Raw genomic sequence first — 142,757 nt, 5'->3', positions numbered from 1 at the left:
CACCCCTAGCCTAATATGACTGATGTCCTTATAAAATGGGGCAATTTGGACAGACATGCATAGAGGGGGAATACCATGTGAAAATGAAGGTAGCAATCAGAGTGATGAATTTATAAGCCAAAGACCATCAAAGGTTGCCAGCAAACCACCAGTAGCTAGGAGAGGGCCATGAAATGTGTTTTTCCTCATAGCTCTTAGAAGGAACCAGCCCTGCCAACACCTTGATCTCAGACTTCTATCTTGCAGAAATGGGAGACAATCCATTTCTGTTGTGCAAGCCACCCAGTTTGTGGCACTTTATTTACAACAGCCTGATTAGCAAGCTAACACAAATAGAGTCTCACTCTAGCCCCAAACCTCAGGAGGTTGGCAATGGAGGAATGGGAAGGGCAGGGTGACATGACCATTCTCAGTGGCCTCATGTGACCACTGACCACCCAAGTGTTGGGGCAGTGGTAGGGACTTGGAAGCCTGCAGAGCCCTCCAATAGCTGCTGCCAACTGGCTTTCTGGGAGACAAAGCAGCCTCAAGCTAGTCCTTGTGGGTCTGCTTGAGGGCACTGCTACATTCACTTTTAGGGTATAAACCCACACCTGCTTTCATGCACGTCTGTGTGAAGAGACCACCAAATGGGCTTTGTGTGAGCAATAAAAGCTTTTAATCACCTGGGTGCAGGCGGGCTGAGTCCGAAAAGAGAGTCAGTGAAGGGAGATGGGGTGGGGCCGTTTTATAGGATTTGGGTAGGTAAAGGAAAAAGGGGAGTTGTTCTCTGGCGGGCAGGAGTGGGGGTCAGAAGGTACTCAGTGGGGGAGCTTTTGAGCCAGGATGAGCCAGGAGAAGGAATTTCACAAGACAATGTCATCAGTTAAGGCAGGAACAGGGAATTTTCACTTTGTTTGTGGTGGAATGTCATCAGTTAAGGCAGGAACTGGCCATCTGGATGTGTACGTGCAGGTCACAGGGGATATGATGGCTTAGCTTGGGCTCCGAGGCCTGACACCTGCCACTTAGGGACAGCTGTTGCAGGAGGTGCTGCAGAGGAAACCACTCACTCAGACATATTTAAATGCCCCCTCTTACTATCCACTATCCATTGAATTCAAGTGTGTCAAATGTTTAAACTATGTGCCCTGGCTGCCCATCCAAACATCTAACTCAACATTCCTAGCTATTGCATCATCTTAGAACAAACTCAACTCATTTCATTTGAATATTCATGTGAATCCCTTCAATACACACATCATACAAGTCCTTTAAAACAAACTGTTTATAGCTAGTAGCCATCTCCTGACCTCAGCTGTCCCCCTCTAGGGAAGGCTTACAAAGTTTCTAGTTGGGAACAGAAGGCCCTTTGGGACTTGCCCAATGTTGTCTCAGGACATGACCTCACAACAGTAAAAACAAGTTAAAACCCAAGGCCTATTGGCAGAGAATCAGTTAAAGGAAAAGCATAACTAAGTCAGCAGAGGTTACCTGGGCCTCACCCCAGCCTACATGGAAAGCACTTACCTGGTAAGCGCTCTGTAAATGGTAACCCATAGCAATAATCATCTATCAATGGCTGTATTGATCTATCTGTGAATTAGATCATATATGGAGAAGATAACCTTGGAGGGAAAGACACCATAAGAAGCCCAGTTAACTGAATGCCTTTCTTGAACTTGGCCACAATGACCCCTATGATCAGCTGCTGCTTCTCTCCGCCTTCATCTTCCCCATTTCCACTTCACTCTCAGACTTTATGTCCCAACTATACTCACAGTGACTATCGGGGATACTTTTGAAACTAAGGACATACTATTAAGTTTTCTGGGACAGCAAGCATAAATCGGTCTGTTCTAACAATCTGAGTCTTCTGGTCTCCCTAGCCATCTAGAACAACTTAGATTTCCCATAACATGCCCTGAGCTTTTATAGCTCCAGACTTTTGCATGTGCTATTCCCTTTTCTTGGAACATCCTTCTTTCCTTGGTCTACTTTGCAACCTTCCCCAAGACCCCTAGGTAGGCTCAAATTCTCTTTTTCTGTGTCTCCGTTTCCCTAACACTTAGCACATTAAGTCTTAATTTCTCTGGCTCCCTCCAGACCAGTAACCACTCGAGGATGATATTATATCTTTTCACCTGGATGTTCTCCAATCTATTCCATGTTACAGACATTCAACAAATGTGTGTCTAATCAATGATTTTGTGGTTACCTGGAAAAGAAGTGGGTGTGAGAACTAACCACAAATGTCTGAAGAGTTGTCATGGTGAAGAAGGCCCAGACTTGATTTGTGTGGCCATAAAGGATAGAACAAGAATACTAACCAGAAGCCTCAAGGAGGCATATTTCAGCTCAATATTAAGAAGAACTTTCTAGGCAAGAGACCTAAACAGAAAATGAACAGGCAGCCTTGAGCAGTAGAGAGCTTGTTTTCATTAGAGGTGTTTAAATGATAAATGCGAACAAACCCTTGGTAGGAATGAGGCAAGGATTCAAGTATGTAGTAGATGAATGATCTGAATAAATACCTGAGACTCTATGACTCACTTATTCATCCATTCAATGAATACCAGGCATTAGGCACTGTACCAAGAGCCTGATGAATTAACACAAAGCAAACACACCCATGTAACCACCACATAGATCAAGGCCCTATTCTTGGTAGTGAACAAGGCAAATGTGGTCTCTGACCTCTTGGAACTTACAGGCTTGCAGAAGGGATATATAAAATTGTAAGAATTATTGGGTACTAAGAGAGAGTAAGGGGGAGAACTAGGTATGGGGACCCAGTTTTGTTCCCCTAGGGCCATCTTGCTCTACGACCTTGGATGTTCTGGAAAGCCCAGGCTTATTCTCTCTACTCTGATGCCTGCTCTTCCAGTTAGGTGGCCTTCCTGAATGCTGGCTTAGACCAGTCTATACCTGTCAGCTCCAGAGCTGTGAGTCCTGGTCAGATGACAGGTAACTAGGTAACTTTGCTCATCCCAGGGGAAACAGGTGAGTGAGGCATGTGGGGTCTTTAACCATGCCTCCATTCTTTCCTTTTCTCTTTTCCAAAGGCTAGTCATGCAGAGCTCAGGACAATAAAGGCACAAAGAATGCTATGATAGATGTACCCAAAGAGCCTGGCAAAAATTCAAACTCTCAGAGCAGCCACCTTTCATCAAAACACTCAATGGTACTGGCCGCAATCCAGAACTCCATGCACAAAGCAAAAAAGACATGGCAGGTGAGCCAACAGCATGTGGTCACAGGATTTTCTCCTGTACCCTGATGGGGAGTGGCATCAGGATAAAATAGCAGCCATTCACGAAACATTAGCTTGATCTTGGTAAACACTAATAATTAAAAAGCAAATACCATGCATCAAACCTTTACTGTGGATCACACTGTGTGCTAAATGATCTTATATGCATTATCTTATTTAATCATCAAACAGCTACATAAAGTTAGAAGAATTATTATTTCTATTTTACAGATGAGGAAACTGAGGTCAGGAGTTGTCAAAATTTGGTTTAAGGTCACATAGAGAATGGCAGGCCTGAGTATCTCTGGAGCCCAGGCTTCTGGCCTCCGTTCTGTGGACTCTTTCATGGGGTTAAATGAGAGCCTGCCAAAGCAGAGTGAGTTGAAATGAGCTACCCTCTCTGACCTCCAAAGGCAGGTGAGCAAGTCCTCAGCACAGTGGCAGTTTAGTAAGACAGTTCATTGCATAGGCAAAATCAATAGGAAAACAACAAACTAGAAAAAAAGTATTTTAATTACTCATATTACAAAGCGATAATCTCTCTAATACATGAATCCATCTATCCATATACAAACTAACAAACCAACAGAAAAATGAGCAAAAGTCACAAAAATGTATACAAATAGCATTTAAACACATGAAAAGTCAACCTCACTCAGTAAAGAAATGCAAATTAAAGCTATACTGGCCAGGCATGGTGGCTCAGGCCCATAATCCCAGCATTTTGGGAGGCCAAGGTGGGTGGATCATGAGGTCAGGAGATCGAGAACATCCTGGCTAACACAGTGAAACCCCGTCTGTACTAAAAAAAAATACAAAAAATCAGCTGGGCGTGGTGGCATACACCTGTAGTCCCAGCTACTCAGGAGGCTGAGGCGGAAGAATCACTTGAACCCAGGAGGCACAGGTTGCAGTGAGCCGAGATCGTACCACTGCACTCCAGCCTGGGCAACAGAGGGAGACTCTGTCTGAAAAAAAAAAACAGCTATACTAAGGTAGCATTGGTCTCCTATAAACTTGACAAGCTTGTGGGATGCCCTTAAACATGTAATGTATTTGAAAAGAAGGAAAGTCAGTGATGTAACTATCTATCTCAAGAAATTATAAAAACAATAGCAAACTAAGCCTAAAGAAAGTAGAAGGTAATAATGAAGAGGATCAACAAAATGAAAAATTGGTTTGTTAAAAATAACTACTAAAAATAATAACCCCTGGCAGGATTGATAAAGAAAAAAGAGAGAAAGGGATGAGAGAGAGAACAAATTCAGTTCAATATCAAAAATGAAAAAGAAGATATCACTGTAGTTCCTAGAAACAAAGATATGGTCTTTATGCAATAAATTTGAAAATGTAGATGATATGGAAAAATTCCTAGAAAAACACAATACATGCCAACACTGAAATGACAGAGATATTATAATTATCTGACAAAGATTTTAGAGCAGCCATAATTTTTTAAAAATTGCTTCAATGAGAACTTAGGAACACAAAACAAATGAAAAAAATAGGAAGCCTCAGCAAAGACACGGAAGCTATAAAGAACAAAATGGAGATTTTAGAACTGCAAAATACAATCACTGAAATAAAAAGTCAATGGATGGGCTTAACAGCAGAATGGAGGAGGTGGAGGAAAGAATCAGTCAACTGGGAGATAGAAATTAACCAGTCTGAAAAAAAAAAGAAACACTAGACCAAAAACAAAACAAATTAGAACAATACAAAAACAGAACCTCAGGGACCTGTGGAACTATAACAAAAGATCTAATATTTGTGTCATCAAAGTCCTCGAATAATAAGAGGAAGAGGATAGGACTGCAAAAGTACTTGACATAATGGCTGAAAAGCTCCCAAATTTGAGAAGAGACATAAATCTACAGATTCAAGAAGATGAACAAACCAAACAGAATAAGCCTAAAGAAATCCATGTCACAAGACACATAATTATTAAACTTCTAAAAACTAAAGAGAAAGAAAAAAAAATCTTGAAAGCAGCCAGAGAATAACTCCTTATATATAGGAGAAAAAACAAGTAGAATGACAGCAGTTTTCTCATCAGAAATCACAGGGGTTAGTAGGAATATTTTTCAGATGATGAAAGTAAAAAGCTGTCAACCCAGAATCCTATATGAGGAGATCAAAGATCACCCGGTGAGCATCTAACAGGCCATCAGTAGGCAAAACTCCTTTTCTGGGGAATTTAGAAGTAAACGTCCCTAGTATCTACAGTTGGCCTCTGTTTTCAGGCCTCTTTCAAAAAAAAAAAAAAAAAGAATTCATAAGTAACTGTAATTTCTATACATCTCCGAATGCCATGCCGAAACTCACTGTGCAACCCTTGATGACATTAAGGCACCAAAATGTTGACAAATGTAATCATTTACCATGACCCACATAGCTAATATGATCCAAATTACCCTTAAGCTCCCGCCTTAAAGTCCATAAATACCCCTCAGGAAAATCCACCGGGGTGTGCTCAATCCTCTGTCAGAGGCACCCTGCTGCACTCTTCTGCAGCGTTCTTTCTAATAAAAATTTCCTTTTTCAAACTTATACTGTTGTTGGTAAATTCTTCTTACCAACCCATGAGTTGACCACTTTCCAATGCTAGGGCTCTGACACCTCGCCCAGCATCTTGGTGACCCGTATGGGGACTTTACTGGGATTTCGCCCTTCTTTTTTCTCCCTGCTTCCCTCGATGGACTGGTTCATTTTTATTATCTTGGTTTTTATAGAGACAGGGTTTTGCCATGTTGGCCAGGCTGCTCTCGAACTCCTGGCCTCATGTGAACCGTCCAATTTGGCTTCCCAAAGTGCTGGGATTACAGGCATGAGCCACTGTACCGGGCCTGATGGTCTGGTTCTTTACTCTTAGGAACTGAAGGTCCCTGGTTGAGGCCAATCTTCAGTGGGATTCTGAAGCCCTAGAGAAGGGATATCTGTCTGTCACTGCTCTTAGGGATGAGAAACTCTTTTCTTTTCTTTTCTTTTTTTCTTTTTTCTTTTTGAGAGGGAGTTTCACTCTTGTTGCCCAAGCTGGAGTGCAATGGTGCAGTCTCAGCTCACTGCAACCTCTGCCTCCCGGGTTCAAGCGATTCTCCTGCCTCAGCCTCCTGAGTAGCTGGGATGACAGGCATGTGCCACCACGCCCAGCTAATTTTTTGTATTTTTAGTAGAGACAGGATTGTGCCATGTTAGCCAGGCTGGTCTCGAACTCCTGACCTCAGGTGATCCAACCGCCTCGGCCTCCCAAAGTGCTGGGATTACAGGTGTGACCCACCACACCTGGCCCAGGGTTCTTTTCTGTTTTCAGACTGCCAGTGAAACAACTTGAGTACTCTTTGGCAATTGAGGGTTTCTGGCTGAGGGCACTCCTGGGTGTTACCTGAAGGAGAAGACAGAAGAGAGAATCCACTATTGCCCGCCAGGGTGGCAAGTCCACTTTCACTTTAATACTCTAAACCATGCCTTGAAATGAGCAGCAGCAATCTCAACTCTGCACAGACACAGTCTACTGGTTGTGGACCCCATTTTGGATTCAACTTCATCACCGGCACCACGTCTCAAATTACAGGTAAGTTCTGCTTCACATTAGGTTCAAGCTGACCACTCAAACAAGAGCATGCTTGGACTGGTCATCCAGGCAAGGGCAGGCCCTCTATTTGTGGTGAGACACCCCTGAATAGAGTGAGCCAAAGGGAAAAGGGAGGTCCAGATCCCTCAGGGATGCCTCAGAGATGTTGTAGTCCCTTATCAAAACCCAACATGGATTCAATTCATTCTTCCATTCCATCTGATTCGCCTTTGGCTTGCATTCTTAAAAAGTGGTCCCATGTTGACCCACAAACTCTCAAACAGAAGTGTATGATTTTCTTTTGTAAGGGTTCAATATAAGCGCCCCAATAATTTAAATTGTCCTCTTAATGGGACCCTGGATTGGAATATTATTTTACAACTAGGCTCATTTTGCCAGAACCCCGGAAAGGATTCAGAGGTCCCTTAGGTCTTTTTTGCTTTATCCCCAAACCCAGAATTACATTAAAAATTGTCACATATGCTTCAAAGGAACTTCCTCTCTCCCCAGTTCTAATGTCTTAGATGATCCTCCCTTTTGCCTGTCACTCTCTTCTCAGCCTGTTACTACTTCATCTACACCCTCTCCATCTGCTCCATCCCCTAGTCAATCCCTCCATATCCAGATACATTATCCCCCTCACATACTCGCACAGGAGTCACATATGCCACTAGTACAGAGTCCTCAGAAAATCCCCAAAATATTTTGCCTCTCTGTGAGGTGGCAAATGGAGATTTGCGGACAATTTGAGTTCATGTGGAACCTTTGCCAAGATGGCCGATTTGAAGCAGTTGCCCTCTGAGGCACTCAGGGAGGGAACGAAAGGAGCAAGTGAATATAGCACCTTCAACTGAAATACCCAGATCGTACATTGGGACTGATCAGGGAAACAATTCTACCCACAGAGAATGAAGAAAAGCAGGGTGGGGCGATGACCCACTCAAAAGCAGCATGGAGCCAAGGGAATCCCCGCCCCCAGCCAAGGGAAGTGGTGAGTTATTGTGTAACCCTGGGAAACCATGATTCTCCCCTCATGAGTCCACGCCACCAGGGCCTTAGGTCCAACACACAGATCTGTATAGTCTTGGCAGAGCAGCTGCTCAGGCACACACAGAGACCCAGGAGTTTTACATACTCCAGCCCCAGAATCCCCAGCAAAGGTATCTGCAGCTCAGGCAAAGCAGTGAAGTGGCTTCATTGTCTGGGGTAAAACCCAGAGTTCATCATCTCGTGGCAAGAAAACTTAGGACACTGACACACATAAGGAGTTTAGGAGCAGAGGTTTAATAGGCAAAAGAAATAGAAAGGAGAACAGCTCTCTCTCTAGTGAGAGAGAGGAGCTTCCGAAAGGAAAGACCAGAGGGTGATGGAGTGTGCGGGATTTTATAGGCAGGCTTGAGGAGGCAGTGTCTGATTTACGTGGGGCCCACGGATTGGTTTGATCGGGTGTGATGTTTCCATAGCGCATGGGGAAGGCTGTCCACTCCACCCTAATCTTACGCAAATGGGCTTTCCCCTTGGCCAGTGCCATCTTGTCTGCTTCTTACTGTATACATGGCTGGCAAAGAGAAGGGAAGATGGAGCCACCATTTTGAACATGATTGGCACAATCACGGGCATCTATGTCTGCAGCTTGATTTTAGAGGCTGCTTTTTGTTCAGAAGAAAAATGATTTGGGGCTGCCTTTCATTAAAAGGAAAATGTTACTGAGGACTTCTGTGCCCTCACTATCTGCCTAAGTGATTTCTTTTTAACTTCTGTATCATTAGGAGGTCCATACATGCCCCCAAGGAAGGGCGTCGAATTCAGGGAGTCAAGCAGCACTGGTCTGTAGGACCTACTTCCACGGCACCTCACAAGGTACTTTAGCCAGCCACTGGTAACAGGGTCGAGCCTGCCCGAGTTGGGCTGGAGCTCCCTGGGGGAGGGGTGCACCACCATCTCTGCTGTTTGGTTGTTTCGGCCATTCCAGCCTGTGGGCTTTGGAGAGTCCAAATAGTCCAGACGAGGAAGGGTCCCCCTAGTGCAGCACAGCAGCTTTGTCAGAACATAGCCAGACTGCTTCTTTAAGTGGGACCCTGATCCATTCCTCATCACTGGATGGGACCTCCCAGCCAAGGCCTCCAGCCACCCGCACCCACACTTATTCTACAGACAGAGCTCTGATTTCTCCATGGGACAGAGTGCACAGGGGTAGGGTTGGGCTGCCACCTTGGTTGTTTGGACAAGTCAGCCATTTCAGCCCATGGGCTTTGGAGAGTCCAAACCGACAGGGGCAGAGGCGGTTCTCCAGCATGACAAGGCTGTTTTGGCAAGGTGTGGCCAGACGGCTTCTTTAAGCAAGACTCCAGTCCATCCCTCCTCACTGGGCAGGACCTCCCAACTGGGGGCCTCTGGCCACCCCTGCCTGTGTTCTGTGGCTGACAGAGTTCTAATTTCTCCCTGGGATGGGGTGCTCAAGGGGCAGGGCAGGCTGCAACCTTGGCTGTTCCAGTGTCTCAACCAGTCCAGCCTGTGGGCCTTAGAGAGCCCAAACCGATCAGGGGCTGAAGAGATCCCCCACACAGCGTAGCTGCTCTATCAAAAAGCAACCAGATTGATTCTTTTGTTTGTTTGTTTGTTTGAGACAAAGTCTCACTCTGCCATCCGGGCTGGGGTGCAGTGGCGCAATCTCGGCTCACTGCAACCTCTGCCTCCCGGATTCAAGTGATTCTCTTGCCTCAGCCTCCTGAGTAGCTGCGATTACAGGTATGGGCCACCATGCCTGGCTAATTTTTGTATTTTTAGTAGAGACAGAGTTTCCCCATGTTGGCCAGGCTGGTCTCAAAATCAAGGGATGGAGGAAACTTTACCAAGCAAATAGAAAACAGAAAAAATCAGGGCCACAATCCTAGTTTTTGACAAAACAAACTTTAAACCAACAAACATCAAAAAAAGACAAAGAAGGGCATTACATAATGGTAAAGGGTTCAATTCAACAGGAAGAGCTAACTATCCTACGTATATATGCACACAATACAGGAGCACCCAGATTCATAAAGCAAATTCTCAGAGACCTTCCAAGATACTTAGACTCCTACACAATAATAATGGGAGACTTTCACACCCCACTGGCAATTTAGACAGATCATCAAGACAATAAATTAACAAAGATATGCAGGACCTGAACTCAGCTCTGGGTCAAGTGGACCTGATAGATATCTACAGAACTCTCCACCCCAAAGCAACAGAATATGCATTCTTATTGCCACACGGCACTTGCTCTAAAATTAATCACACAATTGGAAGTAAAATGCACCTTAGCAAATGCAAAAGAACTGAAATCGTAACAAACAGTCTCTCGGACCACACTGCAAACAAATTAGAACTCGAGATTAAGAAATTCACTCAAAACCATACAACTATATGAGAATTGAACAACCTGCTCCTGAATGACTTTTGGGGTAAATAATGAAATTAAGGCAGAAATCAATAAGTTCTTTGAAACTAATGAGAACAAAGATACAATGTACTAGAATCTCTGGGATGCAGCTAAATTAGTGTTAAAGGGGAAAGTTATAGCACTAAACGCCGCATCAAAAAACTAGAAAGATCTCAAGTTAACAACCTAACATCACAACTAAAAGAACTAGAGAACGAAGAGCAAACCCCAAAGCTAGTAGAAGACAAAAAATAAGATCAGAGTTGAATTGAAGGAGATAGAGACATAAAAAATCCTTAAAAAAATCAACAAATCCAGGAGCTGGTTTTTTGAAAAAATTAGTAAAATAGATAGACCACTAGCTAAACTAATAAAGAAGAAAAGGGAGAAGATTCAAATAAACACAATCAGAAATGATAAGGGGGCTATCACCAGTGACCCCACAGAAATACAAACAACTGTCAGATAATATTATAAACACCTCTATGCACATAAACTAGAAAATCTGGCAGAAATGAATACATTCCTGGCACATACACCCTCTCAAGACTGAACCAGGAAGAAATCGAATCCCTGAATTGACCAATAATAGGTTCTGGAATTCAGGCAGTAATAAATAGCCTACCAAACGAGTTCATGTCTCATTTCCAATTTCTGATTTTCACAAATTCAATCCAGGTTGGTTTCATTTAGCCAGGATCCCTCTAAGTTCATTCAAGAATTTTGGGCTTTAACAATTACCTTTGACTTAACCCGGAAAAACATATTCATTGTATTAACTACCTGCTGTTCCCATGAAGAAAAATCATGTGTATGGTCTTTAGCTCGAGCTTGGGCAGAGGAAGCTCATGCTTGTAACCCTAATGATAATAGATCCAGGGCAGAATCTGTCCCTGACACAGAATCCGATTTGGCAATACCAGGCTGACAATGATGACCCAAACAGAGGCAGGGGCAGTTAAGATTATATGATAAATTGTTTGTGGGAAGGAATGAAAAAGGCTGTAATAAAACCTGTTAATTTCTCTAAATTACGAGAAATCACGCAGGAGCCATCTGAGAACTCCACCCTTTTCCAAGCTAGGCTGGTGGAGGCCATGCATACATATACAAATTTAGGCCCCAAAAGCCCTGAGGGCCAATCTATTCTAGCCGTACACTTTATAAGTCAGGCTTCCCCAGACATCAGACAAAAAATCCAAAAATTAGAGGAAGGCCCAAAAACTCCTTTTGTACTTTATTAAATACAGCCTTTAAGGTTTTCAGTAACTGGGAGAAAACATCAAAAATAAAAACGTCTCAATTGGAGAAGGAAAAATGCCACTGCCAAGATAATTACATGGCGACAGCATTGGCATATTCTTTTTCATTAGTTAATAATCCCAAGGCTCGTCCCTATATTACTAACAGAATGAGGGCCTGTCATCACTGCAGAAATCCAGGACACTGGAGTACAGATGTCCCAAACCTCCAGGTTACAAATCACCCCGGGGACCCTGTCCTCATTGCAGACAAGAGGGTCATTGTAAGAGCGAGAGTCCCTCTCCCCATCATGAGGTGAGGCACTTCTTCCTTCTGGGCTGTAACAGCCAAAGCCTTACCAACTTATCCAACAAGGGGGTTCTGCAGAACAAGGACAAGGGCAACAACAAGGACAAGCACCTCTAACTCTATTCCTGGATTATGATCAACTTCTGAAAGTCATCCTCTAGATGACTTCCATCCATCCAGCCCCTATCTTTTCCATCTCTATGGATGAGCCTCAGGTAAATCTGATTGTGGCTGGCTGGGCGCGGTGGCTCACGCCTGTAATCCCACCACTTTGGGAGGCCGAGGAGGGCGGATCACGAGGTCAAGAGATCAAGACCATCCTGGCTAACACAGTGAAACCCTGTCTCTACTAAAAATACAAAAAATTAGCCGGGCGAGGTGGCGGGCACCTGTAGTCCCAGCTACTCGGGAGGCTGAGGCAGGAGAATGGCATGAACCCCAGGGGGCGGAGCCTGCAGTGAGCCGAGATCACGCCATTGCACTCCAGCCTGGGTGACAGCGAGACTGTCTCAAAAAAAAAAAAAAAATTCTGATTGTGGCTGAACAAGACATAATGTTCCTCACAGATACAGGGGCCAGTTATTCAGCTTCAAAAGTTTATTACTGCCCAATGTGCCAGTTCTCCATTTTCCTCATGAGTATTGATGGAAACCCCCAATAAGGCTATTTCACACTGCCACTCCCTTGTAAAATGGAAGGCTATTCCTTTACCCACCCACTTCTTTTTAGTCCTGCCAAGCCATCCTGTTTCATTATTAGATTGTGACTTACAAAGTTACAAGCAATTTACAGCTAAGACCGCAGCTGTATTAACTCACACTTCACCAAAAGAGCCACTGCAGTCTATAGAACCTCATATTCTAAAACAAGTGCCATTTGAGTTTTGGAATATTTTTATTCCTGGTCATTCAATATCAGCTGCCCCCATCATCATTCAGCTTAAAAATCCCAATAAGTTCCCCAGAACCTCCCAATACCCCCTGAAACTAGAAGAACAAAAAGGGTTACAGCCCCCTAGTAACAAAATTTTCAACCCATGGATTATTGCACCCATGCAACTCGCCTTGCAACACTCTCATTTTAGCTGTAAAGAAACCAGATATCCTCTCTCCAGTCCATGCCTCCAAGATGACAAAGAAAAGGAACAATGGTCTCGCCAAAAAGGGCCACAGCCATGTGCAGCCTATTCGCTGCATGAACTGTGCCCGATTCGTGCCAAAGGACAAGGCTATTGAGAAATTTGTCATTCAAAACATAGTGGAGCCCGCAGCAGTCAGGGACATTTTTGAAGTGAGCATCTTCAATGCCTCTGTGCTTTCCAAGCAGTATGTGAAGCTACATTACTGTGTGAGTTGTGCAATTCACAGCAAAGTAGTCAGAAATCAATCTCATGGAGGCTTCAAGGACCCAACACCCCCACCCTGATTTAGACTTGTGGGTGCTGACCCATGACCCCCACCAAAGCCCATATAAGGAGCTGAGTCCTTAAAGACTGAAGACAGACTATTCTCTGGAGAAAAATAAAATGGAAATTGTACTTTAAAAAAAAATGGCTCCTACTGACTAGTACAGGACCTTAGAATTGTTAATGAAGCTGTTATTCCTATTCATCCTATTGTCCCAAACCCTTACACTCTTTTTGGACAAATTCTCTCCATCACAGCTTGATTTACTGTACTTGATCTTAAGGATGCCTTTTTCTGCATTCCTGTACACCCAGATAGCCAATTTTTGTTTGCTTTTGAATAGCAAGACTCAGATACTCAACTAGCTCAAAGTTAACTTAGACAGTTCTGTCCCAGAGATTCAGAGATAGCCCCCACCATTTTGGATAGGCCCTAGCTAAAAACCTGTCTACCCTGCAGTTTCTCCCAGATAGCAATCTACTCCAGTATGTGGATGACCTGCTAATCTGTAGTCCTAACAAGGCTGTTTTAGACCAAAATACAATATTAGTACTAAATAAACTTGCTGAAGGTGGCTACAAAGTATCTCCTTCTAAGATACGAATATCCACACAAAGGGTTCAATTTTGGGTCTTATTTTAACATTCAGTACAAAGAGCCCCTAAGCATTTGTAAAAATCTTACCTTAAACGTGACAACTCCAGGAACTAAACAACGGCTTCGGTCCTTTTTGGGTATGGCCAGGTTTTACAGAATATGGATTCCTTCTTTTGGATTAATAGCAAAACCTTTGTATGAATCCCTCAAGGGAACTGAGGAGCAACCGCTGTTCTAGACTAATGTTATGAAGCATGCTGTAAACACTTAAAAACAGGCTTTAATCTCAGCACCAGCCTTAGCCCTAGCAGATCTGACTAGGCCTTTATTTTTGAATGTACACGAATAAAGGGGAATAGCTTTGGGAGTCTTAGCCCAAGATCTAGGGCCCTTTAAGTGCCCTATAGCATATTTTTTGAAAACTTCAGACCTAGTATCCCAGAAAGGTCATTCCCCCTCACCCCAGCCTAAGAGCCTTAGCAACAGTGGCCCTGTTAATCCAAGAAGCCTCAAAAATATGTTACCTGCCCCACCTGGGCTCTCACGGCTTTGCAGCACTGCTAATAATTATTTAAACCCTTTTCAAACTTCAGCCCTATCCCATCTTAATAATTCTCTTCTTTATGGTGATTGTACTCTGGGAACAATAGCTTATACCCAAATCAGTGTCTTGAACATAACTTCCAATTCAGAATTCCATTCTAGAAGAAAAAGGGCCCTAGGACTTAGTGTGGCCAGAATTGTGGGAACTATTGCAACTCTCACCTCTTTACTTACCATGAAATCTCGATATGGGAACTTACCACCTCCCTTGAAATAGCCTTAGCAAAAACTGGCACAAGTCTATCAGCACTAGAAAAGTCTTTACACTCACTAGCAGGAATGGGTTTAATAATAGACAAGCTCTAGATTACTCCCTAGCTGAACAAGGAGGAGTCAGTGCTGTCATCAAGAAGACCTGCTACACCTATATTAATGTGTCTGGAGAAGTGGAAACTAAGGTCCAAGAAATCTTCAAGCAAGCCAAATGGCTACACACACTTTCCCAAAATAACCAAGACTGCGCCAAAACCTCTACTGATTGGTTTCCAAAAATCACTTGGCTTCTCCCATTGCTTGGACCTTTATTCCTTGTCATTATTCTTTTGAAATTTGGTCCCTGGCTTTTTAGTGCTCTCATTAAGTTTATATCTTTCAGATTACAACAATTTCACCTACAGATGACTATGCAATCTCAATACCGGCCTCCTGTTGGTATCTGGTCTTCCCCATCTCTTCATGAATGAGTTTTTCATGACCCTTCATTCCCTTCATGACAGAGAGCAAGAAAGGGTAAAACACAACCTATACCTTTAATGCCCCCTTTCAGTAGGGATTAGCCAGACGGACTCAACGCCACTTTTCACAGTGGCATTTTCCCTTTCTTGAGACCCCAGTAGGCAGCAGGTAGACATGAGCATGGGGGAATATAGAGGGTCAAAGATTTGACCAAAATATTTGTCAGAGGAAAAATGAGGAAAGCAAAAGTCACCTGTTGAACATCGAGCAGGCCCCAGAGAAAAAAACTCCTTATCTGAGGAATTTAGAAGTATAATGAAAGAAGTGAAGACCACCTGGTGAGCATCAAACAGTCTATTGGGAAGCAAACTCCTTATCTAGGAAATTTAGAGGTAAATTAAACTTCCCTAATACCTAAAGTTGTCATCTGATTCCAGGTCTCTTTCAAAAAAAAAAAAAATTGTAAGTAAATGCAAATTCTATATATCTCCAGAATGCCATGCCAAAACTCATTGTGCAACCTTTGCTGACATTAGGGCACCAAAATGTCAACACATATAATCACTTATCATGATCTACGTGGCTAATATGGTCCAAATGACCCTTAAGCTCCTACCTTAAGGCCCATAAATGCTCCTAAGGAAAGTCCCCCTTGATGTGCTCAGTCCTGTCTTGCTGAGGCACCCCACTGCACTCTTCTGCCACGTTCTTTCTTTGTAATAAAACTTTCCTTTTTCAAACCAATACTGCTGTTGGTAAATTCTTCTTAACAACTCATAAGTCAACCACTTCTTGTTGCAGGGGCTCTGACACCTCACCCAGCACATGCTGTTAAAAAATGGTTAGAGGGAGTTCTCTAAACAGAAAGGAAACAATAATAGAAGAAACTCTGGAACATAAGGAAGGAAGAGCCCAGTAAGTAAAAATATGGGTAAATACAATGGGCTTTCCTTCTCTTGAGATTTCTAAATTGTGTTTGACAGTTGAAGCAAAACTTACAACACTGCTTGATATGGCTCTAAATGTATGTAGAGGAAATATTTAAAACAATTATCAACAAAGGGAGATAAAGGAATATAAAGGGAAGCGAGCTTCTATACCTCATGTGAACTGGTAAAACAAGGATACCAGTAGACTGTGATACGTTTTATATATGTGTATATATATATATATATAATGTATAAAATGTATAAAATATGTATATATATATAAAATAAAATATATATGTATAAAATAAAATACCTACAGCAGCCACTAAAAAAACCGTACAGAGATACACTCGAAAACATTGTAAATAAATCAAAATGGAATTCTTAGTAGAATGTCCAAGAAACCCACAGTGAGACAGGAAAAAAAAAAAGAACATAAATTGGTAGAGTAGATTTTAAAACTTGATACAACTCTATGCAGTCTGTAAGAAACTCATTTCAAATATGATGACATAGGAATGTTGAATGTAAAATGATGAAAAAAGATAAATCATGCAATCATTAATTAAAGGAAGGGAGTGGCTAAGTTAATATCAGATAAAGTAAACTTCAGAGCAAAGAAAATGACAGAGACATAGGGGATATTAAATAATAATAAAAGCACCAGTCTATCAAGAAGATCTAGCAATCCTAAATGTATGTGCACCGAACAGCAGAGTCACAAAATGTGTGAAGAAACTGACAGAACTGAAAAGAGAAATAGACAAATCCACAATTATTGTAGGAAGCTTCAATAACTCTCTCTCAACAATTGATAGAACTAGGCAAAAAATTAGCAAGAATATACAAGAACTCAACAACAATTTTAACCAATAGACTTTAACATTTATAGAACCCTTCACCCAATAATAGCAGAATGCACATTCTTTTCTAGTGCTCATAGAATGTACACCAACATAGACCACATCCTGAGCCACAAAACAAACCTCAACACATTTAAAGAATTAAAATAATATAGAGTACCTTCCCCAAGCACAATTGAATCAATGTTGAAATCAATAGCACAAAGATAATAGGAGGGTGGGCATGGTGGTTCATGTCTGTAATCCCAGCACTTTGGGAGGCCAAGGTGGGTGGATCACTTGAGCTCAGGAGTTCAAGACCAGCCTGGCTAACATGGCAAGACTCCATCTCTACAAAAATACAAAAATTAGCCAGGCATGGTGGTGTACACCTATAGTCCCAGCTACTTGGGAAGTCAAGGTGGGAGGATCACTTGAGCCTGGGAGGTGAAGGCTGCAGTTAGCTGGAATCCACCACTGAACTACAGCCTGGGTAACAGAGTGAGACCCTGTCTCATTTTAAAAAATAAATAAATGAAAAAGATAAGAGGGAAATCTGCAAACATTTGGAAATTAATAACATGCTTCTTAAAAAAATCCATGTTGGTAAAAAAGAGGAAGTTTCAAATGAAATTTTAAAAATACATTATATCTGAATGAAAATGAAGACATAGCACATCAAGATTTGTGGGTGACTGCTAAGTACACTGGGAGGAACATTTATAGCACGAAATGCATATGTCAGAAAAGAGGAGCCTGGGTGCGATGGCTCATGCTTGTAATCCCAGCACTTTGGGAGGTCAAGGTAGGTGGATCACGAGGTCAGGAATTCAAGACCAGCCTGGCCAAGATGGTTAAACTCCGTCTCTACTAAAAATACAAAAAAAATAGCTTGACATGGTGGCAGGCACCTGTAATCCCAGCAACTCGGGAGGCTGAGGCAGAGAATTGCTTGAACCTGGGAGGCAGAGGTTGTGGTGAGCCAACATCGTGCCACTGCACTCCAGCCTGGGTGACAGAGTGAGACTTCATCCCCTTACCCAAAAAAAAAAAAAGAGAGAGAAAAGTGTCCAACAAATAATCTAAGCACCCCCCTCACAAACCTAGAAAAAGCAGTACAAAATAAATCCAAAACAAGCAGAACAATGAAATAATGAAGATAAGAGCAGAAATCCACGAAATTGAAAACAGAAAAAAATAGGAAAAATATCGATAAAACAAAGAGCTGGTTCTTTGAAAACATCAGTAAAATTGGCAAACTTCTATCTAGCAAGACTGGCAAAAAAAGAAAGAGAAAGAAATCACAAATTAATAGTATCAGGAATGAAATAAAGATGTCACTACATATCCTACAGATATCAAAAGGATAATAAGAGAATATTACAAAACAACTCTACACAAATAAATTTTACAATATAAGAGACATTGGACAACTCTTTGAAAAACAAACTATTACAACTCACCCATTTTGAAATAGATCTCTTGAATAGTCCCATAACTGTTAAGAAAATTGAATTTTCAATTTTAAAACACCCAAAAAATAAATCTCCAGGCCCAGGTAGTTTCACTGGAGAAATCCAGCAAACATTTAAAGAAGAATTAGCATCAATTTTACACGATCTCTTCCAGAAAATAGAAAAGGAGTTAACACTTCCCAATTCATTTTATGAAATTGGTATTACCCTGATGATACCCAAACCAGAGAAAGACACTACAAGAAGGAAACTACAGATAAATATTCATCATAAATATAGGTGCAATAATCCTTAACAAAATATTTTCAAGTAGAATCCAGCAATATATAAAAAGAATTGTACACCATGACCAAGTGGGGCTTATTCCAGGGATACAAGGCTAGTTCGATATTTGAAAAATCAATATACTGACAAGCAAAAGAAGAAAAATCACATGATCATATTAGTTGATGCAGAGAAAAAGCATTTGATAAAATTCAACACCCATTTATGACAAAAATCCTCAGAAAAATAGGAGTAGAGAGGGACTTCTTTAACCTGATAAAGAGTATATATAAAAAAACCTACAGCTGACATTATATTTAATGGTTAAAGACTCTGTGTTTACTTCCTAAGATTAGGAACAAGGTAAGGATGTACACTCTCACCGCTGTTATTCAACTTAGTATTGTAAGTTCTAGGCAGTGCAGTAAGACAGAGAAGAAGAGAAGAGAAGAGAAAGAAGAGAAGAGAAGAGAAGAGAGAGAGAGAGAGAGAGCAGAGCAGAGCAGAGCAGAGCAGAGAAGAGAAGAGAAGAGAAGAGAAGGAGAGAAGAAGAGAAGAGAAGAGAAGGGAAGAGAAGAGAAGAGAAGAAAAAGCATATATATGGGAAAGAAAGAAAAAAAGAAAACTGTCCCTATTTGCAGATGATATTATTATCTATGTAGAAAATTCCAGGGAATCTACAACATATCTCCAGAAACTAATAAGTTAGTTCAGCAAGATTGCAGGATACAAACTAACACACAAAATTAATAGTGTTTCTATATACTAGCAATGCACATATGGACACCAAAATTTAAAATATCATACCATTTACAGTTCCTTTAAAAAAAACTGAAATAGGTGAAAATCTAACAAAACATGTCCACGGCTTTTATGCTGAAAACTATAAAATGCTGATTAAAGTAATCAAAGAAGATTTAAATAAATGGAGAGACATACCATGTTCTTGGACTGGAAGACTGAACATGGTAAAGATGTCCATTCTCCCCAGATTGATACAGAAGTTTAACCTGATTCCTATAAAAATCTAAACAAAAATATTTATAGATATCAATAAGATTATTCTAAAATTTGTATGGAAAGGCAAAGGAACTAGAATATCCAAGACAATCTTAAAAAAACAAAGCTGGAAGTCTTATACCACTTATATAGACATCAAGATGTATTTAAAGCTACAGGAATTAAGAGAATATAGTGTCGGTGCATTGGTAGACAGAAAGTCCAGAGACAGGCCCACACATATACGGATACTTGAATTTTGATAAAGATGGTACTGCAGAGATAAGGATGTTTTAAGTAATGGTACTGGGTCGAATGGATATTTATATGGAAAAAATATATATATATATATTTTGACCCCTATCTTACACCAAACACAAAAATCAATTCCGTATTGATTATAGATCTAAAAGTGAACAGCAAAACAGTAAATCTTCAGAAAATAATAAAGGAGAATTATCTTCATAACCTTGGGTAGGCAAAGATCTCTTAAGACACAAAACCCACTAACCATTAAGGACAAAATTGATAAATTGGGTTATGTTAAAATTAGGAATTCTCTTTATCAAAAGACTACCTGTAGACACAGACAAGCAAGACACAAAGGAGAGAATATATTTGCAACACAAATAACTAAAGATTTATCTGATCATTAATTTCCCCATCTATAGGATTACATGAGGTAATATATCTAAGAGGTTGGCACAGTGCCTGGCACATGGGAAGTGTTCCATGAAGTTTATATTGCTTCTGTTATGACTGAGTCATCCAGGCCAAGGACTGTACCTGAAATCACTCTCAGGCTGACAGATCTCTCTCCAGTTTTTGACACTCCACAAAGAAGTCAGAAGAGTTTCCTCAGCTCTTCTTTTACAAACCAGTGTTGAAGACATTTCCTGAGGAACCCCTTCATCCCCCCAGCTGCAGTCCCTGTGCAGACCCCCATGCTCGATTGTAAATAACATAGTTGAAGCATTACAAGGCACCAGTGGGGAGGATGAGAGTGGGTTTTCATCTCAGCTGAGTCAGCTCACGTAGTGGGAAATGCCTCAAGAGTGCTGAAAGCAGGAGGAAGGAGTGGCTTGTCACGGGGAAGAAAGCCTCTCTTCTCCCAAATGCTATATCATCTATCTTCACAGCCGCCAGGATGCCCAGAAGTATGGAAGAGGGGGTTTTCAGTATGATTTCAAAAGAGTCACCTCGTTCCTGCAGAGACAGGCCCAGAAAAAGCCAGGGAACATCCTGACCTGCCGAGGGATGGGTGGGCATTTGGGGTAGGCCAAGAGCAGAGGCCATCCCTCAGGGGGCCACCACAGTGGTATGAATCCCCACCCCTTAGCTGGGAGGGGCAGAATTTTTGAAGGACTTTGGTTTGCCTCTAGCTACCCACCTTCCTTTTCTTGCTCCCCAGAGAAAAGACACAGAATCTGGAAGCCCCAGGGCACCAGTATGAAGCCAGGGGTGCTGAGAACAAAGGCCCTGGGAAAAGCCCACCTCATCATTCTGAGGGACAGCACCCGGCACTGTCTGCAAGCCTTCCCATAGTTTACAGAGCCTGTCTACACCCCTCCCGGCATCTGATCGAGTTATAGCCCTGTCGGCTAAGAATTATCCTTACCCCCATTTGACAGGTGTCCAAGTTGAGCCTCAGAGAAATAGTGAACTACCTAAGATAGTTCTCAGACAAAGGACTCATCCTACTACCTCCATCAAGTTACCAATAATAATGATGATTATTATCCTTTTTGAGCATCTCTTGTGTGCCAGACATACAACTAAGGGCTTCACTTCCATTAGCTTGTCTTCAGAACAACCACAGAAGTAGGCAAGGATATCCCATTTTATAGACCCAGAGAAGGCAATAATAGTAAGAAATTATACTTGAGGGCCGATACTGTTTGAAACATTTTAATGTATATCAACTCACTTAATATTCTCAAACATCCTGTGAGAATAAGTGCAGTATCATCATCTCCATTTTAGAGATATGGGAACTAAGGCTCAGAGAAGGCAGGTGCATTGTCTGAGGCCACACAACTAGGAAGTAGCAGAATAGGGACTCGAAGCAAGGATTCTTCCCACTATTTTGCATCTGTGGCAGTCTGGGTGACTTACCCAAGGTAACGTGTCTATGGGATGTTGAAATCTGATTAGAACACCTGTCCAAATGCAAGCCCAGAATCTTTCCACCCAGCTATCATGCAGAGAGAGGGACTGGGGTCCCTCTGGGTAACGCAGGCTGTCACCTTCTCTCCTTCTAAGACCCACCTCCCTGAGAATGAGTCCCCAGAACCAAGACGCATGGAAGCCGACCCCTGTGTGGTGGGGTCAGGCCAGGTGGGGCTGACGAAGCTGGGACACAGCCCACCAACGTCTTCTGCCAGCGTTCCACCTCCATCTGCTTCTCGCCGGCTAAAACCAGCCTCAGACTCTCCTTCTCTCCCTTGGCCCCCATTGAAAGTGTTGGATGGGAGGCAGCAGGGAAGTCAGGAGGGACAGAAGGTCCTTAGCCCTTGTCTACCCTTCCAGGAGGGGGAGACAGGCAGGGGATGTGGTAGAGGGGTGCTGGGCAGAGGTTCTGGAGTTGTGGGAACAGGGTAACCTAGCAACCACTGGGCTCAGTGTCACAAAGCAGGCAGACTTGCCCACAGAACCCACAGCTTTCCCCTCGATTTGTCCTCTTGCTCCTTCCTGCTCGGACAGCAGGGCTTCTCATACACATGCTGTAGCAGGTACTGCCTTGGTGAGTCCAGGGACCTCTCGGGAGAGGAGATGGACCCTGGAGAGCCCAGAAGGGCAGAGGTAGAAAGGGAAGTTCTGTGGCTGGATTGATAGGGGCCCTCAGACCCCTCTGCCTGGCTGGCTGGGGCCCCAGGGACAGAGAGCAGGGGCAGGGCAGGGCAGACTACACTGGGGTCCCACCTGTCCCGCTCTGAACGAGGCTGGCTTGACCTACTAGAGTCCCTGTCGGCCTCTCTACAGCCGCTGTGGGTTATGACCCCTGGTGGCTTATTAGATCAATTTAATGGATCATATCTAACATTTAAGAAATAAAAACCAAAAATAGGGTAAAAATATCAGTGTGCATCATATGTAGTACGGATAAATATTGCTTCGGGATATTATTGTTTTAGTTTCACACACACACACAAACCCGTGTGTGAATTGGGTCATGACATAAAGAATTTCTTACTGTCATCACAGCCAAAAACATTTGTAAGTCTCTGTTCTAAAGAGTACTTTTTCCCATAGGCAGGAGGATTTGGGGCTTCCACATATCCTGTTCTCAAGATAGTAGCATCTAAGTACCTAGAGCCCAGTCACTGACATCAAGGATGTCTGGAGCTTCCTTTTAAGGAGAGAAAAGATCAGCAAACTGTGAGTCAGACTGCCTGGGCTCTGGTTCCTTCTGGGTGACCTCAGCAAATCTCCCCTGCTTCCCTGATCTCAGACAACACCAACCCATCCCACTACCTGATGAAGGCTGGCATTGGGAGATCTCTGGGGTCCCTTGCAGATTCTGTGACTCTGAGGGTTAATTCTCAGAATGCACTGATGTCCTGTCCCTAGCACTTTGGCTAGATATATATATATATTCACGTCCATAGATTTAATCACAATTCTTGGTTTTGACACCTTTCATCTTTCATCTATGCCATTTAGTTTATTTAATAATATAATAAACACAAGCAAATACACCACCCAAACCAAGAACAAGAATATCACCACTAACACATCTCCTTATATGCGCTTCTTCTGCACACCTCCCCTCCCTGCCTTCCCTCGGAAATAACCCCTATGTGAATTTCGTGCTTAGCATTTCCTTGTTTGATGCTGTTGTTGCTGTTTTATTGCATGTTCATGATCATTTTGCTTGCTTTTAAACTTTTATTTTTAGAAAGGATCTCAGGCTATGTGGTCCTCTGGAACTTGTGTCCTCTGGAACACACATAAACCAAACCATTTATGAAAGAAAAATAATATGTTTTTAAATACAACATTTACACAGTTTAGTAGTTACTTTATATTATCCACACATTATATATAGTGGATGACAACAATTGTATTGTTTCAGATGCATGTATCTTGTTATACTGTAGCCTATTTGATAGTAATTAATAAAAAGTAAAGAGTTAATAAGATTGCATAAATATAACATCCCAAAACCAAGAATTGTAAGTTTCTCATACTGATTATAAGATTCATCCATGTTGTTACATGTAGCTGTGGCTCATTTATTTTCATAACAATAAAGTATCCCATTGTCTGAATGCACCACAGCTTACTTATCCATTCTTCTGCCATCAGACATTGGGTTGCCAACAGGTTTTTGCTATTTTGAACAGTGTTTGTATGAATATTCTTATAAGTAGCCCCTGTTGCACATCTGTGAGAATTTCTCTTATATCTGGGAAAGAAATTGCTGGGTGATACAGCATGCAAATGCTCAATTTTATAAGATCTTACCATTTCTCCCCCTAAAGTGCCCGTTCCTGTTTACACTTCCACCACCAGTTCGTGAGAGTTCCTGTTCTGCATCTTCAACACTAGTATTAAGTGCACTGGCCTTTAGTTTGTTAGAAAGCACACAATGGCTACAGATGTTCAATTGGCTGATTATCCACTGATGAGGTGAGGCTCCAAATGCCCACCCTGCTGACTGAGGAGGGCTTGGGGTAGGGCAGGGTGGAAGACAAAGCTGGCCTTGGGGGATCTCAACAGATTAGGAGTCCAAGAGAGGTGGTTCTTACTGGACTTCTGCTGTCAGTCAGCCAGACCCCCCAATGGGTCCTCAGGCCCAAGTTAGCCCAGGTAATGGGCTTTGCCCCTCCTGGGCAGGGAAAAGACTTGAGCAGGTGCCAGAAGCACTGAGCAAAGGAGTTTCAGGGGTTCGCAGGAGGTGACTTCCTCTGTTACTCGGGGGTAGGAGAGAATAACTAACTGCAACTTTCAAAGAAGGTTTGCTTTATTTCTTTAAGCCCCAGATCCCTTAGAGGTGAATGAAGAATGGAACAGGAAACTCAGGGGCCAGGTCAGTGGAGTCCTCAGAGGGTCCAGGGGCAGCAGGCCTTGATTAGCATATCCAGAGTCCATCTGTACTCCAAAAGGACTCCCTTCAGCCAGGGCCACCGTGAGAAGGGCATGCAGACAGCGATCAGGCAGGTGGTCCCAGCAGGCCTCCGGTGGGGAGTGGCCCACCTTTGCTGATCTTGACCTTCCTCCAAGGGCGATGCACAGTGTCCTCAGGAAGGGGAGGGGTGTGGGGCAGAGGACAGAGGATCCAAGCTGGCTTGTCTCCAGCAAAGCAAAACAGAGCTTGAAGCTTTCCTCAGCGTCACAGCCCCAGTAGCTGCTGCATCAGCTCTTCCTCTCCTAGGAGGGACCCCCATGGGAACAGAACTTGCTGGTCTGGTCTGGCCTAAGCTCCAGCTCTGGCCTCTGGATGCTGAGTCTGAGCCAAGACTGCTCCTGGGTGCGTGGGGTAGGATGACAGCCTATAGCTGGCCTCTGGGCTGTCCACAGTCTGGCTTGGGGAGAGGCCCTTGCTGAGACCAGCCCCATCCCCAGGGATGTATATAAAGTGACTTTGCTCCATCCCGGGTATTTTGATGAGTAGGTGGGTCTGCAGCGTCTCTTTCTGGTTTCAGATATGGTCTCTGGGGAAAAACTGGGGTGCTGGGAGAGTCTGAGTTCCCTCAAATGGTTGCTAGCTCCCTAATAAGGAAGACTAACCAGGACCGGATTGCACCAGTTGGGAAAGGACTCTGGGGGGCCTAGCTTTTGGTGCTATGGGGCTATGGGGGTGGTGGTGAAACCCAGGAAACCAGATTTCAGGCTCTTCAGGAAGGGGCTCTGTAATAAACACTGAGCTCTGAGCCCAGGTGGGCCCACTGCTAGAGGAGGCTCCATTAGCTTCTCCTGAAACCCCCTCCTTCAGTCCGAAGGCTGAGCTGAAACCTGAGAAGAAGTCAGGGCGTAAGCCAAGGAGCCCCAGGGATAGTGCGCCACAGAAAGAACTGGTGATCCCAGGGATTGTGGATTTCAAGCGGATCCGCCAGGCATTGAGGACCCCCAAGCCCCAAACCCCTGGCACCTACTGCTTTGGACGCCTCAGTCACCACTCCTTCTTCTCCCGGCACCACCCACACCCCCAGCACGTGACCCACATCCAAGGTAGGGCCTGGCTGGTTGGTGTGGGAGCAGAGGGAGTATCACTAATTGGTCTTGAGAACTGGGAAGGAAGAATTGATGGCAGCCCGTTTCCAGGCTGGGGCCCAGAGAGGATGGGGGCCAGGATCCCAGGGCTGCCAAAGAACCCAGCCAGGACTGTGTTCGGTGGGCAGGGGAAAAGCCTCCAAGGGTGGGTGACAGGTTCCCTACAGGTGTCCCCTGACTGCTGGATTCTCCCATTTTACAAATCAGAGAAAGGGGTAAGTTCTGTCCTGGAGCAGTGCTCTGTTCTCTAAGTTCTCTAACTTAGGCTATGTCAGCCATGCAGCCGTCCAGCCAGCCATCAAATATTTATTGAGTGTGAACTATTGGCTAGGCACTTTTTTAGGCCTTGGGGATACAACAGTGAACAAGACAGACATGGTGGCCGCCCTCCTGGAGCTGACCTCCAGTGGGGAGGGATGGGAGATGGGGAAGGTGTCAAGTGCCCAGGCTGCAGTGGGAAGATAGCTATTTTTAAAAGGTGGTCACAGAAGACATCGCCATTAACACGACATTTGAGCAAAGAACTACATAGGAACTGTGCACACAGCAGGAGGAAGGATGTCTCAGGCAGGTAGATCAGCAAATACAAAGTCCAGAAGGCAAGAGCGCTCCCACTCTGTTGGGGCAGCAGCAAGGAAGCAGAAGCTGGTCTGGCTGGAGTAAAGTAAGAGAGGAGAACGGAAAAGGCATCAGGGAGACAGTGGGCCCAGATCAGCTAGGCATTTGGGCCACTACTGTCACCATTAAGCCACCTTCCTGAATCAGCAGGAGCCCTTGGAAGGCTGAGAGCACAGAAGTGAGATGTTTTAGCAAGGTCATCCTGGCCTCTGTCTTAAGTGTGGCTTGGACCAGGGGCTAGAAGTAGAAGACTCAGTGGCTCTATCCTGGAGATATGTGAAAGGTAAAGTCAGTAGGACTCAGCAATTGATTAAAAGTGGAGTGTGAGAGGAAGAGTCAAGGCCGACTTAGATTTTTGGCCTGAGCACCTGGGAAACTGGAGTGCATTGAGTGAGACAGGGAAATCTGCAGAAGGGCCAGTGTAGGCTGGGAGGAGTCAGGGGTTTGGTCTCGGATGTGGGAGACGGGTGATGTGAGATGCTTTCTAGACCTCCAGGTGGAGGTATGGGGGTGCAGTCGGATCTGGAGTTCAGAGCAGAGACACAGACGTGAGAGCCATTCAAGAGGGGGTGTTTCAAGTGGTGGGCCCGGGTAGGATCACCAAGGAGTCCATGTAGGTACAGGAGAGAAAAATCTGGGGACAGATCCCTGGGGACCCCAAGATTAAGAGGTTGTGAAGATGAGAAGTCGGCAGAGGGGATGAGGAGAGGTAGTGAGCCGGGACAAGAGTGAGGGGTCCTGGCACCAAAAGGGAAGTGTTTCAGGGAGGAGAGAGCAGCCCTGCTAGGTCCTCACCAGGCCGGTCTTCAAGCCTCTCTATCAATAGTGATATAATAATCACCCAGGGTTAGCCGGAAGGGTCCTCAAGTGTAAGCGGCCCCCACTACCTCCAGGCTGCCCTGCATGCAGCCTTGCACAGGTTGACCTAAAGCAGAAGTTTTCTGCAGAGGGTGTGGCTCAATCTCTCTCCCTGTCACGTGAGCCCAGGCCTCTCCCATCACAAACTGTGACTTAATGCCCTTGCCCCAGCATTCTCATCTTTAAGCTGCCTGCCTACCCCTGTGTACTCACATCGGCAATGTTGCCCTGTCATAGGAAATCAGAAGATCCTCAGGACTAGGGGCCCAGGAAGGCTAAGTTCTTGTCTCACCTCTGCCCAACTCACAGTGTGGCCCTGAGCAGGCCCTTCCCCTGTCCATTCTAGGATCCCCCCCGTGGGTGAGGTGGTCACTGGTCTAGGTGGTTGCAGTGCCCTCCCAGCTCTGATAATCTATCAGCTTGTGGTTACTGGAAGAGGTGGAGCCAGAATCACCCTGCCCCTCAGCCTCTTCCCAGCCTCCTGGAGCTCTTAAGTTCCACCTAAGCCTCCATTCCCACAGCCTGTAACCCTTTGCAGATCTCACCGGGAAGCCTGTCTGTGTCGTCAGGGACTCTCCAGCCCCCTTGCCTGAGTCAACTGTCTTTTCCGGCTGTCAAATGGGGATGCCCACCATCTCTGTCCCTATTGGAGACCCACAGTCTAATCGGAACCCCCAGCTTTCTTCTGGTGGGTACTTGGGCCATGCCTCCCTCTACCCTGGGGCTTATGCCTCTCCCCAAGGCTGCCTCACTTGGGTGGGTGCCCAGAAGGAAAGGGCCATCGCTCTTAGGTCAGTGAGGTCCGTTGGGGGAAACCCCCCTTTTTCTCCCATTTCCTTGGACAGCCTAATGTCTGCATTACTCCCCACCCAGCGAGTCCTAGCCAGCAGAAATACACCCCTGCTTGGATTTGAGGTGCCTGAGGAGTAATAACATGCAGAGGGCAAGCAGATGTTGAGCCTGCAGTCGTGTGACTGGCAGCTGTAGGCCAGAATGCTATAGGGAATATTTAGTAGCTTGTGTGCTCAGGCATTGGCCAACCAGAACAATCAGCCACAGTGCTGGCTTGGCGTTCCAGAGGTCTCTGCTCTGCTGAGCATCATCCTTTCCACGATTGAGGTGCTGGAAGCCAGTTTGGTGGGGACAGGGGAGATTCTGGGGAAGGGGCTGGGGCTGCTGGTGCAGGGCAGAGAGACTTGGAAGGCTGGCTGCGGCTCTCTTTGCCACCCTCTCCAGGGAGTAGTTCGATTTCTTAATAACAGGCCCATCCATATCTCCTCAGCTTCAGTCTTGGCCTCAGGGACCTAAAAGAGGCAAAGCTAGATTAAACAATGTGCATCTTGGCACAGGCAAAAAAATGTTCTCCAGCATCCCCTAGAAATGCCACAGGCTAGGACATCAACATCAGCCCCTGCTAGAAGGAAAGCAATGCCCCACCCCCGCACCCCACCCACTGCCACAGCCACCACCCATGGTGTGAATCCAGATCCTTCTCCCTGCACGGCACCGCCTCCCCCTTTCCCTTTAAGGATCCAGGCAGGGAGGCCAGGAAGGAGAGCAGACTCCTTTACCAAGGCCTGGTGGCACAGGGAGGGGAGGAGGGCCCCTGACTTCAGTTGGCAGGACCTTGTCCCCTCCTCCCAGAAGCCTGGAAGAAGGAGTTGAAGGAGCTGGCTTCCCGGGTGGCCTTCTTCACCAAGGAGGATGAGCTGAAGAAGAAAGAGGTGGGTGCGGAACACAGGAGCTAGTCTGGGAAGGGGTGAAACGGATCCTTCCCTGTGTAAGGAGATCCTTCCCGAGTCAGTTCAGCCTACCAGAGGTGGGGTGGGGGGACTGATTCATACAAACATCAGGGGAAAGATCACAGTGAGGGAGAAAGCACACCTAGGTGGAGAAATCCAAGCAGGGGTTTTAGGACAGGCGGCACTTGGGGGCCTTCGATATCTAAGTGAGATGTTCACAAGGGGACTGAGGAGTTCCAAGCAGAGGCACCTAGCACAGCAGCTCAAAAGCTGGCAAATGCAGGGCATGATCAGAAACCAGGCTATAAGTGGGCAGCAGTGGGAAAGGGGGGGGGCAGACTTTGCATGTGGGGAGGAGCAGCTTGTTCTTAATCGCCAAAATTTTTAGTGTCTAATCACATAAGGAGCAGAGAACCTTGGAAGGTTTTCAAACATGATAGGGGTGACCCCATGGGTGCCACTTGATGATAAAACAGTAAAATCACCTGAGAGGCAGCTTGAAGGTGACTGGAATTGCTCTTAGGACAGTCTGGTCCTGCCCCTTTTCTTGGGCAACCACAGTGGGTAGGCAGAGGCCCGGCTTCTCATTCCTGCTCACAGCTAACTCACTGCAGCACTCAGGACAACTCAGCTAAGCTGTCTGGGTCTCTGTTTTCTTATCTTTAAAATGGGGGGAAGGATACTACCAGTCTTAATTGGAATTGCAAGAGCAGGAGGCCCCAAGCCCCAGGCCTCTCTGGGACAGACCTGGGGGCAGCTGAGCTGGGAATTAAGGTAGGCGGTGGGCCCTTGGTGCAGGATGCTGTTTTCAAATCTCTGATGGCTGTGGGGAGGAGCTGCAGGGAGGACCTACCTGGGAGGGAGAACGAGAACCACCTGCGGGCGTCCAGCGATCGACCCTCCATTACTGAGTTCCAGGAGGAAGAGTTTTTGCTGGTTTAAGCATGATAGCTGATAGTGGAAGGGCCAGCTGCCGGAGAGAGGGCCGGGGATGCCCAAGGAGGGGTCTAGGGCAGGTGGCGGGGGGGTGGGTGGCGGAGCTGGATGATACCCTGGGACGCTGGCAATGCTGCGATGCTGGGATTTGGGAGGCGAAGTGCCCTGTGATTGTAACCCGGCCTCCTGCTCCTCTCCTCCCCTCGGCCCTCTTCCTCCCCTCTTGCTGACTGCCTGGAGTCTCTGGCGACTTTTGTCCCAGCAGAAGGAGCAGAAGGAGGAGCCTCTGCGGGAGCAGGGGGCAAAGTACTCAGCAGAGACTGGGAGGCTCATCCCCGCTTCTACCCGGGCTGTCGGCCGCCGCAGATCTCACCAGGGCCAGCAGAGTCAGTCTTCCAGCAGAGATGAAGGAGTCCAGGCCTTCCTCCTTCAGGATCAGGAGCTGCTGGTGAGGGCCCAGTTCTGCTCCCAGGCTCCTGGCTCTCCACATTAGGAGTCTTACAAACCGCTTTAGGGCGAGGCCCCTCCCAGGGATACTGGTGCCTAGGACTGCTAAGATCAGAAAACTCCAGCCCTGGGGAGTCAGCAGCCGGGGCTATGACCCCCTGCTGCCTCTAGGTTTCCATGTGAGTACCTTCCCCTCCCTGGGCCCTAGTTCCGTGATCTATCCACTGGAAGCACAAACGCATTGTTGTCGAGGGTCCCTTCCAGCTGTAGCATGTGCTGAGTTAGTGAAGGGAGCTACAATGATGGGTTGAAGAAGGAGGTCCTGCCCATCACAGCAGGCCGCACCCCACAGCCTGCATGAGAGCCCACCTCCTCCATGCTCACGTTTCCCCATCGAGGCCTGAGATGAGTCCATGCCTCATCACAGTGGATGAAGACATCAGAGGTCCCTGTGAAAATGCACGGATGTCCTCCAAGAAAGGCCAGAGGTAGAGCCAGCATCCCGCCACCTTCCTTGTGACCAGTGCTGTCAGGCACACACTCCCTCTGAAACCTTGCCACAGTGCAGCAAAGTGGATAGAGCAGACAGGGTTCGGCACCCCCAGGCCACGGATGGGCAGGCCGAGGCCCTGCCAAGTGGTAGTCCTTGGGCCAGGTCCTCTGAGACGGAGCAGCATAGCCAGGACTAGGGTGCTTTCTCCACCATAGGGCAGCCTCACCTCTCCTGGAATTAGGTTCTCGGGTACTGTGGGGAGGGGGCACAGGGCAGGTCACGGTGGGTCAGCACAGCGGGTGGGCATCTGGGGACGAGGGTGGGCCCCTAAGCAGGCAGAGGCCTGGGGAGAGGCCCAGCCCAGATTCCACTCTGCTGAGGATGAGGCCGACCTGCTGGGGACTGACGGGCCCCTCCAGGTCCTAGGATAACTGACCGCCAGGAGCTGAGGGGGCCTCACTTTCCTAGGACTCCAGGGTTTCCACCTTTCACCTCGGGCCCCAACTCCAGCCTGCCATAGCTACAGCCACCAGCAGCAGTCTGGCCTAGGGAGCCCCCATAGCCCATCCCAGTCAGAGCTGGATCTTTTCCTGATGCTAAATGACTGGAGAACGCAGGGGAAAATGAGCCCGGAAGTAGCAAAGATGTCAAAGACTGAGGATGCAGCAAGGAGCCCAGCATGCCCGCAGCTCTGCAGGAGGGAGCCAGTGCTGAGCAGTTTGCAGAACCTGCCTGTGCTGCCCCTCAGGCTGCCCTCTGGGCTTCCCCCACTCCTTTTCCAACATCCCCAGACTCTGGGACTTTTGGGGTATGGCGTACCTTGGGGTTCCTGAAATCCCCACACCAAGGCCCTGGGCCTATGGGATTTGGTGTTTCTCTGAGGAGCTGACTGGCCAGCTCGGACCTTGGCTTCCCAGTGAGGGGCCCTAGGGAATAACCAGCTGAGCAAGCTTCAGGGATGTGGGGTCCACAGAGCCTTTCGCTGAGGCCACGTTCTGCCACCAACTTCCTGCTAGCATCCCCTCTCGGGGCCTCGGATTCTCCACCTGTCCAGCAGCAAGGTTAAGAATCTTCCTCTGGGACTGTCATGAGACAAAGTCCTCTGTTAAGTGCAAAGTCCAATGTGGAGGAAAAGGCACAGACCCTTGTGGAAGCAAGTTTAGCCCAGCAGGCACCTCTGGGGGCCCACTTTGGGGGAAGGGTCTCCTTGGTGCCCTCCAAACCTACATTTGCCTGTACTCCTTGCCTGTACTCCTGGCTCGAATGTGCTGGCCTCCTGCCCACAGGTCCTGGAGCTCCTGTGTCAAATCCTGGAAACAGACTCGCTAAGCGCGATCCAGTTCTGGCTGCTCTACGCTCCGCCCAAGGGTGAGGACACAGCCCTGCAGCACTGTCTCAGAAGAGGCTGCCAAGGTTCTGCCCTTGACCTCTGGTTCTGCAGGACTCAAATGTCACTCAGCTCCCACCCTGGAGGGGGCCTTCCATGGAGGCCTCTCCTCCATTTTGGAGCCCCAAACTAACCCTTCCCAGCTGGACAGCATCTCTGCTTCCTCCTCCCTGATTCCGCAGCAGGATTTCCTTACCCCTGCTCCTTGGAGGGGACCCCTTTTTCATGCTGACCCCAGGCCTAGGCACCTGGGAGGAAAAAATCCAAAGACTGTACTTAGCAGACACAGCCCCTCACACATTGCAATGGGAGACCCACACACACACAGGTGCAAGTATATGCACATAGGGCTACACACGTGTATACACGTGAACACAGGAATACACACACGGAAGCACTGGGACAGTGGGTAGGGGATGCATCTGAGTAGAAGGGTGAGGAGTGATGAAAACCAGGAAGCTAATTGGAGAAGACTTCCTGGACAGGAGAGTGAAGGAGAAGGAGGAGGAGGAAGGCAGGTCCCCAGTAGACTTCCCAGCGTGGGCCCGGGCATATGGTGGGAAGGAGGGCTAGCTGGGGCCAAAAACAAGTCATACACATCCTCGTGTGGCAGGACAGGGATGTGAAAGGACTAGGGGCTCTGCACACATGGGCCAGGAGAGAAGGTGGAGCTCTCCCGAGGGGACCTCGGGGATGCCCAAGGAGGGGCAGAAGGTGGGATGCTTAGAGAAACCTGCCCTGGATGGAGGCCCTGCTTCTGGCCCTGCCACAGGGACAGGAAGGGGGCTGGGGGCTGAGGACTCTGCCCACGGGCTGTGCTTTCAGAAAGAGACCTCGCTCTGGGACTCCTGCAGACAGCAGTGGCTCAGCTCCTTCCCCAGCCCCTAGTCTCCATCCCTACAGAAAAGCTCCTAAACCAGCTTCAAGAAGTGCACGAACCTCCTCAAGAGAAGCAAGAGCCACCCTGCAGGTGGGCCCCGCACCCCGCCCCTGCCCTTCTGCAGCCTTCTGTCCTCCCAGGTGAGGCCAGTGGGACCCGGAGAAGGGAGCCTGGCACTGGCCAGGGCCTGGGCTGACTAAGTCTGTCCTGGAGGCAGAGGCCCAGCCCCTCCCCCAGGGACCTTCTAGTGCTACCCAAGCCACTTCAAGGCCAACATGGCCAGACCAGCCCCCGAACTGCCAGGGCTGGGGAGACCCCAAGGGGGCCACCGGAGTCAATTTTAACCAGATAAGGCTGGATTAGCCACACCTAGCTCTTCAGAAGCTCTTTGGTCTATGGGAAGACATGAGTAGAGAGAAAATGCTAACACAAGGCGGTGGTTTTACACCAGTAATAAGTGCCCTGATGGCTGGAAGAGAAAGATTAATTACGAACTGGGGGAGGCCTCACAAAGCAGGTGAGTGGAGCCCAAGAGTCAGCAAGGCCACACTGAGCAGCGATAAGTTTGCCTGACACCGCTGGGTGTTCCACGTTTTTCTAGTCCATCCAACAACCCACTGAGGCAGTATTAGCTCCATTTTACAGATGGGAAAACTGAGGCTCAGGAACAATAGAATGGCTTTCCCAAAGTAACCTGACTGGTCAGCAGAAGGGCTGGGATTCAGACTTGGACCCGACTGACCCCCAAGGCCAGCAGCACTCAGATTCGCCCCGGGAGCTTGTTAAAAATGCAGACCCCTAAAGATTCTAACATAGCAGGCGGGGGTGAAGCAGAGGGGCCTGTATTTTTAACAGTCACCTGAGTGTTTCCAACAGAGTTTGGCAAACACTGATAGGAGCAGTAGGATTTGACTGAGCAAATGAAAGCGTGGCAAAAGCTCATCCCGGGAAGTGGGACCAGCCTGGGTGAAGGCATGGAAGTCAGGAAGGTATACAACTGGGGAATGCCAAGTTTGAGGTGCCTAGAGCATGGGTGGGCTTGGTGAGAAGAAGCAGGGGTAGGGGTGGACCGAGGTTTCTTGAAGTCATGGGTTCTTGCATGGCCTTGGACTTGGTGTTCCCTTCCATTCTGAGAGAGCAGAGGAGGAACGGCCTAGTGAGGAATACAGGCTTCACTGTGACCTTGGGCAAACCACCTCCCGGCTGCGATTGTCAGCTTCATCTATCTCTCAAAAGCCCCCTCCCAGAGTCGTAGGGAGGGAAAATAACATCAGGCACATAAAAAGGCATGGGGAGATGTAAAGACCAATACAAGATGGAAGAGCATCTTTCATACTTTTAATTCATTCAAGATGCAGGGTTCTTGTCTTGCCCACTCAAAGGGAAGTCCACAAGGAAACCAGTGGAGTGAGTGAGTGAGGGCTAGAGGGAGGGCTGGTGCAGAGTCCATGCCTTGTTGCTCCAGAGACAGGAGGGCCTTGCTTCCCAGTGGAACTAACTGCAGACAGCAGGGCCACAGTTTTCTGGGTCTGGCCTGGGGTGACACAGGAAGGCCACCTGGGTGCTAGCCATGGACAGATGTTTTCTGGTCCTCCGGGAGGGGTGACCCTTGCCTCTCCCTGGGGCAGACAGCTGACTGCACCTGCACCACCTTCGCCACCTCCCCGTCTCCCCTGCCACCTGTGGGGTCAGGTTTCCAGCATGAACTTCCCAGCCCCTTCTTTGTATTTGGTCACAGTCAATCTCTGAAGAAAATGAAGATATTACCTTTTTCAAAAGGCGAAAAACCAGGTAAGATTCCAAGTAGTGGGTCACTCGGGGGGGCTCACCGAGGCCCACTCTGGCTGGATTTCTCAGGGGATTCCAGTCAACTTGGAGATGAGTCCCTGCCCAAGGAAGCTGCTCATTTCATCTATTCATTCACTTATTCATATTCATTCATTAACAAATATTTATTGAGCACCCACAATGTGCTGAGCTCTGGGGATCATTGAGGAAGAATTCAGACAAGTTCCTGCTGTCACAGAACTTACATCCCAGCAAGGAGGAATACAGACAACAAATTAAAACACCTGGGGAGGAGTGGAGACAGATACTATAAGAAGAATAACAGGGCTCTGTGGTCAGTAGTGGGAAGGACTGGCAGGTGGGGAGAGGGCTCCTAGAGCTGAATGGCAGGAAAGATACAGCCCAACCCAAGTCTAGGAAGAGCCAACCAGCAAAGCTCCCACCTCTTGGTGTGCTGGTGGAAAAGCAAGCAGACCACAGTGGCTGGGGCCTTCTGGGTGGGGGACAGTGGTAAGGGAGGGATGAGATAGGTGGGAGGAGCTGGCCTGTGGTAAAGGCCAGGTGTGTGCATGGGTGCGTAAGAGGGTTATGAGCAGGGTGTGCATGCCCCTTCTGGCTACTGTGTGCAGCATGGACTATGGGGGACAAGAATGGGTGAGGGAGACCAAGGAGAGGCTGCTGCAGTCATCCCAGTGCCTTAGACTAGAGTAGGGGGCAGGGGTGGCAGCAGGCTGGAGGGAAGAGGAAACACATCCCCAATGTATATTATTCTCCCTGATTAGAACCTCAAGGGTCCAGAGTGCCTGGCAGAGAGGCACAGAGTAGGCATCTCACTGATATTTGTTACTTGGATGCTGAAAGAAGAGAGGTTGGATTCCATTCACTCCATTCTTCTCAGGTTGGATTCCCTCCTCGGTCACCAGCAGAGCTGAGAGCAGGAGCTGGGCTTGACTCAGACCTTCCCCTCAGCACTCACACATCCACCTGCAGCTCCCAGGTGGGGGCCCCGCCTTCCCGGTCCTCTCCTGCCTGCTGTCTCTCCTCCCACTAGGGTACATTGGAGAAGCTCAAGTCCTCCGGATGCATTCAAGCCAGAACACAGAGGAGAAGACATCAAAGCCGAAGGGAGAGAGCTGAGGGACCCTAACACCTGCCTCTGCCTTGCTCAAGAGCAGCCCCGAGGGTTCAGGGGTGTTTCTGTCTCCACCACCTTCACAGCAGTACCTGATTCCCTACCGTGAAAACTACTAAATAAAACCATCTTCCCTGAGAGAGGACAGTTCCGCTTTCCTAGCAGTAGGAGGCCTGTGCTTGGGGTCACTGATTCCAGGAGAGAGATGGGCTGCACGGAACCATCCCTACTCCCCACTCCCATGGGAAAGCCCAAGTGCTACCTCCACGTGGGGCTTCCCTGGTTCTTTCATGTTCTAGAGAACCAAAGGGAAAATGGGAGTTGGAGCATCCTGAGAAAGGGACTCTGCCCCTCCTGGGGCTGAGACACACAGGACTCTGGGTAGGGTAGAGCAGAGGTCGGGGAACATGCAGGCCTCCTTAGAATGATCACTGTTGCCAATTATTGAGTTTCTATTTCTGTGTGTGCTGGGCACAGAGGCAGCGACTTAGGTAAAAGCTGGTGATGAGCACAATGTGAATTGTTCTATATGCTTTATATGCAGTACATACCTACACACATGCAGATGAAACAACTTTTCCAAAGTCCTACAGTGAACAAGTGGCAGAGCCTGGGTGTCTGGCTCTAGAACCCCTGCTCTTAAAAACTGCATTCTGGCCGGGCACAGTGGCTCACGCCTGTAATCCCAGGACTTTGGGAGGCTGAGGTGGGCAGATCACCTGAGGTCAGGAGTTCAAGACAAGCCTGACCAACATGGCGAAACACCATCTCTACTAAAAATAAAAAATTAGCCAGGCACGGTAGTGGATGCTTGTAATCCCAGCAGACACATTTATTTAAGCAAAAAGAGAAAGGTAAGAGGCTGAGGCAGGAGAATCACTTGAACCTGAGGGGCAGAGGTTGGCAGTGAGCCAAGATCATGCTAGTGCACTCCAGCTTGGGCAACAGAGCAAGACTCCGTCTCAGAATTCAAAACAAAACAAAACAAAACAAAACAAAATTGTATCCTACTGCCTTACCCACCCTAGCCAAAAGCTGTGGTTACATTTCTGAAATCATAAGATCTACAGAAGACTCTCTGGAAAGTCCAATGTCTTCCATGACATTTCTGCAAATTCCCTGGAAAATTGGGATGGGAGGAGGCATTGAGGATTTACAAGGTCATGCTCCCCTGTGGCTCTGAGCTGCTGTTTTACTGGCTTAGTTCATGAAGTAAGTGGACTTAGTTCCATGGATTGTGGCTCCGTTCTATGCTTGCAACACTACCCTGTCTTACATTCATTCAGATAGATTCAGTCCCTCTGGGTTTTCCCAAACACTCCATTCACACAAAACTTTTCTGTGCAGCAGGCTTCAATCAAGATTAGTGGATGGATAGGGATTTGCTGTTAAGTAAACAGCTTCACATTCAACATTAGGCCACCTTGTTTTTCAAGGCCCTCGCCCCTCTTCCACTGGGGTTGTCTCCCCAGCAGCAGTGCATGTGAGAATGATGCGGCCACGTTCAGGAGAGTCTCTAAGCCCTGCTCCCCAAGGTGGTCCCTGTCTTCTTGGGTATCCGAGTGATTTCTCATGGAGGTCAGGATGCCATGGCCACTTCCTGGTCACTCCTAAATTTTCTCTGTCTCCAGGCCCTGGAAGTTCTCTTCTCCCTTTACCCTGCTTCTCTCCCTCAAGCATGGAGACAGATTTTCCCTTTCATCTTTTCCCTGAAGGCTCTAGGTCCTTCTTGGAACTCATTCTCCTTAGCCATGGAGGTAGCCCTTGTTCTTGGCTATCCAGGAATGTGAAACCTAGCACTGTCCAACCAGAGCCCCCCATCCCTTCACATAGTGAAGCAGCCTCATTGTCTAGGGTGATACCTAAGGTTTATTGTCTCACAGCCAAGGAAATCAAGGACACAGACACACAAAGAGTGAGGTTAAGAGTGGAAGTTTTAATAGGTGAAAGAAAGAGAAGAGCTCTCTGCTGCAGACAGGCGTCCCAGAGAAATGGATTGCTGGTTCCATGGTGAAATGCAGGTGGTTTTATAGATGAGGTTGAGGAGGCGGTGTCTGATTTACATAGAGTGGGAAAGATTGGTTGGACCAGGTGTGCCTTTGTATAGGGCACGAAAAACTGGTTAGGACTAGGTGTGCCATTTGCACAGGGTGAGAATTTCTGGCCACCCTCACCCTAATCTTTTATTATGCAGGCCTCTGCCTGGCCTGCGCCATGTTGCCCATTCCTTTACTGTACACGTGGTAACAAAAAAAGGGAAGATGGAGCCTCCATGTTGGACATGTCTGGCTCCCAGGTAGCCCTTTTCTATTGGCACAGCTGCCAGCATTCCCCAGTACAAGCTTCCAGCTTGCTTATCTATGCTTGCAGCTTGATTTTTCAGGCTGCTCTTTGTTAGAAAAAATAATTATTGGGCTGTTTTTTGTTAAAAGGGAAGCTCTGCCGGGGACTCTTTTACCCTCACTATCTGCCTAAATAATTTCTACCTCCTGTATCAACAGGACTGGTCAAGGGTAGGATAAGCATGTAAGCCAAGCTGGGCCAATCACATTCTGTCCTTGGAAATGTTTTTTCAGGGGAAGGAAGGTTGGAGTATCAGAGGATTCCATTATTGTTCCATGGGGACAAAGTCCTGGATACAGTCACACCTGAGGCTCCTGATTCTTCCCCATGCTTCCCCATGTGTGAGGCAATAAAATTCCTTCTCCGTCCAGTAGTTGATTTTTATGTGTATTTTTCTACATGAAATTTACCACCTTAACCATTTTAAAATACACAGTTCAGTGGCATTAAGTACATTCACATCGCTGTGCCACCATCACTCCCATCTGTCCACAGAACTTTTTTCATCTTGCAAAGCTAACATTCTATGCCCATTAAACAATAACTCCCCATTCTCTCCTCTTCCAGTTCCTGGCAACACCATTTTATGCTCTGTCTCTATGGAATTGACTGCTCTAGGTACCTCACTTAAGTAGAATCATACAGTATTTGTCCTTCTGTGACTGGCTGATTTCACTTAGCATAATGTCCTCACTATTCAGCCATCTTGCAGTATATGTTAGAATTTCCCTCCTTTTTGTTTTTTTTTTTTTTTTTTGACAGAGTTTTGCTGTTATTGCCCAGGCTGGATCTTGACTCACCACCACCTCTGTCTCCCAGGTTCAAGCGATTCTCCTGCCTCAGCCTCCCGAGTAGCTGGTATTACAGACATGCGCCACCATGCTGGGCTAATTTCGTATTTTTAGTAGAGACGGGGTTTCGCCATGTTAGTCAGGCTGATCTCGAACTCCTAACCTCAGGTGATCTGCCTGCCTCAGCCTCCCAAAGTGCTGGGGTTACAGGCGTGAGCCACCGTGCCCAGCCAATTTCCTTCCTTTTTCAGCCTAAATGACAGTCCCTTGTATGAATATACCACCTAATATTTACCCATTCATCCATCGATGGACACTTGGGTTGTTTCCACTTTTTGTCTATTGTGAATAATGCTGCTATGAGAATGAATGTACAAAAGCAGTTGATTTTTGTGTCACGTGATGAAAAGGATCCACAATAATCTAAGGTCATATAGCTGGTAAGCAGAGGTTTCAGAATTGAAATCCAGATTCACCAGACTCCAGGTCCTGGCTCTGAGTAACTGACAAGAGCCCTTGGTTTCTAAACTTGAGCCATTCCCACACCCCTATCATGAATTTTGTTATACCTGGTTTTTTTCTTTTTCTTTCTTTCTTCTTTCTTTCTTTCTTTCTTTCTTTCTTTCTTTCTTTCTTTTTCTTTCTTTCTTTCTCTTTCTTTCTCTCTCTCTCTCTGTCTCTTTCTTTCTTTCTTTATTTTTTGAGACATGTTCCACTCTGTGGCCCAGGTTGGAGTGCAGGTCACTGCAGTCTCAAACTCCTGGACTCAAGCAATTCTCCCACCTCAGCCTCCTCAGTAGCTGGGACTAAGGGCATGTGCCACCATGCCTGGCTAATTTTTGCATTTTTGTGTAGAGACAGGGTCTCCCTGTGTTGCCCAGGCTGGTCTTGAACTTCTGGGCTCAAGCGATCTGCCCACCTTCACCTCCCAAAGTGCTGGGATTACAGGTGTGAGCAACTACACCCAGCCTTGTTACAAGTATCTACCACCTATACGCTTCCTTAATGTTTATTTAAATTTACCTTTCTCTTTTTGCTTAAATAAATGTATGTATTAATCCATTCTCACACTGCTAAAGAACTACCTGAGACTGGGTAATTTATAAAGAAAAGAGGTTTCATTGACTCATGGTTCCAGAGGCTATACAGAAGGCATGGCTTAGGAAACTTACAATGATGGCAGAAGGGTGAAGGGGAAGCAAGCACGTCTTCACAGCGTGGCAGGAAAGAAAGAGAGTGAAGGGGGAGATGCTACACAGTTTCAAACAACTGGATCATGAGAACTCACTATCATGAGAACAGCAAAGGGGAAATCTGCCTTCATGATCCAATCATCTTCCACCAGGTCCCTCCTCCAACACTGAGGAATACAATTCAACATGAGATTTGGGTGGGGACACAAATCCAAACCATATCATTCCCTGACCCCTCCCAAATCTCATGTCCTTTTCGCATTTCAAAACACAATCATGTCTTCCCAACAGTCCCTCAAAGCCTTAACTTATTCCAGCATTAACTCAAAAGTCCAAAGTCTTACCTGAGACTAAGCAAGTCCCTTCCACCTATGAGCCTGTAAAATCAAAAGCAAGTTTGTTACTTCTAAGACATAATGGAAGTACAGGCAGTGGGTAAATGCTTCCATTCCAAATGGGAGAAATTGGTCAAAACAAAGAGGCTACAGGCCCCCATGCAAGTCTGAAACCCAGAAGGGCAGTCATTAAATCTTAGAGCTCCAAAATAATCTCCTTTGACTCCATGTCTCACATTTAGGCTACACTGAGACAAGAAGTGGGCTTCTAAGGCATTGGGCAGATCCACCACTGTGGCTCTGCCAGGTACAGCACACTTGGCTGCTTTCACAGGCTGGCATTGAGTGCCTGCAGCTTTTCCAGGTGCATGGTGCAAGCTGTCAGTGGATCTACCATGCTGGGGTTTGGAGGATGGTGCACTCTTCTCACAACTCCACTAGGCAGTGCCCCAGTAAGGACTCTGTGTGGGGACTCCAACCCCACATTTCCCCTCTGCACTGCCCTAGTAGAGGTTATCTATGAGGGCTCTGCCCCTGAAGCAGACTTCTGCCTGGACATCCAGGTGTTTCCATACATCCTCTTAAATCTAGACTCCCAAGCCTCAACTCTTGCCCTCTGTGCACCTGCAGGGCCAATACCACGTGAAAGCCACCAAGGCTTCTTATGGCTTGCACCCACTGGAGCAGCAGCCTGAGGTGTATTTGGGGACCTTAGTCATGGCTGGAGCTGGAGCGACTGGGACTCAGGGTGCCATATCCTGAGGCTGAAACAGGCAGTGGGGCCCTTGGCCTAGCCCATAAAACCATTTTCCCTCCTAGGCCTCCAGGCCTGTGATGGGAGGGGCTGCCATGAAGGCCTCTGAAACTCCCTCGACACATCTTCCCCATTGTCTTGGCTATTAACATTTGGCTCTCTACTTATGCAAATTTCTGCAGCTGGCTTGAATTTTTCCCAAGAAAATGGGTCTTTCTGCCACATGGTCAGGCTACAAATGTTTCAAACTGCTATGCTCTGCTTTCCTTTTAAATGTAAGTTCCAATTTCAGACCATATATTGGCGAATGCATGTGAGTATATGCTGTTAGAAGTAGCCAGGACACCTCTGGAACACTACTGCTTAGAAATTTCCTCCACCAGATACCCTGAATCTTCTGCCTCAAATTCAAAGTTCCACAGATTTCTAGAGCAGGGGCACAATACTCCCCATCTCTTTGCTAAAGCATAGCAAGAGTGACCTTTACTACAGTTCCCAATAAATTTCTCATCTCCATCTGAGAACTCCTCAGCCTGGAATTCACTGTCCACATCACTATCAGCATTTTAGTCACAACATTCAACAAATCTCTAGGAAGTTCCAAACATTCCCACCTCTTCCAGTCTTCTTCTGATCCCTTCAATCTGTTCCAGCCTCTTCCTGTTACCCAGTTCCAAAGTTGCTTCCACATTTTCAGTTATCTTTATAGCAATGCCTCATTTCTCTGGTACCAATTTTCTATATTAGTCCATTCTCACATTGTTATAAAGAACTACATGAGACTGGGTACTTCATAAAGAAAAGAGGTTTAATTGGCTCATGGTTCTACAGGCTATACAGGAAGTTTATGGTACTGGGGGATTTGGTTAAATAAATGGTCATCTAGCCATACTGTGGGGTACTGTGCAGTCATTAAAAATGAAGACGTGGCTGGGTGTGGTGGCTCATGCCTGTAATCCCAGCACTTTGGGAGACTGAGGCAGGCGGATCACCTGAGGTTAGGAGTTCAAGATCAGCCTAACCAACATGGAGAAACCCCATCTTTACTAAAAATACAAAATTAGCCAGGAGTGGTGGCGCATGCCTGTAATCCCAGCTACTTGGGAGGCTAGGGCAGGAGAATCGCTTGAACCTGGGAGACAGAGGTTGCGTGAGCCGAGATCGCGCCATTGCACTCCAGCCTGGGCAACAAGAGCGAAACTCCTTCAAAAAAAAATACGTGTTCAACGTAGTTCAGGATGGAAACGTGTTCTTATTATATTGCTGTAGGTGGGGTAGGAGGGGGAGCAGATCCCAGATAACGTGTATGCGTATAGTATTAATAATATCCACCCAGCGTGTGTGTGTGTGTGTGTACAGACACGAACAATCTTGCACATGCACACATCTGGAATGGATAAACAAATTATTAACGGTGGTTATTGCTAGGTAGAATTATAGATTTTTTTCCTCAGGTTGTAAAATTTTTCAATAATGAGCATATATTTCTTGCATAATTTTTTAAAGGAGAAGATTTGTGGTGTAGGCCGCAGAGATTTCTAATCCGTGGCAGCTGGGTCCCTGGGACTGCCCCACCTACATTTCCACCCCTTCTTGCTCTTTCCCTCCTCCCCCAGACGCCTACCTTTCCCCAAGCCTTCAGTCTCCTGAAGCCAGGTAGGGAGCAGGGGCTCTTTGGAAGAGCCCACAGAGTTCCAGGTTAGATGGCCCAGGCTCTGTGCCTTCCCCTCTTCCCCTGCCTGCTGTGTAATTTCAGGTGGAAGGCCTGGAGGTTCACCAGAAGGGTAAATCAAGAAAGGGCCCAGAGGCCAGTCTATTTCCCAGGAACATGACGAGGCTCCAATTGCCCCTTTTCTCCCCTGGAGGAATGGGAAGGTAAGTCTCCTGCTGTCCCTAAACCCTTGCCATCCCCCCGATCCCTTCCCCACCAGGAGCTTTCAGGCCTTACTACCCCAAATGAAGTCACAGGCTGGAACCTCAAGGAGGCCATCTGGACACAGAAGACAGCCATGGTGAGGATTTCCCAGGCTCTTTGGACAAGAGGGTAAGGGTGACTCTGTACAGCACTGTCCCTACTGACCCCAAGGGCAAGGAGATGCTGGAACTTCAGGGGGCTTCCTCCAAAATGACAGGTGTGCTGGCCCCTGGCTATGGGTTGAGGAAGCTTGGCAGACCAGGGCAAGGGCTCTGGAAGCCAGTCAGGGCTGATAGGCTAGACTCTGGGCACCTGGTTGTCACTGCGGCAGGGCTCTGCCAAGCATGGGGCAGGTGTGGATACAGCCTTGAAGTCAGAGTGGCCTGGAGAATCCCCTCCAGGGAAGAGACAGGCAGTCTGGCACCCTGGCACCTGCACCCACCAGACTCCAAACAGGAAACCGTTTAGGGCAGGAAGGGGTGAGACCATTCCCGTATGGCCTTTCCCACTGGGCTCCTACAGGAAGTGAGGGATGTTTCTGAGGCTGCGATGGAAAGAGGGCCCTTGGTGCTGTTCCTCTATCTTCACCCGTGAGTCCTTTCATTTTCTCAGTTTCCACCAAAACAAGCAAAAATCCTGACCCATAAAAAGCCCTTAATTTTGGGAGTGGACATTTCCAGATGTTTGGGGAGATGGCAACACAAATTTAATTGAACCCTAGACATATTAGACAATCTGCATCCTAAAAAGCCCCCAGCCAAAGACAGATGGAGAGGCTGCCCTCTCTGTGTTCCCACCCCCCCGGGGGTAGGAGTCTCCAAACCATTTTCTCCTCAGCCTTAAGGGGAGGAGTGAGCTCTGCACGATGACAAGAGGCCCTTCTGCCAGCTTCGCCTTTTCTCAGTGGCCAGCAGTGTAGATTCTTTTACTCCATGACACAAATTCTGCCACTGCTTAGAAAGCAAAAGTGGTTGCAGTGACATTTTGCTTTCAATGACAATCTCTTTGTTCTGTGGTTGCTAAGATTCCTTTAGAGAGCCCCTCTTGTTGCTCTTTTTTGTTTTTGAGACAGGGTCATGCTCTGTCACCCAGGCTGGAGTGCCATGGCGCAATCACAGCTCAGTGTGGCCTCAAACTCCTGGGCTCAAGGGATCCTCTCACGTCCGCCTCCTAAATAGCTGAGACCACAGGCATGCAACACCACGTCTGGCTAATGTTCTTTTTATTTTTTGTTGAGATGGGATCTTGCTATGTTGCTCAGGCTGGTCTGGAACTCCCACCTCCAAAAGTGCTGGGGTTACAGGCATAAGCCACTCTGCCCCACTGGCCTCTAGTTGCATTTAAACAGGTTGAGAATTTCACAATAACCTGAAATAAAGTGTTGTCCTGGAACTTGGGCCTCAGGGAAACAGGAGATTCAGTAGCCAAGAAACCGGTGGCAACCCTGTGTCCCACCTGGCAGTGCCGCAGCAGGGCATGGGTGGAAAGGTGGAGGGACAGGAGACAGCCACAGTGAGCTGCGCCCCCACCCCCAGTTCTCTTGCTACAGGCCAGCCCTCAACCTTTGAGCTCTGGCTTCATTGTCCCCTTCCCATAAATCAGAGAGAGAAAAAGAAACACACACACAACTTTTTGGGGTCCAACAGTGATGTTAATAAATACATAAAATTTTAAAGATCTGGATTTCCAAGGCACAAGAGTTTAACACAGGCCAGGCTGGTTCTCACAGGAATGACTCCATGTGTGCCCCAGCATCCCAGGGAGGGGAGGGCAGCAGGGGGAGGGCGGGGAGCCCCCCAGGACCTCCACTCTCCAAAAGGGTTGCAGGCCAGGGGCCCACTGCTCGTGTTCCTCCAGCCTGGCTCAGAACAGCCCCCTTGCCTTGGGGAAGGAAGAAGTGAGAAGCACCTCTATCACCTGGCAGGAGTTTAGGAGACATCTTCCAAGACCCTGGAGGTGTCCTGGGACCCCCTGCCACTTCCTGAGAGCCAGAGGATGTAAGGCTGTCACCTGTCCCTTGGAGGTAGCATGGCCGGCAGCTGAGCCCAGCTCAGGCCCTTACAGCACCGTGGGTGAGTGTGTCTTCCCCACTCCAGCACCAGGCCAGGGGCTGGCACCCTGCCCTGGGGCACTTGGCCTGGGTGGCCCTTGCCATCTCCAGGGCCAGGCTATGAGTGGACTCTCATCCTCAGTCCTGGGGTCCGACCACCCCTGGGAGAACCACACACTCTGGCCCAGCTTCAGCCAGGTAGGAGATGAAGATGTCCGACTCCAGCGGGAGTGATCTTTGGAGAAGGGCAATGATTGAAGGGACGGCCTGAGAAATCATGTTCCCTCTGTGTCCCACAGAGTCCCCTTCCAGGCTTAGAGTGATGATTGAAGTTGCCATCCTGGTGGAGCCAGGGGGTGAGCACCAGTTTGGAAACCCCTGGATGCTGAGGACTTGGGGTCCAGGGTGTCCTGAGCCCCCTTCTCTGGTGGGCTGGGGTGAGATTGGGGGGCCAGTCTGTAATCTGGAGTCACTAGAAGTAACACTAGTGACATCTGCAAGGCCAGAGTATGGCCATGAGCACCATCTTCCAGCCAGCAAAGATAAACTGGCCTCTGCTGCCTGGCCTCAGCTGGTGGAACTGCATGGAACTCTTGGCTTCCAGGAGCTGGGCCTGTGATCACCTTGTGTCCCACCCGCTCCAGCCCTGCAGCTGGGAAGCCTCATGCCACATTCCCAGGCCCCCTTCCTCTCGGCCTGGCTGTGAACAGTCCCCCATCTACCCTGGCCCTGCTTTGCCTTTCTGGGGAGAGGGGCCAAATATGCAGGGCCTCCACAGGGGTCCTCACAGTTCCGGGAAGGCAGGCAGCCCTGACAGCTTCCAGCTACAGACCAGCCGGGATTCAGACCTGCCTAGGCCCAGGGTCTGTGAGGAGGGAGCAATAGTTGACCCTGGTCCTGGCAGGGGAGACCAACAGGGGCCCTGAGAGGGTCAGTCCCACCGGGGGCAGCTTGCTGAGGTATCTCCAATTAGGGCATTCCCTGATCTTTTTCTTCCTCCCACCCTGCTTTGTGGGGTAAAGAGCATCAGAGCCCCAAATGAGAAGAAGGCGAATGATTTAAAATGAAGTCTGTGCTTGCGCCTGCCCTGCTGTGTGTGTCCTCTGAGCTGGGGGTCGCAGGGCAGTACACAGAGTGTAAACGCGCCGGTGGGATGGCAAGGCACAGCTCATGTCACCGGGGAGGCAGCAGGGAGGCTGGTGCTGGGATGCCTCAGGTCTTCTCCAGGCTGCCCTTTATCCTCGGGGACTGGCATAGGTGTCTGAGTCCAGCCCCAAGGCAGCCCCCTGGGGGTGGTAGGGGAGATGCTCCAGGATGCTCCAGGGATCGGTGTCTCAGGGGCAAAGGGATGCTGGGTCCCTGGGGATTTTGTATCCAGAGGTCCTGGGAGCTGTGTGGCTCGGCCACGCTGATGGTCCTCTGATCCCGTTGGCTTTCCAGGAGGCTCCACAGCATCTGCAGGGTCCTGGGGTCCTGGTAAGGGGCTTCCAGGAGTGGAGAAGGGGGGCAGTGAGGTTGGGCCAGGCTCTGGGCCAGGGTCGGGGCCCGAGGCCTTCTTGATGCAGGACACACAGCAGAGCCGGTGGTAGCCGGGAATGGAGCAGTAGCGATCGAGCACTTCCATCTGGCAGAAGACAGACCTGTCTCCCGTGCAGGGCTCTGCTGCACACACAGCACAAGGACAAGGATGGAAGCAACGTGGGGATGCCTGTCAGTCAGGTGGCCCCGCCTCCCACTCACCCACTGACTGCCTGCTCTCCACCCCTGCCCTTGCTGGACCCACTGTAAAGCTTTTTCCCAGGGTAGGGGCTACAGAGCCACCTGACAGGAGAGTGAGCCCTGACTACATGGGAGAGGAACTAAAATCCCCTAAAGCAGCAGATCTCAAAGTGATGTCCCCACACGCAGCAGCAGCGTCACCTGGAAGCTTGCTGGCAATGCACATCCTCCAGCACCACCCAGCCCTATTGCATCAAAAACTCAGGCTGGGGCTCAGCACTGTGCTTCCACAAGCCCTCCAGGGGACTCCACGTGTGGGCGCATCTGAGAACCCTGGCCCTTCACCATTTGCCCTCAGCCCTGCTGCACACTGGAATCCTTGGGGGTGCCCATCTCCTTCACCCACACACTGGACAATCTAGGGTGTGGCCTACCACCAGGTGCTTCTAACTTGCAGCTGCTCTGGATGGAAGTGGGAACCCTAGCCCCTCCCAATCAACCCAAGGAGTCTGGCCCACTCCAGCCACGGTCAGGCTAGAGCCCAGGCAACTCACGCTTAGGACAGGCAGACTGACTATCCTGCCACAGTCAGCACACATCGGGACATTAAGACTGCTACTGCTTAATTTGGAATCAAGCAAATTGGAACTGAATTTCAGTTCAAATCCAGGCTCTACCACTTAAAAGTGTGAGGCCTTTGGCAAGTCACTTAAACCCTCCAAGCCTCAGTTTCTTCACCTATAAAATGGGGCTGACGTTGACCCTTACCAGTGAATAATAACATTGCAAATAACATCTTTAAAGTACCTGGCAAAGATAAGTGCTCACTACACTAGTTTGCCCAAAGTATCACACCTTTCTGTGATAACTCCATGTAGGTTTCTCCAGACAGAATGTGAAGGCAGAGCTTTGCTTTCCACTAATTTTTGCCAGAGAGAGAGAGAGAAAGAGGGAGGTGAGAAGAGTGGGAGGGACAGAGGGAAAGAAAGACACAGGTGGAGAGGCAGGCTTAGGGGAGCAAGAGAAAGATCAGAGAAAAATGGAAAGCCAGTGGCCTCTAGATGGCGCCAGATTTCTGGAACCAGAATCAGAATCGTCCTTTGCCTTGGGAAGGAAGAGGGCAGGAAACCCAGACACTCCCCCAGACAGAACCTCAGCCTAGGAGCAAAGAAGTAGAAGATTGGAGGTAGAAGGTCCTTTGAGGACATCTAGTCAGAACCTTATCTTACAGATGAGATCACTAAGCTCACAGAGGTTAAGGAATTTGCAGCCAACTGGTCCTCTAACTAGGAGTTAGGGTCTTTGATCTTTCTGCTACTCATCTTGCCAGACCCTGGTCCTCAGGAGGGTGAGGAAGGAAAAGAGAGATGGAACCTAGGAAAGGAGTGAAGAATCTACAGCCTGGCACGTAGCAGATGCTCAGTAAATGTTTATCCGTGGGTGGATGAATGGAAAGTTAGGAGGATGAACTGAATCATGGGGCTGAGAGAAATTGCTAGGCCTATTGTTACTGGAAGCTGACAGCCGGACAGGAGTGCATGCGTTCTCTCATCCAATTCTCTCAGCAGCCCTATAAAGGCAGCTCATATCTACAATTGCTTGTCTGAAAATCTTGGAACCAGATATAGTTCAGAATTCAGAACTTTTGGGATCAGAAACATAATATTCTGTGTTTATATTATAGAACATCCTCAGTGGAGCCTGAGATATCACCTTGTAACTAAATATGGCTAAATTTCTATAGCAAAAGAATAAATGATCTCATTAGTTCAGGTCAGATTTTGCTGCCAGGTAAGTTTGCACCAAACTTAGAAATAAACATTTTGGAATTGCAGGTAATGGGTCATGGACCAGTAGAGCCTCCTCCCCACTTCACAACTGAGGTATCTGAGGCTCAGGGAGGTGAAGGTCACACAGACAGCTACAAGCTGGGTTTGCTCCACTGAGTGGCCCATGCTGCAACACCAGGGCCACTGAAAGGTCTGGGGAGCAGGGTAGGGTCCATAGACTGTACTTACTTGATGATATCTTGTTAATGGGATGTAGGGGTCCAGATTGTGGCACCCACTGCCCCTCTGGCGTCCCAAGTTCCCAGACATCGGCCCTCACCGTGGAGTTCTGGCGATTTCCTGTGAGCAGGGAGAAGCAATTCTAGTATTTGGGACTTTGGCCCAAGGGACTGGACCTGGCCTCCCCATCCCCTCTGGCTCACCTCCACAGGCGGGCAGGCTGCAGACCTGGACAGTGTCTGGCCTATCCCCCTCGCACTGCCCGAGGCTGTTGGCGTTGGTCCTGCACACCACCTGCCTCTGCTGGATGCCCTCTCCACAGGTGGCAGAGCACTGCCGTGGGTGGGTCAGTGCCAGGCACAGCGGCCGGGGTCAGGGTAGGTGGAGAGAAGAAAGACGAGTCAGTGAGCTCAGAGCCCAGCCAATGCCCGGGAACAGAAAGAGTACCAAGTCTTCGCTTGACCAGAGGGACATGCAAGGACTGCTTCTAAGGAGCCTCAGTGGGACACTGTACCTCTTGTCAAATAGCCCTGATACCAATGGTGAAGAGCCATTGCCCTGAGCCTAGAACCCCATGGGCCTTTCCACATTCTAAACGGTTAAACTCTGGCTCAGGAGGGAACCTCTGGGACCCCATTCCCTACTACCACCTGCATGCATTGTGTCTGGTCTGTGCCTGGGTTCTTTAATATTTTATGTATCACTCTAGCAAACTACCCTGTTGCAATCCACTACATGGTGTGACCTGGGGCAGGTGGATTGACGTGATGATATCCTGTTAACAGGATGTAGGGGCCTGGATTGTGGCATCTGCTACCCCCACCCCTGGTTCAATGTCTTACTCTGTAAACTGAGAGAGCTGGGCGACAGGGTCTCCATGGACCCTTCTCTGACTAGCTCTGATAGTCAATAATCTTGTGACTCGATTTACCAAACATGGGCCTGCAGAAGTATGTTCAAAAGTGTCTTCTTCCCTGAGGGGGCAGGGTGTGGGTACAAGGAGCAGGAGACAGCAGAGGACCACCGTTTGCAGGGGGTGGCCACACACATCGTCCCCTGGACCTGACCCACTCTTACTCTGACAAACAGGGCATGTGGAGGTCCTCAAAGGAGGGGCAGGGACTCCAGGAAAGCAGCGTTGCCCAATGTGACTGGGTCACTTTTTAATGCTGACCACAGCCTTACCTAGCTGGAAGGAGAGGAACTTGCAGGACCCCACTTCCCACACTGGAGCATGTGACCACTGAGACACAAGGGTCATAGGGCCACACAGAACTATGAGACAAACACGGCTCATCCTCCCAGGATGAATCATTACAAACAGCAGCTAACAGCTCCTGACTACTCAGTCAGTCTCATAAGGGGCTGTGAAAGTTGATTATATGAATAGGGTCATACTTGTCACAGCCAACTAAATCGGAGTTGAGGGACCAGGGGAAAAAGCACTCAGGGCACCTAGCACCTGCTCCAAGAAGAATTAAATTTTCCACAGGGCCAGCTGCTGAAACAACCTGCTGTGACTCCATGGCTAGTTTTCCATAGCACCATCACTCACCAGTCAGAGCTTGCCAGCTCCCAAAAGCTTGTCTAGTGGCAATGAGTTGGTGTTCAACACAATACATATCATGTCTCTTTCTAATAAAACCCCCAACCTTTCCTTTGTTCTTTGGACATACTGAAGACCACCCGGTCTCTGTGTATGCCTTGAATGGCAATTCTTACTTAATAAAAGTTAAATTTAGAGATTCATCTCTATATTTTGCTTATTGCGACAGGGCCAGTATCTTCCACTATCTGCCATCTCTCTGTTACTTTTATCTGTGGGGTCTTTTGAAGACCAGCAATCTATTTTATATCAAAACAAATGAAGCTATATATTATGGAGACATATAAAATGCATGAGTTGTGTGTGGATTTTTGGTTCTTTACAAATACTCATAATGCAATATTTCAAAATACAGAAAAGTATGGAGTTATTCACAAAACCCTATCCAGATGCCACCACCAGCCTTAATAAATGAGCATCCCAGAATATTTTCAATTGCATTGTGTCCCTCTAAACATTAAGGAAATGACATCCATTAGAAGTGCTTTTTTACTTCATACTCAAGTGCTTTTTCTCACCTAAATGTATTCTCTGTAATAGAAGTTTATCTATTTTGGTAAGTACAGTTCAGGCCTGTTCATTTCATTTTTCTTGTTGTATGGTACTGTATTGTATGAACAGACCATGATTTTTGTCCAATCTTCTATAGATAAACATTTGGGATACGTCCTAATGTTTTGCTGTTACAATAAACATCATTGTGATCAAATGAGGTTTTTTAAATTCGGGTAATATCTATATAACATAAAGTTTGCCATCTTAACTAATTTTTTCTTTTTTTTGAGACGAAGTTTCGCTCGTATTTCCCAGGCTGGAGTACAATGGCATGATCTTGGCTCACTGCAACCTCTGCCTCCCAGGTTCAAGCGATTCTCCTGCCTCAGCCTCCCAAGTAGCTGAGACTACAGGCATACGCCACCACGCCTGGCTAATTTTTTGCATTTTTAGTAGAGACGGGGTTTTACCATGTTGGCCAGACTGGTCTTGAACTCCTGACCCCAGGCAATCTGCCCGCCTTGGCCTCCCAAAGTGGTGGGATTACAGGCGTTAGCCACCGTTCCCAGCCCATCTTAACTATTTTTAAGTCTACGGTTCAGTGGCATTAAGCACATCCACATTGGTGTACAATCATTACCACCATCTGTTTCCAGAACATTTTCTTCTTTCCCAACTGAAACTCCTTGCCTATTAAACACTAACCCCTCATTCACCCTCCACCAGCCCCTGGAAATCACCAGCAAAGTGCCCTCATATAGTGTTTGTCCTTACATGTCTGGATATCTGGCTTTTTTCTTTTCTTTTCTTTTCTTTTTTTTTTTTTGTGAGACAAGCTCTTGCTCTGTCACTCAGGCTGGAGTGCAGTGGCATGGTCATAGCTCACTGGAGCCTTGACCTCGTGGGCTCAAGCAATCTTCCTACCTTAGCCTCCAGAGCAGCTAGGATTACAAGCACACACCACCACGCCCAGCTAACTTTTTACATTTTTTGTAGAGGCAAGGTCTTGCTATGTTGCCCGGGCTGGTCTCAGATTCCTGGGCTCAAGCGATCCACCCACATCAACCTCCCAAAGATCTGCCCACCTCAGCCTCTCAAAGTGTTGGGATTCCAGGCATGAGCCACTGCATCCAGCTTGTCTTGTTTTACTTGGCATGATGTTCTCAATGTTCACATCAAATGAGTATTTAAAAGAAAACCCAAGACAATTTCCTCAAGGCAATTTCCCCAAGGTAACCTCCAGGGTCTAAGCCACAGAGCACCCAGATAACTAAGCAGCCTTACTGCTGTCCCCCTTTTGCTACCCTGACCGTCTTACACTCAGCCTTCCACAGCACCACCACAGTGATCTTTACAACCTGAAATCAGAGCTTGTAATGCCCGTGTTAAAAGGCTTCCCTGGTGTCCCATTGCTCTTAGAATACGTGCAAACCCCTTGCAAAGCCTGTAGCCATGGACCCCCGCCTGCCTCCCCAGCGTTATCTCACAGCCCCTATCCCTCCCAGTCAGCTCCAGCCCCACTGTCCTGTTGGTTTCCAGAACATTGTAAGATTGTTCCTGACTTGGTCTCTTCCTGTGTCTTGTCCCTCCGGTCTCAGCTTGAGCAACACCTCCTCAGAGAAGCCCTCTGACCACCCTCCATCCTCCACCACATTGCCCCACTCCTCCCCACCCAGCTCCGACTGCAGTCTGTCAGTGCTTGGCTGAGGGTTGATGGTCTAATACGTTTCCCTCACAGGACTGTGGGCTGCACAAGGGCAAGAATCAGCTCTGTCTGGTTGATGCTGGGTTCCCACATTCTTAGTCCAAGGTCTGGCATATAGCTAGTGCTCAGCAAGTATTTCTGGAATGCAAGAGTGTACTTCAGTCTGCTCATCTGGAACACAGGGACATGAACCCATGCCTCCCAGCACTGTGTGAAGCTTATTGGCAATAATGAATGAACATAAAGGCCTAGCACAGAGCCACAGCCCAGGGTACGTGGGAGCTATTCTACTTTAAGAAAAATAAAATTTGATGTAGGGGGAGCGATTCAGGCAGAAACTCTCTTGCCTGCAGGTCACACCAAAAAATCCCTCAGACCCACCTCCTCCCCAAGCCCCTCCCACCTCCTGAGGACAAGTCACCTGGGACCAGGCTCCCAGCCGCCACTGGGCTGGGCAGGGCACTCGGAGACAGGGCCGCTGGGCCTCAGGCCGGTCTCCGGCGCAGGCTTTGGCCGGCATGACCTTGTGGGTTCCATTGAAGAGGGGCAGCAGGCACTGTATCCCCCGTGTCTGCACCCCCAGCTTCCCACAGCTCCGGCTGCAGACACCCCACTCCTCCGTCACCCACCTGGAAACAGGGTGAAAGGAGAGGAGGTGAGACCAAGGGGACACTTCATCCCAGAGGACACTTCCCATCCCCAGACAGCTGCAGGCAGGAGCCAGAGAGAGGGTTTGGGTTTCAGAATGTTTGAGGCCTAGGACAACTGTCCACCTGGCTCTGCAGCTACCTGGGTATGTGACCTCAGGAAGGGCCCTCTTCTCTCCTGCTGTGTCTTGTCTGAAAAACAGGCATGGTGTGTATTTAAATCCTAGCACCCTGCATGTCCTTGGGCAAGCTATTAGCCCTCTAAGCCTCAGTTACCCCATCTTTACATCACGATTACTTCAAAGCTGCATACATATTTGAGTGCCCACTGGCGCAGGCACTGTCCTGGGTGCTGAGAAGCATCAGGGCACAAAACAGATCAAACCCCACTTTCAAGGCAGATCCCCCAATTTCCCATGGGGCTCCTGGGACAAGAACGCTGTTACTGTCACCATCATCACCCACAGAGCTTCCACACAGAGTAGCTATGCTGGTGGCCTGCAAGTGTCTTTTAGCCACTGAGCAACTTCCAACAGCATCTTAAGCGCATGCCCACTGGGTGCATTAGAGGAAGCAAAACTGCTCCGGTGAGGATGGAAGGAGGGAGGGCCTCGACTCCTACTCCTCCTTGGGTTCCCAAGGCGTCTTTTAGTCGCTTCTAGGCAGGTTTCCTAAGTCAACCTCTTCCTTAAAACCCCAAAGGGGTAGGGGCCGGCGGACACCGGCCAGGAACTCAGGCAGAGCTAACCCTGTATGCTCTGTGATTATAGTCATTTGTGGGAAAATCCGTCTAAATAACAATACAAAGGAACAAGTGAAAGAGAAGCACAGGGGGCTGGTTATGAAGCTGTCTTGGGCAGAGGAGGGGCTGGGTATCATGGCCTGGCCTGGGCACAGACAGGGAGGCCACAGCAGCCTCTAGCGCTGGCCACCGGTTCCAACCCTTGCCCCGATTACACACCCAGCCCTAGGGTTCCCCCAGCCCAGGGGAGCAGAAGCTGATGAGACCCAAGCAGCACCCTACCCATACCAGGGAGGACTCCTGGGGAAGCAGGAGGATGGGTGAGGCCCTCTGTGGTTGCTAGAGCCAGCCACCCTCGGCCTCAGTCTGCCTGGGGTGTACTAGGGAAGCCCAGTGGAGGCTGAGGAGGTCTTGAGGCCAGCTCTGCAACAGGTTCAGAGGCCTGGCCATGAGCCCTCCACCAGGCACAGCTCTCTCCTCTCCCCAAAGGCCCTCCCCCAAATAATCCCAAGGTCATCCTTGTGCTCAGAAGAGCATGTAGCCACAAGCCAGGGAATCCCGATTAGGGGCTGGACCATGGCTGGGGGCTGGCAGGCTAAGCCATGTCTCTGGACTCCTGACAATCGGACAGAGAAGAGGTAGAGGTCAGCATCCTGGCCTGAGCCTGGAGCCCAGAAGCACTGAAACCCTTGTTGCCTACATGGTCATGTCTCCATAACCCAGTGCTGAGGGGAGCAGGATCAGCAGCCCCGCTGCCTGGGGCCCGGGCTAGGCATAGTACCAGACTCCCTGTCCCTCCCTGGGAGCACTCACGCAGGCTGAGAGCACGGGTGCTGGTTGCAGCGCCGGCGGATGGGCTTGGGCCTCTTCTTGTGGTCACACAGGTGCCGCTGCACCATATGGTGGTCTCGTCTGCGCCGACAGCCGTATTTGGTGAACTGGATCCCTACGGGGTGGGCAGGCTGCCGTGGGCCTAGTCCTGCCAGGCCCCCCATTGCCCTGCTGGGGCCTCAGAGGCAGTACCCGTGGAGAGCCTTGTGGGCCAATCCCCCCTCCCTCTGCCTATGCCCCCACCTGCCCATGTCAGTTTCTGAGGGACACCTTCCTGATCAGCTCCATCTCGCTGGTGAGAAGGTGGCTTTGGACAGCTGTCTGTCCCCACAGTAGGTGAGCTCTTTTAGGGTAGAGGCTCTGCCCGGATATGGCTCTAGCACCCCCAGCCTCATCCCAAAGTTCCTGCCCAAAACGGGCTTCCACACACTGGAGATCTTCAAGGAGAAACTGAGTCATAAGCAAGGACACATCAAATGGAGACAACATCAGTCCCCCACCCCTGCCTCTCAAGGGATCCTGGGCTGCCCCAACAAGGCACTGGCAGGTCAGGGAACCAGTACCTCCTCCACAGGCCTTGCTGCAGGAGGCCCAGCTCTTGAGCGCCCACTCATAGGTGTCCATCTCCTCCAGGAGCACATTGTTGCTCCCGATGAGGGGCAGCAGGTCCTCATGGATGACGTACTTGTAGGCCAGGCTGCTGCGGGGGCCACCCTCAGTTGGGGGGAGAGCCTGAGGGGAGATGGGGAGCTGGCACACGACCAGAGAAGGAAGCAAGGGTGGCATGCACTGGGAGGGGAGGGGCCAAAGAGAAGGCCTTAGGGTCGGAGCAGAACCTGTGAAAGCTAGGATGAGGTTGTGCCCATAGGGGGTTGGATTCAGACCAGCTGCCATGGGACTAACTCAGGCTGGACACCTGCTGTGTGCCAGGCCCAAGGGCAGCCACTGCACCTAAGAATGCTCTTCCCTTTCATAGACCTAAGTTCTGACAGGAGGGCAGGGCTGTCTGTCTGTCTGTCTGTTCTGCTCACTGCAGCATCCACACTGCCTGGCTCTAGAAGGCAGTTAATAAGAACGGTCTGGATACTGACCCTCATCAAATATATGACTTGCAAGTATTTTCCCCCATTCTGTAAGTGGTCTTTTCCTTTCCTTGATAATGTCTTTTGATGCACTTAAGTTTTCAATCTTGATGAAGTCCAATTTATCTATTTTTTCTTTTGCTGTACATGCTTTTAGTGCCCGTCGTATCTAAGAATCTAAAGTCATAAACATTTGCCCCTCTGTTCTTTTCTAAGAGTTGTATGGTTTGAGCTCTTATATCTAGGTCTTTGATCTAGTTTGAGTTAATATTTGTGTATGGTGTGAGGAAGGGGTAGAACTTCATTCTTTTGCATGTAGATATCCAGGTGTCCCGGCACCATATTTTGAAGAGATTATTCTTTCCCCATTGAATGGCCTTGGTACACTTGTTGAAAATCATCTGGCCATAGATGTATAGGTTGTCAACAAATATAAGGTGGGTCAAAAATATATGCTGGATTGAATTGATATGCTGACACCAATAGGCCACACAGCCTGTCCTCCAGGAGCCCCTCAGCTGGTGAGGGTGACACCAGGAACAAAGCCCATCCAAGGTATCCCTGCCACCAGCCAGTGCTGAGGGCACCATGGACAGAACTCCTCATGGTCTCGTCTGCTGGGTTAATCCCTACCCCACAAGCCCTGGCCCATGTTCTAGGAACGGGGGTATGGGCAGAGATGGGCTCCAGTCAGGCTCCTGTCCCCTTTTCAGGAGGCTGGAGCCCCTGGATTAGCTTCCTTAAAGGCCCAAGGAAGCTGCTCCTGGACTCCCTTGCCAGCCATGCTATGATGCATACAGATGTGGAATTATGCCACGATGACCCAGCCCTGCCCAACCTCCCTCGAGGCTCCATTTCTAAGACTGCCTTAAAGAGAGCAGGCTCCCTGCATGTAACATCTGGGGTCTGACAGTGAGGAGACAACTGTCTTTATCTCTCCTCACTTGCCATCCTGCAGGCTTTTAAGCACAAATGAGGAGCTAACCCCAGGATGGAAGGTGCCTTGCCCTTGCCCAGGCCCCTAAAGACACCAGAATGGTGTCACGCTGGCTTGGCAGCAGATGTAGCGAGCTAAGGGGACAAGGGGGGTGGACAGGGGCTGCCACCGCACAGAGTGGGGCTCACCAGGATGGCAATGGCTTCGGGCAGGGGCCCGCTGGTCTTGAGGCTTTCCTTGGCATCCTCCACTGCATCCTCCCACTCCAGTCCCATGGCGGTGAAGGTCCGGCTTGTGGCTTCCTTGCCCTTGGGGTTGAGTATGAAGCTGCCGGTGACCTGGTTCTTCACCACTGACCGGTGAGGGGAGAGGGTCACACAGATTTCTGCTACTCTCCACAGGGGGTGGGCCATGAATATGAAATTCAAGGCCTTCCCAGTGAGCCTTCTGGGCTCCTGTCCACCGGCCTTTCCTCCCCACCCAAGCCCTCCTGAGTCAGACAGGTCAACACACTCCCCGTCAAACCCGCACACGCACACACACACACTCTTGCTGCCTCTGGATCCTAGTGCATACCATTCTTCCCACCCTTACTGCCTTCCTTTCTTCCTGCCTAATTAACCTCTACCCATGGTTGAGGCTCAGCATAATCTCCTCTCCTCCAGGGAGTCTTCTTTGGTTGCCCAGTCCTCAGGGATTCTGCCCTCCCTAGAATTTCTATAGCAGAGCATAGAGGTTGAGAGTACAGACTCTGGAGTCAGATTGATGGTGAGGAAACTACTCAGCCCCACTGTGCTGCCTCAGTTTCACCATCTGGAGAATGGGAATGATAATTGTACCCAGTTCACATGGCTGCTGCTGCCCCAGGAGGATGATAGAAATCCCCGCCCCCCACGACTGAGGCTCTCAGGACAATGAGAAGAGTTCATAAACATAGCCAACTTGGCAAGTAGTGATGTGCAGTGGACACTATTGCTAGACCACCAGAAAAGTACTGGACTTTTGGCACTGCTGTGATTGCAGATGCCACGCCTCTCCCAGCGGCCTTTTGGCTCATCTCCATCTTGGTGTCCTCAGCCCAGCACAGGGCCTGGAACAGAGGCAGAGATTTTAAAAATCCATAAATTTCTACCCCTTAATGTCCCAGTCAGTGAGTAACTCACAACTTATTACCAAAAGACCCCGGGAGGCAGGTGGGTGGGAGACACGTAGATGCCAGCACCTGGCCAAGGCCCCTGAGTGGTACCTTTGGCCACCCTGGACTTCCTAGGGCCCAGCAGCCTGAGACCCAAGCCCTTAGCCCAGTAGGGAGGGCAAAGGCTCCAGAGCCTTGGGGTGTCCAGGAGGAAGGGCCCACAGAGCTCCCACCTGGGACAGATTTAAATGGTCATAACTGTCACATAAGAGCTAAGAATCCGAGAACACTAACTATGTGCCAGTCACTGTGCCAACGGCTTCAGTTCAATCCTTAAATACATCCTAAGGGCTGGGCTATTGTTAATACAGATGGGGAACTGGAGGCTCCTAGACACACAGTGTCCTGGACACACAGTGGGCTACAGTTGGAGCTGAGCCAGAGCCCAGGCACCCAGAGAGACAGGAACAATGTAGGGGCAGGGTGAGGGTGGGGAAGAGGGATGGAAAAAGAAGAGCCTCGCCCCTTTCTGGGAGGCTGCTGGAGAGATGCCCCTCGCCTCCTGCCCACCCAGGCCTCTCCCTCAGGTTCCCTGATCGCTTTTGGTCCCCAGCAGCTCCAGACTGTCTAGGCTAAGGCTGGGCAGCTCCTCAGGCCAGGTGCATCCTCCAATTTCCCCATTGCCCTTGACTGCGCCTGCACCTCACTGTAGCAGAGCCCTGACTATGCACTCCTCATTCCAGACAGTCGGGGATGGACCACCATAAACTCTCCACTGTCCAGACCCAGTCCCAAATCCAGGCTCCACCACTGACCTATTCTGTATCTAACCTCTCTCTGAGCCTCAGTTTCCTTTAACTGCAAAACGGGATAACAATATTCATAGATGGCCATGAGGCTTACTAAACATATACACGAAAAGTGGCAGCTCATGGCCCAGCACATGGGAGATATTAACAGCGTGAGTTCCCCTTCTCTTCCCTACACTTCCTTTCAGAGACCCCATGTCCCCAATTCCAGGAGAGTCTAATGACAATGGACAGAGCCTCTCCCTTCATCGCCAGGGCTGCCACCTGTCCTGGGCATCTACATATCCTGTTGGGCACACACACCTCTACACGGGCATGCATGTGCATGCACACACTCACACACACGTATTCACACGTTTTCACTGAAGGCCACTGTGCACCTCACACCTGTATAATCACACAACATGTGCCAACTTCAGAGTTCAGTTCCTGGGCCGCCCCTGCTTTGCTCTCCCCACCAGGCTCCCCAGAAAACTCTAACCTTTCAGGGAACTCACCCGACAAACAGGCAAGCAAGCCCACACTTGGCCTGCCCCAGGTGCTAGCAGCCTCTGTGATGACTTCCACAGAAGACTAGTTCTTCCGTGGAGATCGAAGAACTAGATTTCTGGAGACAGCAGAGGGTGGAAGGGGCTGCTAATGTTCTGAAATCATCCCCAGGGGATGCAGTGTCAGTGAGCTCCACCTCTTCTTGGAATAGATGTCCCTTCTCTCCTTGCCCCTTCCCTTCCCCGGCCCCTAATTCCAGCACATTCCCCACAGCCAGGCAGGCACAGCAGGCAGGACTTGCCTGAACCAATGTCCTCTAACCTGGGCTCGCTGTGGTAGACTGGCATGGCTGGCAAGGGAACAGGGCTGAGAGGCAGGAGACCTGGGCCCAGACTGGCTCTGCCCACACTCCTCATGGATGAATCAGCGCATACAGAGGCCCCCAATCCACTTTGGGTTTCAGTTTCCCCTTGTGCTTATGGCCCGTTGAGACAATCTCCTTTCAGGTGCCTTCAAGAATAGAAGTCTAGGAACCCACTGGAGCTGTGTTAAGGGAAGGTGCCAGTGCAGATGCATTCTCCAGGAAATGCAAGTTATCCAGGAAACTTTGAAGATATTTACAAATTGCTATTTTGATGATAATCTAAAAATATGAATGGCAGCATTTGTGTGTGATGTGAGCCTGCCAAGAGGTATGTGTTTTGTTTTTCCATTTATGATGAAATTGGTGCCAAGCAGTGTGACTAGGCAGACGTAATAGGTAAGAGGGGCCTCTGTGACATTTCAAGGGGACATTGTGGCCTGCACGTCCTCTGCAAAGGGGTCTGAACACAGACGCCACTGCCCAGTGTGGGAGAAGTAGCCTTCTGCCCACTTGCCACTGGGACCCTGCTCTGAGCCAGGCTCACGGGGTTTGAACCGAGATATAATTTATATGCCATACAACTCACTCGAATAAGGTGTGCAATTCAGTGAAAACAAAATTTTTTTTAAGATGCTCCTACCTCAGTCCACCAACTAGCTTAGGACTACAGGCATGTGCCACCACGCCTAGCTGATTTTTGTTATTTTTTTTGTAGAGATGGGATTTCGCCATGTTCCCCAGGCTGATCTCAAACTTCTGGGCTCAAACGATCCACCCACCTTGGCATCCCAAAGTGTTGGGATTACAGGCATGAGCCACTGCACCCACCCTGATTTTTAAGTAAATTGAGCCATCGCCACTGTCTAATTCCAGAACATTTTCATCGCCCCAAAAAGAAACCTGATACCCATTAGCAGTCATGCCTCTTTCCTTCCCCAGCCCCTGGCAGCCACTAATCTATTCTCTCTCTCTCTGGATTTACCTCTCTGGACATGTCCATTTTTTGACAGCCAATTTAGTTTCAGTAAAAACGAAACAAAACATCTCTCACATTACATTAATGGCCTTAATTTAAATTTATTAATTTATTGTGGTATTCTCATTTTTAATCCAGCCTGGCTTCATAGTTGGATAACTGTTACAAGCATAAGGGTGTCACCTCATTTAGTGGTTTGGTGTTTAAGTATGATTATAATGAGAATAATGTAAGGGCCTGTGTGGTAGCCTGCAGAATGCCTCTACATTCCTCCTATTCCTCTACGCATGCTGCTTTGTACAGTAACTTCACCACTTCTACCGTCAAGAGCTAGTCTATTTTTCTACCTCTTAAATCTGGGCTTGTCCATGTGATTTGGACTAATGGGACACTAGAAAACACGACACGAGCCGTTCCTGAGGACTATGTGACAGATATAATGTGAATAATACTGGGTTAGCCTGTTGAGGACACAGCCCTGCCACCTCCATGACCCCAGCTGACAGCCAGTACCAACCACCAGACATGTGAGTGAGGCCATCCTAGACCAGCCAGCTCCCAGAGACCTACCAGCTGAGGGTATCTGCATGAATTGGTCCAGGCAGACAAGTAGAAGAACCACCCCACAGAGCCCAGCCCAAACTGATGACCCACAGGACCACGAGCTAAGAAGAAATTCTTCTTTGAAGCCACTAAGTTTTGGAGTGGTGTGTTAGGCAGCAAAAGCTGACTGATACACTCTGTGAAAATGATTTTCCTTTAACAGCCATCTATGCACACAAGAAATTATTAACAGTAGTTGCCCTTGGGGAACAAAACTGCCCCCAGGATACAGGGGTAGGAAGGGGACTCTTTACTAGGTCCCCTTTTAGACTTTCTGAAATGTAAACCATGGAATGGGTTACCCATGCAGCATACATTTAAAATAAAATGAAAAGGGGGGTCTCTGCCCATTATTCCAGTTAGTACAATTCCACTTGTACTAGAATCTTGCCCTCTGCTCTCCCAGCTCCCCCAAATCAGAGGGCAGGGCCTGGGGTCCTGCTGTCCCCTCCCAGCACCCCGGCACTCACCAATGCGGTGGGGGGACTTCTCCAGTGCCTCAATCTGGATGTGCCTGGCACCTGCTGGGATCTGCACCAGCTTGAGAGCTCCTGCCACACAGGGGGATCCAGAAGTCATGAGCATCCTAAGCTGGTGGCCCCACTGCCCAGCATCCCCCACTCCCTCAATGGGCACCCAGGAACATCTCATTTGATCACAGAACCTCTCTGAACCTCTGTATCCTCATTTGTAAACTGAGACCTTCTCCATGAGGGTGCTGGGAGGATTGAATGAGACGTGTCCTGTAAACTCTAAGGGCCTCTGTGTGTGTGAGAGCTGCTATTACTTCCCTCTTTCCTGACCCTCTTCCTCTCCCTCTCACTTCTGCCCTTCCCCCTTCCCTTTTTGCTCCTCTGACTCTCCCTGCTTCTTCTCACACCTTAAACTACTTGCTACTCATGGGATTTAAATGATAAAGGCCATGAAGACTCCACATGACTGTCCTGAGTCCCCATGGCCCTCCCGACCCAAGGCCTGGACTTTCTCAGAGCCACCAACCTTGTCCCCAACAATCAAAGGTGAGACAAAGTGTAACATCTCCCAAGGGGAAATAGGCCCCATTTATACTAAAGTATGAAGGACTGATATCTGGTTCTTTTCCACAGCAAGTCTGGTCAGATTGGAGGTAGAGAGGAAAGTCAAGGAACTCAAAGATACCAGGAATTCAAAGCAGAAAGTGCCGCAGGTTTAAAAAAAAATGAGGAAGGAGAGAGGAAAAGAAAATTATCAGTCCAGTCTTGGCTATACCTTTAGATCTGTCTGACGCCTCCCTCCCACCAATAGCACCAAGGTCCAAGGGATGGCCAAGCTCCCACCACAAAACATTACCTAGTGGGAAAATGCCTCTTGGAGCTCCTGGGCCCCAAACTCAGGGAGGAGCTTGCCTGGAAGATGAGGTGACTGGCTGCAGCACCTGGCTCACCAGCCTGGGCAGCCCAAGAAGGCCTGGAGATGGGCCCCAGGGCCCCTTCTCCCCACCCCAGACTGTGGCACAGTTCAAGGAGGGAGGGCCCCGCTGAGGGACGGCAAGAACTCCAGTCAGCCCTCATCATCCCCCCAGCCCCAGCCCGGCTCACCTGCCTGCTTGGAGGCCTTGCCCAGCGTCCCCTTCACAGTCCTGCAGTGGGAGTTGTCACCACCGCAGACTCCACACTTGTCATCCGCCTTCATGGACCCCACCTCCTTGTCACAGCCGACAGGCTGAGGCCAGAGGTGAGGTCAGTGGGAGGAGGCTCCCCTGCCCCCACCGCCACCCCAGGCCTCCCATTCCCATCTCCAGGCCCTGGTCAGAAGAGGGCCTCTAGCCGGGGAGGTGTCCCTGGACAGGATTCTGGCACAAATTCACCTTGGGACCTGGGTGAGGTCTTAAACCCGGCGTGATGAGGATTCTTTCCATCTCCTCTCCCCTCTAATGGGGCTGAGCAATAATTAGCCCCTTCTAGCACGCCAGGGCTATGCTGAGGACCAACAGGGTGTTGCGAGTGGGCCGGTAAGGCAATGCTCATCTTCCCAGGCAGGAGGGGCTGCAGTACAGCCCTCCAGTCTCCCTGTGCCGGTAGTCGGGGTGGCCGGGGGTGCACCCACCACACACTCGCCACGCGCACAGATGCTGTATGGGTCCCGGTAGCTGCAGCGTGTCCCATCGTGAACCACCTGGTTCATGAACACCACGTCCCCCGTGTCCGCCGACTGGCAGATCAGCTCACACTTCTGGGCATCTGTAGGGAGAGGTACTATGCTGAGTCCCCAGCTGGGCTCAGAGAAAGTGGCCCAGGACAGATCAGTATGTGGCCCAGCCAGAAAGCTCCGGGGCCAGCTCTGGGCAGTTGGCGGAGCACTGGGTGTGGCGCTGGGGCTGAAAATCCCTGCTGTGTCACTTATTAGCCATCTGACCTTGGGTAAATGCTCCAACCTCTCCCAGCCTTTGTTCCCTATTTTTATTATCCCTAATCAGTAAAATGCCACATCGGCTTATTGAGAAAAATCAAGTGATAAAGTAATAATAAGCCAACACTTAGTGAATGCTTACTATGTACCAGATATTTCTAAAACCTTCACATGCCTTTAAAATACAGCTTTAATGGCTTTTCATGAATTAACTCATTTAACCCTCTCAACACCTCAATGAAGTAGGTGCTAGCGTTACAGAGGAGGAAATTGAGGACCAGAGAGGTTAAGGAACTTGCTCAAGTCCACACAGCCACACGGTAAGTGGTTCAGTCTGGATTCTAACCTTAGCTGTCTGGCTCGAGCCCTGCTCTGACCCCTACAAAACTTCACTATGCACATGTATGACATGCATCTTAATATGTTTGTAAACATTAGAAGGCTGCATGAAAAAAAGGCAGAAAAGTGGTCTATATCTGGGTTTGCAAAATAGAGCAACAGTCAGGAAGAAAGAGAGTCCTTTCCGGTCCTAACAATTAAATGTTTCTTTCTTTATGTGGGCTATAGATGTCCTAAAAAGGAGGTTCCAGAGAATATATAAACACTTACTGTGCTTCTTAGAAAAAAGGAGGTTGGGGGCTTAGCTAACTTCCTGGAATTCGTCTAACAGTCCTGGGAAAAACCCGAAGTCCAGCTGCCCCATGGGCCTCCCAGCCCCTCCTCTCCCCAACGCTGCGGTTGCTGGTTTGGTTTCTGAACGGATCTGGAAGGCTTTCAAACCAAGATTCCCTCAGCCAATTACTAAGGAACCTGTTGGGCTCTGCTCTGGTCCCCGGGCTCCAGGACAGCTGGTAACTCCTTGTCTCCAGCATGAAGGACTCAAGTCTGGAGACACAACCTCCAAGATCACCTTGGATTTCATCCACAGGAACCAGATTCCTGGAGGGACCTGGGTCTGGGGGAGCTCCAACCCAGGAGGCAGGATCCTGACCCAGGCAGGCAGCTCTCTGGGCAGCAATGGAAGCTCTCTGGGCAGCAACAGTGCGAAGGGAGTGGTGAGCTCCCCAGAGTAGGAGGAATCCAAGCAGAGAGAAGACACCCCCTGCAAGGATGCTCTGGAAGAATCTGGCAATGACAGGCCTCTGAGGTCCCTTCCAACCTGAAGAGTCTGTCATTCTAGACCAGAGCTGAAGAGCTGACGGTTCTGGGGTGGAGCCCGAGCTCCGGGGAGGAAAGCCCGTTCTGATGGGAGCTGTCTGGGCCAAGAGTTGTGTGATGGAGAATGAGCATCTGTCCATGGAGGACCAATGGAGAGGCTGGCAGGGGAAAGCTGGAATCAGAGGATCATTGAGGGCACTTCCAGCCGAGGCTCTGACTTGCCACGAATCCCAACCCTTCACTGGATGCTCTGCCGCTATGGAGCCATCACTGGAAACACTCAAAAACAGATGGGAACTGTCACCACTATGGTCCCCAAATTCAGACTCTTTACATGAGTCCAGAAGTCCTGTGTATGTCCCAAGGCAGCCTAGAGAGTCAGTATGAAGATCCCACCAGATCCTATCTGCCTGCCTTCCAAAATCATCTCATTGACTCTGCTGAAACCACAACCCAATCAGTAAAACCTAAAAACACAGGTGTAATAGGACTGAGCTCCTCGGGACACTGGTCATGCAACGGGAAGGGCGCCTGCACCTGTATAATTCTTCTTCCTGCAGGTAGGGACAGAAGACGAAAGGCAGACAACCCTAACAGCCAACACTGCTGCCGGCCATGGCAACACTTGGGTGTGAAGTGTCCCTTCCTCAAGACACTTTCCTTGCATCTGCCAGAAAACTGTCATCGTAAGTACACAAATCAGGGATGGCCTTGATGGGGATGATGACCCCAGAAGTATGCCAAGAACAAGCCTACACAAGGGTATATTGTGAGCCTGCTGACTGCAGTGTCCCTTTTGGCACCCCCACTGTCCCTCCACCTTCACTGGTGTTTGCAGGGGTGGGAGGCCCTGCCTGGGCGCATACAGCCCCCACAGATGCCCAAGGACATGGAGTGGGAGGGGGGTGGGGCCCACTCACCGTCGTCAGGCTCGTAGGGCACCCAGCTGTGCTTGGCGTTCTGGTGCACATAGTAGGAGTTGCGCTTGGCACACTGCTGGGCCCGGAAGTCCTCGTAGGGCCCAGGGCACTCCTCGCTGTTGCAGACCTGGTACTCAAACATGGGCCCTAAGCACGGGCGGCCTCCATAGGCTGGGCTGGGACAGACACAGAGAAATGGGTGACCTTGCTGCCTGGGAAGGCTGGGGAGGGCCAGTCTTCCCACATGGCCACCAGGAGCAGCTCAGCCCTTCATAATAGCATGACAAGGGCCTCCACTGACATAAACCAGAGAATGGCTCCCAGGGTGGGGGCTGTGGAGCTCGGCCTTCCAGATCCCTCTTCCTCCCTGACTGCTTTACCCTTCAGACATACACGACCTATTCCACAGTGAGTATGACAGACAGACGTACAGACTGACACAGGGATTGACTAACCCTCTCCAGCTGGACTGGAAGAGAAATCCATCTTATTCATCTTTGTGGGCGCCTTCAACAGTTTTGCAGGCCCTGGCATAGAGCAGGCCCCCATAAATGACTCAGCCACTCTCATTTGCATCCACTTCCACTTAGTATCATCATAAACTAAGGAGTGGTAAAAGAAACTTGGATTTGGAATCAGAAGAGCTGGCTTCCAAGTCCTGACCGTGCAACTTTGGCCAGGCCACTTAGCCTTACTGTGGCTTAATTTCCCCTTGAAAACAGGGACTGTAATCCCTGTTATTTTACACACCTCCTGGTGCGTCTGTGAAGAATAGTAAGAAAAGATATTTTATAGTCATCTATGCTCTCTTCTCCATTAAGTCAAGAGGATTGGGTAAAACTTGATACAGTGTCCAAGTGCTGGGGTTAACAGTACCATACTCATAGACATGTGGGAGAATTGCACAGATGTTTGTACCTAAGTGCTTAGCATCCCACCTAGCACAAAGTGCTTGACATACTATAATAATGATTATTATAACAGCAGCTGTCTTTCATCAAGTATTTAATTTGTGTGAGCATGGTGCTGAGAGCACACATATTATTTCATTTAAGCCTCATAAAATAAAAATAGTTGTTATTACACAGGAGCTCAATAAATGGTAGCTTTGATACCAATTATACCACGGGATAATTATCGGTCATGCCTGCAAGATTATTTACTCAGAACAGGGACCCCTGGGCTTTTCTATAACCAAAGACTTTGTATTCACAACAGATGAAAGTTACAAGGCAGTCCATTTTGGTTCATGTGTGTAGAAGGTCAATATGGCTGTCCATATTAACTATACGGCTATATTCTCTAGAACAAAGGAACAGCTGCTTCAATAGGCAGTGAGTTTCCCATCCCTAGAGATAAATAACAGAGTATGAATGACCACTCCTGAGGACACCAGAGCCACTGTGACCCTAAAACTTTGCGATTCTGCAGTCTTCATCATACTCCTCAGTGCTGTGAGGGGGTCAGGCCAGGCCCCGTCATTGTGGGGGTTCAGAACTCCTGCATTCCTAGAGCCAACCGACCCATGCAGCTGGCCTTGACCATTCCCCACGTCTCATGGTGCTGTTCTAAACAGGCTGCTTCTGCTTGGAGATGGAGATGGAGAACTAGGGCTCAGATGTCCCAAAACCATGGAGTTGGGGAGAAGATCCCTATAGAGGGGATGAGAAGGGAGAACGGACATGTCCCCCAGAATGCTAAAACGTGGGAGTGGGGAAGAAGGGAAGGAGCTTTGATGTTAGAAAGAGTTAAGAAAAATTAAAGGGAGATTTTCTCCATGTAGTAGAAAACAAAGTTAGGAAATTGATTCTTCCAACAAAGAGCTTAGATCAGTGTTTCTCAAAGTTTAGCCAGAAGGTCGGGGTCAGGAGAGGACTTGTTACACGCATGAAGAAGCAGGGCCACCCAGACTCTGGGGAATCTTCTGCACATGAGCTTGAGAACCACTGGTTCAGACAAACGCACAGAAGACAGACCTGAGAGTCCTTAGTGGATGCAGGTAGGAGTGATATGCCTCCACCAACAGTTTTGTGTCCTCATGCATTAGCATACACAACCACCCACAGGGCCCTTCTCCCCTGCACTGTCTCCCCACTGCCTTCCCCTCCAAGCCCCTCCACCCTGGGGAGGGGCTCCCTGCCCTCCCTACCCTAGCCAAGCACACTCACGAGGGGTTGTTGCAGCTCCGGCTGCGGGATCGCACCCCGCCCCCACACGACCGCGAACATGACCCAAATGTGGTCCAGGAGCTCCAGCCTCCATCCTGGCCATATGTCTGTTCCGGCGACTTCCAGATGCAGTGACCTTTGAAGCACCACTGGGGCAGAGCAGAGAGCGTGAGGTCACCCTGGGCTGCTGCTGCTGCTGCTGAGCCCACCCGGGGAGCCAGAAAAAGGGATAGCAAGAGCATGAGCCTGGGTTTAGGCAGAATCCCACCCCCCTAGCATGAGCTGAGCAGCCTTAAACAAAGGGCTTGCCTTTCGGGGCCTGTTCCTCAACTGGAGAACGTGGGTAACTGCACCTGCTCATAGCTTCTGATGAGATCATACCCAGTATACAAGGCCCTCCAGAAATGGCAGATCTTATGATGAACAATGATAATAAATGTGCAATCATTTGCACACCCGGGAGTAATAAAAGGCTGATAGGGGTGAGAAGACACAATCTTCCCACACTAGCTAGAGTTGTTCTTGGCTCTGTATCTCAAAATCACCTTCCAGGGATCACAAGATGTGCTTCCGGGAGGCAGGCCAGCCATGCAGGGAGGTCTGTGCATGCAGTGGAAGGAGTGTATGCATGAAGGATTCTTGGGTATGAATCCCAGCTCAGCAATACTAGCTATGTGTGGCTACTTCAGCTTGCTGTGCCTCAGTTTACCCCCCTATTAGGTGGGACTGCTCTAATATCTATACAGGCCTTAGCACAGGGCCAGGCAATAAAGAAGGGCTCAACTAGAGGCAACTCCCTTCCCTTTTCCTGTAGGGTAGTATGAAAAAAATGCACAAAGCTCTCTGGGTAAAGTTTGTCTCCCAAGAGATGAACTCAGTGGTTCTCAACCTTGGAATCACCTGGGGGAGATTTTACAACTTCAGATGCCTGATCTTCACCCCAGATCAACTGAGTCAGAATTACTAGGGGTAGGAACTTTTGGAGGCACTATAATGAGATGTAATTTACGTACTATAGAATTCACTCATTTCAAGTGTGCAACGCGATGACTTTTCATAAATTCGCAAAGTTGTCCAATCATCACCACAATCCAATTTGAGAATATTTTCATCACCACAAAAATATCCTCTGTGCTCATCTGCAGTCACTTCTTGTTCTATGGGAGGGGTTTTAAAGCTCCCAGGATGATTACAATATGCAGCCCAGATTGAGAACCACTGATGAACTGTCTTGTGAAACTGTGGCTGGGGAGGGTCTTTGAAAACTTTGAAAACACCTGGGAAAACTTAAGAAGTGGAAAGACCTGGAACAGCTATAACCCATCAAGGACCTGCCAGGCCAGGGGAAGCTCCATCCACCTGTGACAGGACAAGCCCCAGAGCTGCTCAGCAGGACAGGTGTGAATAGGAGGAGCCTGGCTAGGGCAGGAGGCAGGGGGCAGGCTGGTGGGGTGGCCCTGGGGCTGGGCTCCTGCTGATGCTGAGGAACCACCTCTCCTAGCACCTGGCTTCTTCCCTGCTCCCTCACTTGCCTTGACATGAATCAGTAACCTCAGAACAACCCTGAGGTTGGTCGGGTGTTGGCGAGTCAGAAAAGTTCAATGAACGGCCCAAGGTCACCACAGTGATCAAGGGCAGGGCCGGCAGCAGAGCAGAGCTGGGTTTTAGATCCAGCCACGGGGTCCCCCGGGCAAATGAAGCCCTGGCACCCACACATGCATGAGGGAGCAAACATAGGACATTCATGAAGGTTGGTGTGGGGAGAACACGTGTGTCTCGTGCTCAGAGACAGCATGGGGGTGGGGGAGTAGGCAGGACACACAGAGACTTCTCTGCATCCCTTCTCTGTCAATCGCTCCCTGTGAGACCCCAACAAGTTCCTTAATTAACCTGCCTGGGCCTCATTCTTCTCATTTGTAAAATGGAAGTAAGCCTTCCTGTCAGATGGGCTAGGAGATCATGCTACCCTCAGCCAATTACAGAGACAAAGGGCTGTGGACTGGGAGAGAAGAAAGGGTATGAGTTTATAGGAAGACTCCACGTGTATCTACCCACACACTGGGCTCACCACTGTCCTTTAGCACCACCTCCAACTCATATAAGCACTTGGAGGGAGGGGTCAGGGTTCCCCCTGGGATCTGCCCCCATGCCCGTGATGGATGCCGTGCACCCCAGGAAGGCCACTCCTGTTGCACACCCCACAGGTACCTTGCCGGGTGCACACTCAGTCCCATCCAGCGGGGGCCCCTTCTTGGTCTTGCAGAAGTATGGGTTGTCAGGATGGCTGCACCACAGCTGCTTGCAAGGCTCAAAGGTCCTGAACTGCATGGCAAGGGAATGGGGTCACCAGACTGGATTGGTTCTTTGTCCAAGGAACAAAGGGCAGTGATGGAGACAAAAGAGGGTGTGATGGGTGCAGGCACCCAGGGCACTGCAGGGAAGGCAGCCAGAGCCCCTCACCTGCTTCAAGTTCACTCTACCCCAAGCACCAGCAGCCTCCAGGGACCCCTCCTTTCTCTGGGGCACTGAGAAAGAGCCCAGCCATAGCCCATGCTCTCGTCATTCTCTCTCCAAGGCCTCCCTCCCCCGCTTTACAGAGACCATTTGTCACTGAGCTGGGACTAGGGTGTGAGGCTCTGGGGAGGTCTGGGTTCACAGTGCCCCTGTCCTGAGCCCTGTGCACATGGGGAGAATTGAGGGGACTGCTGCTTTCCAGCCCAGACCCCTGCCCACAGTACTCCAACGAGGCTGGGACTCCACCTCCCTGTAACTTGGACACCCAGCCATGCCAGAGATTGATGACCTTATGTTTCAGATTGTCCAGAAAAGCCATAGTTTCCTTAATATTCCCTCTTATCATCCCCTGCCAGGCAGACAAGCATCCTACAAGTACAGCATTTGGGCCCTGAAATCCCATGTCCTGGTCCTCTGCCCACAACTCAGGCACTTTGTCAGACCACATGTCCCAGACAGTGGGGAAGGTGTCCACACATGGTTGGGGGCGCTCCCCATTCCATGGAGGTGAAGAGGGCTGCATTCCCCAGATGGGTAGTATGAAGCACTCGGGTCCCCAAGGCCTGCCCCCTTCAGAAAGCCCCCTACCCCTGAGATGGCCCATTCTCTGACAGCTCAGCCTGAGCACTGGGTGGCAGCTGTTGGGTTCTCTCCTAGGACACTCTAGCTGATCTCAGGCTCAGCAGTCTCCCCCTGCCCCATCCTGCAGGGTAGGGACAAGGTTATGCTCCCTTGTATCTATGTCCTCAGGCACAGGCAGCAGGGGTGTGGAACTGACGCTCTGGAGAGAGGTGATGTGCAGGTGCAGAAGGTGGGGAGTTAGACTGAAAGATCTGGCACATCCCCTGAGGATGTGGGACCTGCTGCTCCACCAGGCCAGAGCCCAACACCTTATCTGAAACCTGGGCTCCGTTGCAGTATCCAGACACTATCCCATCAGGTGCCCACCCTCTCTGCTCTGCTGTTCCCATCTTTCCCAGGGCTAATGCATTCCCAAGCCGCTGTGTCCACCTGCCCCCACAGGTGTTCACTCTGCATCCCTGCATGGTGGCTGGCACTGTGTCTGTGGGCCCATCACCAGGCCCATGGCCAGCTGGGCGGAAGGTGCTTCATGGATAATCAGCCTGGGCCACAGAAGGACACTGCCCTGGCCCCCAACCACCTGGCAGCGGCCAGATGGCTACTTACTGCCAAGCAGGTCTGGTATCCACTGCCAAAGTCAAAGCGGCACTGTTCATCCATTGAGTAGTCGATCCCAGGCAGCTCTGGGGGCTGGGGCCAGGCAGGATCAAAGGGGTCATCAAGGAGGCAGTCGTAGGAGCTGCCAGTGGAGACAAGGAAGGTGAGCCAGGCCGACAGCAGGAAGTCCTAGGCTTTCCCTTCCCAGGGGCTGGGGTTTTCATGAGCAAGGCCTGCAAGAATCTGCACCCACTATCCTGTGCCCAGCGCTGTCTCTTCCAGGGAGGACGGGCTGCCCTGAGCAGCCCCTCACTCAGGACCTCACTCCCACCAGTGACTATATATCTGGAAGGGCTCCATTTGCAGCCAAAGGCAAGGGTGCCCAGACTGGGATTAGATACTCAGCTTGCAGCTGGATTAGGAAGTCATTTTGCCCACCTTAGAGGGACATGATATGGCCAAGACTAATGGTTGATTCATAGACAATTTGAGGACTCACTCTGTACTGAAAGAAGGAGAAAAGCCTACCATGCAAGATGGACCCTGGGTGAGCTGCCCTGGCCAGCTCCTGTATGGGGTTAGTGACTATACCTCTGCCTCCACCTGCCCCCATCCAAATCCACTTGGCCTCCCATTCTCAGGCCTCGAGGTCCTGAGTCTAACACTTGCTCTGTACCTGAACATCCTTGAAGACCCAGGAGCTGACCAGCCAGGCCGGAATTGGGAGTGTGCTGCTGGGGCCAAGGATGGGAGTGGGGAGAGGAGGAGCTCCCTCCTCAGCATGCCCATTTCCTTGGGGCCTGGGGGAAAGCCACAGTGGCACTGTTCATCCATTGAGAAGTCGATCCCGGGCAGCTCTGGGGGCTGGGACCAGGTGGGCTTAAAGGGGTCATTAGGAGCCACTGGGTTTAGAGCCCCAGCCTCAGCCCAGTGGCTCATAACCTTCAGCAGGCATAAGTATCACCTGCAACACTTGATAAATCCAGATTCCTAGACCCAACCCCAGCAGAATCTAACTTACCATCTTCCGTGAGCCAGGGGGTCTGCATTTTTAATAAGAATTCTATGTAAGTGGTCACCTGAACACATTCTGAAACACTAGACTAACCCACCTGTGATGCTAATGGGGTATGTTTTAGGCCAGGTTTGGCGGGGAGGCGAGATGAGTCACGGAAGAGTCAAGCCAGGGGAGACTTGGGGAAGCCAGCCAGCTGTGTGATGTCTGCTCAGAGTGGCAGATCGCCCACTCCGCTATCCCAACTCTGAGGGCAGGAATGACCTACGGGAGGTAGCGGCTGAGCTCCAGCTTGCTGCAGCGGGACCAATGGAAGCGGTGGAAGGCAGCCTGCACCAGGGGCGCCATGACGCTGCCCAGGCTGGTCTCATCTGCGCAGCCATTCCCCTGACCGTCATGCTCCATGCCGAGCCTGGAATGGGGAAGACAGAGGAGTCCTGATACATCCCAGGGGCCTGCCCCGGGAAGGCAGGCAGGCAGGCCAGCAGCAGGAGACCCTGACCTGACCCGGAGCTCAGATAGCTCTTCCTGGCCTCAGTTTTCCAACCACGCAGTGGGGAGAACCAATCTTCTCTCCAAGGCCGCTCCCACTGGGACGGGGCTCATCCTGCCCTCCAAGCCTTCGCTCCTGCTGCTCACCACTCCCAGACACCCACCCCTTCTGTGAGCTCCACCCATGTTCTTACAGCTTCCAAGGCCAGATCAAGCCCCACTTGGCCACTGGTCCTAGCTGTTTCACCTGTGGGCTCACCTCCACAGCAGGAGCCATCTATCCCACCATTAAAAACTCACAGCCATTCGCTGGCTTCCCACCGAGGGCCTTTGAGTGCGAAGACCAGTTTTCATTCAACTCAACTCAACCTCATTTCTTGAGCCCCTGTCGGCACCTGCCTCTTGAGCCTCTCCAAGACTCTGCAAGGCTGGGCACAGAGCTTTGCACATGGTAGGCACCTACCATAATAACAGTTTACATTTAAAAATTTGCTCTTCACAATTAGTCATTAATGCCAAATCCCAAGAATTCTAAGTCCTTAAACATTCCCAGATGGCTGCATCTGGCTTTGACTGCTAGGCAGATACACAGCCCTATAAGCTTGACCTTGTGTCTCCACAGGGAGGGGCCTCAGAGCTTCCCCTGGTGTCAGCCCCATGTTGCAGATGTAGAGAGGAGGTCCCACCTGCCTGGAGGAGCAGAGCTGGGATAAAATCTAACAGGACTCATGGTGTCCCTTGGTTCTGCCCCTGTGACATGGCATGACCTACCAAACAGTAGCTCATTTGTGTCCACCCAGCATATAGCCTCTTGAGGACTTCTCTGTCCTGGTCTCCACTGTAGCCTCATTCCTAGAATGGGGCCTGGTGCATGGTAGGTGCTCAAGAAATACTGAATGAATGAACACACTCTAAACAAAACCCAAAGCCCTAAGATCAGGCAAGCCAGCCTCTGCCTGGCCCACCGCCTAAGCTCTAAGTGCACCTGTTTACAGTGGGCTCAGGCCAGCACTCCAATGAGAGCTGAGTATCAGGGTGGGCTGGATCAAGTCTTAGAAAGGCCTCAAATGTGGATGTGATGGAGGGAAGCCAGAGATCAAGACCACCCAGAGAGAGCAGGCCTCTGCGTGTGATGGGGACACTGCCACTGAGCCACCCAAAGGCAGGGCCACATCTGGTCCCCTATGGCCCTGGGATTTGGAGGCTAGGCCCAAGGCAGGCCCAAATTACTACTCACACCCCTTGGCTCCTCCCAACTCAGGTTAGAGCCTCCCTCTACTGGCAACTGCAGGAGGCCATGTCTCAGTGGCAGGCCAGCTCCTCTGACACCTCCCAGGACACTGGGACCAGGCCAAGCTGGGCAAATCCTCCCACAGCCACAGAACTCCCTGGAGCTCACGGCACAGCTGCCAGTCCCACCCACCCTGCTGCTGCCACTTACACGTGGCCGGTCTCATGAGCTATCACGAAGGCTGAGGAGAAGCCATCCTCATGGTTGAGGGCACAGCTCCTCAGGGGGTGACACATGCCAGTGACCGGTGCATACCCTGCCGAAGAGAGAAAGAAAAGGTGGAGAGCGAGGTGGAGGGCAGGTGAGGCAGGACACACTGAGGTCTGTGCCCAGCCCAGCCCTCTGGTCAGTGCTTGGAGTGGGGACATTCCTGGAGGAAGAAGGATGCTCACAAAGTCCCACCTGCAGCTGAACAAAGCTGGGCCAAGCCACCCTCACATCCTAAGGCTTGATGACTTCCCTCTTGGCCTGCGGTTTCCCAGGGTTTATCAGCGCCCCTCTAAACCAGAGAACACCCGGGCCTGCAAACACACTACTTCCACAATGCCTCCCTCCAGTCCCCCAGTCAATCAGCAAACAAACTTCAAACGCTTTCTATGCAGGAGTCGGGGGCAGCATTATGTTAGGTACCACGGGGAAAACAGGGGACTCAGATCCGAGCCTACCCCGACCCTGCAACACCCCCCTACCCACCCACCGCCACAGCTAAAGAACTGTGGTTTGGCAGGGAGATCACGTGATGAGGCATGGGCCGGAAGGGCTAGAATTCAAGGAGAAAGCCAGGGTGCAGTGGGGGAGCTGGAGGAAGGGGAAAGGGAATGGTTTGGAAGGAGTTGAGGGGGATCAGGAATGGCTGATGGAGGGCAGTGAAGGACAGCTGAGACAACTCTTCAGAGGTGGGGAGGACACAGGCCAAGGTGCAGGCAGGCCACACAGGAATCATGGCAGTGCAGGGGGGCTGGCACTGGCTAAGCACTACCATGCATGAGGCCTGTGTCCTAGGGGCCTCCAAGGTGGGGGTGATGACAAAGGGCATATCCCTGCCTAGGCCTGCAGTCCCCCAGACAGAGCTATTCCTTCATGTTAGAGGAGCTGAAATGTTATTTTATTTGACATGGTTTGGGGATCATAACAAGAAGCTGAGTGGGAAGGAGGTTCCTGGGGCCTCTGTTGTCCTGGAAGGCTGAGATTTGCTCTACATGTGATATACATGTGTGTGCATGTCTGTGTCTATGTGAGTGCCTGTGCATGCATGTACATGTGTCTTTGTGTTTCTACGTATGCAGTGTCTCTGTGTGTCTGTGTATATGTGTGTGTTTGTATATCTGTACATGTACACACTGGCTTATGTCTATTTGCGTGTGTGCATGTGTCTGTGTGCACATGGGCCTGTACATGTGTGTGGATGTTTGTATGTGTGTGTGTGTGTGTGGTGTGTAAAACCACATTTGGGGCTTCAGTCATTCAGACAAGAAATCTTTTGGGTAGGCAGGGTTGACCAACTGATTTCCAGCATTAAAGCAGAAAAAAATAGAAAGCCTTCAACATGGAACCTGGAGATCCAGTTTGAGTCTCACATCTGCCTCGTATCTGCTAAACCACATGGGCAAGTCTCTTCACCACCCCATGGCTCTGTTTCCCCATATGGGTATCAAAGCTGCATGTTTGCAGAGTACTTACAATTATCAATACTCTGTCACAAACATGTCATGCACCCCCGGGGCCTTTAGCAGCCCTGGAATGGGGGAGGGCAAATATTATTACGTTCCCCATTCCAGAATTGGGAGGACCCAGGGAGATGAAGAGATATTGGACCACTGGGCTAGCAAGGTGTGGAGCTGGAGGCAGAGCACAGACTTCCTGTTCTGCAGCCCACGCAAGCCCCATCCTAGGTGGCCCACAGTCTGCAATGAGGACAGAAGGACACAGTGTGGGGAGAAGCATCTTGAAGCCCATGGAGAGTCTTCAAGCAACCAGGCTCTGGGACATTAAGCACACCACTCACAGCTGCCTGCAGCCTCCACCAAAATATCGGGGACCAGAATAGGGACCCTTCTACTTCCCACAGTCCCCAATAAACCATTGCAAAGCTCACCCTCGGCTGTCCAGGTCCTGTCCCTTCAAACCTCCATGTGGTAGGCCCCAGGGAGAGCCCATCTGCCTCCAGGCCCAGCCTCTGTCTGCCCTGCAAGCTGCACACACCTGGCCATGGCAAATACAGTACCTTGCATACCTGAGGGCCCAAAGTCCTGCCGGGTGAGGAAGACAACGTGGTCATGGTGCTCAGCGTGGCTGGGGTCCTGGCGCTGCTGGGAGTGTGCCCAGCGACACACCTGCTCCAGGCTGCGTGAGGGGTTCCCGCGCTCGATCAGGCTCAGGGACTGCAGGGGCCAGGAGAGCACCAACAGCCACATGGAGGGTCAGAGCCCTGGAAACAGCAGGCCTCTCTCCTCCCACTTACAGATGGGAACGCTAAGGCCCAGAGGACTACAGGACCCACCCCAAGATCACCAGCTGTCCCCACTCAGCTGCTGCTGGCACACAGGCCTGCCTGCTTTCAGGGATGTTCGTGTGCCAAGCACCATGCTGAGATGCATTTCTGCTGGGAACTTCACACACACAATTTCCAATCCCTTCAACGAACCTGCAAGGCAGGTGCTGTTCTGAGCGTTTCCTCTATACTTTACGTTAATTGTTTTATTTAATCTTCACAATAGCCCTTACAGGAAAGTTTGGTTGCTACCCCCATTTAATAATAGGTGACTGGTGGTCTAAGAGTGCAGAGCGCAGGGCACCAGGGCTCAACCATAACATGACTTGTCTCAGTGGCCACCCCACTGTAAGCCCCAGTTTCCCCAAGGAGAGGGATCTCCCAGCAATAAAGGTGTGGAATCATCAGTTTTTCAGATTGTAGGAACCCACAAATCGCTGCTTACCACCTCTAAAGGCTCCATCACTGAAGCCACAATTCTAATAGCCTCAAGTTCTGATTCTGGAGACAAAGCTTCCTGGGTGCTTGTCCCTCCAGCCCACACCATTGCTGGTCCAACACTCTGGCCCCACAACCCTTCTCCTCGCAAACCCTGCCTGCTGACAAGGTGGTTTACCTGTCGGTAGCCAACCATGATCAAGCGGACGAGGGCAATATTTATATGAACCCCCAGGGACTCATCGTGGTAAATCTCATCTACCTGCAAGAAGAAAATACAGTTTAAGGGAAGGAAACATTCATCACAGGCCTATTGCATGCCAGGTACTGGGGTAGGTACCTAACATATGGTATCCCTGCTGTGACCTTATCAGGCAAGATACTTATCCTACTTCACAGATAAAGAAACTGAGGCTGAGGGGGCAAAATGACCCGCCCAAGGACATGCTGCTAACAAGCTGCAGAACTGGGATTCACATCCTAGACCATGTAATCCCAACCATGAGCTCTTTCCACAAAGCCACCGTGTAGAGGGCCTGGTCTCAAACTCAGCAACTCTGACCAAGACTCATCTTTCCACGTCTGGAGAGCCTCTTCCAGACAGGTCACCTGGCTCAGGGAACCAAAGGCCACTCGCCCTAACATCCCTGTGTACCTTTCCAGTTGCCACTGGCATAATGTCTGCCCTACAGTACCCGGGCCCTGGGGAGGCAGCAGTGGGCACTCCTCCAGGAGACATACCCCAGGACCTTGGAGCAGCAGCAGCACCTGGGAGCTTGTGAGAAATGCAGAGTCTTGGGCCCCATCCCAGGCCTCCTGAATAAGGATCTGCAATTGAACAAGATCCCCAGCTGACTGGCAGGCATGGGCAAGTGTGAGGAGCAGTGCTCTAGATAATTCCTTTCTCTCACAGGCCCGGGACTGTGGGGCAGTGTCCTGCACAGCTCATCAAAGAATCCAGCCCTTTGCACTCCTCTGCCAGGAAGCTCCTGAACAGTGCTCATGAGGCGGATACTCGGCCTCTGCTTGTCCACCCCCAAAGACAGGGAGCTCACCTTCTCCCAGGGACACCCACTTCCTGAGTGGTCCCATTGGATACTTCAGCTTTTTTGTTTTAAATAACCTTGTTTATGAATACAAAACACCTCACTAGAAATAAAAATTGAAAACTACAAAAAAAGAAGAAAATGAAATCACCGACACTACTATTAGCCAGACTTATAATAACCACAGTTAACCTGTGTCCTGCCATGTGTGTACACACATGCATCTTATTTTACAAAATTGGAATCATACTGAATATACTGTTTCTATGTTGCTTGTTTCATAGAACATTATTCAATACATTTAAAAGCCTAATCTTGACCGGGCATAGGCATGGTGGCTCATGCCTGTAATCCTAGTGCTTTGGGAGGCCAAGGTAGGAGGATCACTTGAGGCCAAGGTTTTAAAACCAGCCTGGGCAACATAGTGAGACCCTGTCTCTACAAAGAAATGCCACTGCCGCCATCACGGATGTGATGCCAGCAGTGTGGTCAGGGATGTGATGTCACCAGTGTGGTCAGGGATGTGATGCTGGCAGTGTGGTCAGGGATGTGATGCCACCGGCATGGTCTGGGATGTGGTGCCACCAGCGCAGTCAGGGATGTGATGCCAGCAGTGTGGTCAGGGATGTGATGCCGGCAGTGTGGTCAGGGATGTGATGCCAGCAGTGTGGTCAGGGATGTGATGCCAGCGGTGTGGTCAGGGATGCGATGCTACCGGCATGGTCAGGGATGCGATGCCACCAGCACAGTCAGGGATGTGATGCCACCAGCGCGGTCAGGGATGCAATGCCACCGGCATGGTCAGGGATGTGATGCCACCGGTGTGGTTAGGGATGTGATGCCACCGGTGCTGTTAGGGATGTGATGCCAGCAGAAGTGGAACCCAGCCTCTGCCTCCTGCCCACATGGCTTCCTAGGAGCTGGGCTGGAGCTCCCTGCATAGTCTTGCTCTCACTACTTCCATCTCCCCATGCCCTTCAGCCATCAATTCTTTTCCAATCAAAAGCAAAGTGATCAACCTACAACCCACAAAGCAACCGTTGTCCACCACATGGAGAAGAGGAATAGCACTTCCAACCACACAGGCGTAACAGTCCCATGGCAAGGGGTGAGCCAGGAGAGGAACAGGAGATGTATGCTTTGCAAGCATACCCCTTCTGGGCCAGCCAAGGAGGGAGCCAGGCTGTAAGCACAAAACTGTGGGCAGCAGAAGCCACGTGCATCACCGAGCCCCAGTCCCAAGCCACTTTCCGCAGTGCCCAGAACTGGCAGCTGCCCCAGTTCATGAATGGGCAGACTTCAGAGCAGCCAGCGTCAGGCTTCCGACATGGGCCTTCCTGGCACCCATATCTGGATCCAATTGAGTAGCAAGACCAAAGACCAGCACCCGCTGTGGGAAAGCAGCTCCCCGCCAACACCCCACCACAAGGAACGATGCCAACGCCCGCCTCAAGAAATGACGATAGTCCAATGAGCAGCAGGGCTTCCTTCCCAACATCTTCCCCTCCCCAGTGGGATTAAAGTGCTCCAATGCATAGAGACAATGTCCTCCTCAATCCACACTCTCTAGACTTATCCTAGGAGGGATTTCAGGGTGGAATGGGGGGCACCCAATCAGTCACACACACACATAGGCTCCCTGGTAAAATTCTAAACTAAGGAGTCTTTGCCGATCATGGATCTAAACTAAGGAGTCTTTGCTGATCTAAACTAAGGAGTCTTTGCTGAGATTATCATGGATCTGCACTGGGGTGACCCTTAAGTAACCCTTACTTCCCAGCCCCTCCAACACTGGATCATGGCCTTCCTTCTGTACTGGGGTGGGTCAGTGTTGCAGACCTCCCTGAGTGCACTATAAGCAGACTACGGACAGGATCACAGGCAATGCACGCTCTGCATAGCCACATCTGTGCCTCACACATTCTCATGTAAACCCATCGGTTATCCCAGGGGCAGGAGAAGAAAGGAGTCACTGGGACATTCAGCGGGGGCATCTGCTGGGCCTCTGGGCATCTGGAAATGCCCAGGGCTGCTGCCTTCCTCCACATGTTTCTCTTGTAAGGCAGACCATGTGAATTGCTGCCAGAATCCTGCCATATTACTCATTTCTGTACCTCACTCAACAGGCCAAACCTGCTCATCAAAGCCTCCAGTGACCCTTGCTCCAACCGCTGCCATCTCCAGCTCAGGACATTGGGAGGTCCTTACAGTGGGACTGGGCAGGGGGGCTGCTGCCTCTCTGAGCAGGAGATAGAATCACAACTTATCTGTCCGACACTGGCAGGAGGTGGGGTGAGGCCCCCTGATGCCACTTCCCACTCCCTGGTAACTGGCCTAGATGCAAATGCTATGTAAACAGAAAGGGACAGCCCATCTGGAGATACCACTAAGAAGCAACCTGAGACCGAGGGCTTCAAGTGCCTGGTGTCCTGCGGTCTGCAGCACAGGCCCCCACCCTCACCCGCTGGCTCCAGGATCTGGAGCAAAGGGAAAGAGTGTCTGGGCAGAAGGGCTCAGGGAAGTCTCAGTGGAGGAGCTGGAACGACCCCTGGACCAAGAAGGTTGTGGACCCTTAAAAGGAGAGGGGCAGAGGCTTGCAGCAGGGGAGAGGAAGGCAAGAGCCACGTGGAGCCACCAAGAGAACCCCAGGGTCATTGGCAACCAAGGTAACTAAAGTCAACTGCTTTGGTCTGAATGTTGGTGTTGCCCCAAAATTCATATGTGGAAATCCAACTCCCAAGGGAATGGTATTAGGAGATAGAGCATTAGGGGGTAATTAAGTCATAAAGGCAGAGCCCTCCTGAATGGGATTAGTGTCCTTATAAAAGAAGCCCCTGAAAGACCCCCTCACTCCTTCTACCATGCGAGGACACAGTGGAGAAGGCACCATCTATGAACCAGAAAGTGGGTGGGCTCTCACCAGTCACCAAATCTGCTGGTGCCCTGATCTTGGACTTCCCAGCCTCCAGAACTGTGAGAAATAAATTTCTGTTGTTTCTGTGCTACTCGCTTAGTATATTTTGTTACAGCAGCCCAAACAGGCTAAGCCATCCCCCTCCATCTGACAGGGAATTTCTTCCCAGCCAGTGCTCATATGCACCCAGTAGTGGGTAGCTTTTCATCATTGGAAAGTTCCCTGGGGCATGAGCCCCATTCAGCCTTCCCATCCATGTCCTCTGCTGGCCTTAAGTCTCCTGCTGGAAGTTTTACTGAGCATGTCTGCTCCCTTCCTGGGGACAGACAGTGACCGCAGTCTCTTATGGACTTCCCTGTAAGCACACCTCCGTCAAAGGGAATAGAGATCACTCACCAAACAGAAAATACTGAATTAGCACCATCTAAGCACCGAGATAAAGAAACCATCAACCTAGAATCCTGAACTTACAAAACCATCTTTTAAGGACCATGATGAAATGAAGACATTATTAGATAAACAAAAAGTATTACACAGACCCCACTAAAGGAATGGCAGAGAAGATGGAAAATGATCCCAAAAAGGAAGCCTAAAGCACAAGGAGAAGTGAAGAGTTTTGAGGCTGTGATAGAAAAGGAGCTCAGCAATGAGAAACAGTTGGGTCTTTTCTTATACTAAATAAGGATGATAAAAATAAACTGCTTTTATTTTATTCCCTTTCTCCCCCATTAAAAAAAGGCGGAGTTAGCCCTTCCATTCCAAGTCCCCTGTTCCAGTCCTCTGGGGCCCTGGTACGCTCATCTGCACACATCCGTGCCATCCCCAGCCCTTGAGTAGGGACCTCAGCGTCTTTGATTTGGCTCAAGCTGCCTAAGACTTTGCACAGGCCAAGAAGGTGGCTGGACAGGGCTGCCATGTCTGGTAGAACTGCAGAGGCCGTGTGACACATGGCACCACGGCCAGGACCCCAGCTGCTCCGGAACACACACAGGCGGCTCGCTGACAGGCTCCAGCCTGGCTGTGCACCCAGGGCCTGGCCCTGTCTGCCTTGGCCCTCCATGGCTGCCTCCCAAATGCCAGAGGTGAGGCCAGGGAGCTAGCTCAGGGGAGATCATGGATCGCTTCCCATGGTTGGGCACGAGGCAGGATGGCTACAAGGCACACCCACAGGGCAGAACAGAGCAGTGTGTCCAGCCTCCCTGCTTCTCACCTCTGAGCCAAGTTCAAAGTCACCCCTGCACCAAGTTCAAAGTCACCTCTGCCAGGACCCCTACATTAGGATTCAGCACCACATATTGACCTGAGATAACCACTGGGTATGTACCAGAAAAACAAGCAAAGGTCAGGACTCTCTCCAGCCAAGGGGAGAAAAAGCAGCACAAGAGAAGATGGTAGAGGGTACTGGGATCGGAGGGAGGCACTGCTACTCCCCAAGCACCTACTGTGTGCCAGGCACTGTGCCAAGGGCTTGGCATACAGCCTCATAACCTTATGGGGAGAGGAATTATTTCCGTCTCGTAGGCAAGACATCCAAGGTTCAGAGAGGGTAAGTAACTTGCCCAAGGTCACGCAGCTAGAAGTGAGAAGGCCAGGAGTTGAACTCGGATCTCTGTGACTCTCAGGCCCCCTTCCTTAGCCAGTACACTCAGCTGCTGTCCAGAACCAGTTTCTGTGGCAGGGTAGCTGGGGTGGGCTTTTTCTGGCCCAGGAGAGAGAATGAGGAGAGTTTACAATTCAAGAAGGTTGTAAAAGGTCCACCCACCGCTTGGTAGCCAGGCTCAGGCAGGTCTTAAACAGGGAGAGGTGGAGGCCAGTGCTGAAAAAGCAAGACCCTGGGGGTATTAAGCCCACCCGCGCTCAAACAGAAGCGGAACACTCATCGCCACTAATGGCTGGCACAGCCCACAAGCGCCTCCTCGCATCACTTCACTGAATCCTCACGGCGAATGGCCTGGAATTCCTATTATTCTAAAAATAAACTTTATTTTAAAATAACTTTAGATTCAGCTAAAAGTTGCAAGGATAGTACAGAAACTCCCCATAGCCAGTTTATTCCAAATGTTAACATTGTCCATTACTATGGTATGGTTGTCACAGTTAATGAACCAATACTGACATACTGTTATTAACTAAAGTCTACATTTTATTCAGATTTCTCTAATTTCCCCTAAATGTCCTGGTCCCATCCAGGGTGCCACATTCCATTTAAACTTCCTGTCTCCTTAGCCCCTCTGCTCTGTTTCTTCTCTGTGACAGGTTCTCCCGCCTTCTGGTTTTTGATGACTTTAAGCCTTGAGGAGCACTGAGCAGGTATTTTGTGTCCTTCAATTAGGGAATGTCTGATGGTTTTCTCATGGTTAGATGGGGGCTATAGGGGAGGAAGCCTGCAGGGGTAAGGTGCATCCTCATCAGACCATGTCAAGGGTGCATGATACCAGCATGACTCATCACTGTTGCTGTTGGCCTTCATCACCCAGCTGAGGGAGTGTTTGTCAGGTTTCTTCACTGAAAGTTACCCTCTGCTCTCTGATTTCCATCCTGAATTCTTGAGAAGAAAGTCACTATGTGCGGCCACATCTAGGGAGTGGGGAGTTAAAATCTACCTCCTTGAAGACGGAGTCTCTATGTGAATAAACTGGAATTACTCTGCATGGGAGATTTGTCCCTTCTTCATTTATTTATTCTATCATTTATGTTATCAATATGGACTTTTATCTATTTTACACCTTGGGCTATAATTCTCTGTGATTTGTTTTGTTGCTCAAATTGTCCCAGCTTTGGTGGTTGAGAGCTCTTTGAGTTGGCTCCTGTGTCCCGTAAACACACCCCCATGGTTTGGGGATTTGGGGTATGTTTTTTAACACTTTGTTACTTTCTGGCTCTAGGAGATGCTCCAGGGTCATCTTGCATATTCCCTGCCCTAGTCCCAGAGTCAGCCATTTTTCCAAGGACCTCCAAGGAGAATGGTATGCTATCCCTGTTTTCAGGGATACAGGCAGGCCCAAAGGTATACAGAAGCTTGCCTGAGGACAGCAGTCATGGTCAGAGGACAAGCCCAGGCCTTGGAAAACCTGATCTGCTCATGCACCTTCCCTGATCACTTACTGCCTCTGAACCTGGACAGATGTGGGCAACATTGCTTGAAGACAGAGGAATGGCCACAATGACCCCTCCTGTCCTTTCTCAGTCCTAGGGAGACAACAGCAACGTGGAGTCTCAGGCCCTGGACCAGCCCCTTGGCGCGCAACCCTGGCCCTTCTCACAAGGCACAAGGTGACTCTGCAGACCACGTGCTCCAGCCCCCAGCGCCCCTGAGACACATGCTGCATCCTATTGAGTCCAACAGGCTCCTCTTTTCCATGTTTACAATCACTGTTGGCCAGGGGGCAGCCCAGGTGTGACTGTCACTGCCAGTGCAAGCAAGAGCCTCTGTCATTCCTCATGGCTTCACAACCACAGCCCTCGTCATTTCAGGTAACAAACTATCAGAGGCAGGAATGTGAATCCTGGGTGTTGTCTGAAAACCTCCCATTGACACCTTCCAGTAAAATCAATATGGCTCCAGCATCAAATCCACAGGATGCTGTCCGTAGCTTGTACGAAAACCCAAGGATGCCGGTGGAGCCCTCAGGTGGCACCACCCCTGCTCTCGATGGCAGGCAGGACAATGCTGCATGGAAACGTCACACACTGAGGACTATGCTGACTATGCCAAAACGTGACCTTCAGACTCACACTGGTCTGAATGTGAAGAAGTTAGGGGAACTTCTCACCTGTTCATGTTGCCTTATCTGTGTGTGTACAAGAGTAACATATGATAGGCCAGGCACAGTGGCTCATGCCTGTAATCCCAGCACTTTGGGAGGCTGAGGCGGGTGGATCACGAGGTCAGGAAATCGAGACCACCCTGGCTAACACGGTGAAACCCCGTCTCTACTAAAAATACAGAAAAAATTAGCCAGGCGTGGTGGCGGGTACCTGTAGTTCCAGCTACTCGGGAGGCTGAGGCAGGAGAATGGCATGAACCTGGGAGGCGGAGCTTGCAGTGAGCTGAGATCGTGCCACTGCACTCCAGCCTAGGCAATTGAGCAAGACTTCGTCTCAAAAAAAAAAGAAAAGAGAAAAAAAAAGAGTAACATATGTTAAAGACCTAAGTCTAACTGAGGTTAAAAGCTGTCTTCTAGCTGGGTGTGGTGGCTCATGCCTGTAATCCCAGCACTTTGGGAGGCCGAGGCAGGAGGATCACAATGTCAGGAGTTGGAGACCAGCCTTACCAACATGGTGAAACCCCGTCTCTACTAAAAATAGGAAAATTAGCCGGCCATGGTGACATGCACCTGTAATACCAGCTCCTCAGGAGGCTGAGGCAGGAGAATCACTTAAACCCGGGAGGCGGAGATTGTGGTGAGCTGAGATCACACCACTGCACTCCAGCCTGGGTGACAGAGCGAGAGTCCATCTCAAAAAAAAAAGAAAAAAGAGAAAAAGCTCTCTTCTAATAAGTCTACAGTAAAAATGCGGTATGATGAACAGAGTTTCATTGGTAACACTTTTTCATTCTTAAGGACATAAAATAATGGGGTATCTGACCATCAGTGTGGTCTTAGATTTGATGAAATATGGTACACATGTGAACTTGTCTGTGTGCACACATCTAATTTGGTATGGTACACATGGGTGCATGTATCTACACAAACACACCTGTGTTACACATTTGGGTGATTAAACATGCACCGGTATATGCATGTGTATTGGTACCCGTATTATATGTGTACATGCATATGCATGTGTGTGGGTACCTGTGTTGTATGTGTGTACACATGTGCATGTATGTGGATGTTTAACAGCAATATACTACTACCTGTGGCCTGAGCTCTCTGCCTTCCCCAGCCCTCTGGGGCTGACCCTCGCAGTAGCCAGAGCTGGGTCTGGTTTACCCTGGGTTGGGACACTAAGACCTCACCAAGATGCCATGCTCAGGTGTGTACACGCACAAACAAATTCACATGTGTACCATACTTCATCAAATCTAAGACTCCATGATGGTCAGATACCCCATGATTTTATGCCACATAACACATTGGTAGGCCCTGCCTCTGAGGTCACTACTAGTGAGGTCTTTAATGAGGTCTTGGAGGATAAGGCCGCTCTCAGGGGAGTGGAAGGAGAGTGCTGAGTCTCCTGACTTCTTTCTCAGTTGCTGCAGGCTCAGCTGCTACATCTCCCCTCTCTGCCAAGCTCATGATCATGCCCTATATTTTAAAGGGCTGGTGTGGGTTCCAAGTGAGCATTTTTAGCTGCCTTTTAATCGGCACACCTCTTAAAGGGGTGGCTGTCTCTGGAGCTCCCTGGAGCCTGCAGGCTGGTTTGGGTGGTGCTCCGGGGATCCGGCTGCTCAGCCCACCTCATGCCCAGGCTGTGTGTGCAGAGTGGCTCCAGGGTGCACAAGGATGGACCCACCCAGCCCAACAGAGTCCCTTTCACAAGCCCACAGTGCTCAGCATTTATCCCCCACAACCTATTTGTGAAACGCAGCAGCCTCGATGTCCCAGGCTGGCAGCCTGTGTGTAAACAGAGGCAGTGTGGAGGCCTGTGAATGTCGAGCTCTGCCACTTCTCACCACTGCATGGTCTTACCTCTTGGAGCTCGACCCTGCTCATCTGTGGCTGTGGAGGAGACATAGCTTGAAGAGGCAGGACAGCGGAGGGGAAAACAGACATCAAGGCTTTGAAACCAGGCCTGGCCCATAGCATGTGCTTGATCAATGGCATCTGTTAGTTTAAAACTTATTTCAGCCAGGCACAATGGCTCATGCCTATAATACCAGCACTTTGGGAGGCTGAGGCAGGAGGATTGTTTGAGCTCAGGAATTCAAGACCAGTCTGAACAACATAGTGAGACCTTGTCTACTTTTTTAAAAAAAAATTAAAAATTAGCTGGGCACAGTCAGCCATGCCTGTAGTGCCAGCTACTTGGGAGGCTGAGACAGGTGGATCACTTGAGCCCAGGAGGTCGAGGCTACAGTGAGACATGATCACACCACTGCACTCCAGCCTGGGTGACAAAGCAAGACCCTACCTCTAAAAAGTGTGTGTGTGTGTGCGTGTGTGTGTGTATTTGCAGAGTGAGATGCTGTCCACGAAAGCAAAAGTGTTGTGTGAACCATAAAACTCTCTTCGCAGGAGGGTGCTCACTATCACATATGTCTCGCACCAAGATTCCCAGCACTCTCCTTCTGTGATGCACATCATTCTCTGCCCAGTGGATTTGCTTTGAAAATTCCTGTGTGTGGCAATCGGAACTAATACCATAGGTCAGGGGGTCTCGATGGACAATTTGACGTGGATGGTCTCAGTTGGGGGAGCTGTTCTGTGCATTTTAAGATGTTTAGTGGAATCCCTGGCCTCTACCAACTAGATGCTGGTAGCACCCCATCCCCTCTAGTTGTGATAACCAAAAATATCTCCAGACATTACCAAATGTCCGTGGTTAAGAACTACTGCTTGGGTGGGCGCCATGGCTCACACCTGTAATCCCAGCCCTCTGGGGGGCCAAGGCAGGAGGATTGCTTGAGGCCAGGAGTTCAAGACCAGCTTGGGTAATATAATAAGACCCTGTCTCTACTAAAAATTTTTAAAAAAAAAAAAAAAGAAGAAAATTAGCCAAGCATGGTGGCACTCACCTGTGGTGCTTAGGAGACTGAGTCAGGAGGATCCTTTGAGCCCAGGAGGCTGAGGCTGCAGTGAGCCATGATTGCACCACTGTGCTCTTGCCTGGGTGACAAAGCAAGACCCTGTCTTTAAAAGAAAAAAAAAAAAAAAAAAAGGCTGGGCACCTTGGCTCACACCTGTAATCCCAGCACTTTGGGAGGCTGAGGCGGGCAGGTCGCTTGAGGTCAGGTGTTCGAGACCAGCCTGGCCAACATAGCGAATCCCCATCACTACTAAAAATACAAAAATTACTTGGGTGTGGTGGCACGCCTGTAATCCCAGCTACTCAGGAGGCGGAGGCAGGAGAATCACTTGAACCCGAGAGACGAAGGTTGCAGTGAGCCGAGATCACACCACTGCACTCCAGCCTGGGCAACAGTGAAACTCCGTCTCAAAAAAAATAATAATAACTTTTAAATAAAATAAATATAAAAAATAAACTTTAAAAAGAACTACTGCTTTACAGCGAATGAGTTTTTTTACTTTTAGCAAAAGCAGTTTTGGGGAAGAGACATAAAAGAAGAGAAAAAGACCAAAAAGAGAGGGAAGAAGAGGATTGTCTGCTTCGTGTCAAGGAGGATGAGCTCCTTAGAGTTTCATCTACCCAAAAGGAGAATGTCTGGCAAAGCCACACTCTCCATCAGCAGGAAAGCAGTTTTTGTGGTGTTCCAAACCAGGCTTTATGATGCATGTGTAATGGGTGTCAAGGGCAAACAAAATGCCACCCTCCCAGGCTGAGGCCACCAAGGCCCTGATCTGACAGCCAACTGCGCCAAAACCTCCCAGGTCTAAAACAGGTGCCAAGCTCTTCTATACAGGCCATCGGAGAAGGCCTCAGGCTCAGAAAGGGGCTCTGAGGCAGGTCAGAGCTGGTAGGACCCTACAATTGGCAGAGGTGCTAGCCAGTGTTGTCCCGGCAACCACCCCAACATCTATGTATTGTCAGCCAGGTGGGGCAGGGTGGGGAGTGGAGGTGGACCAGGCACCTATCATCCAGACAGGTTGGCTGCCAAGAGGGTTTCTAGAGGAAACAGAGACTGGAAGCTTCTGGCTGCAACCTGGCTGGGAGGAAATGATGAAAGGGCCTCTCTGTCTCTCTTTTCACCCTCCCTGTGCTCCAGCTCCAGGCCCTAGGAGGTTCCCCAATCTTCCCATGTCCAAAGGGGTCCTTGCCCCAGAGAACTGGTCCATCACCCTTGGGCCAGGAAAGGGCCCTGGGAACCTGCGGATCCACCTTGGATGCCACCATGGGGAGCTGTTCTCACGCCTCTTCTTTATGCCACAGTCCATGCTGCTGCCTGGCCAGCTATCCCGCCACACCTAGATGCTAGGGAGGTCTCTGCAGGCTTCTGTCACCTGTTGCCACACACTTGGGTCTCCTTCCTCAACCCCACCCCCACGACCTTGCTGTGCTGTCTGCCGCCCTGGCCCACATGTCCTCCTCTCTCCAAATTGCCCTCTCCCCCAAGGCAGGCTCAGCAATAAGCTCCTGCAGACAGCCCTCCTCTCTCCACAACCCCACAGGGACAGCACCCCCTCTAAGCTCCTTGGTACTGGTACCATTCTCAATGGTTCCCTGATTATTCCACAGGACTAAGGCTTGTTTTTGCAGCCAGACCAAAACTTCTAGGGCGGGAGTCTGTCTGTGATACAAGGCACACAACACGTGCTCACTAAATGCTGAAAACAACTACCCCTTTATGCTTCAAAGTGCTCAAATGGTTCTCTAGTCCTGAGATTTGAAGAAGTCTTAAGGAAGATGACCCAGTATAGATGCGCCAACAGGCACAGAGAAAGACAGCAGCATGTGCGAAAAGGCTGAGCGGGGAGCCCAGTCGCATCATCTGAAGCTGCAGGAATATCCATGGCACCTCCCCAGGTCAATGCAAAAGACATACAGGAGGCAGGGCCACCCGGACTGTCCCTCCAGCTGCCCCTGACAGCAGTGCCCAGGGCCTCGTCAGATAACTTTGGGTGCTTCACTAATGGCTTCTGCCTCCTCCTCCCTGGGTTGAGAGCACAATGGGACCATCCATCCCAGGAACCAGATCTCCTCCCCCTGGTCCCGCCAGCCCAGACCTGGCCCCGGAAATCAGGATCAGAAATGGTCACAGCAGACAGGTGTTCCAAGGGGAATGAAAAGGCAAGCTGTTATTACTGGCCCCATGAAAATCCCCTAAGGCAATTCGAGTGTCAAGCATCCCAGCCGAATAAAAGCTTCCACACAATGGACAGGATGAGCTGCTGGTCCCCAGGGAGGCAGACTGTCGGTCCCCATCTGCTCTCCTTCCCTTGCTGGGAAGTTCGGCTGTCCGTCCTCTGCACTTGTTCAGGGGAAGCCTGAACCCCACACCTCCCACATACCCGCGATGGCAGCAGCAGGTTTGCAAGGTCACGGCTCCTTTAAGCCGCAGTCCATCTCAATGCTGTAAGCCTCTCTCCCCAAGAGGAACTGGGCTTCCCTCAGGGGAAGCTCTGCCTCAACTGTGCCCCTCACCCATCCCAGGCCCTTTCTGTTCCCACATTCACAGGGCAACCCAGCAGTGAGCAGAAGACCCAGCCTCTAACAGCCTTCCAGAACCTCTGGGAAGATCATTACTCTCCTCTCTCCTCACCCACTTTTTGGCAGATTGTGGGGAGAAGGAAGGTAGGACCAAGACTATCCAAACAGCAGTCACCAAGGCAGGCCCTCGTGGCCCAGTCTTCAGTGGAAGCTGACAATGTTCCCGGGCCACAGCTTTGAGTCATGCATGAGTCAGAGGTCAAGGGTCAAAAGTCAGAATGTGTTAATTTGGCCAAGAAGGTTAGAATGGGTCACTGAGCCTGCCTTCCTCCAATAGTAAAGTCCTAGGGACGTCAGGGGAATGCCAGGGAAGAAGGATAGGTGGGCAGCTGGCCTCCACATCATGAACGTCAAGGGCTCAGAGAGAACTTCCCACCCACTCCTGTCACCATCCATGTGGTCTCTTATAACTCCAGATTGGAGGGCTTCCTACCGCTTCTGAATGCATCACGTTTCAGGCCAGGCCAGCCCTGGAATGCCAAGTTTCAAAAGTACACTTTGCCCGATGGAAAGAAACGTCTCACTTATAGCCCATCAAAAGACCTCTTCCGGTTTCCAAGGGGAGCTCCCAAATTCTGCTTGGGGAACAAGCTCCCATCTGCTCTCCCCACTACCTTCCAAACTTCGCTGCCTTCAGCTCTCCACCTCAGCAGTGGGTTTCATTGTTTTTCCCATAGCCCCAAAGAGTATCCCCTCCACCCTCACTCCCATCATTTGAGCTGACCCTCTTAGAACCCTTACCAGGGGCTCAGACCAGGCCACCCAGTGGGCCTGGGAGGGGCCTCGCTGAGGGCACACAGTGCCCAGAAGCCACACATATGGAGCCCCTTGCCAAGCAGAGACTGTAGGAGCTGGCACAGCTCATGGCCCCTCCAGGACATACATGCATACAAGTACTCCCTCTCCTGGGGTCCTGTTCCCAGCCTGTGTGAGGGCCCATTTGGAACCCCAGCGTTAGGATACAGATCAGTGTAAGCTGAAGACATCTGAAAGCCAACAGATGCAGAAAGAAGCCTTCTCGTCTTCCCTTAAAAGCAGCAGCATCTGGGAAAAGAGGTTGTCGGAAATCCCCTCAAGGGAATTTCATGGTCATAAAGACAGAAATACCACTTGGCCCTGCTTAAGTAAACATTACCACAAACTTCATCTCTTGTTTGTTCTCCTAAAAACCCACTTGTCTTTCCTAAAGAAACCTTTCTCCCTTCTCCCTTTCTCTCCCTATTAAGCTAAGAATATAAGCCCCCAGGTTTTGTTTCTTTCTTTTTTTTTTTTTTTTTTTTTTTTGAGACTGCAGTCTCCCTCTGTGGCCCAGGCTGGAGTGCAATGGCCCGATCTTGGCTCACTGCAACCTCCGCCTCCCAGGTTCAAGCAATTCTCCTGTCTCAGCCTCCCGAGCAGCTGGAACTACAGGCACACCACCACAACCAGCTAATTTTTGTATTTTTAGTAAAGATGGGGTTTCACCATATTGGTCAGGCTGGTCTCAAACTCCTGGCCTTAGGTGATCCACCCGCCTTAGCCTCCCAAAGTGCTGGGATTACATGCGTGAGCCACTGCACCTGGCCAAGCCCCCAATTTGCACCACCCCTTTGAGGTACTCATCATGGAGCACCCCTATATACAAGGAACTGGCAAATCAACTCTTTTCTCCTGCCAGTCTGTCTCTTTCAGTTTAACTCACAAGCCCTCCGGTACTGAACATAAGAGTGTAGAGAAAAGTTTTTCTGCCATAACAGCTGGGTCACCAGCCACGGACAGCACCAGCTAGCATCAGGCCTGGGGAAGAGGGTGAGCTCTGGAGTGGACACAGCGGTGCTCAGATCCCAGCCCCACGGCCTACCAGAGGGGAGACTAGCAAGTTACAGCCTGTCTCTGCACGCCAGTTTCTATGTAAGGACATTGAGGCTACTCAGACCTCTCGTAGGGTTATGAGGAGACTTAAGTAAATGAGGTAGAGTCTACAAAGAGTCTGGCTCTCAGTAGTTGCTCAAAAACAATACTAATGATTTCTACAATTATATTCTTTTTTTTTTAATTCTAGAGACAGGGTCTTACTCTGTTGGCCAGGGTGGAGTGCAGTGACACAATCATAGCTCACTGCAGCCTTGAACTCCTGGGCTCCAGCGATCCTCCCACCTCAACCTCCTGAGTAGCTGGAACTACAGGTGTGCACCACCTTGCTTGGCTAATTTTTTAAATTTTTTTGTAGAAATGGGGACTTGCTATGCCCAAGCTGGTCTTGAACTCCTGGCCTCAAGCAATCCTCCTGTCTTGGACTCCCAAAGTGCTAGGATTATAGTTGTGAGTCACGGCACCCAGCTTGCAATTATATCTTGTGCAGTGGTCTGCAGACACACAGCAGTATAAGCTCAGAGGGCAGGGACTGTGTTTTCTCTTCCTTTTGTGTCCCCCACTGTGGAAGCCATTCTTCCTGTCCACAGGCTTTGCTGCTTGCTTTCTGGGCACAGGTCCTGCTCCAACTCACCCCCATACACAGCGGCAAGCTGTGACCCAGCAGACCCAAACCAACCTTCTAGTCACAGCAATTAGTACAGGGATAGCCACATGTCCCACCCTAGCCAGTCTTCCCTAGGAGGGCAAGAAAGAGCCCTTTGGCATTTGGGTCCTAAGTGTGAGCCCCTGGGGTGTTCCCGTTTCCCATCATAGGAGAAAGCCCATCTGTTGCTGGGTTCCACTGACAAGCACAGGCCAGCAGAGTAGGAGACGGTGCCCTAATGGGCCTGAAGCCCTCATCCTGTGGTCCCTGGGGCTCCTGCCCCACTGACTCTGTGGGCACGTCAGGAGCTCCCTGCCAATACTACCCTCTTTGGTTTCAGCTAGTGTGAGCTGGATGAATCCGTCACCTGCAACCACAAGAACCCTGACTCCCAGCCCACCCTACCTAATACCTCACCCCACGGAGGGCCCACAGAGGTAGCACAGCACCCAGCTCTAAACAAATGAATGGATGTCAGCCAAGGCTGGCAGTGAAGCCAGCTGGGGAGCAGGGCTCCAGCAAGCCTGATCCACCCTCCAGAACCTGCCAACACCTCAGTCCAACCAAGAGTTAAGAAGCCGAGCAACAGAATTCATGGGGGTCCCTCGGGGTATCTCTGAAAGAGTTTCTCTGAAAGATGAGAGAGAGAATGGAGCAGATCACCCAAGAAAGCTTTGTGGTCCCCCTCAGACAACTCACCCCCGCAACTGCCCCGGGCACTCTCACTCTCCTAACCCCAGCCAGAATCCTGGGAGTGAGGAGCAGGTGGCAGAACAGAGCTGCAGAAGAGACAGAATCCCACCACACTGCTGTTTAGGGCTGTAACCCAGTCCAATCCAGGGCTGTGGCCTGGGAGATGCTGCCGCTCCGCTAGTTCCAGGAATGGGGGCAGAGATTTTTAAGTAAGACAAGTCATCAGACTCCTCACGCCTGGTCAGGCCTCAAACCAGAGAATAAAAACTTGTACTTCAATAGAAGGCAGGCACTGCCACAGCGCGCCTTTCCCCCTTATCAGAATCAGATGCAGAGAAAGCACCCCTTACAGCAGAGAGCACCATGGGTCACTAAGAGCAATGCAAAATTCCTGTCTGCACGCAGGCAGGTTCCATCTTCTCTGGCAGAGGCTAAACAGCCTTCCCTCCCACCCTACACAACACCAATTTTGTCTCCTTTTGCACATTCATTGTAAAATTCCTAATCTATAATGTTTCTGTCCTTGGGTTCTCTTTTGAACGAGTTATAACATCTGCCTGGTTCCCTCATTAATGAGTAGAGTCAAATCTTTAACACATGTTCGTTTTTATTTCTCTATGAGAGTCATGAGTTTACCTTTTCCTGAAAATTATCTTTTAACAAAGTGAAGGATTCTGGGGCTGCAATAGGGCCTGGCTTACAGTCCTGGGGTCTTCAGCCTCAGCTTTGGGCTGTGGGACCCAGGCTCCTACCACTCCTGGGCATCCTGAGGTCTCCCCTGCCCCTTTCCCCTTTCCTGCCCTTCCTCTTGTCCCCCACCTGCTGGCTCCAGGGGACACACCTGGCTCTCAGCGTGGCCTCCCACTAATGGGATTGGTCCCCAGCTGTGGCCTCAGGCTGGGCCTGTGATCTGTGGAGTCTGGGTGGGTGGTCGAGTGTTCCAGGATGGTGGGTGTGTTCAAATTCACAGGCATCCTTTCCCTCCCCTCCCTCTCTCTTCCTCAAACAACTCCATGTGGTAGCCTTTGCCCTTTGTGTCCAAAACCACACGCTAAGCTCCTGGGATGGAAGAAGTGTCCACACACGGGGGCGGCCAGGGACAGACTTTCTAGCCTCCCACCCACTCCCTGGGCTCCTGTCATTGGAGCTGATCTCTGCTCCTGCTTTTTTATTGATGTTGACATTGCAGACAGAACTCTGCTGCTCTCTCCTGCTGCCATCTCAATGGGTGCCAGCCACCCGCTTCTCTGGTAGATACCATTCACCTCCACGTTTACCAATCACCTCTCAGGTCTCAGGCCCTGTGCTGTGTGTACTGTTGGGGTTCCTAAAAAGACAAAGCCCCTCCCCTCAGGGAACTCACCTTCCCAAACTAAGGTGAGGAACAACTTATACACGCAAAAACAAGCAATGTAACAATAATAATGACAGAAAACATTACTTGAGTACCCACTATGTGCCAGGCATGTGCTAGATACCCTGGATACTAAATCTTCACAAACCCAAGAGCAGACACTATCATGAAAGAGCAAAGGCTCTAAGGGGCTAAACAGTAGCAGAGACAAACTGGGGTGCCTGGCCAGCTCAGAACAATTTCTCCAGCGGCCATGGCTGTGTCTAACCGCTCTCCGGCCTTGGAGCACTGATGCTCCCCCTCCTCTCTAACCTATAGTGATCATCCCAAAGAGTGGCATGTGACCCAGGTTAGGCCAATCAGAGTCCTGCTTCGGGAGATTTTGCCTGGGAACCAGAGGGGAAACTCCTTTTGTCTCCAGCCATGGATGGGGATAGGAGTCAGTGTCATGTTGTCAGTGGCCAGAAAGTCTGGTAGAGAAGTCGGTCAGAGAGAATCAGGATATCACAGACGGAGAAGCGAACCTGAAAACTTCCTCTAGTTCCAATTACTCTTACAACTGGCTCCAACCTGTCCCTCTCCCAGTTTGACCCACGAACCAAGAAATTACCACCTTTGTCTTAATCTAGATTGAGTTGCGTTTTCATCATTTGCATCCTATGGATCCCTGAGCAACACAGGTCCCCTGCCCAAGGTCCCAGAGACATTAAGGGGCTGTCCCCCTAGTGACCACCTCGTCAAAGGTGTGCCAGATTATGGACCCAGGCAGTGCCCTACCAATGTTTCCAAGGAGACTGACATGATGTGGGGTTGACATTTCTCCCCATCAACTATCCCGTTCCCAGAAATGCATGACCAGTCACTTCACGAAGGTCACATTATTATCACCAACCACCACCCACTGACAGCGCATGCTCTGCACGGCCATGCTCTGTGCCATGCACTCGTTTCATCCTCCCCAAAACCTCTGGTGGTAAGTACTGTTAATGCTGCTTTCAAAGTGCAGAAGAGACACTCCAGAGGGTTCATAACTTGCCCCCAAAGTCACAAAGACAGGAAGGGGCCGAGTCAGACTGTGTGCTCTTGGCCAATTCACTAATATTCTTCTTAGTGCAGCAGCACGATCAGTTGCACATCCCTCACAGCCTCCCAGCACTGCCCATGTTAGACTGAGGATAAGGTGATTCTATCCCAGCCCTGTCATACTGCAGTCATCTTTCTGTCTGTATGATCATGCAGCTAGCCAACCTCTTTATCCTCTCCAGACAGGCCTAGGGGCAGATGGCCCTAACATCAAGGCAAGTGAGGGCCCATGCAGGGGCTGGAAGCGTTGGCCTTCAAAAGAGGCCTCACTCAAATTCTTTAGGACCCACCACATACATATCTTCTTTCTCAGCTCTGGTGTTCCAGATGAATGTTTATGATGAGCCATTAACCTGGTCACCTTGCAGAGGCTCAGAGGTGAAGGGCATCTGCCCTGTTGCCTCCTGTTGACATGGCATTTTCCCTTGTGCACCGCTGCCCACCTCCCCCCGGCCTGGACTGCACAGCATCCCATGCTGAGCTGGGGTCTCTCCCAGTGGGTCACCTGCCTCCGGTACTACACTTCATAGGGGAGGGCTGAGGGTCCGGCCCCCATCCCCAGCATCTGGCCCCTGCCTGCACTATTTCTACCTTGGGTCTCACTTCACCCAGACAGGTCCCCATCCTTTCCCAGAACCACACAGCCACAGGCACCCTGACAAAGGCCCTATGCTTTCACTCTCCTTTCCCTCCTGCTCTTCCTTTTCTCTGCCCCTTTAGCCCAGGGATGCTCACTCGGGGCCACCTGGGGCCTATAGTGTGTTTTGTTTGGCATCTACAGTGGGTTTCTCTTTTAACATTTAAAAACTGGAAATGTTCACTTAAATATCTGGATTAAAATTTTCCATAATAAAATTTTTTAAACACTTAAAAAAAAACTACATTTCTGATTTTTCTTGAAAAACTAGCTTTTCTGTGATGAGAGTCCTGCATCTCTGCAGGACAGCCACAGGCAGCAGCTGAGGGCACGGGCTCTCTGCTTCAATGCAGTCTTAGAATTTGCCCACATCCCTGATTTTCCTTGCCTGTCTGTGCACACCCAAGGCCCATGTCAAGGTCTCAGGACACACTTCACAGATTGAGAGCTCCTTGGCCAGTCTCCCCAGCCTGGGGTTGGGCATTTTTTCCAGATGATGAGTCCCTTCAACTCCAACACAAGCAAGGCTCCAGGCCACGCCTGACCCAGACTCTGAATGTGTGCAAGCCCAGAACCCACTGTCCACAGGCTCCAGCGCAGGAGGCCTGGTGGGTCACCTCAGCCCAGGTATGTACAGCTGGGATCAGGCCACAGCCTGGGATGCAAGTCAGGCCAATTCAAGCTCATTATACCGTCTAACCTGGCTGCCAAGGGTGTGCCTGCTGGGCTAAGGAGCAAGCAATGACTTCCCCAAGTCCACCTGAAAAATACCAGGCCCCAGAAACTTCCATTTGGATCAGCACTGGGGCCCACCCCACACCACTCCCCCCAAGTCCTAGGACACGTGGACACTCACGATATTCATGAGGGTGAGGACGTAGTTCTGCACATGCTCCTTGCCATGGAAGCGAACCACCGAGTCGTCCACCACCAGCAGCACCTCGATGCTGTAGCTGCCTGGCTTGGCGTGCCGCCGCTTCCGCTCTGTGTCACCCAGCTGGTCCCCCACCAGGCCCAGCAGGTTGGGAAGGTCTCCTAGGCCAAAGGCTGAAACCAAGACAGGAAGAGAGTGAGGTCCAACCCACAGGAGGGGCTGTCACTGTGACATTGCCCACCACCTACCTCTGGCCCCATCACTGGTGCCCCTTTCCCTGCCTCTGTAAGTAAAGTAGTATGAAGGATTGTTCCATACTAGGTCAACTTATGGGCAAGAGCCATTTTCCTGCCACGAGGGCACCACTAAGTCTTTGAAGCAATGAGTAGCAAAGAGGTGAGAACTGGCCCAGAGCAGAATGCCTGGGTTCCAGGAGCCACTCATCCTATCTCTCTGGGCGTCCCAGGCCCAGTCCCTCGCTTCTCTGGCCTCCATTGTCTCTCCCATAACATGAGGATGAACCACCCTTTATCTCTAACCCACAAGGTTGCTGTCAAAATCAAAGTTGGCAATATCTCCATAAAGGAGAAAAGTCATGGGGCTACTGTGGCCTCCACAGGGCATCTGAGGAACTCCGGGATACTCCTGTGAGCACTGAGCCTCTCAAATCCCACCCAAGAACTGTCAGTGACCCCAAATTTCACCATCGCTGCTTTGCCCTTTTGGCTAAAAGAAAAATAACATTTATTAACTTGTATTATATAATCCAAGAGTTACTAAACTTTTTCTGTAAAGGACCAGATAAATATTTTAGGCTCTGGGGGTCATTCATTCTCAGTCACAACCATTCGATTCTGCCACTGAAGCACAAAATCAGCCACAGATGAGACTGTGAGTGTGTCTGTGTTCCAACCCAACTTCCTTTACAAGACAGCTGCCAGGCTACATCTGGCCCTGGGCTTTACCTTTACTGACCTCTAATCTAATCTAATGCAACCCAATCTAGTCTAATCTTTACAACAACTCTATCAGATTGTTGTCCCCATTACACAGGTGAACACATTGAAGTTCAAAGATGTTAAGTAGCTTCTCATGTGGGTCTGTCTGAATCAAAAGCCCATGCTTTGAAACTTTACCATCTATGCCACCACGTAGAAGGGTAACACCTTGAGTGCTGTCAGTCATCTATGCTATAGCCTGAATGAAGATAGAGTATGCTCTGCTGGGGTGGTGGAGTGAGGGTGCATGGAGACATGACAGGGAAAGCTAAGAAGGCAGGAAAGGAGGCTGGAGTCTCTCAAGAAGGCTCCAGAGCCTTAACTCTTAATGACTTTCCCCCCATCTCACTCTGAAGTTTTGATATTCGTACGATTAATTTCTAAGAACCTTCATTTATCCACAGTTATTTGAGAACTCCCCCAGATAGGAGGCTGGGACTGAGGATGTAAAGAGGGCAACATGATAATCCCAGCATGTATCAGGGGTGTGGCAGCAGGAGGGGCCCCGTACTATTCAATGGATGGACGGTGGGTAGGTGATAAAGGCCAGGCCTCTGCCGTTGAGCCCACTGCCTAGCAGAGGGGACAAATAAGAAATTGGATTGTAACAACACAGGAATATCAAAGACTACAGCAGGACTGACCAGAGAAGACGCCCCACTGGAGATCCAGACCTGTTGGGGGAGGCTTCCTGAGGAGGGGACACTGAAGCTGGGGCTGAACAGAGGGCAGGAGATAACCCGCTTCAGCACAGGGGGCAGAGGGCCCTGCCCCTGCACAATCCATTGTGATTGTTTATGTTACACACGGGAGTGAGTGCGTGCAGACCCCGTCCACACGTGGGTGATGCACACGGATGCATCCATGGGAACCTCTGCAGAGACCCGAGCCACCTCTACACTGCTACCCACATGGGTGCTCAGGTGATGGGGATCTGAGGACAGGTAACAGGGAACACACAGGGCTTGGTGCTACCATTTGTTTTTGTCTCCTCTTTGCTGTGTGGTGCTATAGTGCAAAGGAACAAAGCCCTAGACTTAAGAGCTGGAAAAATGTGTGGCCACTGGCCTGGCAGGGAAAGCCCTCCGGGTGGACACACAGCCTGGTGAGCAGGGTTCGGGCAGGTTTTGCCCTCACTTACCCTTGAGGCTGGTGCCGCTCTGAGCTCACACTGCAGGCAGCTTCTGGTGGCCCTGGTGTCTGAGCCAATGGCAAGCGCAGCAGCCCATAGCCAAACTCCTGGGAGAGGGGAGGGCAGCCCCCGGCAGGGGAGGGGAAGGCGCAGGCTCTCTGCATGGAGCAGGGAGAATAAATAACAGTCACCCCCAACACATGGGCCATGCCCAGAAGTGTAAGCCCTGCGAGTGGAATGCCACACTTGACCCCTCAGAGCCCTCCCTGCCAGGCCTGTCACAGGAAGGCTGGAGAGGTTACCCCACTCACCCTAGGTCACACAGCAGCTTCATGACAACAGCCCAGAATGTAAATTCAGGCCTCCCCCAGCCATGACCACAGTCTATCAGGTCACAGCCATAATTCTCTCTCTGTAGACTTTCTGGGGAATTCGGGAGGACCAGCCAGCATCAGCCTTGGATGCTGTGGGGGGCTCCAGCCACACCCTCTTCTGTGGGTCCCTCATCCTTCAGGATGACAGGAGCAGACAACCCTCAGGGCAGAGCAGGGCCCACCAGTCACTGGGAAGCTGCCGTGAGCCATCCAAGAAGCCCCAAGCCAATGTAAAATGGTGCAGCTGCTTTGAAAATACAGTTGAAAGTTAAACCTAGAGGTGCCATGTGACCCAGTAATTCCACTGCTAAGTATGTACTCAAGAGAATTGAAAATGTATATTCACATAAAATCTTGCACACGAATGTTCACAGCAGCATTTCATAGTAGCCAAAAGATAGAAACAACTCCAGTGTCCACCAGATGAATGAATAAATGTGGCATGTCCATACACTGGACTAGTGCTCCATCATAAAGAGGAGAGAAGCATCAAGACAGGCGATCCCATGGATGAGCCTTGAAAACCTGCTGAGTGAAAGAAGCCAGGCACTAAAGGCACATACTGTATGATTTCATTCTATGAAATGTTATGAATAGGCAAATCCTATTTAGAAATATAGAAAGTAGATTAGTTGTTGCCAGAGGGCGTTGGACGGTGGGGAAACAGGAGTGACTACAACTAATGGATGGGAATCTTCTGGAATTAGATGGAGGTGATGGTTGCACAGCATTGTGAATATAATTTGAAAAACCCACCGAATCTTATGCCTCAAAATGGTTAAAATGGTAAATTTTATCTCAATTGTTTGTAAAGCGGCCACCCTGAGCCCCAGCCCGGCTGGTGGCCCTGGCATGGGCAGCTCCACGGAGAGCCAGAGCTCTGGCTGCAGGAGCACATACCCCATTCGTGTCCTCAGGAGGGAATCAGGGGTGGGAATGGGGTTCCAGAGAGTAGGACCATGGATTAAATAGGAGAAGGCAGCGTTAGGAGCAGGAGAGCATCCAGGGCACAGCCTCTGGGGCCAAGGCAGGGCTGCGGGCTGAGGGCCAGCTCAAGCCTGGTGGCCCAGCACCAGGAATTCCTGCCCCTGGACTCTGAATGGTTCAATTTCTCACAAGAGCCTTGGGAAAGGATCACCTAACTCCTCTGGGGCTCATTCATGGATGTGTGTGTATATGAGTGTGTGTGTATATGAGCATGTGTGTGTGAGAGTGTGTTTGAGAGTGTGCGAGTGTGTGAAGGGGTGTGTGAGTATGTAGGGGGCTGTCAGTGTGTGGATGTGGGGTTGTGAGAGTGTATGAGTGTATAGAGGGGTCTGTATGTGTGTATGCAGGTGTGTGAGTGCGGGTGGGTATAAGTATGTGTTTGTCAGTGTGTGAGTGTAGGTGTATGGGTGTGTGTTTGTGAGCGTGTGTTTGCATCAGTGTGTGAGCATGAGGGTATAGATGGTGTGTGTCTATGTGTGAGTGTGGGTGTATGGGTGTGTGTTTGTAAGCATGTGTTTGCATCAGTATGTGAGCATGAGTGTATGGGTGGTGTGTGTCTATGTGTGGGTGTATGGGTGTGTGTTTGTGAGCATGTATTTGTGTCAGTGTGTGAGCATGAGTGTATGGGTGGTGTGTGTCTCTGTGTGAGTGTGGGTGTATGGGTGTGTGTTTGTGAGCGTGTGTTTGCGTCAGTGTGTGAGCATGAGTGTATGGGTGATGTGTGTCCACGTGTGAGTGTGGGTGCATGGGTGTGTGCCGGTAAGGGTGAGTGTGGGTATATGGATCTGTGTTTGTGAGTGTGGGTGTCAGTTTGTGGGAGAGTGCATGGGTAGGCGTGAGTGTGTGGGCCCACACATGCCCTTTTCAGGAAGCAGCAGCTGAGGCATTACTGAATGCCAAGAGGAATTGTCCCCTCCACTCCAGGTTCACTGGTGCACCTCAGACTCCCTTACAGTGGAGCAGGGGGCTGGAATCCCCTCCACAGCCTCAGCCCAGTGAGCAAACCAATGTAGTGGAGCCTCTGACACCTCCCTGCCCTCCTTCCTCCAGGGACAGCCCTATTGCTGTGAATCACACAGAGATGGAGACTTGGCATCTGTCCTCCAGGCCCCCCAGCCTGGGTGGGAGAAGGAAACAGACCCAGGAGACTCCCAGGTCTGAGGAACCAAGGGGAGGGACACCTGTGGAGGATGGGGACAGGTAGAGACGCGGAGGTCCCCAGCCTGAGGGAGATTCCCCAAAAGCCTTTAGCTGGCTGCTAGGCAGGTTCTGAGCACCTGGCCAGGCCTCTGAGGCACCTCTCTGTGTGCTGAAAACTAGATCCAAAGAGCCGAGCTGAAGCCTCTGGCTTTAATCAAGCGTGTGAAATGGAGACAGGCATGCCTAGAAATGCTTCTCCCCACACTGGGCTCAGCCCCACGACTGGCCTTCAAATAAAAGTACAAGTTGCAGGTTTCCAAGAAAGTCTTCTCCTGCCCCTGGTTTTTCTAAGGAAGGCCGGTAGATGGACCAGGGCCTGGCCTCACTGGAGTTCCAGCCCCAGAGCCTGGTGTGGGGCAAGAGTCGCAGCCACATTTCTTTGGGTCTGAACTCCAGCTCCGTGTGCTCAGTGGTCTCAGCTTCCCAGCTGCCCACCATGGTGGCTCGTGATGCAGCTGGTTCCAGGCTCACAGCTCTGGAGCTGGACTTCCCCAACGTCTCTTCCTAAAAGAGGGGACCTTATGGTCTTTGGATTCAGAATTGTCCTTTAAAAAATGGAGCCCAGGGGAGACTTGTCCCTCTTCTCAACCCTGGTGGAGAGAAGGATGCCCTGAAATCCACATCAGTGCTCCGAGGCCCCGCCAGCCCTGCCCTCCCCACCTTAGGCCTGCAGAACCCTCTGGCTCTGGTGCCACAGCTTCTCTTATGAGTGATACTTGGAGAGCAACTGGAGCTTCAACGGATGCACTGTTTATGGGGACAACTGGCTTCCAGGCATTTCTCACACCAGGCCCAGTCCCACAGGGAGCTGGCACAAGGATGTGGTCCAGTCATAACCAGATTTCACCCATGGCCTCCTCATCTCCTCTTGGCCAAAGGAGCTTTGTGACACTGTGAAGTTGACCAACGGGCCTAGGACCAGCACTTGTCACATCCAGTTTCATTCGCCCGACCATAAGTCTTGAGTGCCTCTGGTGTGTAGGCTCCTGCACTGGTCACCTGGGCGCAGGGACACCCCTTCCCTCAGGGGGTTCCCACTCTAACCTGTCAGCAGTTACCCTTAATAATACTGTAAGGAGAGCTGCCATTTATCCAGCACCTACTACGTGCCAAGCCCCATACTGGGATATTCATAGACACCATCACCATTACAGACAACATTTACAGGTAGACATGGATCATCTCCGCATTACTGATGAGGAAAATGAGGGCTCAGAGACCTTAGGTAACTTGCCTAGGGTCACACAGTAGACAGACTTGAAGGTAGGATTGTAAAATGGTCCACGGGACACACAGCTGACCATGACGCCCTGACACCAGGCAGCCTCCCTGTGGGTGCCCTAATAACTCCCTTCCTGTGGCTCCCAAGGGTTGAGTTGATTTTAGGGGGGAAGAACTCACTGCAGGCATTCTACCTTCTGCCTTGGCTCAGAAATAGCCTCAAGAAGCAACGGTGAGCTCCTCAGAGACCTCTGGAGTCCCAGGGACCACAGTTCAAGACACAAGTGATTCCTCTGGCCCCTAGCTCCAGCCAATTACAGCAGCTCCTAGAACACAATGGGGTTTCTCTGCCAGTACAGCAGGTCTATGTGGCCCAGTCCCATTTTACAGATAAGAAGACTGAGGCCAGACATGGACAGCTTAAGGACAGAAGTTACCGGGGAACACTCCAGAGGTAGGGAGAGAAGCAGCGCACAGGCCCCTACCTACAGCCTACCTTCATTATGCAGGTCCCCGTGAGGTTCTGCCCACTCCTGCTGAACAGCCTCCCGGCGGTACACCACATGTGTCCTCCCGCTGGCCTCCTTCTCCTGCTGGCCCCGCTCCAGAGGCTCAATGAAGAAGTCGGTGCTGTCTGTGCGGATGAGGCCCGCCTGAACCAGGGACAGCAAGCAGCGGGGAAGAGAGAAATAAGAGGCATGAACACACAGTACAGCCGACAGGCGAGCATCTGTGAATGCACATATGCGACCCTACACGCTTGCAGGCTCTTCCTCCAGGGCCTTGAGGAGCCCTGGGATTCCAGGATGTTCTATGAGGCCCTGGCAGGGGAGTGGGAGGAGGTGGTAGGAAAGCTGAGCAAAGGGGCCCACCCTCCTTTCAGCAAAGTAGATCCACTTTTACAGTGTTGTCTATCCATGGGGCTCTACATAAAATTTCATTACATCAGAGCTTCCATTGCTTATAAAAAGCAGAGGCACAAAAGCCACTGCCATAAGGCGCATGCACACACACCAAGGCACCGCACTCCAGCCCGAAGCACATCACAGGGGTTTGGCTTTACCTAGAGGCAGACAGGAAGATCCTAGGGGCAAAGGCTCATTATCCCTAAGGTGGGTGCTTGTCCCCCACTCCAATACGAAGCGCTGTTATTTCGGGTCGAAAGCACGTGGGTGTGCACATGGCGGGATGGGGGTTGGGGGGTAGAGAGGAGGGCAGCTAATGCTCATTCACGATAAATGAGCCAGGAGTGTATGGTTTTAATCTAATGTTTCCTTACATCAAATATTCCCTTAAAAAATACCAGGTGTTGGCCTTGGAAATAAAAACAAAAAATATGTTGGCAAAGTCCAGCAAATGTGTTATTATCCCCAAGTGAAGGCGGTCATCACAGGGGCCAATGAAACATACAACTAGATGTGGGTTCGTGTATGTGTGTCTGCATATGCACACGTGCACGTACACACACACGCACACACACACCACGTCATCCTACAAAGTACTAAGAGCAGCCCACCTACCGCAATGGATGGAAAGTAGTAGGCATTATTTAGCAAATAAATATTTGTTGAATTCCTTCACTTCTTCAACAAATATCTATTGAGTGCCTACTACATACCAAGGACTGGGAGTGCAGCTGTGAACACGAAGCAGTGAATGAAGGAAGCGTTTTTATAAATTCACTGGACCTTCTCCATTTGAATTGGAACTCCAGTGACAATACAACTCAATTCCACCCATTTTCCCACCTCCTCCTGTTCTGAGGTGGCATCTTAGGAGCCCCCTCCAAGTCCGACTGAACACCCACCACTAAGCCCCCGGCAGCAGCCAACCTTTTCTTTGGCCCTTCTAGCTGTTTCTGTGGATCAAACAGAAAACATCCTTTTGGAGCCAAACCAAGACGGTTGCCTTCTGTGCTTCATAAACAGGCCCAATTAGGAGGCCAAGAAATGTTCCAGGGAAAAACGGCATTATTGGAACAAATTTGAGGCTTCCCTGTAACCATTTCATCAGGTAACACTCAATTGTCTGCAGAAGTTCTGGTGTGCTTGTTAAAATGTCAACATCAAACCTTATACTGAGCACACATGCATCCATGCAGAGCACTTTGACTTTATACCTACTGTGTGCCTCCTGTGGGCAGGGACAAATGGAAAAATAAGGCCCAAGAGCCGAGGGCAGCCAACGTCCTGCCCGGTGCTATGAAGAAGTGTGGACACGTGTCCCAAAAGAGGTGCCATGTGTGGGTCCTGAAGGATGACTATCCATCAGGTTCCTGGTTGCAAGCATTAGAAATTCAACTCAAACCCCCTGTCCTGAAGGGGAAGGTACTAGCCCCAGGACACACCTAGGCACAGGCTAAGACTGGAAGTGAGAGGCCCAACATTCTTGTCACCACTCCCCTCAGCTCCCCCTAACACCAGCTTCATCCTCCCTCCTCCCAGACAGGCTATACGTCCCCTGTCCTTGCAGACACATCTCCACTCTGCCACCAGAGACAAGGAGATTCTCCCTTCACAGTTCCATCCAGGCAGAGTCACATGGTCACCCAGGGACTGTCAGCCCAGGTTTCCACAGCAGGCAGAAGGGAGAATTTGTTAGGGTGCAAAAGAAACCGATCCGAGAAGGAAAGAGCATACCAGGTAGAGGGGAAGGATCCCCGGGTGAGGGTGGAAATGCAGGAAGGACAATGTGGGGAGGGGACCAGGACATTCAGGCTCAGGGACAGAGGTTGAGCCCAAACCTGGACAAAAAGTTGTGGCCAAATCCAAGGGCCTCTGCCACTGTACGCCTGTAGAACTCCCCACGGGAGGCCTGTCTTCCAGCTGGTGGCTCCAGGCCCGGGACACACCTCCAAGGCCTACCGCAGCTTTGTTGCCATGAGGGCCTGTGATGAACTCTCAGCCAAGCCCTGCATGATTTATCCCATCCCCCTTTTTGCACCCATGTCTGATACCCAGAGGGACTGTTCCTGCCCCTGGAACAAGCAAGCAAGAGACAGCATGAGTCAGAGGCCACTGCTCCATCTAGGCTACAGGTACACAAACCTGGCTGGTCCAGGACAGTGGCCTGCACCGTCTCGGTCCATCACACCTCCCAAGCTGCCTAGCAGAGGGCGAACTCTCCAGACCAGGAAGTGGAAGGCTCTGCTCAGCCCCTCCCACACACCAGGCACCTGGTCAAGGCCCTCCCCGATTCTGGGTCTTGGTTAAATGGCTCCACAAAGAGGATCCTTCAAGCCTGGCATTCCCTGCCCCACAGCCCAGTGACTCCACGTGGCCTCCAGGGCTCAGTGACTCATATGAGGGATACAGTTTCCAGAATGAAGCCACTGCCTTCCAGCCCGCCCCCTCCTTCTGGCCCACAATCATGGGCTACAGACCTTTCAAGATCATCGTGCTCATCCCAGTCTGAGGCATTATACGTTGACAATCTCCCCAGTTAGGAGACCTCTAGCTTTTACTTGGATGCCTCCAGTGACAGAGAGCTCCCTCCCTCAAAATGTAACAGATTCTGTGTAGGGACACTCCTAACATTGTATTCAGCATGAACACACTTCCCTACTTTCCTTCCTTTATAAATAGTCTTCTTATCACTGTTATTAACAACAGTACCTGCCACTCATATTTTTATATATTGTCTTATTTCATCTTTATAGCCCTATAAGGTAGGCACTAATGTTAGACCCATTTCACGGATGAGGAAATAGAGGTTCAGAAGGGTTAAGTAACTGGCCCAAAGTCACCCAGCAAATAAGCGTCAGCACTCTTAACCACAATACTGTATTACCTAGGTTCAGCCCCTGGGCCTGCTTCTGCCATCAGGAGCCTCTTGGAGCAAGAAAACATTGCTTTCCTAGTACCACCTGCAAATCCCTGGGCCTCTGGTCTGACCTTGCTGAGCAGGGACACTCATTCTCCAACTCTCCACCTCTGGGCAAAACCCTCCCGTGGAGGCCAGCACGCCTCTCACCAAGGATATGAGAAGGGAGGGCAGGGCACAGCCCATAAAAGAAACGGTCCCTCCCACTCCCCAGGTGACCTCCCCCAAGGATTCTTATCCCTACGGAGACCATCCTCATCACACCCTCACTGTTCTCAGCAGAATGGGAACCCCCAGGACCCTGGGTCTGGTCCAGCCTCCACACCCTTAGGCCTCTCCCCAGGAAAGGGTTAAAAGATATGTCTTTCCCCATCCCAGTAAACTGTTTAGGACAAAGAAGCCAGACCCAAGCCCTGTCCTGTGTAATCCAAGAAATAAGTTTCTAAATTTCTATGCGACTGTGGATCCCATCAGCCCCCAAGGGATCAGGGCGGAACCTCCCCAGAGATTGTCGTTGTCCCATTGCGTGCATCCTACCCAGGCCTTGACAGACAGCTCTCATCCAGGTCTGGGCTGCTCCTGGGCCGCAGAGACTCTCCTTCTAGACAGAGAAGACAGGAGGGCCGGCTTGGCTACCAGACCAGGAGGCAAGATGGGCCCAGTTCCTTCTGCCTCAGACCTCGGTTTCCCTGTCTGCACAATAAAAGGTTTGGCCCAAGTTCCCTTGAATCTCTGCCCTGGCCAGGAAACCAGGCACCACACAGCATAGACAGGCTGGCAGTGAGAACTTTCTGGCTCTCTGCCTCCTCACTAAAGTACTCCCGTCTCTCAATTTATTGAATGTTTATATTTCTGAAAAGTGGTGGCTAATTTTAAAGTGCTAAAATCAAATCAAATTTCTGTATAAAAAAATCAAGAAAAAAGGAGAAATAAATTCTGGTAGGAGGGAAAATAAATATCAGCCATATTGAATTTCCACCTATACCTTATTCTTTTACAAACAGTAAACAAATAGGAAATATGTACTAGAAAGTTTCTTCACACAGTAAAACTAAAACAAAGAATCGTTGATTACATCCAATTGAGCCACATACCCATAGGCCCTTGTCCAATTTCCCCAAATGGAAATTCTCCGGTGCACAAATCTGGCCACTCTCAGCTGGGCTAAACTCCCTTTAATGTGGCTGCTTCTGAGGTGCCTTCCCTGGGAGGTGTGTGGCTGAATGATGGTGAGGGTGGAAGATGGGAAGGACTGTGGATTCTCCAACATGACATTGTTTTGGTTGCAAAGGTAACACATTCAGCTGCCTCTTCATCCAGAGGCCTCCAGGCCATGTTAACAGGTTTTCCAGTGTGGGTTCCCCTCAGGGAAAGCCCCCAAGTTCAGGTGTAAGCCCAGGACACCCAAAGAAGACATGGTCACGTGGCAACTAGGGAGGTGAGTGCTGGCTTAGAAATCACCTTGTGTCCTGCTGTGAACCACAACTGAGCAAGCGCAGCGGGTCACCCACAGCTGTCTACTATCAGGATGAGGTCCCAAATATTATAGCAGGTAATTGAGGTCAAATTATTTTGAAATCAGTACGTATGTGTGTATGCGTACATAAAAGTACATCTATTCTCAAATTGCATGTATGTGCATGTAAACTGGGAGGCAAGGGTACCCAGAGCCAACAAAGAGTTCTCCAAGAGGAGCACAGAGGAGATCCCCAAGGACTGGGAAACATGTCGGACATGGGCAGGTACAGACAATGAGCAAAGACCTGGCCTGGGGTCCAGACAGTTGCAAGTGGCTTGGCTCTCAGGGGACAGCTGCAGGCCCTGGGAAAGGGTGGTCCTGAGTCCCCTTGCCTGCTGCCACTTGGACCAGCCTACCTTTGCCAAATGCCAAATGCCCAGAAGGGCCATTTCAAGATAGTAGCTTCAGTGAAGCCAGCTGAGGGGTGGGCCAGACTGCCTCTCTTTTCTCCTTCCAAGGCTGGCCTATCTGGGGCTTCCCCAGAGGAGAAAGCAGCAGAGCAGGCCACCTCTCAGCCAATCATCCCACCACCTCCCAAGGACAGTGCATTCTTGGGTCTGAACTTGTTCTGGAATTTCTATCACAAGGGCTTTACTTCCACGGACACCCCTTGGTCAGCTGTGCTGTCTCAGGTTCTAGGCTTCCAGCAAATCCAGCTTGAAACTGTTCCACTGTAGGAAACAAAAGAAAACCCAGCAACTGGATGCTGGAGTGATACACACAAGGATCAGAAATGGCTTCCACCAGATTCCTCAACAGGTGGCTGCTTCCCCTCAATAGGGCCACCTGCATCTGCGTGCACTGTTCCCAGCCACTGCCAGCCACGCTCCTTGGCTAGACCACATGGGCTGCTACAACCCAGAAACCTCGACCGCAGGCGGCTCCTTCCCTTCCCCCACTGCCCTGCTCACCTAACCCTAGCACTTGGCTCCAGTTATTATTAAACTTCATCAGGACCTCCAAGGTGTGATCCTTACATCCTCGCTTCCCTTCTCACCACCTTGGACATTTAGGTCTAGTTGCACAATAATTCTCTTGCAAACACCCATACTCTCTCTCCCACTTTCCCTCTATCCTGCTGTCCCAGGGAAGCTTCTCCACTCTGGTTCAAACCAACCATCCATTTACTCCACACATGCACATAGGTGCCTACTCGTCTCACTTGAAATCAGCAGCTCACCTCACGTGAGCATGAAGCTGAGGTTCTGTTGCACCTCCCTGTTAAGACTAACAGCTTAACAGTCTGTGTCCCAGCTCTCCCAAATGGCTCAGACCCCCAACACTGCCCCACCCCCAGTCTCATACTCCAAGGCTCCCACCACCCTGTTGTGCACTGTCCTCCCACGGCTGGGTCCCCTCTCTTCTGTGGCTGGATGTGGCCCCTCCACTCTGTGCTCAGAATCACCTCTCTGTCACCTCCTCAAGGACTCAGCTCCTGCAGTTAGCACCCCCTTTCCAGGTTCATCATGCTCTCCTTTCTACAAGACCATTCCTTTCTGCATCCAAGCACACTCCAGTGTCCCGCATCTTTGAAACTCTCTACCTCCCATCCCTGCCCAGCTACTGCCAGTGTCACTGCTTCCCTCCAAAGCAGAAAGCGTTGTCTACACTCACCACCTCCACACCCCCTGGCTTCTCCTCTACCCACCCCAAGTGGCCTTCTAGAGCCACCACTTTCTGGAAACTGCTCACCTGTGACCACCACATGGCCATGGCCAGCAATCACATCTTTGTCCTGGTCTCACACAGCTCCTCCAATCATCAGCTCTCCCTGGCACGTCCCCAGGTCCATGGCTTTAGGTACTGCATGACTGCAAATACTTCCAATTTATATCCCCAGTCCTGGCTCCTCCTGAAATTCCTTTATGATTATCCAACAGCCTCCTTGATAGAGACTGGATCTCCACTGGTCATCTCAAACTTTGGACCCACTCTTCCCCTTGTCTTCCCCATCTCAGTAAATGACACTGCCTTTTTCCCAGTTGCTCTACACCAAAATCAAGGAGGAGGGACAGGCTCAGTGATCTAGGTCTTTTAAAGTCCCCCAACCCTGGTGGTTCCATCAGTCAGTTCAGCTGAAAGCAACATCCTACATAACCTGCAGGGAACAGAACCTCTAATGGGTCATCTAGGGCTGTTGTCTCTGATTCACGGCAGGCAAGAGAGGCAGCCCCACCCCTCACACCCCCATACCCTGGAACCACGGCTCCTGCAGGGACTCTTCAAAGTGACCCAGATCTCTTCCTCCCTCAATATGTCCTTAAGTCTTTATGAAGCACATACTGCTTGCTAAGCTTGATGGGGGTGAGGCGGGGGTGCAAAAAGACATGAGAGACCAGCCTCTCCTCTCCTGATAAGGGACTTGTATCTGGAATATATAAAGAACTCTTACAACACAATCATTAAAAGACAACCCAGTTTTAAAGTGGGAAAGGGATCTGAACAGACATTTCTCCAAGAAAGATCTACAAATAGCAGTAAGCACATGAAAAGATGTTCAATATCATCAGTCATCAGGGAAATGCAAATCCAAACCACAAAGAAATAGGATGGCTTAAATCAGAAAGTCAGATAGCCAGTGTTGGCAAGGATGTGGAGAAACTGGAACCCTCATACACTGGTGGGAATGTAAAATAGCGCAGCCACTTTGAAAACGGTCTGGCAATACTCCTCTAATGATTAACAACATTACCACATGATCCAGCAATTCCACTTCCAAAGCGTAAGCACCCAAGAGAAAGAAAACATATGCCCACGCAAAGAAAAGTTGTTCATAGCATTATTCCTAGTAGTCAAAAGATGGAAACAAGTCAAATGCCCATCAATGGATAATAAATGGACAAAAAAAAATCTATCTATATATATATATATATATAGCCATACAATGAAATATTATTTTGCTGTAGAAAGGAATGAAGTACTGGTATATGCTACAAGATGGATGAACCTTGAAAATATGCCAAATGAAAGAGGCCAGATGCAAAAGGTCACATATTACATGATTCTGTTTGTATGAAGTGTCTTCGTACAAATAGAATAGGCAAATCCACAGAGATAGAAAGTAGATTCGTCACTGCCAAGGGCTGGGGTAATGTTGGATTAGGGGGTGAATAGCTAAAGGCCACATAGTCTCTTTTTTAGGTGATGAAAGTGGTCTACAGTTGACTGCAGTGATGATTGCAGATCTCTGTGAATATAATTTTTAAAACCACTGAATTGCATATTTTAAATGGGCGAATTGTGCGGTATGTGAATTATATCTCAATAAAGCTATTACTTAAAAAGATAACATGCATGCATGGAGGCAAGAAACATGTACAGAGATAATACACAAGCACGGAGAGGACACACAAAGGGATGACTCACACAGATGACAAACGCTCCAGCAGACACTCATGCAGAGACGACACGAATGTGGCACACAGACTGCCTGCTACCACGGAAGCGGGAGTCAGCGAGGCTGGGATGAAAGCCTGCCGACGCTGAGATTTCATCTAATTCAAACCTGATGTGGCAGCCCCAAGCCACAGGAGCTCTGCTGGAGGCTAGGGCTGCCAAGTCTTCGGCCCAAGCCAAAGAAAGTCTGAAAGCTGATTCAGACCAAGCTGCAGGCTTGGGGACAGGCAGGAAGAAGGAGCTCTTGGAGGATGGGGCTGAAAGCTGCCAGGCTTGTCCACAACTGGCACGCTCTGCCACGTACATCTGCACGGCGCCCCATACCAGCAGCATCAGTGCTGCCACAACAAGCCAAAGGTTCAAAGAAACACCAGGAAGCAGAGAGCCTCTGCCAGCTGGAGACAGTTATCTGGGATGACCACTTGGCCACAGTTCCCAAGGTCATGACCTCTGCAGGCCCCACACCCTGGAAGATGCTGGGTGAAAGGCTACTGAGGTCTTGCTGAGCCCAGTGCATTTACAGCAAAAGTCTTTCTCAGGGGAGAAGCAATATGGTGGGTAAATGCAGAGACCCTAGAGCCAGAGAGTTCCTGAGTTCAAATGCTGGCTCTACCACTCTCAGATCATGTAATCTTGGGACACTTACTTAACATCCTTGTGCTTCAGGATTATAACCACAACCATCTTTTAGGGCTGCTCTGAGAAAGCAATATACATAAGGCACCTAGGATGGTCCTGAGCATGCCACGATGGCCATATTAGTGTTTGCATCTGTGGCCATGATTCTCATGATCACCATTGTCACTTGGAAGTATGCCTGGAAGCCCCAGTGGCTCAGGAAGGGAGCCTGCAGGATCAGTGCTGGGGGTGACATTCTGGAACCACAGGAGGGTTTGTATGTAGCTCCTGGCTCTGCTATGGCCTGGCTTTGACATGCTGATAGAGTTTGGATCTTTATCCCCTCCAAATCTCATGTTGAAATGTGATGTCCAGTGTTAGAGGTGGGGCCTGGTGGGAGGTGATTGGATGGATCATGGGGGCAGATCCCTCATGAATGGTTTAGCACCATCTCCTTGGTGGTAAGTGGGTTCTTGCTCAGTTCACATGAAATCTAGTTGCTTAAAGTGTGTGGCACCTCCCCCATCTCCTTTGCTCCCGATGTCACCATGTGGCATGCCAGCTCCTCTTCCTTCCCACCATGATTGCAAATTTCCTGAGGCTCTCACCAGAAGCAGGTGCTGGAGCCATGCTCGTACAGCCTGCAGAATCATGAGCCAACTAAAATTCTTCTTTATAAATTGCCCAGCCCCAGATATTTCCTTATAGCAACATAAAAATGGACCACCACACATGCCCAGATGTCCTGCCTGTAAGTGGAAAGAAGTCCTCAAGAAAAAAAAGAACACCAGTGGTTGAATATCCTAAGGGGAAAAGTCCTTACCCCTCAAAAAGGGACTGCTAGAGGATGATTTTAAAGGTGAAAAAGAAGACCTGCAGACAAACGGTTGGGCAGAAACATACCCAGCTGTTAGGGACTTGCCTCTAAGCAATGAGATTGTAGGCAATTTCTGTCTCTTTAAACGTTTAGGTATTTTCTAACTTTTCTATGATGTCCTTATCTCAAAAGGCACACCTATTCTGCACAGAGTGTGTGCCTACCACAATGAACACAGAATCAACTCCCATTCCCTAAACAAAGTTTAAAAAAAGGGAAACAAACATAATGTATCCCTCCTTTTCTGTCATTCGACTTCCCCGCAAAGTAGTGTAGAGGCTTCACTGGAGAGGGAAACACCTGGGGTTCCATCCCAGCAGGGTCCTTCCCAGCTGTGCAGCACCAGCCCTCTCTCAGCCTCAGATTCCATATCTGAAACCAAAGAGTGGATGGGAAGACGAAATAAGGCATGGGAAATGGCCCTCCTGGAGCCAGGTTCACAGCAGGTGGTGGTGTTTTCCTTTCCTTCCCTCCTCCGCCTGGCTTTTCTGGTCCTGAAAGTCCTGACCCCAGCTACTGACCTGACACACAGTAGGCTTTCCAGGAGGCAACAGTAGCCGTTCTTACGCCTAGATAGTCATTAAAATCACCTGGGGGAATTTACAAAACTATGGCGACCTCCCAGACCAATGAAATCAAATCTCGATGGGTGGGGCTCAGGAGTCAGCGCGTTCTGGAAGCTGCTGGGTGATTCAGACGTGCATCCAGGGCTGAGAACCACTCATCCAAACCCTGGAGGCTTTCAAACAGTGGAATGGCAAGAAAAGGGACATTTAGAATAGCACGAAAAGGGACATTTAAGTGGTCATCCATGTTTCATAAAGAGAGCAATAGCAGCACAGGTGTGTTCATCATAACACCAGAAATGGGCAAGTAAGACAGGAAACGAGCGTACAATAAGTACGTTCCCTGAGAGGGGGCGGAGGGAGTCCAGCTGGCTGGGTTACCGCACGCCTCTTACTTCACGACCAAGGGCCATCTAGACCACAAGTGATCCAGGGTGGGGGAAGCCTGGAAGGTAGAGGGAGCAGCTGTGACCTGCTGAGTGGCCAAGGACCAGGCAATGCCCTCATAGCCATCCAAGCTGGGGGTCCATAGTGCAGAGAATGAGGACAATTATTAGGAGTCCCTCTGTGCTGATGTTGATGATGAAGGTGATGACTGGCTGTCCTCCAGCACCTTGGAGAACAGAGCTGCTCAGATCATCAAAAGCTTGAAGTTTTTGTTTTGTTTGTTTTGTTTTGTTTTTTTTAACAGGGTCTCACTCTGTCCCCAGGCTGGAGTGCAGTGGCACGATCTCTGCTCACTGCAACCTCTGCCTCCCAGGTTCAAGCGATTCTCCCACCTCAGTTTCCCGAGTAGCTGGGACTACAGGCGCGCATCCACACCCAGCTAATTTTTGTCTTTTTAGTAGACACGGGGTTTCACCATGTTGGCCAGGCTAGTCCTGAACGCCTGACCTCAAGGGATCCACCTGCCTTGGCCTCCCAAAGTGCTAAGATTACAGGCATGAGCCACCGTGCCCAGCCAAAATCTTGAAGTTCTTAAAGGAGGGGTGGTCACTTTTTATTTCTACTCCCCTTCCCCGCCAACAGGCAGATGTCCTGGGCCAGAGGCAGGACCTGTAGGTGCTCAGAGACTGCCTTCTGCTGCAAACCCCTCACTCTGGAGCCCAGCCAGACTCAGGGCAGATCTTGCCGGGCCGGCAGCCACCCTCAGATTCCATTCCTGAGTGCCCAAGAGCCACACGGCTCTGAGGCTTCCCCCTCTGTCACCACCATAGCCCACCAAGCTTGGTGAAGGAGCTCTGCCTGGCCCCTGCTTGGCCCTGGGCCCTGGCAGCAGCCATGGCTCCAGGATGAAGAGACAGGAAGCAGCCCTCAAGTGCCAGCAGGCAGTGTGGCTGCCAGGCTCTGAGCAGAGGAGCAGCAACCTGCTTGGAGGCCCTGCAGTTTGAACGCTGCCACTCGGACACACACCAGCTGACGGTGAGCAGCACTGGGAAAGGTGCTGCACCCTTGGCAGTGGAGAGCAGACCCAAGAGAGGGCCCCACAGGTCACTGTCCCAGCCAGGCCTCCCCTCCGAATGAGCCCTACAGCAGCCTGGCCCAGCGGGTCGCTGACTAGTTTTAAACCATGCCTCCCACGTGAGATCATGCACGTAAATGTTTATCATTGCATCTGATACATAATAGCCAGGTCCGTAGTGAGCTGCCAATGAGGGACTTGGCAGTGGCCAAGAGACAAGGTCCCTCCAGAATGCAGGTAAGCATGGGAGAATGCCAGGCTAGCTCTGGCCCCACAAGTGGCTCCTGATGACACAATTACCCTCCAGGTATCACTGGCCAGTCTCCTCTGCAAAGGGTGGAAGGAGCGGATGAAACACAATTGGCCAGAAGACCCCAGATAGGTGGCATGGTCCTGTCCTTAACCCTGCCCAGGGACCAACACCACTAGCACAGGTTCCAGATTTGGCCACACTCTGACAGTTCACCTGCCAGGCACTAGCAGCACAAATACCCACAATGCAGCCACCAGACCCCCTCTCCAGACCCCCTCCCTTCGCATGTTCACCTATGTCTCTGTAACTTGCTTCTCCTAACCCCTTGCCTGCAATAGCACATATTCATTCATTCATTGATCAGATGATGACTGAGAAGGCCCTGATCTAGGTGCTTGGGGCACAGCCAAAAATTCCTCTTTGCATGGAGCTAACATTCTACAGCAGGGTGGAGACAGGCGATTAATAACTAGAAATATGTGACATACCAAATGGAAGGAGCCATGGAGAAGGGAGGACTGGAGCTTGACATTATGAATAAGGTTGCCAGGGAGGATGTTGCTCTGAAGGTGACATTTGAGTGAAAGCCTGAGGGGTCTGAGGGGCAGGCCCTGGCAGTTCCTGGGGAGGAATGTTCCCTTCAGGGAGGGCAGTGAGGAGAAGTGATGGCGGCCCAGGGCCTGGCTGGCTTCTCCGGGAGGAATGCCGCGAACCATGGAGGACTCGGATTGTAACAGGACTGCCCGGGCTGCTGTTGGCGAATACCCTGCAGGGGCAAGGGAGTGCAGGGAGGTGAATGCCATCATCTGGGAGAGACAGGAGGTGGCTCACACCACCCCAGCGCTGGTTATTCTTATTATGCTGTGTTCGTTTCCCTTTTAGAATTACCAGCAACAAAAATCCCCACACTGGAGCCACACAGGACCCGTTCTGTACCAGAGCCACAGTTCCCATGGGCCTCCGCGCCTTTGCCCCCGCTGTGCATCCCGCTGGGAATGCCCCTTCCACCCAGCTCGAAGGCCACCCCATCACAGCTCCCTCCTCTGTGCTCCTTGGTGGTGGCTCTTGGCAGGTGCTCTATCCTGTCCAGGTATCTCTGTCCCTCTTCTAGACATGAGCTTCAGGCGGATGAACTGGTTGATGCTGCGCCACTGACTTTGGAATGAAACCATGCTAAACAAGCATTCTTTGGGTCAGGCCTTAAAACAAACTCCCTTGGGTATACCACCCTTGTGAGAGAGCTTCCCCAAAACTGTGGCCGTGGATTAGGGGACGGCGTATTTTACCTAGCATCTCCCTATGCAGGGACTATGAATTTTGAAGTGACAAAGCCTCAAAGGCACGATGCACCCAGGCCAGCAGTCAGCCAGGCTGTGGAACACAGGCCTCTTCAGGCTGGAGGAGCTAACTCATAGAGTGTGGGCCCCCGCCAGCCTCGAGGGGTGGATGTGAACCTCTGCCTGGGGGGCGGGAGTGGCTTGGAGGGGAAAGTGACAGGCTGTTTCTGGACAGACCGAAGGTGTAAATATGTGGCTGGCTTAAAAGCAAAGGCTGACAAAGGCCTTCAGCCACCCGTTGGAAACAGAGTTTGCATTCAGACCAACCTGGTCCTAACAAACGATCTCAAGTCCAGACATTTCTCTAAAAAGGGGCCTGTTCTACTGCCCCATCAGCCATGTTACTGAAAGCAGAAGAAAATTAGACTGCAGGGTTTTTAAATGTTCCATGACAAGTAATGTGTACATAACAGCAGCCCGCTCTCTCTCCAATATTTTGAAAATGGATAAAACAGCAGCACTGGTGACTTGAGTCTGAGAAACACCAGAAGGTTCCGTTTGAGCATCAAATCCCACTAACTGGGCCATTGACATCTGTTTTTCTTAGTTGGCCTCCCAGTTTCAGGGAAGACAATGACATGCAGAAGTTGAGCAGCCCTCCCCCTCACAGTGGGAGCCTCATAAACACCTCTACTCAGTACCCCCAGGCCCCTTCACCTCCCACCACCATTAGACCAATCACTTTTAGCATTAATCATTCTGAAGCTGTTGCCACGGCTACCGTATCACGGGACAGCACACAGATTACGACCTTGAGTCTCTGTTCAGATACACTTGGTCTTTCCACTGACAGGAGAGGCTGCCTGGAACTGCGGGAGGAACATTGCCTGGGAGTCAGAAACCTTGGTCCTTGCGCGCCCTGACACCTGACACTCACCTGCTACTCCATGACCCTGGATCTCCTCCCCGACTTGAGCCTCGGCTTCCTCTGCTGGAAAATGAAGAGGGAGCTAGAGGGCCCCAAAGCCTTTTCCAGCCACAGCTGTCCCCAACTCAGGCCAAAGTCAGGGTGAATGGTGGAAATTACACTGAGCTGGGATCCATGCAGGTTTTCATAACACAAGGGTATCTGCAGGCGCCTGAGTTTCTGTTGACAGCGAGCTCCTTGGTGCTGCTAAGGATGAAGCAGCATGTAAATATTATCACTGTTGTTGTTTTTAGGGCTTTGAAAGCAGGGCAAGACCCACATGCTGAAAATGGAATGCTGGGCCTGGTGGATGGTTTGGGAACTTTCCACTGCAGTGCCTGGGAATGTGGAATCTCCCGGGCCCTCACTGAGAGCCCACCCTGGGCCTGTACCACCCTGGGGCTGGAAGGCAGATGGAGAGACAAGCACAGCCCCCATCACTCTCACCAGCCTGCTAAGCAACCCCCAGGCCGTCTTCCCTCCAGCCAGTGCCTGAAGACACAGAGGAAGAAAAACAAAACCAGCCCTTGCTGGAATGGGAGGCCGGCTCTGCTCCGGAGGAGCTGCAGTGAGGTGATGTCTGGCTTTTATTCCATATCATAAATAAGTTATTAATCCAAGGCAGACAGTGAGGCATGGTCATGAGGAGACAAGGGAGGTAAAACTGCAAGATCAGACTGGCTGGAGGACTGGAAAACCACCCAGGACCCAGGCCCTGGGCCTCCGCTCAGACAGACAGCAGCCCAGACAGGAGGGGGCCTCTGGAAAGCAGGGGGAAGAGCCCTGGCATGGGCGCCCAGAGAGCTGGAGACAAACCTGCTATGGATCCTGCCTCAGTTTCCTTATTTATTCTAAGACATCAGCAATAAGAAGAAGAAATGCTAACTTTTATTGCTCCAGGCACTGTGGTAGCATTTTAAGTGCATAATTTCTAACCTGCAAAACTACCAGTTAGGGACACCCACTTTACAGATACATAAACTGAGGCTCAGAGACGTCAAATCACTTGCCTAGGGGCAATGTGGAAGAATATTTGCAAAGATGGCTGCAACTTGTCCTCTTGTTTCTGTGCACTATCTCTTTACAGTGAGACTATACCTCTCCTTCCCTCAAATGGAAGAGTCCATTGCCCCACCCTTGGAAAATTTTGTCCAGATTTATGGCTCGCGTTGACCAGCAGAATGTGCAGAAGTGACCTTACGCCATGATATGGTTTGGATCTGTGTCCCCACCAAATCTCATTCCAAATTGTAATCCCTAATGTTAGAGGTGGGGCCTGCTAGGGGGTGATTGAATCACAGAGTCGGTTTCCCATGAATGGTTTAGCACTATCTTCTTGGCACTGTTACTGTGACAGTGAATGAGATACGGTTGTTTAAAAGTGTGTAGCACCCCCTCCTCTCTGTCTTGCTTCTGCTCCCGCCATGTGAGATGCCTCGCTCCCCTTTGCCTTCTGCCATGATTGGAAGCTTCCTCGGGCATCCCCAGTAGCGGAAGCCGCTATGCTTCCTGTACGACCTGCAGAACTGTGACCTGATTAAACCTTTTTTATTTCTAAATTACCCAGCCTCAGTTATTTCTTTATAGCAGTGCAAGAACGAACTAATACATGCAATTCTCAAGACTAGGCCTCAAGGGGTATTCCAGCTTCCACCTTCCCCCTCTTGGAATGCTACCCTGAGACGGCCTACTGGAGGATGACTGGTCACAGAGAGAACTGAGGCCGCCTGGCCCACAGCCAGCACCATGCTGGTCATGTAAAAGAAGCCAGCTTGGGCCCTCCAGCCCGCCCACCCTTCAGCGGAGCACAGCCACGCGAGCAGGCCGGAGCAGGCAGGGGAGGAACCACCCAGCCCACCCACAGAGTTGTGAGGAAGGACACAATGTTGTTTTCAGTTCCAAGTTTTAGACTTGTTTGTTACACAAGAATGATAACTGATAGTCACTCAGTTTCCCACCCTGCCTATTTCCCCAGGAGAGCCTGTGCTGCCCACCTCCTGGAATTTGGCTCGGATCAAGACACTCCCATGCAGACCACAGCCCCTCCTCTGTGTCCTCCAGGACCTCACATTGCCACAATCAGGAAGCAGTGACTTCCTCTTTCCACACTGAAGACCCACACTCACCCTGACAGGCAGGTCAGGAGAAGCCCCCTTTCTCTCCAAAGACTCCCTTTCTTGTTTCGTGTGCTGCAAACACGAATTGCCAAGAGGGACCCAGTATTTCCCAGGGAATTGGGTTATCTAAGTGGCAAACAGGAGAAACCAGCTCGCACTCTCAGAGAGGGTGTGCAACCTGAAGACAGAGACTCGCTCACGAAGGGAGTGCTGAGGGCGAGGAGGTAAACGGGTTTCCCCTGCTCGCCCACTCGGCCCACAGAGAGCGACTGCATGGGCACATGCAGGGGGGTCTGAGCCCGGGGACAGCGTGCCACAACGGGCCTGCAGGGCCTGCCAGGGCGCAGGAGGGCAAATGGCAGTGTATGTGCCTCAGCAGTCACCACCTCTGGCCTAGGAGCAGATGGCCAGACAGCCACGGAGAGGACGACAGATGCTGTCCCCTCATCTAACTACAGGAGTTTATGCCTCCTCACCCAGACGGTTGTCCAGCAGGCCCAATGCTGAGTCATGAGGACACACAGGTGACCACACTCTGCCCTGAGCCTCTGGGAACTACAGGTGGGAATGTTCACAGCCAGCAGCAAACCGAGGGAGAAGCAAGGTGCACCCTGAGAAAACTAACGGGCCTGAGGGGGGCCAAGACCAGCACGGGCTCTGTGTGCCCCACTGAAAACCCAGAGACCCCTCTGGGAGTGGCAGCCAGAAAAATGGGGTGCTCTTGACTTCTTTCCTGCCACCATCCCCTCAGACCTGGTAAGCTCAACCAACCAGTAATCCACACCATGTAATAGCAACAGCTGAGTGTACTGGGGACTGCGCTGAGCCCTTTACCCACATGACAACTCTATGAAGTGATTACTATTATGATCCCCACTTTCCAGATGAGAAAACCGAACCACACAGAGGTGAGCTAACTGCCCAGGGTCACAGCATGTAACAGGCAGAGCTGGGATTTCAGCCCAGGTGGTCTGGTTCCAGGGTTACACTCACCCCCAGCACATGCTGCTGAGCTCACAAGCAACCCAAGGCCTCCAGCTAACAGCCTTGCTGGGTTTGGTTCATACAATGGCTTAAGAATTACCTAAAAATCCATATTTCCCATTTCTCCTACAATACTCAAACCTCTTATAATACCAGAGTGGCACTGGAGTGGGAAGTTCCTCTCTTGTTTGCCATAATCCCACCACCCCTAGGACTACCCAGTCCTCTTCTCTTTCTTCTGTTACCTACTTATTCCTGCTGCATCTGAAATTTCCACCTCCTGCCCCTCCAACCCAGGGGCCCAGCCTTATGCTCAATGCTCCAGGAAGTGCACACATTTAAGACAGTCTCTGATTTCTAGGAACTGGTAGTTGAAATGGGAGATACATCAAGTGAGAGGACAGGGAAGGTGTGAACAGCACAGCAAAGGCAGGGGACTGAAAAGTGAGGCGAGAGCAGGCCAGCCTGGGCAGGGCAGGGGCAGGGACAGCGGTCTGTGAGCTGGAGCTCATAAGGCTAGAGAGGCAGGTCAGCAAGGTAGCAAGGCCTGCACCAACGTGGGGCCAGACACCAGGCACTGGTGCCCCCTGCCCCTCCCAGGGTCGCTAGGCACACACGTGTGAGGGCAGGAGGCCTGCAGGTCAAGATGTAAGGGGACAAGCCAGCTGGGTGTCTGGGAGGGGATCGGTCACAGTGAGACAAGCCTCCACACTCCACACCTCCAAAGCAGGGTGGAATGTGGAGCTGACCTGCGGCTTCCCAGGGCGCCCCCAGGATGCCTACTCACTCATCCAGCCAGTCAAGAGCGGCCCCCAGGGCAAGGACAGGTGTTTAGCACAGGAGACCAAAAAGCCACAGACAAGTCTGCTGTGCACCAGCATCGAGCTGGAAGGATGAGTGTCTTTCTCAAACACTAATGTGACTCCGGTTTACAAACCTCCATGGCTCCCCATGATGCCAGGGGTAAGGCCAAGCTCCGTGGTGAGGTTGACATTTTCCAATTACATTTTCGCCATTCCCCCTCTCCCATGGAAAGCTGAAATGACATGCCATTTCCTGAATCCTGCAGAGACACAGGATTTCCTTCCCTACAGAATGACTACAATTCTCACTCTATGGCTTTGAAAACTCCTACTGATCCTTTAAAACCCAGCCCAAATGTCCCCTACCCTGGAAGCCTTCCCTGAGCACCCCTCCTTCTCAGTACTCACCTCCAAGCCACCCCTGGCATGCACTATGCTTCCCTGTATTCCCACAAATCACTGAAGCTTATTATGGTCTGTGTTGCTTTTTACTGTCTACTGTGCACTTCAGCCTCCCCTTTAAACCGTGGGCTTCTGGAGTACAGGGGCAGAGGGCTGAGTTTCATCCCTGCATCCCCAGGACCTTGCCAAGAGCCAGTCAGATAATGCCAACGATCTAGATGTCATTGCAATAAAGGGACTCTGATGATATTTGTAATATTTATCATTGTTAATAATTACTGTTAAAAAGTAATCATGATTGGCCGGGTGCGGTGACTCATCCTGTAATCCCAGCACTTTGGGAGGCTGAGGCAGGTGGATCAGCCAAGGCTGAGGTCAGGATTTCAAGACCAGTGTGGCCAACATGGTGAAACTCTGACTCTACTAAAAATACGAAAATTAGCTGGGCGTGGTGGTGCACGCCTGTAGTCCCAGCTGCTCAGGAGGCTGAGACAGGAGAATCACTTGAAACCCAGGAGGCGGACATTGCAGACTTTTATCCATTTTTTAAGGCCCTGCCATAAACCACGTCCTGCACTTTGCCTTATCTCATTTAATCCTCTGAACAACCCCATAGACAGCTGTTCCTCTGCCCTTCCTACAGATGAGGAATCTAAGCATAGGGAGATGAAGACGCTCACTCAAGGTCCCACAGCTCATCTGTGCTGGAGTGAGCACATTCTGCTCTTTCCCCCAAACTAGAATATTTCCTTGGAATTACGAACACCACCTTTCATGGGGCCCATCCATAGGCCAGGTGCTTTTAGTAACAGGTTTATTTTATTTTATTTTATTTATTTATTTATTTATTTATTTATTGAGACAGAGTTTCACTCTTGTTGCCTAGGCTGGAGTGCAGTGGCACAATCTTGGCTCACTACAACCTCCACCTCCCGGGTTCAAGCGATTCTCCTGCCTCAGCCTCCTGAGTAGCTGAGATTACAGGCATCCCCACCACGCCCGGCTAATTTTGTCTTTTTAGTGGAGGCGGGGTTTCTCCATGTTGGCTAGGCTGGTCTCGAACTCCCCACCTCAGGTGATCCATCCATCTCAGCCTCCCGAAGTGCTGGGATTACAGGCATGAGCCACCACACCCAGCCAGTAACAGGTTTATTGAGATACAACATACCGTATAATTCACCCACTTAAAGTGCATATTGTAATTGTTTTTAGTATATTCACAGAATTGTGTAAACACTGACACAATTTTAGAATATTTTCAGCCTCCCATAAAGAAGCCCCTTACCCTGAAGTTTTCAACTCCCCCAGTCCCACCCCACGTTGTAGTCCCATTTTAAAGACAACAGGGCGGTGCTCAAAGAGCTTCTGTGACTTGTTCAGTGGTGAGCAGCTGGGCTGGGATGCAGCCTCCCCTGCCCGTCCCAAAGCCGTCTGCCAGGGTCTACTCAGTATAACCCGTCAAAAATGCAAGATCTGCAGAGAGTGGAAAACAGAACCAGATGGTGACAAATCTTACACGTGTGGCTGCTTCCGCGCCAGGCCCTGACTCACAGAGGCACTGAAGGCAAAGGGGGAAACACGGTGGAGCCAAGCCCTCGTCACCCTGTCGCAGGGCTTCAGGCCCCAGGGCCTGGGGAGGCACAGATGGCCGTAGGAGAAGCAACCCTTCAGGATGCTGGTGGCCTGGATTCTAGATGGGCACGATGAGCATGCAGCCCCACTGAGAAGCAGGGACCCCACTCTGTCAACCCCATCCTTGCACGCCACAACTTCTCCAGGATCCACAAAGAACTGGTCCCCACCCCATGTTCCTTCCAGGTGCAGAGCGTTAGTGGCTCTGAAGAGTGGCCCGTCAGGTCACTGCTGACACCTGGACACATTCCCAGTCTGGGACTCTCAGGTCTAACAGCATCCCAGGCTAGCTGCCCCCAACCCCAGAGGAAGCACTTTGCAGGCAGGACCAGGCCCCGCCCCCACATCCCTTATTTCCTGCCCCTGAACATCCTCAAGACTGGCTGGGTCAGTCATTCTGCTGGTCAGGGACCTGGCACTATCTTTCATGTTTATAATGTCTGAACAGTCTTGAGCAATTGCTACCTCCTCCAGGGAACCTTCCTAGATGCCCTAACCAAACTAAACGGGTCCTTCTCCTGCTGCCTCTCACCAGATTCTCAAGTTTGCTTTTATGTCTGGGTCCCCATTAGCCTACAAACTCCTCCAGGGCAAGGGCCCTGCTTTTTCATTCCTGGATCTTTCTCTTTCCCCTCCCACAGCTAGGACACACAGAAGGCCCTCCAGAACAGTGGGTGGGAAGTAAGATAAAGCATCCCATACCCCAGTGTTAGGCATGAATTAACCGCAATGCAGGAGGGAGCCATCAACTACAGGTTTACAGGGGCCTGGCTCCAAACTCCAGCAAGGTCAGCCCCATGCCACAAAGCACCAATGCCAGAGCTGGAATAGGTCTGAGCTTACACATTCCAGCTTCCTTAACGCACCCAGGAGGCAACTGAGGTCCAGAGAAGGGGCCAGCTTGCTCAGAGTCACACAGCTACATCTCTCAACTCCTAGCCCAGCCTCTTCAAGAGAGCAACCTGCCCCATCCCTGCCCCACACCCCTTCTTCCATCCTGCCCTTCCTTCAAGGTCAGACCAAGCCCCCCTGCCCGCATGTCTTCTAGGGTCCACTCCCCAGCCCCACCTGACATGGCATTCCTTCCTCTGTCCAACCATCACTAGCCTGCTCAAGCTCTTCCGCCTGCCCAGAGGGCCTTCCCCACCCTCTGGCCCCAGCAAACTTCTACTCATCCTTCAAGGCCCAGTTCAAATGTCACCTTCTCTGACATCAAAGAAAACAGTCACTCCCATTTACTGAGCACCCATCCCCACTGTGTTCTAGAAGACCAAGTGAATGTTGAAACTACTGGTGGGTTTCCCCCTGCGTGGCACCCAAGTTCCTCCAGGACAGGGACCTGACTCTCTGCAAAGCAGGAGTAATAACAATATCTGCGTACACACTTCACAAGATTGAAGGAAGCAAAAGAGCTTTGTAAACTATAAAGTCCTGTGCTCATGGAAGCTATCTGTATTATCTTCGTAGCTCCACCTACGACTCAGTTTCCTCATCTGCAAATGGATGGAGTTAATAAAAGCACATACACGTATGCATGCTGTGTCTGTGCCACAAGAAGGACTCGTTACTGTTGCTCTCATTATCTGTGTCACTTTCATTTTCTTTATGATCTCCTGTGGACTTTGTCCATGGTCAGCACTCAGTACATATTTTTTGAAATGAATGACTTTGGCATTTGAGATGTTAGAGAATATGGGATTAAAATCCAGAGACCATGTAAAGATGCAGAGTTCAATCTTATCAGAAATGCTACACCGTGGCCTTTGAGTCCAAAGGTGAGCTCAGCTGGGTCACTGGGACACAGCCCCTTGCTGTCACGGGACACAGGGCTGTTTCCTGGAGTGGGCGGAAAGTCAAGGAATCCCAGCCTGGGGTGACCTCTGTGCTGGCGGCTCCAGTGGAAGGCCGTCAGGGAGTTCCACTCCCAGGGCCTGGAGGGGGAGGCGTCCAGATACTGGACTCCAGGACTGGCCTCTGGAAACAGCCAGGGTACATGTTGTGGTCCAGCGTGAAGCTCAGCCCAGTGAAGTCCATTTCTGCCCCTCACCAAGGGGAGGGGGACCCAGGCAAGTCACTTCCTAGAGCCTCAGTTCTATACCAGCTACAGAGCAAGCCTACAGAAGCCTGTACCTGGACAGCCTCTGAGACCCGATCCGGCTTCAGCAAATGCCACACAGAATTGATTCCCATCTTCCAGGGAACATCAAGTATAGCCCCTCTTTGGACAAATGAGAAGAGTAAAGCTCAGAAATGGGGGGGGGGGGTGATTTGCCCAAGGTCACACAGCTAATAAGAACATTTACTCAGAGGCCACCAAAAATCAGCGACACCCTCTGAGGAATGCCCAGCCCCAGGCCCACTGAACAGCCCTACCTCCACCATCTGCGAGCCCCCAAAACCAGAGCATGACAACTTGTCACCATATACGCTACACCATGTAGCCATGTGATCGTGCTTCAGGAGTGCTAGCGCAGGGTCCTTCATGGCCCTGGTCCCTGTGGCACCTAGTGGTCAGTCACTACTTGTCAATGGGCTGCTGAGCTGGTTCAATGACAAGGGAGGTTTTCGGGATGCAAAGGGGGTAGGGAGTTACTTATTATTAGTGATGGTCATCCTCAGTTTAGGTTCTCAGCATATATTGAGCATCTCTTCTGTGTCTTGCTCCAGGAGGGCAGCCAGAGAAGCTGGAGCCCTAGCTCTGTCACTGAGGAGCTTACAGCCTACCTGTGTGATGACTTTAGAAGGAATTCACCATCTAATTCAGTGCAGCTGCTGGCTTGCACCAGCACTTTCTCTCTATCTGCATGGATACTGTATCCCTGGATGATTCCTAACATCACTTGGGATTTTCAATCAAAACCTGTGGCCATGGCATAGCTCTAGCCAGCAGGGTGACCAAGGGCCCCTGTGGCACAGAGCTGCAGAGCCAGAGTGGGCTAGCGGCAGAGGCTCAGCCCAGACGCCTGACAAGGCCTTGGGCTCCCCCAGCTGCCCTGACAATCTGCTTTCTCAAAGTCCGCTCTCAGGAACTCTTGCATCAGTTCACCTGCAGAGTTTGGTAATGATCAGATCCGGTCCCTCCCCAGAGAGGCAGATTCTGCACCCCTGACAAGGTGCACAGGTGATTCTAGTGCATGCTCAACTATGAGAACCAACTACCGTTAGATAAGCCCTCTCCATGAGGGCCCTATCACCTTCAATGGGATGAAAATTTATTCTGGGGAAGGCAAAAATATTACACCTTTGAATATATAAAGCACAGATAGATATACAGTGTATAAGCAGATATTCAGTGTATCTGTGGTATTAAAATTGCATGAGGAAAGCCAGGCACAGTAACAAGCACCTATAGCCCCAGCTCCTGGGATGCGGAGGCAGGAGGATGGCTGGAGGCCAGGAGTTTGAGGCTGCAGTGCCCTGTGTTTGTGCCTGTGAATAGCGACTGCACTCCAGCCTGGGCAACATAGTGAAAATCCACCTCTAAAAAAAAAAAACCTCATCGTGGGGTGGACTGATGACTGGGGGGAAATGTCTAAAACACTTAGGGGTACATCATGATAAAAGGTGGAAAGCACTGGTCTAGACAGAGGCAGCCACGAAATCAGCAAATAAGACATCTCCTACACATGAGACGATGGTGACAAATGCTCCCCACCCTGCCAGTGAGGAAGGAACCCACAACCCCTCTCCATCTCAAATTTTCTCGGTCTCAAAGCTGAAGGGCAGATGAGCAAGCGGGCCCCTTCTTGGGACCCATCAGCTCACATCCGATGTCTCTGGGGCAGGGAAGAGCCGCCCAGCAGGACCTTGAGGCTGCTGTGCCAGCTCACAAGGGCCTGCACACTGAGGAGGAGCAGCGAGGGGAACCAGAGCCAACCACAGGTGGGGGCGAGGAAGACAGCCCACCCCATGGCTTTCTGGTTTGTAATGTGGAGCCAACTAGCAGAGGCACTCCCAGACTCTGGGAAGCAGCGCGGAAGCAGTGGGGGTCCTAGGAAAGGGACCACACAGAGCAGCCAGGAAAGAGCAGGCTGGCTCTGGGAGGAGAGACAGGGAGCAGAAGAGGAAGGACACGACATCACAATGTTACAAGACATAATAGCAGCTGCTAACTGTGCCCGCACCACGAGCGAGGCAGGGGCAGCCCCCAGTGCACTGCCCAGTTAGGCGGGCCATATCATTAACACCCACGGGTCAGCTCCAGGAGAGCAGAAGCCACGTGTGTCTCAGGCACCACCGTACCCCCAGCACCTAGAACAGTAAATATGTGCAAAATAAATAAGGGAAAGAACCACAGAGAGGTTAACTCATCCAAATCCTCACAGCGAGGCAGTGGCTCAGCCACAGTTCCAACCCCAGTGTTTCTCTGCACTCAGAGACACCAGCCAAACAGCTTGTGATCCAGGTGGGTCCATGGAAGGTGAGGGGTGAACACCATCCCAACTTGGCCACTTTACACCTGGCAGAGCATGAACCTAGTGGCGCACGGGGGCGGGCGGCACTCCCTCAGGAAGGCAGCACCACCCCTGTCTTGGCCCAGACTGCAAAACATGCCCATAGCAATCTCAAAACCACGTGAGCAGGGCATGGGAGGGGGAGGATGCAGCTTAATGAAAGTCTCATCCCTTACCAATCCATCACAGTTGCTGATGGCAACAGCTGCCCCAGGCATTCCAGTGACACCTCCAGTGTACACACACTCCTGCCGTAAGGGCTGCCGGAACAGCTCCCGAAAATCCTCCTGCCACTCCACTGAGGATCCTGGCACTACCAACCTCCGATTGGGCCGCAGGTGCAAGTGCAGTTCCTTCCCGAAAACAGTGACATTGAAGTAGAGGGAGTGGCGCCCCGCCCTGCCAGGCCACAGGGTCCCTCCTGGGTGCAGAGGGCTGCGAGCCACCCGGAGGTGACTGGAGTGTCGTGGTAGTGTGGGTGGCGTGTCCACTACCATGCTCCCTGCAGAGGCTGCTGCTGGGCCAGACACCACGTGGGAGAGGAAGCGTCCCCGAAAGTCTGTGCTGCAGGGCACTGTCACACCATAGTCACTGAGCTTTCCAGAGAGGTGCAGCTCTGTTGGAGGTAAACAAAGAGTCACTTCAATGCAGTCGGTGCAGAGGTAAGGGGAAGTCGGAAATCCCACGAGGGCAGGGAGGGATAGGAACTCTCAGTGTCACCCTTAGATGGGCCCCTTAGCCCGAGTTCACCCATTTTCCATCCATTGCTTCCTGAGCTCTGGGATTCCTACACTTGGATGAAGGGTGTTCAGGTACCTTATGGAAATATCACTCCCTGTAGCCCCCAGGTCCTTTTTAAACTTAGCAGAAGAAAGCAAATGATACCAGACAGAGCCCGGTCACTAGCAACAAGACTTCCAACCTTGGGCTCTGCCTAGAAAAGGACTAAAATTCCCCAAAAGCCAACAGGGCAAATAAAGGGAAGAGCAGATCTGCCCAAACTCCCCAGTGTGCTGAAATCACCAGCCCAGGCTGGGGTAGGGCCCTCCTCCCCAAGCTTCCAAGAACGCAGCTGGCAAAACAAACACACCTAGAAACCCAGGGGACCGTGGGCACGTGTCAATGAGAAGGTGGGGCTGCAGAGGGGAGGGAGTGAATGCGCGGTTCTCTATTTTTCCAAGGTTAGAAAGAAAACTTTTTAAAGCAGGACAGTGGCCACTGAGATCTCTGCATGGCCGAGCCCCAAGCTGGATAAATATAGATCTTCAAAAATAAAAGGATATACAGGGGGTGACCTGCCCACTTGGGCTGAATTAACTGTGAGGTCATGGCCCCATGCTCCAGGCCACATGCCAGCAGGCCCATCCTCACACAGCTCTCCTTGAGCCCAGCCAGGCTGGGCAGGAATGACAGCTCCCTGGCTTCCAGGCCTGGTGATTCATGAATGCGAGTTTGGGAGGAATTTTCATTTCCACACAGCTCTACCTCTCGTCTCCCCAGTTCACGTCACTGATAAAACATAGAAAGTGATGTTTCCTGAAAATCCCCCATGCCCACAGCTCTAGTTTCATCCCCATTATAGCAGAGGACCCCCAAGACTGCGGCAAGAGAGAACCCACTCTGGCACATGAATAAGGCTCACAAACAAGGAGGGAGCCTGCCTGGAAATGACCGACTCCTCCCCATGTTCAGAGCCACCAGGAGGGTACCCCATGCTGCAGGGCGGGAGTGGAGTGTATCTGGTCTGTACGCGAGAGGCCTGTGTCCGCAGCGTTTGACAATGCTACGTTGGGGACAGTGGAAGGATGTGCGTTTCTGTGCAGGAGCGTGAGCGCCCCGCATGCTCTGCAGTAGGAGGCAATCACCTGTTAGCCTTATTCTGGGTATGTAACAGTCACACACACACACACACACACACACACACACACACCTTGCACCCATGCTCACACAAGTTGGAGACAGAGAAGACATTGAAAGAGAAAGACACACAAGCCAGAGAAACAGATTGGGGAAGACGGGAAAGAAGAAACACAGAGAGACAAAGAGACAGATACGCTGCTCCTAAGAAGAGACTCTATGCTCCCAAATTCTCTCCTGGGGTCTCTGTCTACTTCTAGTGCCAGAAAGGGAGAGAAATCACCGGACAGTGCCGTGGCACAGTGGAAGGAAAGACAGCAAATCAGCCCAGAGTGTGCACACTGCCTCCCACCCGCGGGAACCCTGCCCGGGTGGCTGGGGCAACCTTGGGCCACCCTGACCGCGTGCACCCAGGACCCCACGGGCCCCCGCGCGCCCAACCCGCACGCACCTGGGTTCCGGCTGCCCGAGGCGGCGCAGAGCGCACAGTGCAAAGGCAGCAGGCAGGACAGCAGCGCGCGGAGTGGAGCCATGTGGCCGCGCTGGGACGCGGGCTGGGCAAGCGCCCGAGCCCCAAGTCCCAGGCTGAGGGCGGCGAGGCTAGGGTGCGCCCTGGGCTGTCGGAGCACCGGCTGGCTCCCGCCGCTGCCGCCTCAGCCGCCTCCCCGCCTAGCAGCCTCCCTCCCGCCGGTTCCGGGTCCCTTGCGCTGCGCCGCCGCCTGGACCGCTGGCTCCGGGCGCGCGAGGCTGCCGGCTGGAGAGCGGAGCCGCTGACGCGCCAGCGCCCCCGGTGCCAACTGCCGGCGGGTCGGTCAGCCCGCCCGCGCAGTGACGCTCCGGGACTCCGCGGGAGCCGGGCGAGGGGGTGGCGGGGCGGGCCGGGGGTGGGCACACCGGGCGGGGCGGGGCCGGGCGCGGGTCGGAGCTGGGGCGCCGGGCCCCCGGGGGCGGGGCGCGCGGCTGGGGAGTGCAGCTGCCTGCGGCCGGGAATCGGAAGTGCCACGCGGAGCCAGAGCAGGGGCTCCTGGCGCACGGACCGATTGTCCCCTCAGACGCCTGGGATCCCCGGAGTTGTGGCCCGAATCCGCTTTCTATGGCTGCTCCGCCCCCTTTCTTGGTCGCAGGGCCTGCTCTCTGTTTCTGTTCCAGAGCCAGGAAGCCAAAGGGGTGTCCTGCTGCATTTGGGAGTGTGGTGGACAGTGAACCTCCCAGTAGAGGGAGACTCCCTCTTTCTTTCACTATGGTCTCGATGCCCTCACTAACTAACCATCGACCCCTTGGATCTACCCATTTTCCAGACTCCAGCCCAGGGTGCACGACTGACCTGTGTCCTAGCCAAGAGCAGGGCTGAGCCGGTGAGGAGAGAGCCCTGGCTTCAGAGTTAGACAGCCCCGATTGAAATCCTAGCTCTGAACCTCAGTTGCCTCATCTGTGAAATGGGTGTTAACTACAGCACATAATAGATGCTCAATAAGTGATAACTGCCCTCCACTTCCATCCCTGACACCAGTAGCAACTGCGGCATCCCAAGGTGGAAAGAACCAAGAGTCTGAGAGATGAGCGCTTGATGCTGGTCTTGCAACGGTGTTGAGACCAGGTCAGGAGTCAGTACAAACAACCCAACAGAAGATCCATGCTCTTGCTTTACTCTGTAAATATGTAACTAATAACTTGCAAATAAACTATATTTCAAGCAATCCAGGGGTGGGAGTTGTGGAAAGGAGATTTTTTTTGTAATAACCATGGAATAAAGAATCTTGGAAATGATGCCAAGGTTTTGGAGGACCAGTGCATTTAAGAAGCAGGTTCAGAAAGCTAAAGTATATTATATTCCAAGAATTCCAAGCTACATCAGAGCATCCAGTTATTTGGAAATGCCACAACCAAATTGATCTATATTAAATTCAGGAAGAATAGAGTTCCTCTTTCTCCTCTTTCTGGTCTTTTAAGATGTGTGTTGGCTGGGTGCAGTGGCTCACGCCTATAGTCCCAACACTTTGTGAAGCTGAGGCGGAAGGGTTGCTTGAGCCTCAGAGGCTGAAGCTGCAGTGAGCTGAGATCACACCACTGTACCCCAGCCTGGGTGACAGAGCAATACCCTGTCTCAAAAAAAAAAAAAACGTGCAAAGTCAAGGTCCAGACAGGATTCTGTGTGTGAGGGCTGACAGAGCAAGAAAGTTAGAGGGTGTGTGTGTGTGTGTGTGTTTGTGTGTGTGAGAGAGAGAGAGAGAGAGGAAAGAGAGAGAGAGAGGAGAGAGAGAGAGATAGGAAAGAGAGAGAGAGAGGAAAGAGAGAGAGAGAAAGAGAGAGAGAGAGAGAGAAGGCTGGGAGATAACCAGGCTGGAGCTTCACAGCTCTGGCCCTCTGCAAACCCAAGCCCACCAGATGATCTCTGGATAAAATGGCTTCCCTTCTCAGGGTCTCAGTTTTCCAAGCTGCAGAGTGGGAACCCTGTGGGACAGAAGGAAAAAGTCATGGCGTAAGGATTGCCCCTTTTCTGCTGTGGGGCCATCTCAGAGAGACTCCCCTAGAAAACTCAGGGGCCCCAGCTCCATTCCACCCCCTTCTTCCTGCCTCAAGGAGAGCAAGTCAAGAGGGGCAGGTCACAGCTGGGGCCCCAGCAGCCTGCCTCACAGGGGTGGGCTGCGTCCTTCCCTGGAGCCAGCCTTGGCAAGCAGAGAGCAAAACCTCTCCCTGTTTCTTTACCCCCACCCCCTTCCCTGACGCTACAATGGTTGCTCTTATTGGCAAGTATTGTGTGTCTAAGCTCTCTTCCACTGAGGAAGGCTTTGTTAGGAAAAGGGGACATGGGGGCCTAGCTCAGAGTCTGGGCCAGAAGGTGGGGAGAGGGCAAGGTGGCCCCAGATTTGGAGGTGAATGGGGCCAAAGAAAGAAATCCCCAGGTGTAAGCTGGGGACCCTCCTAGGAAGTCAAGGTCTGGGTTTTCCAGTGTCTTCCTCGAGTCTTTGCACAGGAGAGAATGTCTTGGGTGTTTCTCCCAACACCTAACACAACACTTTCAGTCTAAGGCCCTGGGGGAGAGGGATGCAGAAAGTCTGTGTTGGCTGCATGAAGCCAGCAACCAATTGAGAAACCTGATATGGGCAAGAGAAAGTCTGAAAACCAGGTAAGGAAAGGGTAGAGAAATGTGCTCAAAATGAACATGCAAGTTCTCCAGGGGGGACCCCAGGGACTCTGGGGACTCTGGGAAGGAGGAGCTTAGAGGGAGATTTCACTGCCGTGGATCCAAGCTGAGGCTTCCACAGGGGAGACAGAGAGGAAGCAGTGTTCCTGGTTGGGAATGGCACGAGCACGGACAGGAGGGGGCAGCCTGCCATGAGCCTCCTAGGCAGGAGGAGAAAAGGCTGGACTAGCTAGAGCACATGGAAGGCTCCTGTGACATGTAGGCTGGAAAGACAAAGTGGAGTTGTCTATCCCCAAAAGGTGACTGTGGCAAGAGTTTGAAAGAGATGTAATGAGTGGGCTGGGGCTTGGGCCAGGATTTGACCCTGAGGAGCAAGGTGGTCCCAGCCTCCACCCACATTCCTTTGAGCATAAACAAAAATGCAGAGATTTGGTTTGAAATAGAGGGGTTCAGAGGCAGTCTCCAGTCCTGTGCCCCACTCCATTTTATAGTTAGGTAAACTGAGGTCTGGAGAGGAAAACAGACTTGCCTCTGGTCACACAGCTAGTTTAGAGGATGGCCAGTTCCCCTGGCTTCAGAAAAGCACACCCTCTGCTGAGCACCAGCTCTCTTCCCCTCTTGCTCCATCTTCCAAGATAAAGATGAGGAGGTTCAAGGTTGAGACAAAATATCCCTACCTCAGCAGGAGTCCCAGATGCCCTCACAAGGAAGTAAGAGTGTCAGCTTGCGACGGTCTCTGCAGCAAAAGGCCAACAGCTCCACAAGGGTGACCCAGAGGCAGGGGGTCCAGCAGGCAGCTATCACTTGTTGAGAACCAGCTGCTGTGCTAAGTGTTTACCTGTTTTATCCACACCTGGAGGAGATGAGGACCCTGAAACACAGGAAGAGGGTCCTTGTCTTCTAACCCATGGTGGGACAAGTGACCAGTGGGGCTCTGAAATGCTCTGGAGAAGAGGAGTTCCACCCTAGCTCACTGAAAGCCATCACCATCCACCCTAGACAGCCAGTTAGGAAGTCAGACAGCAAGACCACCCTAGTCACCTCTCTCACCCACCACATCAATCCCCTCCAAGTCCTGTGGAGTCGACTCCAAAGGATATTCCAAATACAGTAACTTCTTTCCATTTCAAATGCAACCCCCTCTCCCAGCAGGCCACCAGCAGCCCTCTGTGGACACTGCTGTAGGTTTGTCCTAACAGATATCCCCACTCCTCTCCAGGCCCCGGACTCTCTCCTCCGACTACACCCAGAGATGTTTGAGACATCACGTGGCCCTCTCTGCTATTAAACCTCCAAAGGCTCTGTTCCTCTTGGAACAAAGATCAGACTCCCTGTGCCCACCTTCCTGCCTCTGTTACTGACAAAGTTGGGCCTCTCAAAAAAATGAGGTATTATTCTCTGTTCAGTGTCACAAAGTCAGTATGGAAAACTGAGAGTGAGCATCAAGCAGTGCAGGCTTTATTTAATGGCCATGGAATTGAGAAGTGGGAGCTTGGCTCACAAATCAACTGTCAGCAGGTTCCGTGATGCCCCACAAACCACAAAACCAGCAAGTTTTTATTAGTGATTTTCAAAAGGGGAGGGAGTGTATGAATAGCATGTGGGTACAGAGATCACATGCTTCACAAGGTAATAGAATATCACAGGGCAAATGGAGGCAGGGGGAGATCACAGGACCACAGGACGGGGCGAAATTAAAACTGCTAATGAAGTTTCAGGCACGCATTGTCATTGATAACATCTTATCAGGAGACAGGGTTTGAGAGCAGACAACCAGTCTGACCAAAATTTATTAGGCGGGAATTTCCTCCTTCTAATAAGCCTGGGAGTGCTACGGGAGACTGGGGCTTATTTCATCCCTACAGCTTCGACCATAAAAGACGGCTGCCCCCCGAAGCAGCCATTTTAGACGCCTACCCTCAGGGACACGTTCTCTTTCTCAGGGGTGTTCCTTGCTGAGAGAAAGAATTCAGCGATATTTCTCCCATTTGCTTTTGAAAGAAGAGAAATACGGCTCTGTTCCATCCGGCTCACCAGTGGTCAGAGTTTAAGGTTATCTCTCTTGCTCCCTGAACATTGCTGTTATCCTGTTCCTTTTTCAAGGTGCCCAGATTTTCTATTGTTTAAACACACATGCTCTACAAAAAATTTGTGCAGTTAACGCAATCATCACAGGGTCCTGAGGCGACATACATCCTCCTCAGTTTACGAAGATGATGGGATTAAGAGATTAAAGTAAAGGCAGGCATAGGAAATCACAAGGGTATTGACTGGGGAAGTGATAAGTGTCCATGAAATCTTCACAATTTATGTTCAGAGGTTGCAGTAAAGACAGGCATAAGAAATTATAAAAGCATTAATTTGGGGAACTAATAAATGTCCATGAAATCTTTACAATCCATGTTCTTCTGCCATGGCTTCAGCTGGTCCCTCCATTCGGGGTTCCTGACTTCCCACAACACTGCTCAGCTTGTGAGTGCTGGGAAGTCACAGATACAGGGCATCTTTAGTAAAGACGTTGAGCATTGAAAACAAGGGGAGGAATATTCATGTCTTTTCTGGGAATGGGCGGAGAACTTCTGGGAACCAGAGCTGCCACCTTCCTTTTTGTCCTCTCATGGTTTCTTCCAGCCATTGGCATGGTGATTATCAGCTGTGGTCATGCTGTTAAGAGTGTCATTTAGCCTGGAAATTAGATTATAATGAGGTTCTTCAGAGAGAGGTCAAGGGAACTGTCATCTTGGATCCCACCAGTCTTAGCTGCTTAGTCACAAGGGGGAACTTCTGACCTCAGATGTCCTGTTTTCTAAAGATAAGCAGAGTTAAGTTGGGGTGAAAAGTCACTGAGGTCACGTACACTGGGTAATACCTCCACCGCCCTCCAGCCTAGCTCCTTGCAGGCACCTTTGCACAACAGGCTGTTCTCTCTGCCCGTAATGCCCAACCCTCTCTCTTCTCCCAGTCAACGCCTGCTACCCTCAGACATCATCCTTTTAGTTCTCTCTTCCCCAAGCCTGTCCTGGCCTCCCAACCACGTCAAATCCACCTGCTGTTGTACCATCTCTGGGCCCCTGCACAGCAGTTTTTGCTGTTGAGTTTCTCCTGATTCTCTGTGATTCACAGATGAACATCTGCTTCCCCTAGACTGAGTTTCACAGGGAACAGGGACCACATTTGGGGTTCTCCCCTCATTGTATCCCCAGTGGCTACCCTGTGTTGGGCACATAGGAGGCCCTTAATAAATATTAGTTAAATTAGTAATCAAATGAACAGAAGTTGGAGAAAGAACAGTTCACGGAAAATTTGGCAAGTCAAGCATTTCCCAGAATAATCATTCCAGGGGAAAATTTGAGACACATGCATGTAAGTTCTGAGTGGCCATCAACGCAGATCACCAGGCTCCACAGTCAGGCACGGATGCAGGAGATGAGTTGCCTTTCTGAGTTGCCAAGCCTTGAAAAGATATTAAAAATAACAAAAACAATCATCATAGCTAATAATTGTTGGCCAGCCCCTTTATACATTTACCTCCACTCCTGCAACAACTTTGTAAGGTCAGCATCTCATCCCCACTTGCAGAAGAGGAGTCCCAGGCTCTGCCAGATTGGGCAGCTCCGCCAGTGGTCACAGCACTCATAGCTGGTAAATATCAGAGCCATATTCAAACCCAAGTCAGATTCCAGCTCCCAGGCTTCCAAGCACACAGTGACGCTGCCAAGAGATTCTCCCACCTCCACCTTCTTGGAGATCACTTAGTTCATTTTGTTTTCTTTGTTGTTTTATTATTATTATTATTATTATTATTATTATTATTATGAGATGGAGTTTCACTCTTGTTGCCCAGGCTGGAGTGCAATGATTCGATCTTGGCTCACCGCAACCTCTGCCTCCTGGGTTCAAGCGATTCCCCTGCCTCAGCCTCCCGAGTAGCTGGGATTATAGGCATGGGCCATCATGCCCGGCTAATTTTTGTATTTTTAGTAGAGACGGGATTTCACCATGTTGGTCAGGCTGGTCTTGAACTCCTGACCTCAGGTGATCTGCCTGCCTCAGCCTCCCAAACTGCTGGGATTACAGGCGTGAGCCACCACGCCCAGCCTCCTTATTTTATAAAACTGTTAGTGGAAATGACAACACATACAGAAAAACACCACCTGCCTATTGTACAGAGCGGCAAACTGAGACCCAGAGAGCAGAGGTGACTTTGCAACACCACACAGAAAGATCATTCAGAGGCAGGATAACAACTCAAGTCTCCTGGTTCCTGGTTCACAGTGATCCTAGAGTATTGGTGATATTGGTTAGCCCTTTGATCATTCATCATTAGTTCCTACCTCAGCCCAAAGGGAAGGAAGAGGAAGAAGAGTCTGAGTCTCTTCCTGCTGCTACCTGAGAGCCACAGTCATGCACAGCAGCTCTAAGCCAGTGGTTCTCAAATCAGGGTCCCCCTGTGCAGCAGAATCAGCATCACTTGAAAGTTTGTTAGGCATGCACATTCTCAGGCCTCACCCCAGGCCTACTCAACCAGAAACTCTGGGGAAGGGGTCCAGCCATCTGTTTTAACCTGTCCTCCAGGGGACTCTGATGCATGCTCAAATTTAAGAATCACTGTTCTAAACAAAGCCTTGAAAACTGGGGCCAGGCTGGGAGCAATGGCTCACACCTCTAATCCCCAGCCCTTTGGGAAGCTGAGGCCAGTGGATCGCTTGAGCCCAGGAGTTCAAGACTTTCCTGAGCAACATGGCAAAACCTTGTTTCTATAAAAAATACAAAATTAGCCAGGCATGGTGGTACACCTGTAGTCCCAGCTACTTGGGAGGCTGAGGTGGGAGAATCACCTGAGCCCAAGGAGGTCGAGGCTGCAGTGAGCCATGATCACTTGACTGGATGACAGAGTGAGACTGAGTCTCAAGAAAAAAAAAAAGAAAAAGAAAACTGGGGCCAAATGAAGACTGAAAGCAAACTCACTAACTGAGGATCTGTGACTTGCTCCAAATTCAAGGCCGCCACTCTCATCTCCTATCCCCCGTCTCCAAAGCCTGGGCTGGTGCTGCATCTGAACTCCAGGAGTCTGGCAGAGCTCCAGAAGCCTCCAGATGTGCGGGAGAGGGGCTGTGCCTCATGGCCTTCTCCATATGACCCTTCTCCTTTGTTTCCCCAGCATTCCCTCTGCACATTTTTTGGCAAGTGTCTAATGACTGTAGCTAGGAGACAAGGATGGGTTAAGTTAACCACAGTGCTTTGTCATGCATTACAGAACAGCTGATGCCCCCGAGACTGGCTGAACCATGAGATCAGTTAGAAACAATGCTGTTTGTGCCCTGTGTGTAGACATTGTGTGGCTGTGGTTACTGCGTGTTGGGGAGTGCGGGGAGAGGAGGTCTCCTTGTCTTTGTAAGGAAGGATGCCAGAAAGCCCAGCTGTCCTTTGAGAGTTTTGTTTCTGCCATTCCCTCTTCTAAAACTATAGGTCTCCTATAGCATACTCCTAAGCAAAGTCCAGTGCGGCCCCTGGCATTGGCCCCCTGGGGTTCCAGAGAGTAAGGCAGGAAGCAGTGATCTCCCCCATTTCCTGGTGCCCCTATGGTATGATGAAGGACTCAGAGAGATTTGTCCAGGGCACGCTTCTTACCAGCTTTTCTTCCAATCCTAACATCCTCTTAGATACCACTTACCAGCTTTTCTTCCAATCCTAACATCCTCTTAGATACCATGGGTGACATCCTGCAGCAAAGAGGGGCCAGACCTCCATACTGCTCCTTTCTTTAGATCAGTAAGGGGACTTTGGCTTACATGTCACCAAACACATTAAACATGGCTTAATTTATTATCTCATTTAAAAAGGAATCCTGAAGCAGGCCAGTTCTGGACCTGGTTAATTTGGCTGCCTCACAGGATCTTCCAGCATCTCAGTCCCTTCCTCTTCCACTCTGTCATGCTTGGGGATTAGTCTCATCCTCAGGCTTGTTCCTTCTTAGCTGTAAAATGTCTGCATTAGCTGCAGGCATCACATATTCACCAGAGGCAATGGGGACCAGAGGCAGTGGAAGAGGGAGTTCTTTCTTTTTTTTGAAACAGAGTCTCCCTTTGTCACCCAGTGACAGTGCAGTGGCACAATCTCGGCTGACTGCAACCTCCACCTCCCGGGTTCAAGTGATTCTCCTGCCTCAGCCACCTGAGTAGCTGGGATTACAGGTATGCACCACCATGCCCAGCTAATTTTTTTTTTTTTTTTTTTTTTTTTTAGCAAAGATGGGCTTTCACCATGTTGGTCAGGCTGATCTTGAACTCCTGACCTCAGGTGATCTGCCTGTCTCGGCCTCCCAAAGTGCTGGGATTATAGGCATGAGCCACCGCACCTGGCGGGGAGTTCTTTCTTGTCTCTCCTTTTTAAAGACTTTATTATACAGATTTTCTTTTTCTTTTTCTTTCTTTTTTTTTTTTTTGAAAGGGAGTCTTGCTCTGTTGCCCAGGCTGGAGTGCAACGGTGTTGTCTCAGCTCGCTGCAACCTCCACCTCCCGGGTTCAAGCAATTCTCCTGCCCTCAGCCTCCTAAGTAGCTGGGATTACAGGCGCTCACCACCATGCCCAGCTAGTTGTTTTGTATTTTTAGCAGAGATGGAGTTTCACCATGTTGGCCAGGCTGATCTCGAACTCCTGACCTCAAGTGATCCACCCACCTCAGCCTCCCAAAGTTCTGGGATTAAAGGAGTAAGCCACCGAGGCTGGCTGAGACTTTATTATACAGATTTTTAAACATAAACAAAGGAAGACAAAAGAGTATGGAGGCCCCTTCCCCGAATTCCATCACCCAGCTTCAATCATTATGCTCATATGGCCAGCTCCGTGTCATCCTTACCCCTTCCCTCCACACCCAAGGTCATTTTAGAGCAAACCCCCTACATTATCTCCCATTTAGTATCAGCAGCTAGTAGATAAAGACTCTCTCTTCTTTAAAAACAAAATCAAAACGACATCAACAACAATGAAAACCATGTCTTTGTCACACCTAGCAAAATTAACAATAATTCCTTAAAATCATCTTGCATCTGATCATTGTTCAAATTTCCCTAACTGTCACAAACATTTTTGTCTTATCCGGTTTTTAAGACTTGGTTTGGGCCAGATGCGGTGGCTCACGCCTGTAATCTCAATAATTTGGGAGGCTGAGGCAGGTGGATTGCTTGAGATCAGGAGTTCGAGACCAGCCTGGCCAACACGGTGAAACCCTGTCTCTACTAAAAATACAAAATTAGCTGGGCGTGCTGGTGGGTGCCTATAATCCAAGCTACTCAGGAGGCTGAGGCAGGAGAATCACTTGAACCCAGTAAGCAGAGGTTACAGTGAGAGGAGATCCTGCCACTGCAGTCCAGTCTGGATGACACAGCAAGACTCTGTCTCAAAAAAAAGACTTGATTTGTTCAAGTGGGTATCCAAGCAAAGTCCATACATCTCATCTGGCCAGTATACCTCAGAAGTCTCTTTTCATCTATACCATAGGTGGGCAAACTACACCTGGGGCCCAGTGAGCCCGCCGTGTGTTTTTGTAAATCAGCTTCATGGGAACGCAGCCGCCTCTGCTTGTTTATGTGTTCCATGGTTCATTCCTGCTAGAGGCGGAGTTGAGCAGTTACTACCGAGACAGTATGGCCCACAAAGCCTAAAATATTTACTGCTTGGCATTTGGAAGAAAAAATCTACTAACCCCTCATCTAAACAGTTTCTCTCTCCCCCTCTCTTCCCCTCCCCAACATCTTTTTTTTTTTAAGTCGAGAAAACCAAGACATTTGTCCTACAGAATTCCCCACATTCCTGTGTCCCTTTTGAAGAATAAGGTGAGGCTTCAGGGACACCCCAGCAGCAGAGTCACCCTCAAGTGTTACTGTCCAGACCGCCCCCAGCCCATGCTTTGGCCAGTTCCTGATGAGGGCTGAGCCCCCTCTTTGGAAACATATGGCTGCTCATACGAAGATGAGCAAAGTTGGGTTTCTATCAGAAAGAGGGGAAGGAAGTGAATGGTTACTAGGTGGGAAACCAGGATGGTTCCAATCCTTCAAAATGGGCCAACTTAGCCAATGCTAGGGCTGGCCAAGCCTTCCTCAGCAGGCTTTACCCATTCAGGGTCCTCTCATCCTCCAGGACACGCCCTGTGCCAAGTTCCAGCTCATGTTTAACATGTAACAAGTAGAGGTGATGTGCCCACCAACTTGTTAAAAGCTCTATGATGGACACAGGGGGTGCAGAGGTGACCCTAGCACAGTGCTGGAGGGCGGTAGCCACAGCCATGTTGGAGCTGTCATAAAGTGCTTCCTGGAGGAAGTGCCATTTCAGCCAAGGCGTGAAGGATAATCAGGAGTTGGCAAGGGGAAGAGGAGGACAGAACATCCCAGGCGGAGACAGCCACTTGCCTGGTGGAAGGAACAAAACAGGAGCCAGAGCATGAGGGGCTGGTGGGGAGATGTGGGCTGGGATCCAATCTCACAAGCCTCCAAAGACCCTGTGCGGGAGTCTGGCCTATCCAGAGGGCTCTCAGTAGCCGCTGGAGGATTCTATGAGGAGGCAGGAGAAGCTTTGGGACTTAAAAAGCTACAGATGTAAAACCTGCATTCAAATTTCTCACTCACATCGAGGTGTCACAGTCAACCATAGTTGTGTACTGGGGTAGAGACAACAGGGTA

General features: G+C 50.3%; 2 protein-coding genes across 6 annotated transcripts; one reads left to right on the top strand and one right to left on the bottom strand.

The window, feature by feature from the left end:
* The first annotated feature begins 24,156 nt into the window (after positions 1-24,156).
* TBATA (thymus, brain and testes associated) lies at positions 24,157-36,202 on the top strand. Of its 4 annotated transcripts, XM_030797993.1 has the most exons (11): positions 24,962-25,182; positions 25,504-25,739; positions 27,796-27,945; positions 28,905-28,981; positions 29,678-29,773; positions 30,201-30,383; positions 31,091-31,151; positions 32,162-32,243; positions 33,088-33,232; positions 34,881-34,933; positions 35,982-36,202. In XM_030797993.1, the coding sequence occupies exons 1-11, from the start codon at positions 25,175-25,177 to the stop codon at positions 36,169-36,171; spliced, it is 1,281 nt and encodes a 426-aa protein (XP_030653853.1). In that variant the 5' UTR covers positions 24,962-25,174; the 3' UTR covers positions 36,172-36,202. The 4 variants fall into 4 exon arrangements, with proteins under 4 accessions (XP_012358342.2, XP_003271251.2, XP_030653854.1 ...); XM_012502888.2 differs by lacking the exons at positions 24,962-25,182; positions 29,678-29,773; positions 31,091-31,151 and adding an exon at positions 24,157-24,197 and having other exon boundaries at positions 35,982-36,067; XM_003271203.3 differs by lacking the exons at positions 24,962-25,182; positions 29,678-29,773; positions 31,091-31,151 and adding an exon at positions 24,157-24,197 and having other exon boundaries at positions 28,902-28,981; positions 35,982-36,067.
* Positions 36,203-45,022: 8,820 nt separating this feature from the next.
* Positions 45,023-131,765, bottom strand: ADAMTS14 (ADAM metallopeptidase with thrombospondin type 1 motif 14). Of its 2 annotated transcripts, none has more exons than XM_030798071.1 (22): positions 131,387-131,765; positions 129,255-129,694; positions 104,426-104,582; positions 98,000-98,190; positions 77,825-77,908; positions 76,942-77,098; positions 74,868-74,973; positions 73,203-73,346; positions 71,929-72,061; positions 70,435-70,548; positions 68,227-68,375; positions 66,059-66,234; positions 63,678-63,811; positions 63,170-63,293; positions 62,063-62,143; positions 57,405-57,568; positions 55,761-55,929; positions 55,180-55,312; positions 53,399-53,606; positions 49,375-49,504; positions 49,181-49,291; positions 45,023-47,105 (listed from the first exon to the last, which is right to left on the bottom strand). In XM_030798071.1, exons 1-22 carry the CDS (start codon positions 131,466-131,468, stop codon positions 46,612-46,614), a joined length of 3,681 nt encoding a protein of 1,226 aa, XP_030653931.1. In that variant the 5' UTR covers positions 131,469-131,765; the 3' UTR covers positions 45,023-46,611. The 2 variants fall into 2 exon arrangements, with proteins under 2 accessions (XP_030653931.1, XP_003271250.2); XM_003271202.2 differs by having other exon boundaries at positions 76,951-77,098.
* Between the last annotated feature and the right edge of the window lie 10,992 nt (positions 131,766-142,757).

Source organism: Nomascus leucogenys, chromosome 18 (genome assembly GCF_006542625.1).
Source record: "Nomascus leucogenys isolate Asia chromosome 18, Asia_NLE_v1, whole genome shotgun sequence".
NCBI lineage: Eukaryota > Metazoa > Chordata > Mammalia > Primates > Hylobatidae > Nomascus > Nomascus leucogenys.
The sequence above is the reverse complement of the archived record's forward strand: the minus strand, read 5'-3'. Positions and strand labels throughout refer to the sequence as shown.

What these genes read in the sequence shown, in the direction of transcription:
- TBATA (XM_030797993.1), top strand. An exon ending in GCTCTACGCTCCGCCCAAGG is followed by an intron (nt 32,244 to 33,087) that starts GTGAGGACACAG and finishes CTGTGCTTTCAG; the next exon opens with AAAGAGACCTCGCTCTGGGA. An exon ending in TTCAAAAGGCGAAAAACCAG is followed by an intron (nt 34,934 to 35,981) that starts GTAAGATTCCAA and finishes TCCTCCCACTAG; the next exon opens with GGTACATTGGAGAAGCTCAA.
- ADAMTS14 (XM_030798071.1), bottom strand. Translation starts at nt 131,468, where the DNA reads ATGGCTCCACTCCGCGCGCTGCTGTCCTGCCTGCTGCCTTTGCACTGT. An exon ending in TCAGCAACTGTGATGGATTG is followed by an intron (nt 104,583 to 129,254) that starts GTAAGGGATGAG and finishes TCCCTGGTTCAG; the next exon opens with GCGGGCCTCATCCGCACAGA. An exon ending in GAGCTCAGCCGCTACCTCCC is followed by an intron (nt 72,062 to 73,202) that starts GTAGGTCATTCC and finishes CTCCACTGGCAG; the next exon opens with CTCCTACGACTGCCTCCTTG.